Source organism: Erythrolamprus reginae, chromosome 2 (assembly GCF_031021105.1).
Source record: "Erythrolamprus reginae isolate rEryReg1 chromosome 2, rEryReg1.hap1, whole genome shotgun sequence".
Classification (NCBI taxonomy): Eukaryota; Metazoa; Chordata; class Lepidosauria; order Squamata; family Dipsadidae; genus Erythrolamprus; species Erythrolamprus reginae.
In genome coordinates this window covers 229,047,932-229,192,110 of record NC_091951.1, presented here as the reverse complement: position 1 = coordinate 229,192,110, position 144,179 = coordinate 229,047,932, and the positions used below count along the sequence as shown (strand labels likewise).

At 41.9% G+C, this 144,179-nt stretch overlaps 5 protein-coding genes across 9 annotated transcripts; 2 read left to right on the top strand and 3 right to left on the bottom strand.

Moving 5' to 3' along the window:
- Positions 1-34,373: 34,373 nt before the first annotated feature.
- Positions 34,374-94,755, top strand: ELP1 (elongator acetyltransferase complex subunit 1). The gene is made up of 37 exons (XM_070742197.1): positions 34,374-34,513; positions 36,264-36,433; positions 38,253-38,405; positions 40,302-40,383; positions 42,010-42,090; positions 42,463-42,548; positions 44,096-44,195; positions 44,513-44,603; positions 45,744-45,867; positions 46,114-46,207; positions 47,053-47,286; positions 48,730-48,897; positions 50,297-50,390; positions 54,918-55,088; positions 57,783-57,889; positions 58,805-58,908; positions 62,723-62,776; positions 62,875-62,980; positions 64,246-64,361; positions 66,336-66,409; positions 66,521-66,599; positions 67,272-67,351; positions 69,222-69,359; positions 70,125-70,210; positions 71,808-71,956; positions 73,504-73,627; positions 74,713-74,810; positions 76,493-76,694; positions 79,561-79,622; positions 82,913-82,975; positions 83,076-83,136; positions 83,395-83,508; positions 85,565-85,676; positions 86,841-86,968; positions 89,432-89,589; positions 92,366-92,444; positions 93,646-94,755. Exons 2-37 carry the CDS (start codon positions 36,284-36,286, stop codon positions 93,711-93,713), a joined length of 3,990 nt encoding a protein of 1,329 aa, XP_070598298.1. The 5' UTR covers positions 34,374-34,513; positions 36,264-36,283; the 3' UTR covers positions 93,714-94,755.
- Positions 94,756-95,541: 786 nt separating this feature from the next.
- On the bottom strand, positions 95,542-96,765 carry ACTL7A (actin like 7A). Its single transcript, XM_070736186.1, has one exon. It carries the CDS (start codon positions 96,763-96,765, stop codon positions 95,542-95,544), a length of 1,224 nt encoding a protein of 407 aa, XP_070592287.1.
- A 1,794-nt stretch (positions 96,766-98,559) lies between these two features.
- APTX (aprataxin) lies at positions 98,560-116,887 on the bottom strand. 5 transcript variants are annotated; one of them, XM_070742192.1, is made up of 8 exons: positions 116,865-116,887; positions 113,540-113,673; positions 111,998-112,044; positions 105,434-105,769; positions 103,460-103,519; positions 103,142-103,368; positions 102,163-102,266; positions 98,560-99,576 (listed from the first exon to the last, which is right to left on the bottom strand). In XM_070742192.1, the coding sequence occupies exons 1-8, from the start codon at positions 116,867-116,869 to the stop codon at positions 99,422-99,424; spliced, it is 1,068 nt and encodes a 355-aa protein (XP_070598293.1). In that variant the 5' UTR covers positions 116,870-116,887; the 3' UTR covers positions 98,560-99,421. The 5 variants fall into 5 exon arrangements, with proteins under 5 accessions (XP_070598293.1, XP_070598295.1, XP_070598297.1 ...); XM_070742194.1 differs by lacking the exon at positions 116,865-116,887 and adding an exon at positions 115,468-115,562; XM_070742196.1 differs by lacking the exon at positions 116,865-116,887 and adding an exon at positions 115,407-115,485.
- A 374-nt stretch (positions 116,888-117,261) lies between these two features.
- On the top strand, positions 117,262-126,840 carry DNAJA1 (DnaJ heat shock protein family (Hsp40) member A1). Its single transcript, XM_070742191.1, has 9 exons — positions 117,262-117,504; positions 118,247-118,391; positions 118,995-119,172; positions 119,659-119,763; positions 119,859-120,086; positions 121,659-121,773; positions 124,243-124,358; positions 125,012-125,112; positions 125,305-126,840. Exons 2-9 carry the CDS (start codon positions 118,260-118,262, stop codon positions 125,521-125,523), a joined length of 1,194 nt encoding a protein of 397 aa, XP_070598292.1. The 5' UTR covers positions 117,262-117,504; positions 118,247-118,259; the 3' UTR covers positions 125,524-126,840.
- A 1,086-nt stretch (positions 126,841-127,926) lies between these two features.
- Positions 127,927-143,246, bottom strand: SMU1 (SMU1 DNA replication regulator and spliceosomal factor). The gene is made up of 12 exons (XM_070742189.1): positions 143,097-143,246; positions 141,730-141,940; positions 140,778-140,930; positions 137,782-137,892; positions 137,076-137,204; positions 136,010-136,129; positions 135,200-135,316; positions 133,772-133,899; positions 133,564-133,690; positions 131,190-131,357; positions 130,094-130,246; positions 127,927-128,805 (listed from the first exon to the last, which is right to left on the bottom strand). The coding sequence occupies exons 1-12, from the start codon at positions 143,120-143,122 to the stop codon at positions 128,707-128,709; spliced, it is 1,542 nt and encodes a 513-aa protein (XP_070598290.1). The 5' UTR covers positions 143,123-143,246; the 3' UTR covers positions 127,927-128,706.
- Between the last annotated feature and the right edge of the window lie 933 nt (positions 143,247-144,179).

Sequence of the window (144,179 nt, the reverse complement as noted above, 5' to 3'; positions counted from 1 at the left end):
TTCAGCCTACACCAATAAACAAAAAAAAGAGAAACTTAACAATCTTAACACTAATTTACAGGAAGCAGAAACAACATTACAGCAATATCCGGACGACGCAGCAACACTAATTAAAATCAAAACTATAAAACACGAAATAAACCTAGAAACTCAACAACAACTCACTGCCAAGTATAAAACTTTAAAACAACTAAATTTTGAATCCGCTAATAAATCTGGTCGATGGTTGGCCTTTAAATTGGCGCAACAAAAAGCCGACAAAGCCATAGAATCTCTTTACGATAATTCGGGCCTACTGAAAACAAACACAGAAGAAAAGAAAAACATAATACAACAATTTTATCAGGACCTATACAACTCAGACAAACCAGATAACCCTGCAATTAAGAAATACTTAGCTCTAAACGAAACATTTCAGATAACAGAGGAAGAAAGAAAAAAACTAAATAGGAATATCACTTTTACAGAAATTAAATTGGCCATTGCAAAACAACATAATAACAAAACACCAGGACCTGACGGTATTCCTTCGGAATTTTATAAACATCACCAGGACATACTAGAACCAATAATGCTAAATTTATATAATCAGGCACTACAACAAGGCAAGCTTCCGAAAACATGGTCTGAAGCTTACATTACCATCATACCAAAAGAAAACAAAAAATATTTAGAAAACTACCGGCCAATTTCACTACTAAACACAGACCACAAAGTTTTTTCATCAATAATTGCAGAACGCTTCAAAAATATATTAAACAATATCATACATCCGGATCAAAACGGATTCCTACCAAAAAGAAATATAAGTAACAATACCCGAACCATACTTAACACCTTAGAATACTATAATGAAAATCGTGATAAACCAGTGGCGCTCATGTTTGTAGACCTGAAAAAAGCCTTTGATTCCCTTTATTGGGAATATTTTATAATACAAATAGAACACATGAAATTTGGAGACAACTTTACTAACTTAATAAAATCTATTTACTCCCAACAAACAGCAAAAATACTTTTTAATAAAACCATCACAGAAGAAATAACAGTAATGAGAGGAGTATGCCAGGGATGTCCTTTAACACCTCTAATTTTTATATTAGCTATAGAAACATTTTAAAAAAATATAAGAAACAATGAACAAATAAATGGACTTAAAATAAAAAAGGAACACTTCAAACTCCAAGCTTTTGCAGACGATATAGTATTTACAATTCAAGACCCCCTTAAATCAGCCCATATTTTAATGAGCGAAATCCATAGATTTGGGGAAATAACTGGTCTCAAAATTAATCTAGACAAAACTCAAATTATAACTAAAAACATGACATCAGAACAAAACTCCATATTAGAACAAGCCCTTAATGTAAAAATAGTGGAAAAAAACCAAATACTTGGGCATTATGATCTCAGCGAACAACAGTACTTTGAAAAAAGATAATTACGACAAACTCACACAGGACATACAGAAGGATTTAAATAGATGGACAAATTTAAAATTATCACTGATGGGTAAGATTGCCGCAATAAAGTCAAACATTCTCCCCAGATATCTATATCTATTTCAGGTAGCTCCGATCAAATTAAACAAGTCATTCTTTGAACAATTACACAAATTCGGAAATTCATTTGGGCAAAAAACCAGGCAAGAATAAAATTTAAAAATCTGCAAGATCACAGATCAAGGGGAGGCTTTGGCCTCCCCAACTTTTATCTCTACTATCAAGCCACTATTTTAACTAAGCTTAAAGTTTGGATAACACTACAAAACACGAGATTACTTTCCCTAGAAGGATTTAACCTACAATCAGGATGGCATACATTCCTAATGGTAGAACCAAATAAAATACCAAAATACTTTAAAAATCATCATATCAGAAACACATTAATATCGACATGGCAACAGATTATTATTATCTATTATCTAGCAACTCCAAAATGGCTATCCCCAAATGAATCTCTTACGTACCAGACCCCTCTTTCAGTACCAAAAATAATAACCTATTCTAAATTACTAGACGCTAATGATAATATTTTCACCAGACAACAATTACAAGACAACGGAGTCCCCTTAGACTGGTTTACATACATACAAATAAACACAAAATATAAACAACACAAAAGTACATTTGGCTTTCAAAACACAAATCCTCTCGATTTAATAATATTTGGATCCAATACAAAAATGATATCTAAACTACCATATATAGCTATTTGTTAAAGCAGGATACTATAGAAGAACAAGTAAAAGGATCGATGATTGCATGGACACAAAACTTTGGATACACAATAAGACTTACAGAATGGGAAAAAATATACACAATTAATTATAAAATGACACTCGCTGTATCCTACAAGGAAAATCTTTACAAAATGATATACAGATGGCACCTTCCACCAGTTAGGCTTTCTAAAATGTACCCAAACGTATCTTCTCTATGCTGGAAATATAAAAAAAAAACCAGGGAACATACTATCATATGTGGAGGACTTGTACATACGCCCAAAAATTTTGGACACAAATTAAAAGAATAATGGACCAAGTTATATTGACAAAGATCATAACTAAACCAGAGCTATTCCTTCTGGGCATTTTTAGACAGAAACTAAGTAAAGAAGACAGATACCTTATTATCCAAATAGTACTAACGGCCGCTAGATTAACATATGCACAGCATTGGAAAAAAGAAGACATTCCGACAAATCTAACCATCCTTAGTAAAATTATGGAATGTGCCAAACTAACAAAAATAACAATGGAAATTCAAAACAAAAATGATTCAGAGTTCTACAAGCCTGGGAGAAATGGTTCAAATGTTTATCTAACTCTAAAGACAATAAAGTGAAAAATAATTAAAATCTCTTAATATGAATCAAAATAAAGATATGCACAATAGAAATTCGGACCAAAATCAATACAACCCCTGTCTGAGTTCAATCCACTTGATAATTACTAGAAACTTACTAATATTACAACCTACAATTACCTCTCACTAACAAAAACAACAAACATAATCAAACTAAGCCGTCACAATCCAAATGCCTGCTAGTTTGCAGGTACTCCTCCTCCTCCTCTCTTTTTCTCTCTCTTCTCCCTTTCTTCCTCTTTTCTTTCTTCCCTCTTTCCTTTTCTATCCCTTTTCTTTCCATGTTATTCTTGGAGTATTAAATATTACAGCTATAAGATTATCCAAATAAGAATATTGAATACAAAATATTTACATATAGACAAATACTTGGAATGTGTATACAATAATATATATAAGCCGGTGTATAATAATAGTTTACCCCCTCCCCCTCCCACTTCTCTTTTTTGTATTCCCATCCCCCTTTTCCTGTTTTCTTTCTTTTTTTATAAACTAATAAAGTATATTTTTTTAAAAAATAAATTCATATTTTAGTAGCTGCAAGGATTGTTTTTGCACAAAGATGGAAAGAAATGGAAATCCCCAAGGATGGTCTGTAGCAAGATTATGGAATGCGCAGATTTAGATATGATGACGAGGCGGTTGAATAACCAAGTAGAAACAGAATTTTATAAAACTTGACAAAAGGTCTATAGTTGGTGGAATAAAAGAAATGTTTAAAGATGTTAAAATAAAGAGTTTAATAGTTAAATTTACTAGACAGAATATACTATACAAAGATATTTTATAGAAATGTTTACTTTTCTGAATTGATCTAAACTATAATTAGTTTTCCCTTTTTGTATTGACTTCAATACTGAGCGGAGTAACTGTAGCTCCTTTTTATGTTATGTTATATTTTGTCTATTTTATGTTTGTTTGTTTGATTTATGTTATGTCTTTTATTTTGAAAATAATAAAAATATTTTAAAAATAAATAAAAGCACCAGGCATTGAAAATTTTGTTGTGTCAGTAGGATGGTGTACCCGCTTCATGAATATGTTTGGCCTATGTTTGCGGCAAAGAACAAAGATTTCAAACAAGTTGCCAAAATATCTTGAAGAAAAAGTGATGTCATTCCATTCATTCATCCTAAAATAAAGACCCATAACTATGACCTGGGAGATATTGGGTATATGGATGAAACACCTATGACTTTTGATCTTCCAAGCAACAGAAAGTTTACTCAGAACCACAGGAAATGAAAAACAACCATTTCACAGCCGTTCTGTCATGTTTGGCTAATGGAACTAAGCTACAGCCTGTCATTATTTTTAAAAGAAAGACCTTGTGTAAAAAGATCAAATTCCCACCATGAATTACAGTGCATGCACATATTAAAGGCTGAATGGATGAAGACGGAACAAAAAATTGGCTGGAACAAATTTGGAACGGATGACTGGGAGCAGCCTTAAAGAAAAAACCATCATTGCTAGTTTGGGATATGTTCAGAGCCCACACATCTGATGACATAAAAAAATTGGCAAAGTCTTCTTAAGTTACTTTGGCCATTATTCCAAGTGGGCTTACTTCTATATTGCAGCCCCTAGATGTTTGCTTAACACCTGAAATGTTCCTACTAGGAATATGTAAACAAAAATTCAAAAAAGATAGATAGATATTTGATACTGTATATTTTGACTGCAGCGAGAATGCTATATGCCCAATACTGGAAGAAAGACACAATTCCGACCACTTTACATCTCATCAATAAAATACATGAGGACTTCTGGTTTTGGCGTCACGCTGCTGCTGGGCAGCTTTCGATTCCTCCAGGGCTGCTCCGGCTTTTCGAGTGTTTTTGACTGCCCTTTTGGGTGACCGGTGGGCCCGTCAAACAGCATTCAACCCTTCAGGTCGGCATTCAAAGAGATCGGCCTTTTGACCAATCTGGAGACGTGACGTTCTGACTCTTTCAAGGAAGCCGTGGCAACGACTAGAGTACTTTTGGAGTGAAAGGATCGAAAGTGTGTGAGTTTGATCAATATTTGTGGATTGTAAAAGGAGTGTATCCCCTTTGTTGTGCTGGATTTTGGTAACAGATTGCGCCAGAGCAATTAAAAGGCGGCAACTGCGATTGCAGTACTGGCAAATGGCAGCAGAGAGCGAGCCGTAATAGCTGGAATAAGCAAAAATAGGTGAAAGTGATTGTTGCGTTGGATTTTGCTGGACTCCGGCCCAAAAATCGCAGCAGTAGAAAGGAAACATCATTGGACAATAAAAACAAGGGGTGAAAGATATTTTGGAACGTGTTGAGGGTGAGAGAAAGTTGTTTTGTTCAGACTATAAATCTGAGCGGATTGAGTTGGTGACAGTGACAAGATCGGAGGTCCCTCTTACTTTTATTTCCCTTATTTTCCTGATGTACCCCTCACCCTCTCCCCGGACTGATTGAACTTAATTTATGACTTTTCTGTGTTGGTGCATTCGATTTCGTATTCATTGAGACTTAATCAACTTTAAATACCCTGTCTGACTGAACTTTTAAATTATTGCATCAGACGGGGGGAAAAACAGACTGTCCTAGAAGCACAGAAGTGAAAGCTCGATGAACTTCTTCCTGAACTTTCTTGATTAAAAAGAGTTTAGAATAATATTAACACTATCAGCACAAGTATGCATATATAACATTTGAATAATACTACATTATATCATTATATTATACCATATTTCTGTGTCTGCTTTAATTGTTACATTTCTATTCTTGTGAGCTTCCTTTCTTTCTTCTCCTTCTTCCTCTTGTTTTATTATTCCTTTATTTCTTTATTTATAATTAGATAAGCCTTACACCTGTATTTGCCTTAATCTGTCATTTTTTATAATTATTGTATGATATATAGCAAATTTAATATATTAATTATTAATGATAGTTACTATTGTTATTATTCTTATACTGTACCTATTTAGATCTATATATTCTACAGATAGATACTCCCCTTAATTGATGGATATATTTAATTGATTGATACCCTGATATATTGCCACCAAACTTTATCTATAATAGTTTACTACTATTTGCAAATTACTATTATTTAGATTTCTTAATTCAACCTTTCAATTTTTGAACCCTACTTTCTTTTCTTAAGATTTAACTATTTAACTTAAATTTTAACCTCAAATAATTGACTGAAATTCATATTAGGATAGTGTTGTATTTCTGTTCATCTATATTTTCCTCTTATACTTTATTTATATTCACGTTGATTTGAACCTGCATTAATATTTGACTAGATACTAAATTGTAATAAGTTCTATCTCTCTATACTGATTATTATTATAGCATTGGGATTCAGATCTAGTATTATAGCTGGACAAAATACATAATTAAAATACACACTTTTCTGTGTATGATTAAACTAGAATCAGTTCTGAATACAGTGGTACCTCAAGATACGAACCCCTCGTCTTACGAACAACCCGAGATACGAACCCGGGGTTCAGAAAAATTTTGCCTCTTCTTACGAACTTTTTTCGTCTTATGAACGCCAAACCCGAACTTCCGCGTTCGGCATTAGGGAGGCTGCTGGGAAGCCCCCCGGCTGTTTTAAAAGGTGACAGCCGGGCGGCGGGACTTCCCAGCGGCCTCCCGAACGCTGAACCCGGAAGTTCGGGTTTGGGAGGCCTCTGAGAAGCCCCGCTGCCCAGCTGTCGTCTCCCCCCAGCACTTCTCCCAGGAAAACAGGCAGGGCGAAGCAGCGTGGGGCAAAGGGAGGCTGAAACCGCCGGCGGTTTCAGGCTCCCTTTGCTCCACGCTGCTTCGCCCTGCCTGTCATCCTGACTCAAGCGGGCGGCGGCAGACCGTCTTTGTGTTTTTTGCTGGGGGGGGGAAGCAGGAAGAACTTCCTGACTCCCTCCCCCCAGCCAAAAACACAAAGACGGTCTGCCACCGTCCGCTTGAGCCAGGATGACAGGCAAGGCTCAGCAAAGGGAGGCTGAAACTGCAGGCGGCTTCAGCTTCCCATTGCTCCGTGGGCGGCGGCAGACCGCCTTTGTATTTTTGGCTGGGGGGGGAAGCAGGAGGCACAGGATCGGGCCAGCGAAGGGCGCGGGGCGAGGCAGCAGGTCAGCATCCTGGGCGGGCGAGGAGGCGCGGCCGAGCGGGCCCGGCTCAGGCTCCGGCTAGACCTCCAGCGAGACAGGGCGGGCAGCAACTGGGGGCGGCGGCGGTGAGGGTGTGTCCGACTCAGGGCTGGTGGCACCCGACGCAGCGGGCAACATTGGCGCGGGAGGCAGGAGAGCACTGGGCGACCGGAGCAGCAGCGCCGCCGCCATCTCCGCCACGCCTGGCTCGGTTTCCCTGGCTGCCGCAGGCACCGCGCGCCGTAGCGGCGGAAGGCGGCCGCTTGGCCGGGGAGGCTCGGCCGAAAGGGGCTGGAGCGGCAGAGCCGAGCACGCCTTCCGCCCGGGAAGTCCTGCCCCTTCATCCCCGCCCCTCGCCACAGGAATAAACATCAAAAGAAAATGTAATTTCACACAGAGGAAAAGAAATAACAGTACTAAGGCAGATTCGCAGACGAGTACGAGAAAGACGTAAACCCTATCAATTCCTAACATCCAAACTAAAAAAAAAAAAAATTATTTTTAAATGGCTGATACCAGAAGGGATACTCATAACTCTACTGGACAAGAAATATAAAATAAGTACACCAGAAGATGTGAAGGAATTTTACGAAGAGTTATTAAAACCTCTCGAAGAAAGATTCTCAAAAGAAATAGACGGTAAAGATACAACAAATACCGAAGAATCGAGTTTAGAAGACATCATCCAAGAAAAAGAACCGGAAACAACACAGATCGAGGAAAATGACCCACAGCAACTATAAAACAAACATGAAAGACAAGGACCGATCACAAGGGCAAAAGCAGAAGCCAAAAAAATAAAAATGGCAAAAAATTAGATACTACAACACAAAGAGATGACATCACTATATTTTCAACGAATATCAATGGATTGAACTCAGACAGAAAAAGAGAAAAATTTTTCCACAAACTTCTAAGTCACAACTTTCACATAACATGTCTACAAGAAACACATATTGTAAAAAAAGACACCACGGCCCTACTACTCCCAGGTCTTGGCGAACTTTTCACTTCATCAGCATCAGTTAAAAGGAGAGGGATAGCAATTTACATCAAAAGCCAATACAGTGATCCCCCGCTCGTTGCGAGGGTTCCGTTCCAGGACCCCCCGCAACGAGCGGGATTTCGCGAAGTAGCGCTGCGGAAGTAAAAACACCATCTGCGCATGTGCAGATGGTGTTTTTACTCCCGCAGCGCTAGCGAGGAGCCGAAGATTGGGGGCGGCGCGGCTGTTTTAAAATGTCGCCGCAGGCATGGGGGGCTTCCTAGCAGCCCCCCAAACCCGGGTTGGGGGTCTGGGGGGTGCTGGCAAGCCCCCCATGCCGGCGGCGACATTTTAAAACAGCCGCGCCGCCCCCAATCTTCGGCTCCTCGCTAGCGGGCAGGCAGGCGGCGGACAAGCCGTTCGCTGGCGCTGTCTGTCGGCGCTTTCGAGCCGAGTCCCGGAGCGAATTCGCTCCGGGACTCGGCTCGAAAGCGCCGACAGACAGCGCCAGCGAACGGCTTCTCCGCGCTGTCTGTCGGCGCTTTTGAGCCGAGTCCCGGAGCGAATTCGCTCCGGGACTCGGCTCGAAAGCGCCGACAGACAGCGCCAGCGAACGGCTTCTCCGCGCTGTCTGTCGGCGCTTTCGAGCCGAGTCCCGGAGCGAATTCGCTCCGGGACTCGGCTCGAAAGCGCCGACAGACAGCGCCAGCGAACGGCTTCTCCGCGCTGTCTGTCGGCGCTTTCGAGCCGAGTCCCAGAGCGAATTCGCTCCGGGACTCGGCTCCAAAGCGCCGACAGACAGCGCCAGCGAACAGCTTCTCCGCGCTGGCTGTCGCCGCTTTCGAGCTGAGTCCTGGAGCGAATTCGCTTCAGGACTCAGCTCGAAAGCGGCGAGAATGAACGGCGTGGGCGGGCGAAGGGCGGGCGGCAGCGAGGAGTTTGCGTGGGCGGTGGGGAAACTCCTCGCTGACGCCAGCAATAGGGGGAAGACTCAGGGAAGCCGCCCAGCAGCTGATCTCCCGGTTGCCATCTACGCATGCGTGCCCATAGAAAAAACGGGCACGCATGCGTAGATGGTATTTTGACTTCCGGGTTGAAAAATAGCGAAGTACCCTGTTCGCAATGGTTGGGGACGCAATAAACGGGGGATCATTGTATAAACCAAAACTCATATATGAAGAACCCGATGGTCAAATTCTAATGGTACAAATAACAATAAAAAACGAACAATTAACAATAATAGGAATATATGCACCCACTATTAATCAACCAGCATTTTACACACAATTACATAAAAAAATCCTGGAATTAAATCTAACAAACTTTATCATAATGGGTGATTTCAACGCGATACACAATAAAAACAAAGACCATAAGAGTAGTAAACACCGTTTTCGAAAACCCCTCCCATCTACATTTGACCATCAAACATACGAATTTGCCCTTAAAGATATATGGAGAACACACCACCTGGAAAATACACAATACACTTTTTTCTCATACCCACACAAATCCTGGTCGCGCATAGATATGGCTTGGTCCAATTCTTATATTATAAACCAAACAAGAGAAATAAGGATCCTACCTGCCACATGGGCTGATCACAATCCCATACTCTTAATTCTCAATAACCAAGACTCCACAACGTACAAAAGACGGACTATGAAGTATTCCACCATAAATGAAAAACACTTTAAAACTAAAATAGAAAACGAACTACCACCTTTTATAACGACCAACTGCGAAGGAGATACGACAATGAAAGGAATGGAGGAATGGGAAGCTGAAGCCACCGGTGTTTGAGCTTCCCATTCCTCCACGCCCTGAATGCCTCCTGGCTCAAGCGGGCAGCAGCAGACCGCATTTGGGTTTTTGGCTCGGGGAGGAGGGAGTTAGGAAGGTCCTCCTGCTCCCCCCCCGAGCCGAAATCCCAAAGGTGGTCTGCCGCCGCCGGCTTGAGCCAGGAGGCATTCAGGGCGAAGTGCGTGGAGGGTTTGGTGTTGGGGTTTGGCGTTCGGGTTCAGGAGGCTGCTGGGAAGCCTCCCGGCTGTTTTAAAAGGTGACAGCCGGGCTGCGGGGCTTCCCAGCAGCCTCCCGAACCCCAAAATTTTGCTAAACTTCCGGGTTCGGGAGGCTGCTGGGAAGCCCCCCCGGCTGTTTTAAAAGGTGACAGCCGGGCGGCAGCGTTTTTTTGCGGGGGTTTTTTTTTTTGTTGCACGGATTAATTGACTTTACATTGTTTCCTATGGGAAACAAAGTTTCATCTTACAAACCTTTCGTCTTACGAACCTCCCCCTGGAATCAATTAGGTCACTGTATATTTAAAATGTCATCTTCAAATCAAAATACAATAACCAAGGCCTAGAAGAAGGCATTACCACAACCTGCTGCTCCTGCTACTGAACTCCTGCTACTGAACGTACTACTGAAATGTTCTCAAATGAAAAAATATCAACCACACAGACTGCGCAAGCATTATCATCATCTATTACTCTAGCCTCACTGCAGGAAATGATGATAAATGAGCCGGGGTGGCGCAGCAGGGAGTGTGCTGTACTGAAGGCCACTGAATCTGACTATAGATCTGTAGGTCAGCGGTTCAGATCTTGTCACCGGCTCAAAGGTTGACTCAGCCTTCCATCCTTCCGAGGTGGGTAAAATGAGGACCCAGATTGTGGGGGCAATATGCTGGCTCTGTTAAAAAGTGCTATTGCTAACATGTTGTAAGCCGCCCTGAGTCTAAGGAGAAGGGCGGCATAAAAATCGAATAAATAAAAAAATAAAAAATGCAGGAGTTGATAGATTGTAACTACGAGGCAATGATGGGTAATATGGGCGCAATGAAGGAGGATATTAAAAGAATAGAAGACCATGTAAGACACCTTGATGAACGAATGGAGACTGTTCACGGAATCCTTACCCAAAATGACCAAAAAATTAAGAAAATCGAAGAATCAACTGAAAGGATGGAATCATGATTGCAATTTGCGGAATGTAAAATGGAGTACGTTAATAAAATTTAGAAGAGGCAATAATAAATTTAGGGCTTGAGAAATCAGCATTCTCCTTAAGATTCCAGAACGTGACTGAATCAGATGGCAAAGATTTACCTCAAGTAATGGTAGAAATTCTTGCAACTATTACAAATAAAACACCTCAAGGAATGATTCATCAAATAGATGAAATATATAGAATTTCTAGGAGTTTTCGCAAGAAGACATTGATTGCCGAGAGAAGTTCATATCTGATTTACCAAACAAACAATAAGAGACAAGGTTTACAATATGTATGGTGATGGGGCAAAGGGAGTGATCTGACAGGAAGACAGCAACTGACACTGACAGACCGATAGGAGCAAACTACTAACAACAACAAAAAGAACGTTTAAGAGATTGCTCTCAATCAGTGTGAAAGTGCCCGGGAGATTGCAACAACCTTTCTAAATACGTTAGACGTTATCTATTTTTTAATTTATTCAATATTTAACACTACATTTAAGAAACAATTAAGAGGAACCTTTGCCTAGACTTTGGATACAAAACAAACACTCAATTACAAGGTATCCGCACCCCCTCCTTCTTGCTACTTTTTATTCACCGTCTTTTTCTTCTGACTCTGGGAAACTTGATTTCTCACAACTGCTCTTGATTTGCGTTAAATTGTAAAGAACCGTTGTACCTACCTGAACGGTCTTCTCGATGCTCTGGAAGGAGAGTCCAGGATGGGTTAACCCTCAATCTTATTGGTTGAGACTGAGTTATAAATTAACATGTTAATTAGGCACCGCCCCTTGCCTGCCCCCAAGGGCTCAGTTTTAAAAAACGAAGTCATTAATATCCAACACAATTTTATTGAACCCTTATGAAACATAACGATTAGACAAAAAAACAACCCAAATCCCTTGAATCAAACGATTACTTGGGTGGGTCTGGACTCTCCTTCCAGAGCATCGAGAAGACCGTTCAGGTAGGTACAACGGTTCTTCTCCACTGCTTCTGGAAGGAGAGTCCAGGATGGGATATGCCCCAGTTCTAGTCCAAGGGTGGGAGAGTGCAGATTCAGGGATTAACAGTAGAACAAACCGTCTGCAAAACTCTTCTCCCAAAAGAAGCCTCAGCTGAGGCATACGTGTCCAGTTTGTAATGCCGGATGAAGGTAGAAGGCGCAGACCACGTTGCTGCCCGGCATATATCCTCAGCCGACGCCTGGGTCCTCCAGGCTGCTGAAGTGGCTGCACTGCGAGTGGAATGAGCAGTGATCCCCTGAGGTAGAGTCTGAGTGGTGGTTTCGTAGGCTTCAGCAATACACTCACGAATCCAACGACTGATTGACTTGGGGGAAACCCCAAGCCCCGATTTAGTCTGTGAAAAGGAAATAAACATCCTTTCGGACCGCCTAAATGGCTCTGTCCGTCGAATATAAATTTTTACGGCTCTCCTGACATCCAGTTTGTGCCACCTGAGCTCTAACGGATGATTCCCACCAGCACAAAAATCAGGCAACACTATTTCCTGCTTCCTGTGGAATAAAGAGTTAATCTTGGGCAGGAACGCTGGATCTAACCTTAGGACTAGCCTGTCAGGATAAAATATACAAAGATCAGAACGTACAGAGAGCGCAGATATGTCCGAAACCCTCCTGGCCGAGGTCACAGCCACCAGGAAGGCTGTCTTAATCGTTAAGAACCTAAGTGGTATGGACCTTAATGGCTCAAACGGTGGACCAGTCAATGCATTTAACACTAACGACAGGTCCCATGATGGAAAACGATGGATTGTGGGAGGGTGAGTGTTTGCAGCGCCCTTAAGGAAGTCCTTGACCCAAGGATGGAAAGATAAGGACCTCTGCTCACCGGTCCTAATGATTGTGGACAGGGCTGCAACTTGCCTCCGGAGGGTATTGGGGGCTAATCCCCGATCCAGACCCGCCTGGAGGAACCCCAATACCTGCAACACCGAGGCCGCCTCCGTGTCAGTACTGTTCTCCTGGCAGAATTTGCAGAAGGCTGACCAGGTGGCCTGGTATATTCTCGAGGTGGATGGTCGTCGAGCCGCCTGTATCGTTGAGATGATGTCATCAGGTAAATGATGTCCCCTCAACCTGTTCCGCTCAATCTCCAGACGGTCAGTTGAAACCATTGGGGTTCCGGATGACTGACCGATCCCTGGCTGAGGGATATCTCTCTGTCCGGGATCCTCCACGGTGGGGATGTTGAAAGAGACACTAGATCCGAAAACCACGGTCTGCGTGGCCAGTATGGAGCGACCAGAATCACCTCTGCCCTCTCCCGCAAAATCTTGTCCACCACCTTCGGTAGAATCTTCGTCGGCGGGTAGGCGTAGAGGAGACCCTGCGGCCAGCGGGAGGTGAGAGCATCCACTCCCTCCGCCTTGGGCGAAGGGAAACGGGTGTAAAATCTGGGGAGCTGCGCATTGGTGTGTGTCGCGAACATGTCCACCAGAGGTGTACCGAAAATCTCCGTGATTCTTTGGAACAATCGCGAATCCAGTTTCCATTCTGTCGGGTCGAGAGTGGTCCTGCTCAGCCAATCGGCCTGAGTATTGTCGACCCCCGCGATGTGCTCCGCTGATAATGATGCCAGATTCCTCTCGGCCCAGGTGAAAAGGGCCGAGGCTTCCTGCATGAGACGTCGCGACCTCGTACCCCCCTGATGGTTGAGGTAGGCCTTGGTCGCGATGTTGTCCGTCAGGACCAGAACATGTTTGTTGTGAAGAAAAGGAACAAAGTGCTGGAGAGCTAGGAAAACTGCCCTGAGCTCCAGAAAGTTTATGTTTACCGGGTTGAGGTCCTCCTTGGACCAGAGGCCTTGGGCGCACCGATGGCCAATATGCGCTCCCCAACCCGAGAGACTGGCGTCTGTAGTTAGAGTGACTAGGTCGTGCGTGCTGAACGATAGTCCACGGCACAAGGCTGGGGAGACCCACCACACTAGAGAGTCCTTTACCTCCTTTGGGAGACGAACCCGCATGGTGGAATGGCTGGTCCGAACCTTCTGGGCTGGCAGTAGAAACCATTGAAGGTTCCGAATGTGGTGTCTGGCCCACGGAATTATCCCGATGCAGGAGACCAAGGTCCCCAGCACCTTGGACAAAAAGGCCAGAGATGACCGTTTGTCTCTCCGGACGGATGAGATGAGAGACCTTATGTTCTTCCTTCTCTCCGGGGAGAGGTACACCATGCACGAAGTCGTGTCGATGATGGAGCCCAGATGTAGGAGAGTGGTAGATGGAATCAGCTGACTCTTGGGCACATTGATGGTAAAGCCGTGCTCCGTCAAGGTCCTCATCGTCAGTGCGAGATCTTGTTGAGCCTGGGCACGTGAGGTGGACAAGATCACGATGTCGTCCAAATAAGCCATTAGACGCACCGATTGTGCGCGCAGGCTCGCCGTGAGGACGTCCAGTAGCTTGGTGAATGTGCGGGGCGCTGAAGAAAGGCCGAATGGCATGGCCTTGTATTGGTAGTGTACGCCCTCGACACAAAACCGTAGGAACCGTCGATGAGGAGGATAAATCGGCACATGGAGGTACGCCTCCTTCAGGTCCAGTGATGTTAAAAAGTCCTGGAGGCGTATTGCCGTCAGGATGGTCTGCAACGAGTGCATCCTGAATTTCCTGTACAGAATGTACAGGTTTAGTTGCTTCAAATTCAGGATCAAACGGCAACCTCCCGATGATTTTGGCACAGTAAAGATCATTGAGTAGAAACCGGTTCTCCAGTCGTTCTGCGGTACCGGCTCTATGGCCTGTATACGTAAAAGGTGTGCTATCTCTTGAAACAACTCTTGACTCTTGGCAGGGTCCCGAGGTGTCGGGCACTGGATGAAACGGTTGGGCGGGGGCTGAAGGAACTCTAATCGGAGGCCTCGCGACACCGTGGCTATAGCCCATTTGTCCGAGGAGGTGGCTCGCCAGAATGAGCTGTAAAGGCGGAGCTTCCCTCCTAACGGTTGGTCGTCTTGGAAGTCATTTGGGGCGTTTGAAGCCCCTCTGGCTAGAGCCTCTAAACGGGCGTCTAGCCTGTTGATATCCTCTGGTTCTGTCTTGGAACCCTGACCGGTCATTTCGAAAGGAGGAGGGCTGGTTGAATCGGCCCTGCGAATATGGCCGCTGGTTGTGGCCTGATCCAGAGGAGTTGTCCCAACGAAAGGACTGGCGTCTGTTGTACGGTGTAGTCCGCCTGTCCTGCCGCCTGTTGGACCTGGGGAGGACCTTCCTCTTATCCTTATCTTCAATAAGGACTTTATCCAGCACCTCCCCGAAGAGGTCAGCGCCGCGGAAAGGTGAGGAGGCCAGGCGCCACTTGGATTTGGTGTCAGCCTGCCAGTTCCTTAGCCACAACAGGCGTCTGGATGAAAGCGTTGTGGCCATCCCTCTCGCTGAGAATTTGGCAGCGTGGAGAGTAGCGTCAGCCGAAAACTCCGCTGCGGCCAGCAGTTTACTCAAGTCCTGCCGCAGCCTACCATCTTCCGGTCCCAGTTTTGACATCATTTCTTCAATCCATGCTATGGAAGCCCTATTGAAGAAGGAAGCAGCGGCCGCTGCTCGAAAGCCCCATCCAGACATGGCATGCGATTTCCGGAGGAGGATCTCTGCTTTCCTGTCCTCGGGTTTCAAATTATCCCCGGACTCAGCAGGAACCATGGCATTAGACACCAGGTTTACCACTGGGTGGTCAATTGGTGGAAATTGGAGTAGATTCTCCAGCTCTTCATCACAGGTATAGAATTTGCGTTCCAACGCTGAAGGGCCTTGAGCTGCCGCTGGTTGCTGCCATGGTCTTTTGGCGTTTTGTATGAATATATCTGGTGCCGGGATATGGTCTGTTTCAGGTTTGGGTTCTGTCAGTAGGATAGTTGACCTTGGTGTTTCAGCGGCTTTGGCAGGACCAGGGAGATCCACCGCTAGCTTTGCCTTGTGTAATAAAGTCCTAAACAAGGCAGGCTTAAAGAGTCCAGCCACTGAAGGTGGCTCAGGGGTTGTTTCATCATCTGACAAGTCATAATCCTTGTCGCTGTCCTCCTGTAATGTTCCCTCTGAGAACTCCAAACCTGAAAGGGGCGGTGCAGACCACAAATTCCGGGCTGGTTGATGGGGCTGTTGACTGCATTGTTGCACCCCCGATGCTACTCCTTGTGAGTATACATTGGTAATCATCTCCTGCAGGGCAGGAGATAAATTCTGCCAGGTGTCACTCTGATTCCTGAGTCCAGCAGCTGTGGGGGTGAATGAAGCAGTTGGGCCTACAGTTGCTTGAGGCGAAAAACCCCATGAAGGCCTTGTATTACTGGCAGACCCTGGCCTGCTTACCGGCATTGGGGCCTGGTGAGTAAGCTGGCGATCTGGGGACCAATCCCTGCCTGGCAACAAATCCCCTTGAGGCATGGAGCGTGGTGTTAAGGCTCCTGATGGTAATTGGCCTGGCATAGGTCCTGTAGACAGGGAAGGGGCCTGGAAAACAGTCTCCAACCTCTGCTCGAGTGCCTGAATCCTCCTTTCGGCTTCTCTGAGAGCTGAGGAGGAAGTCCCCTGCGATTTGGGCTTGGATTTGGCCTTATCTTTGGCCTTAGCCACTACATCTGGGCATGCCACCTTCTCTGGCCCGGGGACAGTTGGCTCCATGGTACTCACAGAATAATCCTTTGCAGGAAACAAGGCAATTGACCAAACACAGCTCTGCGGTGAAGTAAAAACTACCGACCGAGGCTTTTTCTCCACCACAAAATGGCGAACGGTCTTTGCCCACGAAGACTCCACCCACTCATGCCATCCCTCCAACCTGATAGGAGGACTATGAGGAGAGTGAGGAGGTAGGGGGGGGGGGTTCCCGCCAATTTCCATCAAAAAAATGGCGGCAGTAACCGTTACGCGGCCCGAAATATATCCAAAATGGCGGGCGCGAGTAGTGAGGGCGGCAAACGCCTTTGCCCTTCATCCCCCGGCGGCTATCAGAGAGCCTGAGGTCCCCGAGCCGAAAAGCCTGCTGCCGCGGCGGCCGATCGATCCCCGGTAGCCCGGGGAGCCGCCGATCATATGGGAAGCTGTTAATGAGGCCGCCGAACATATGTTCCTCAGCGCGCGCGCGCGCGCGCGCTTCTTGCAACCAGAGGCCTTATTCCCTGGCCCTGGCTCTGCCTCTAATGGTGGCGGCGGCGGCGGCGGCGGCGGCGGCCGCGGCGGCCGTTCCGGCGGCGATCCGCTCTTAGCGCCGAACAGCTGATCGGCTGGCGGCGAGCGATAGCGGCAGCGGCGTTATGCGGCGATCCGCTCCTGGGCAGCCTGGAAGGAAGCTTCGACCCTCCAGCTCCTCCAAACAGCCTCCCAGTGGGGGGGGCGGACCCCCCCACCTTTGGCTGCAGCCCGGTCTGACCGCTGAGGTCAGGGACCTGAGGCTGAGTCCCCCTTCGAAACGGTACCCTCTGAGGGAAGAGGTTCCACAGGGACAAACGATGGGGGTGGTGCCCACTGAGGGCAGAGACCCCTACTTGGCAACTGCATCTGAAAAACAGTAAAATAGAAAGGAGAAAGAAAACATGTTAGTAAAAATTCATTTTAATTATCACATTAAATAGACTTAATTATCACATTAAATCACTAAGCAAAAACTCATATGTCTCGTTCCAATGACTGAGTTTTAAAAACTGAGCCCTTGGGGGCAGGCAAGGGGCGGTGCCTAATTAACATGTTAATTTATAACTCAGTCTCAACCAATAAGATTGAGGGTTAACCCATCCTGGACTCTCCTTCCAGAAGCAGTGGAGAATTGACTATTTAAAGATTTAAAAACATCTGATATTAATTCTGTTCAATCTTATTGGTAAAGTTTTTATGTTCTTAAGGTAAAGTAATTTCATGTTAACATACTATTTATATTCCTAATATTTTTATAGTTTTTAATAGTTTCTATAGTTTGATTTATATGTAGTGTGCTTTACATAAATATCTACTTAGTGAAAATAGCCTATAGCTTATAGTTTATATTTAATATTGTATAGATCATAAGAGAATATTTATTTATAAATTTGTATTTATATTTGATATTTAACTGAAACTTAAATATTATTGCTATCACTGTTATTAGGAATTGATTAACTTTCATTCAATTTGACATAAGACTTGATTAGATTAGAAATAGACTTAAAGGCTATAGAACTATAATAAGCCTTATATACAATAGTAACTATTTAGGAATCCACATTTATTGAAATATCAAGTATCTACTTATTTCTTTACTTATTAATCCTTATATAGAAATACAACCACTGCGTAATATTGTAATTTATTCTGTAAGAAGGAAGAATTGTATTTAAACAATAGAGAGAGACCTGAATGGTGATTTGGAACAGAATTTTTAACATAGAGAAACAAAATAAAATATTAAAGGAAATGTCAACCTCTACAACAATAATGATAAAGGGAGGTAAAAAGCAACCCCTTACAGCGGCGGCTGGGGCTGCTTCCCCAGCACCCAGCGCCCTATTGATGAAATATTTACCTCTGAGAAATCAGGAAATACAACTTTACTGCAAAATATGAATGCATAGTTCAGGAAACTAAGGTAAAATTGCAGGAAGTTATAGTACAAAACCACGTGGAATTGAAATTTGACATTTCAAGGTTAAACGGTAATATGGAAATGATGCAGGGAGATATAAAAAAAACACAAAGAGCAAATCAAAGTAATAGAGATCAAGTCAGAACAAAATGAAAAAAGATAGAAAAGATAGATCAAAAAATTAACAAGACCCACAAGGAATTAGAACACCAACTGATACATCTCGAAATGAACAAATCATCCTATTTTTTGAGATTTCAGAATATCAGAGATTAAAGAAGAGCATGTAGAAGACAGAATGGCAGAATTGATAGATATACTTCAAAAGGACAAAAATGAAATTAAAAGAGAGATTGATGAAGTTTACCGTATACAGGCTAATTATGCCAAATGCCACCACCTGCCTAGGGAGATCCATGTGAGGTTCACAAGGAGAAAAATAAGAGACAGAATTTATATGGCCTCGAGAGGACAGACCTGGACTTAAAAAGGAAAACAATATTTTAAAACAAATACCCAGACGAGTGAGGGAACAGAGAAGTGACTGGAAAAGACAAGCAGTCCAAGGTCTCTGAAGCAGAAAATGTGTCCTTTGAAGCAGGAAATGTGTCAGCATCTTAGAAGGTGAAGACCTCTGCTTGCTCACAAGGGCCTTGCAGAGTAGAAAAAATTGACAGGCTGACTGGCTCATCTCAAAAAGAGAAGGCTAAGCTAGCTTGATGTCTTAATATAAACTCGCAAAGCATCCATGATCTGCCCTGCTCACCTTCTTCTCTGGACAGGATAGAAAGGGAAGGAAAAAAACCAAAGACAAGATGTCTTCTGATGGAGATACAACTTCTATTTCGAGAAAAGAAAGGTTTAGCAATGGGACTGATGGAGATCATGCATCAAATCCTTGTGAGGGAGGGGAGAAAGTGTATTATACTGTATAGCCTCCTACTCTCAAGGCTTCCAAATGCTCCTACTGTTGGCCCTGAGGCTAGATACGCTCTATGCTTTAGCTATCTTGTTGGGATGCAGAGTGCTTTGGATTTATGCCTTGATACTGTCATTTGCTGGATTTGATAGAAGTCAGGGGGCATCTAGGACCTGCAGCCTCAAAAATGTGGATGTCATTATTTACGATATTTGGGTGTGGAGTCAGAGAAAAGCGAGGAAGAGGCTGCACAGGTATTTGAGGCCAACTTCTCTTCCAGTGCATAGAAAGACAGTTGGGGAATGATGGAAAAAGAAATAGTTTTCAGTTGGAGAAAGATGGAAGCCCTATATCCGATTGGCCTAACCTGAATAAACTGTGCTGGAGAGCTCTGGGTGCTAAAACATGATGATACCCGGCTCTTGGGACAATTTACATATGCTAATTATATGCACCCAAGCTTTGTTGCCATTGGCTCATTTACTGTAAAGCAGCAGAAAAAGACCCACTCAAGCATAAGACACACCCCATCCCTGCTGATCCCAACCCTTTTTTGCTTCACCCTCTCCAGCACCTTGCTGCTTCTGTGCAGGGCTTTAACATGCAGATAGCCTACTTTCCTGTGGGGACTGGTGGGGTGGGAGTTGGAGGTTCATCCAACTCCAGAGATGCATCCAGCAACAGAACCACTGTACAAGTCAAGCATCTCCATTCAGTAGGCCATAGTTTAGAAACCCCCAAATGGCTAAAGAGGAATCATTCTGTTTCACAGGAAAGACACCCTATATGTTATCAGCAGCCTGGAAGAGGACTCCTGGGACCCCTCCTTTTTAATTCAGAAGTAACTATTTGAGCCTTTTCATGGAGTATTGCCTTGTCGTGGTGAAAAAGCTTGTGCAACTGAAGGAAGCTATGGGTTATGTCATGCAGAGCCAGGAAAGGTCTTTAGGAAAGGCCTCTGCAGCTGATAAGAGACCTCCAGATCGATCCAGAGCTCTGTTATAAGTTACACCTTCCTGTCTGCAGAAGAAATGGACCGAGATGTGAGAGGTCTGGCTGCAACTGTCCAAAGCTGAAGAAGTTCCTGAAGACCCCTGACACTGAAAGGGAATCTAAGGATGAGCACAGAAGTGAACTTCTGGTTGGGCCGTTGGGCCATTTTTGCCCTGGGGAGATCGTAAACTGCTGAAAAGGTTGAAAATCAGCTGGCCAGTGCATGTATGTGTGCTAGAGCTGACATAGGTAACACCTCACATGTCCTCAGATATGGCTTTGCATTCCATCTGTGGCACACGTGCCATAGGTTCACCATCACTGTGCTAGATGATGTCAGCAGCATAGAACATGATGCATGGGACTACCACTATTTTCTGTGGATGGCTTGGAAGTATTGTGGGCTGCAAAAATCTCTCCCCCAAACCTTTCCTGTCCACATGGTTTTGTAATGCAAAAGGTTTTACAGGCTGACTGGCTCATCTTGGAAAGGGAAGGCCGAGGTTGCTGGATGTTCTTCCACATCTCAAATTCTTCCTCCAGAAGATGAGTAGGAACTGATTGAGGGGGAGAGATATGCTGACGGGGACATATCTGCTTGCTTTAAGAGGTTAAATAGTGGTTGATAGTATCACCAGTGAAAATTATAACTGAAGTCCTGACATGAGGCACTCTCTCCTATGTTGAGTGACATTCTTTTTAAGAATTTTCTAAGCAGTAAGTCAAGTGAAGGAGAGAAAGATTTCATTTCCTTTCTTGAAAGAGCAAAAGGCCCTAATTTCTCCAGTAGAGATATATCCTGAAGGTGGGTGGATGGGGAGTGCATAAGGCAGTCAATGCTCTGGTCGTTTCAGAATGGCTAAAATGTTTCAGACATGAATTGCGTATTGTAAAAATGAGTGTATGCAAATGAGAGGTCAAAAACATAGCACCCAAACAGCAACTTAATCAGAATTTTGACAGCCCTTTGAGTAATTCTGGTTCTCAAAGTCAAAGCAGGCTTAACTTTCTCTGTTACTCAACCTGGAGGCAGAGACTTTTGTTGCTCACTTAAAGATTATCAAGGGACATCTTCTGCTTTACATTTTCTTCCAAGATGTGATCCTGTTTGAAAGAAGAAGAGACATAATCATATCTTCTGCTCAGTTCAAGGATAATTTTGTTAACCTGTCTTTTCCAATCTGTCTCTTTCCTAATGTTTTGGAGTCCATCGTTTGCTGCTATCACGAAATGAACTGGGGACTTAAGAACAAACCAACATCCCCTGAATGGTCTCTTGCAGAAGCGGTCTTTAGATATAATCAACACTGTTAAATTTATGCTTTGCGTACATACAGATAGTCCTTGATTCACAAACACAACTGAGTTTAAAATTTAGATAAATTTTTGATGGGCCCAGAGATTAAAATTATTTCTAAATTCTATAACTACTTGTTACAATTTGAAAGAGCTGAAGACATTGAAAGGATCTATGATTGCATGGGCAAAAAACATAGGACGCAACATACACTTGCCCGAATGGGAACAAATTTGGAATATAAATTACAAATTAACAAAATCTGCATCTTACAATCTTACAAAGAAAATTATTATAAAATGTTCTATCATTGGTATTTGGCCCCAGCAAGATTAGAGAAAATATTTATTTATTTATTTACTTACTTGCTTACTTACTTGACTTCTATGCCCCCCAATCCCTTGGGACACAGGGCGGCTTACAACAATATAAAAATACAATATAATATAATGGTAAAGAAGTCAATATCAATACTAAAACACATTTAAATAATAAAAAAATAAAATCCCATTATAAACCCACAACAATCCAATCAACCAAAACATACATACCTATCCTATCAACACAATTCGGTCATGACAGATGGTAATATTCATAGTCCCCAGGCCTGCCGGCAAGGCCAGGTTTTCACAGTCTTTCAGAAGACCAGTAAGGTAAGAGCAGTACAGACATATATCCAAATTTAAATCCAAGCTGCTGGAAATGCAAAAAAGAACAAGGCATCTTCTTTCACATGTGGTGGTTATGTCTCAAAGCGAGGAAATTTTGGCTAAAAATACATAATTGGTTGCAACAAACAGATACAGTAATAGAATTTACTCCAGTACTTTGCCTACTTGGAATATTTTAAAATAAATACAGAAAAAACACTCTGCATATTATAATAGCTGCAACACTTATTTGCACCCTGTTGGAAGAATCCTCACCCACCCACTGAAAGTTTAATAATTAAGAAGATATATGATTGCAGAACTGGACAAATTAACTATACAATTAAGAGGACAAAAACATTCAGAATACTATGAAAAATGGGGAAACTAGTATCAATGGATTGATGATAGAAAACAAAAAAGGGAAAATGAAAAAAATGAAGATTGTAAATATTGAAATTAATGTATTGTACAAATAAGAAATCAATGTAAATAAGTAGGTCTAGAATTGCTTAAGGATTTATTGTAATTTGGGGAAAAACTTTGAAAGTTAATAAAGAAAATAAAAAACATTTCCATTATTAAACAAGATAGTTGTTAAATTTTATCCCATTTTACACCCTTTCTTGCCAGAGTTGCTAAGTGAATAGCTGCAGTTGTTAAATTAGCAACATTGCTTTTAAGTGAATTGGATTTTGCTATTGACATAGTTTGTCAGGTTACAAACACGATTCCTTGGTTATTGAGTTACCAGTTTTTCACACTTATGACTTTTGCAGCATACCTGTGGGTCACGTGATCAAAATTAAGACATTTGGCAACTGGCATTTATTTATGATGGTTGCACTTCCTAGGGCCATGTGAATCACCTTTTGCAACCTTATAAAATGCAGAGCCAGTGGGGAAGCCAGATTCACTTAACTGTGTTACTAACTTGAACAAGTGCAGTGATTCATCTAAAAAGTGCAGCTAAAAGGTCATAAAGGTGGTTACTACCTTTGCTGCAGGTAAAAGGTAAAGGTTAAGGCAAGGGGCAGCAAAGCACAGCTCGCTTTGGGCCCTCTGCTATAGTTCCCTGTCCCATCACTGATTGACTCCACCCCTCGCTGCTTTTAGTACTTTTTTGGATATTTTTGGAAATCCGGAGTGAAGAACGTTCACCAGCTGCGGCAAACATTTCCCTTTGGGCATTCCTTGTCCCCCCTCCTCCCCTCATGACCCCCTGCCTGGCTGTGGCTGAGCGGGGAGGGTGCGCATGCGCAGGGAGACTCTCAAGTGAGTGCCAAAGCATAGGAAAGGCACATGCAGAGTGTTGTACATACTCCTGGTCAGTTGGAAGATGATGAAGAAATTGAGGACTCTGATATAGTGTTTATGAATTAGTTAGGTAGGCCCGGGGTTACAGGTAGTAGAACAGGTGGGAGGTCAGCCACAGGGTGTGGCTATGAGTCCAGAATCTAGCGAGGAAAAATCAGACGTTCGCTGGGTCAATCCTAAATTCAGAAGGGTCCAAAAACGTAAAGAACAGGTGTTTGGAAGATATTAAGGGGAGGAATGGGTGAAATACTGTAGTGATGTATTTGGTACGTCAGGGGGTCAGTGGGGAAGAAGGGTGGAGTTTCAATGTTGTAGGGCTAAAATTAAAGTTTTTTTCCAGTCAGCTCCCAAGCAAGCAAATGCATTCTGTGCTATTTTACAGTCATTTCTGCTGTTTGTGAATCATGCTGTGAGTACATAAAATCTTGTTAAACAGAGAAGACTGGGAGGAATGTATGAGGAATGCAATTAAGAAAGATAACGGGAAAGGAAGAGAAATAAAGATGGAGTTTCTTTGTTTATGAAATACTACTGCATTTAGTAAGAGTTATTTGTAATAGCTAAAGTTCTACCAGAAACCAGAGCGGCTGGCCACTCGCTTAGGGAGAGTATCCTGTATGTCCACATGCTCCCAACTGAACTACAGTCAATCAGGACATAACAAGAGAGAGTAAGAGGAGGGTCGCTGGAGAGTGCAGGAGCAAAGTGACCCTGTACCTGCCTTCGCTGCATGTAATATAGCCTTCACTTTCTGCTGCTTCAGGCTGGAGTTTGTGCCCTCCACGCTCGAAGAACTGGTGGAGGTTAACAGGGCAAGGCAATGGTCGGAGCATTGGTGCAGGAGAGAAACTGCCTCCTGTTGAGCACTTTTCCCTGCAAGGGAACCTCCTCAGTAGTGTTGGGCGAACCAAAACCACACAATTCGGATCCGTACCAAATTTTGCGGTGTTCGGCATGCCGGACCCAAACCCGAATTTTTTTTAAAATTCGTGCTCCGGTTCGGCGTTCATGCCGAACACCGCGAAAGCCACCTCCCGGCTGTCATCTGCGGAGAAGAGGAGGAGGAACCGGGCGATGGTGGCCGAGGAGGAAGGCGAACACCGGATAGCTGTCGGCTGGTTGGGAGGCACAAAAGGAGCTGGGGAATCCCATGAAGGGATTCCGGAGGCGGAACTTTGACATCACATATACTGGCAGGTTGCTAAGCACAACAAGGTGATCACTTCCTGGATTCTGGGGGCGGCACTAGAATAATGGAGGAAGGATGGAATCCAGGAAGTGATCACCTTGGCATGCTTAGCAACCTGCCGGTATAAGTGACGTCAAAGCTCCGCCCCTGGAATCTCTTCGTGGGATCCCCCAGCTCCTTTTGCTTGTGGCGCCGCAAGCAAAGGGAGGTCTGTTCAGGTAAAAATAAAAATAAATATTTTTACGTGAAAGGACCTTCCTTTGCTTGCATTGCCGCTGCAGCGTCCTTTCGCGTAATTTTTAATTTTTTTATTTTTACGTGCAAGGACCTCCCTTTGCTTGCGGTTCCACAAGCAAAAGGAGCTGGGGAATCCCACGAAGAGATTACGGGGGCGGAGCTTTGACATCACGTATACCAGCAGGTTGCTAAGCACGCCAAGGTGATCACTTCCTGGATTCCATCCTCCCTCCATTATTTTAGTGCCGCCCCCGGAATCCAGGAAATGATCACCTTGGCGTGTTTAGCAACCTGCTGGTATACATGACGTCAATCTCTTTGTGGATTCCCCAGCTCCTTTTGCTTGCGGCGCCGCAAGCAAAGGAAGGTCTTTTCATGCAAAAATTTAAAAAAATTTTTTTACGTGAACGGACGTGAAAAGACCTCCCTTTGCTTGCGGGTCCACTGCAGTGTCCTTTTTCGTAAAAATAAATAAAAATAAAAAATCCGTAAAAATAACACGTGCATATTTGAATGCAACGTTGTGTCAAAAATTTGAAAACAATTGGTGAAGTTCCTGTTTTAAGCACCTGATTGTTTTTATCTGTCACAGGTGACATCTATATAATATAGGTATATAAAAACACGCATGTATTCTAATGCAACTTTGTGTCAAAATTTCAAAGCAATTGGTGAAGAAATTGCAGAGATTTAAGATTTTGATTAAACAAACATTTACATTTTTATTTATATAGATTGCTTTTCCTTGGTGTTGACTTTCCTGCTTACTTCTTCATTGTTCTTCTGGGACAGAAGAGATTGATACGGTACATTGCCTTTCTTCCAAATGTTTAAGATAGCTTTCATTGCAACTTCCTATCCTTTTACCCAACAACAATCCTGTGAGGTAGGATCCCTATCACTTCACCATGTTCTTAATTCTAATTCTGAAATACTTACGATTTGACTTTTCAAAGTTCTATGATGCCTTTCACTATACCAGAATGAAAAATCCTGACAATCAAAAAAGATAAAGCAAAGTTAATCATGAAAGTAATACAAACAGTTATCAGGAGCAATTATCACCATTTTTAATATTTGTTTTATATTACTAGCATTTTCATTAAAGCATTTTAAAAGCCCTTAGAAATAAGTGTAGGGAGCTCCAACGAGTTCCGTGAAAATCTAACCCAACAAACCACTGTCAGGGGGTCTTCAGACTGGGACCATCCTGCAGGGACAATAAAGAGACGTCTCAGATGAGCAAGAGGAACACGCAAGTTCCTCAACAGGCGGACTGGCAGCAGGGGCAGCAGCCATTTCAAAATGACCGCTCTGAAGCTGGGGCAACCATATGTTTTTGTACAGGAGCAGTATTTGAATGGAGTGTTGGCGCTGGGTGAGTAATTGGCCAACTCACAAGTAAAAGAAAACTCTGGATTTGGAGATTAAAAGATGTCCTGGAGCTGAAATCAGCAGTTAATTGACAATCAGGAAATTTCATGGAGATGGATTCACTTGTATGGTACGGAAAACAGACTATAAATAGGTACTTTCAAGGACATAGCATTAGAAATTCCCTAATTGAAACTTCGGAAAAAATTAAAATTAAAAATTATTATTATTATTATTATTATTATTATTATTATTATTATTATTATTATTTAGATTTGTATGCCGCCCTGCTCCGAGGACTCAGATCGGCTCACAACAGACAATACAAAATACAAATCCAATATTTTAAAAACCCCAATATTTAAAACCCTTATTAAGAAACAATCATGCAATCCAAACAAATCAAACATAACGTGGACCAGCCGAGGGGTATATCAATTTCCCCATGCCTGGCGACAAAGGTGGGTTTTCAAGCGTTTACAAAAGGCGAGGAGGGTGGGGGCAGTCCTAATCTCCGGGGGGAGTTGATTCTAGAAGATCAGGGGCGCCACAGAGAAGGTTCTTTCCCTGGGTCACACCAGACGACATTGTTTTGTCCACGGAAGCCGGAGAAGGTCAACTCTGTGGGACCTAATCGGTCGCTGGGATTGATGCGGCAGAAAGCGGTCCCGCATGTATTTTGGTCCGATGCCATGTAGGGCTTTATGATCATAACCAACAATTTGAATTGTGACCGGAAACTGATTGGCAGCCAGTGCAGGCTGCTGAGTGCTGGTGAGACATGGGCATATCTAGGAAAGCCCATGATTGCTCTCGCAGCCACATTCTGCACGATCTGAAGTTTCCCAACACTTTTCAAAGTTAGCCCCATGTAGAGAGCGTTGCAGTAGTAGAATCTCGAGGTGATCAAGGCATGAGTGACTGTGAGCAATGACTCCCAGTCCAAACAGGGCCACAACTGGTGACCAGGCGAATCTGGGCAAATGCCCTCCCCGCCACAGCTGAAAGGTGGTGCTCTAATGTTAGCTGTGGATCGAGGAGGACGCCCCAGTTGCAGACCCTCTTCGAGGGTGTCAGTAATTCCCCCCCTCAAGGTAATGGATGTACAGATGGAATTGAGCTTGGGAGGCAAAACCCACAGCTACTCTGTGTTGTCAGGGTTGAGTTTGAGCCTGTTGACATCAATCCAGACCCCAACAGCCTCCAGGCGCCAACACATCACTTCCAATGCTTCACTGACTGGACATGGGGTGGAGATGTACAGCTGGGTATCATCAGCGTACTGATGATACCTCACCCCATGCCCTTGGATGATCTCACTCAGCGGTTTCATGTAGATATTAAATAGCAGGGGGGAAGAGGACCGACCCGAGGCGCCCCACAAGGGTGAGACCTAGAAGTCGACCACTGACCCCCCACTAACACCGACTGCGACCGACCAGAGAGGTAGGAGGAGAACCACTGCAGAACAGTGCCTCCCACTCCCAACCCCTCCAACCAGTGCAGAAAGATACCATGGTCGATGGTATTGAAAGCCGCTGTTAGGTCAAGAAGCACTAGGACAGAGGACAAGCCCCTGTCCCAGGCCTGCCAGAGATCATCTATCAGTGCGACCAAAGCAGTTTCCGTGCTATAGCTGGGCCTGAATCCTGACTGTTGAGGGCCTAGATAATCGGCTTCTTCCAAGGACTGCTGGAGCGACACCACCTTCTCAACAACCTTCCCCATAAAGGTTGGAGACTGGACGTTAGTTATTAAGCACGGCTGAGTCCAGGGAAGGCTTCTTGAGGAGGGGGCGCACAAATGCCTCCTTGTAGGGAGCCGGAAAGGAATCCCCCCCCAAAGAAGCATTGACAAGCTCCTGGACCCAGCTCTGTGTCACCTCTCTGCTGTCCAAAACCAGCCAAGAGGGACACAGATCCAGTAAACAGGTGGCGGAACTCACAGCTCCAATGGCCTTGTCCACTTAATCAGGTGTCACCAGGTCAAACTCCTCCCAGACAGATGGACATGGACATTAGCTGTTTTAGTATTGGATTTACATGTTGTTTTTTATTACTGTTGTTAGCCGCCCCGAGTCTACAAAGAGGGGCGGCATACAAATCCAATAAATAAATAAATAAATAAATTTGCGCAATGGTGGAAAAACGAAGACATACCTCAAGATGGGTTAATGATAGAAAAAATTAGAAACTGTGCAGAAATAACCAAATTAACTCTGGAACTTAGAAATAACAAAGAATCTGTGTTTTATAACTGCTGGGACCCTTTTTACCACTGGTTAGAAAAAAAGAACAGTCTGACCAATAACTTTGCATATATACCAAATTGTATATATACAAAGATAACAATCTGATGTTTAAATTACTTCAGTAAAGGATTGAAATAAGATATATGTAAAAATTAAGCTTATCTTTCTAAAATTTCTTTGCTATGTTATACTCAACTTTACCTCTTATTTACTTATAATGTAATCATTAGTCATAATGTAACGGGCTACAGAGAACATACTTTCGATACAGATCTGCCGTTCACCCGCCCAACTTTTACTATTTGTTTGTTGTTATTGTACATTGTTTACTGTATAATTCATTGATGTTTGTCCTTTTCTTTCATATTTCTTTTTTCCCCCTTTTAAATATTTGTAGTTATTTGTACTGTTGTTGTTTATTGTATATATTCTTGTTGAGTCTATGGAGACGGGCGGCATACAAATCTAATAAATAAATAAATAAAATTTATAATAAAATAAAATAAAATGTAAAATAATGGATTGGTTAATGTTCACATTGTTATAATAATTCATTCTTACTCTGCTCACAGTCACTCATGCCCTCATCACCTCGAGGTTCGACTACTGCAACGCTCTCTACATGGGGCTACCTTTGAAGTGTTCGGAAACTTCAGATCATGCATAACGTGGCCACGAGAGCAACCATGTCTCGTCAACACTTCGTGGCCTGCACTTGCGGCCAATCAGTTTCCGGTCACAATTCAAAGTGTTGGTTACGACCTATAAAGCCCTACATGGCATCGGACCAGAATACCCCCGGGACCGTCTTCTGCCACACGAATCTCAGCAGCCGATTAGGTCCCACAGAGTTGGCCTTCTACGGGTCTCGTCGACTAAGCAATGTGATCTGGCGGGGCTCAGCCTTCTCTGGAATCAACTCCCCCCCGGAGATCAGAACTGTCCCCACCCTCCTCGCCTTTCACAAGTTGTTGAACCCTCACCTTTGTCGCCAGGCATCTTGGTTTATGGATGGTTTGATTGGGTTGTGTGATTATTTTATTATAAGGGTTTTTAAATTGTTTTTAAATATTGGATTTGTCCATTGTTTATTATTGTTGTGAGCCACCCCGAGTCTTCGGAGGGGCAGCATACAAATCTAATAAATTATTAATTATAATAGTTTGGTTTGTTTATGTACAGTATTTATTTTTTTCTTTCTCTTTTCTCTCATTTTTTTCTTTTTTTCCTTTCTGTTTTTCTTTCCCTCTTTTTTGTTGAATTATAACTTTCTTACTTGATAAAGTCTTCCTTTTCTTGTAAGGGTTTTGGAGAATGCATAAGAAGGAGTAGGCACTAGGGCATATCTAAATTACTAAAAGATAAAGATTCTAATCTAATAAAGTTTAAAGGAAATCAAGGTTGAATTCAATCAGAAGAAAATCAGATATCTAGATCAGTGATTTTCAACCTTTTTTGAGCCGCGGCACATTTTTTACATTTACAAAACCATGGGGCACATTGAGGGGGGGGGGGGGCTAAAAAAAGTTTGGACAAAAAAATTCTCTCTCTTCCTCCCTTTTGCTCTATTTCTCTCTCCCTCTTTCTCTCCCTCTTTTTTCTCTCTCTCTCCATCCCTTTCTTTCTCTCTTCCTTCTTTCCTCTTTTTTGCTCTCTTTCTGTCTCCCTCCCTACTTCCCTCTATGTCTTTCTCTCCCACCTTTCCTCCCTCTCTTTCTCTCTCTCTCTCTCTCTCTTTCTTTCTCTCTCTTGCTTTCTCTCTTGTTCTCTTTCTCTCTCTCTTGCTTTCTTGCTTTCTCTCTTGCTTGCTTTCTCTCTCTTGCTTGCTTTCTCTCTTGTTTTCTTTCTTTCTCTCTCTCTTGCTCTTGCTTTCTCTCTTGTTTTCTTTCTTTCTCTCTCTCTTGCTCTTTCTTTCTCCCTTTCTCTCTCTTTCTCTTGTTTTCTTTCTCTCTCTGAGCTTCGCGGCACACCTGACCATGTCTCGCGGCACACTAGTGTGCCACGGCACACTGGTTGAAAAACACTGATCTAGATGACAAAATTAGCTGAATAAAATTCCAGATAAAAGAGAAATATTACATAAGATTTTAGACTATGCTGAAACGGCTTACTTTAAAACTTAAAGATAAAGAAGCATGTAATTACGATAAGATCTGGGGAGTTTTATGAATGGTTGGAGACTAAAAATAATTGAGAAGTAATTTTCTTAATTACTTTTGAAGGAATACATGATATAATTTTAATTTACAAAAGACCCACATAACGAAATAAGGATTGGTGGCAGCAATGGATAACGAGTTAACACAGAGATGAAAGGATTAAAATAGATATTGAGTTAAGATGTTTATGTCTTATCATAGATAGAAAAAGGGAATATAAGGGAATAGATTTTATAATATTACTATCTTTCGATGAAATGTCTCATAATAATAATAATTTATTAGATTTGTATGCCGCCACTCTCCGAAGACTTGGGGCAGCTCATGTGTAATTAATTTCAATTAATTTAGCAAAGAAGAGGATAAAAAGTATATATTAAAAGTATTATTAGCATTTTTCTCTCTGAATGTTTAAGGTATCAAAGAAATATCATTTATTATTATTTTAGGCACTGATTCTGTGTTTTTTTACTGTTTAAGTTGTTTTTACTGTATGTTGGAGAAAAAATAAAGTTTTGTATTCCCCCACACACAAAAAAGCAGAAGGATAAAATGGAGGCTATAACACCAAAGTCCAAGATATTCTTATTTTTACAATTGAACTTGGAGAAATTTAAATTATGGTATAACAATTTATTCCAAAAGAACAGTTGGCAGGTTTACACAATATTGAACATTGCAAATTACAATGTATGGATTCACATATATTTCACTAAAATAAATCATAGGATGGTTTAGTACAATGTGCTAATTCAATCTTTTCTTATTTTTACATTCTGAGGAAGATCTGGGAATCAGATGAATGCCTAAATCTTCTTGGAAGGAATGACCCTTTATTATTAGAAGTTTGGTAGTAACTTTTCAGACTTAGAAAGGAGATAATTTAAAAGTTTGTGCCTTTGCCCTTCAAACAGTTGGAGCTCCCACTGACTAACACACTTCTACAATCGCAGATGGAATGTGAAATGGTAAATTGGTTTAATTTTGAATACAATTTAATGAAGAGAGGAAATTGAAATGTAGTGGGATAGGAAATTTGAGAAATATATTTAATAATGGAGAAATACAATAACTAATTGATATTATTGTAAGAGATTAAGAATTTAAATCTTCTTGGAAGGACGACCCTTTCTTATTAAAAGTTTGGTAGTAACACCTAAAAAACAATAAAACACCTAAAAAACAATAACTTATTGGACCCAAATCAGCATGGCTTTACTGAAGGCAAATCATGTCAGACTAATCTCATTGATTTCTTTGACTATGTCACAAAGGTGTTGGATGAAGGTGGTGCCGTGGATATTGCCTACCTGGACTTCAGCAAAGCCTTTGATACTGTTCCACATAAAGAGCTGATAGATAAATTAGTGAAGATTGGACTTAATCCCTGGATAGTTCAATGGATTTGCAGCTGGCTGAAGCGTAGACATCAGAGAGTTATTGTTAATGGCGAGTATTCTGAGCAGAGTCAGGTTACAAGCGGTGTGCCACAAGGGTCTGTTCTGGGTCCTATTCTTTTTAATATGTTTGTGAGTGACATAGGGGAAGGTTTGGTAGAGAAGGTTTGCCTATTTGCCGATGACTCTAAAGTGTGCAATAGGGTTGATATTCCTGGAGGCGTCTGTAATATGGTAAATGATTTAGCTTTACTAGATAAATGGTCAAAGCAATGGAAACTGCAGTTTAATGTTCCCAAATGTAAAATAATGCACTTGGGGAAAAGGAATCCTCAATCTGAGTATTGTATTGGCAGTTCTGTGTTAGCAAATACTTCAAAGGAAAAGGATTTAGGGGTAGTGATTTCTGACAGTCTCAAAATGGGTGAACAGTGCAGTCAGGCGGTAGGGAAAGCAAGTAGGATGCTTGGCTGCATAGCTAGAGGTACAGTGTTCCCTCACTTTTCGCGGGGGATGCGTTCCAAGGCCGCCCGCGAAAGTCGAATTTCCGCGTAGTAGAGATGCGGAAGTAAATACACTATTTTTGGCTATGAACAGTATCACAAGCCTTCCCTTAACACTTTAAACCCCTAAATTGTGATTTCCCATTCCCTTAGCAACCACTTAGATTATTACTCACCATGTTTATTTATTAAAGTTTATTTTTAAAAAAATTATTAAAGCTGGACGAATGTTTGATGGTGACATATGATGTCACCAGGCGGGAAAAACTGTGGTATAGGGGGGGGGACGACCGCAAAGTATTTTTTAATTAATATTTTTGAAAAACCGTGGTATAGACTTTTCGCGAAGTTCGAACCCGCGAAAATCGAGGGAACACTGTATAACAAGCAGGAAGAGGGAGATTATGATCCCGCTATATAGAATGCTGGTGAGACCACATTTGGAATACTGTGTTCAGTTCTGGAGACCTCACCTACAAAAAGATATTGACAAAATTGAACGGGTCCAAAGACGGGCTACAAGAATGGTGGAAGGTCTTAAGCATAAAACGTACCAGGAAAGACTTAATGAACTCAATCTGTATAGTCTGGAGGACAGAAGGAAAAGGGGGGACATGATCGAAACATTTAAATATGTTAAAGGGTTAAATAAGGTTCAGGAGGGAAGTGTTTTTAATAGGAAAGTGAACACAAGAACAAGGGGACACAATCTGAAGTTAGTTGGGGGAAAGATCAAAAGCAACATGAGAAAATATTATTTTACTGAAAGAGTAGTAGATCCTTGGAACAAACTTCCAGCAGACGTGGTAGATAAATCCACAGTAACTGAATTTAAACATGCCTGGGATAAACATATATCCATCCTAAGATAAAATACAGAAAATAGTATAAGGGCAGACTAAATGGACCATGAGGTCTTTTTCTATGTTTCTATGTAACTTTTCAGACAAGCACATTTCATTAGAAAGCAGATAATTTAAGTTTGTGCCTTTGCCCTTTCATCAAACTCCAGATTTGGAGCTATCACACAGACTAATACAATTTTCCTATAATCGCAGAAGGAACGTTCATCTATGCTGCATGAATTGGGGCACTTGCCACAACAAAGCAGCCAGCACATAATCTAGAAATCACTGGTTGCCAGAGATGAAACTACATTTAAAAGAGAACTGTTACTCACCAGGTATTAAGTCACCAGCATTTCATATACACTTCGAATATTCTATTTCAAATACGTTACTCCCTTTCAGCCCCCCAACTAACTTAAACAAAGTTAGTTCTGGAAATTTATTTATTTTGTTATCGAATTCGTCAATAATAACATTTTGCATGTTTTAACGAAGGGAGAAAACTACGCAGAACCATTCTTGAAATCGCCTCAGCCATTGCCTGCACGTGCACTTAGTTACCGCACTTAACTGCTCTGCTTCGAAGCAGTTGGAATTCAGAACGTCACTGAGCACGCGCGACCCAGCAGCCGAACTGCCCTCATTCTTTTTTAGCTTCGCCGGCTTCACAGAGCATGCTCCGGAAGGCCTGTGACCAGACAGCGGGTTTAAAGATGGCAGGCGTGCTGCGTCCATAAGCTAAGGTTGCACGCGGGCTGCTGCAAGGAAAGCGAGCGGCGCTCTTAAAGAGCCTGGAGGACGCCTTTCCCTCTTCTCGTTTGCGGAGTTTGAGGTAATCCACTGTTATCAAGGAGAAAGGGGGAGATAAAACGTTGGGAGCTTTAGCTAAAGGTTTCTCCTTTTTTTAAAAGCGCGTAGTCAAATTTCAGAGCAACCGCGGGAGGGTTCCAGGCTTCTACTGCTTAGATCAGGGTTTCCCAACAGCATTAAAAGATGGGTTGGACTTCAATTCCCAGAATTCCCTAGGCTGCATCTTAAAAGTTGCCATGGCTCATTTGTTTTTATTCACTTATTTAGTTTATATCCTACCTTTATTATTTTTATAAACAACTCAAGGTGACAACATATTACTGCTTTCTCCTTCTATTTTCTCTACAAGAACAACCCTATGGGGGTAAATGGGGCTGAGAGAGCAACTGGCCCAAAGTCACCCAGCTGGCTTTCATGCCTAAGGCAGGACTAGAATTCACAGTCTCCTGATTTAAAAGTGTAGTGCCTTGACCCATTAAACCAAACTGGCTGAGGAACACTGGATTAGATCCTTATACTGTTTAGTCATGAAATATCCCACCAAGAAGCTACTTAGCCTGCAGCATTTAAACTGAATGCCATATTCTCCTCCTTTTAAGACAGGCAGGGTGGGGTGAGCTAAGTGTAAGTATCCTCTTGTTCAAAAAGAATTCTTTAGTTCTTTACCTGGAAACTGTTACACTTCCAGTTGTGTATTCTGATGAGAGTGATTTTTCCAGGAAGCGCCCAAGCAAGGCAGAAGCCTTTTTCACCTATTGGTTTCTAAAGATATATTGCTGCACCTATTGGTTTCTAAAGATATACTGCTGCTGTACAATGGAAGTCCTTGCTCCAGAACCACAAGCTTCATGTTTTTGAAGCTAATTAAACAAAACCAGCCAGCAAAGTCATAGAAGCAGTAGTGATAGCACTTAGACTTATATACTACTTTACAGTGCTTTAAGACCTGTCTAAAACAATTGCTGCCAACCTGCCTTCTATTGAGGACCTGTATACTGCACGAGTCAAAAAGAGGGCGGGGAAAATATTTACTAACCCCTCACATCCTGGACACAAATTGTTTCAACTCCTACCCTCAAAACGTCGCTACAGAGCACTGCACAGCAAGACAACTAGACACAAGAACAGTTTTTTCCCGAACGCCATCACTCTACTAAACAAATAATTCCCTCAACACTGTCAGACTTTCTACTAAATCTGCACTTCTATTCTACTAGTTTTTCTCATCATTCCTTTCACCCATTTCCTCCCATGTTGACTGTATGACTATAACTTGTTGCGTATATCCTAAGATTTTTATTAATATTGCTTATTTGACCCCTATGACAATCATTAAGTGTTGTACCACATGATTCTTGACAAATATATATTTTATTTTATGTACGCTGAGAGCATATGCACCAAGACAAATTCCTTGTGTGTCCAATCACACTTGGCCAATAAAATTCTATTCTATTCTATTCTAAGTCAGCATATTGCCCCCAACAATTTGGGTCCTCATTTTACCCAGCTTGGAAAGATGGAAGGCTGAGTCAGCCTTGAGTCTGGTCAGATTTGAACTGCCAAATGGTAGGCAACTGGCATTGTAGCTGTGCATTTCTTAATCATTCACTGGACCCATTCATAATTGTGCTAGATTATGATTTCATTTTTGTCTTAGTATATTCTGTGAATCTAACCACGTGATTTATAGCCCCTGTGAGCATCTTTATACCTGATAATGGGATCGGTTGGTCATCATCCGATGTGGAAACCATGTCTATTTTTTTCAGTGGCTTGTGTGGAAAAAAATATGAGAAACCTAAAATTATTGAGAGCACAAGAATGCCAGCCAGTCCGAGCTCTTGGAACTCCTCAAGGTTTCACTGTCCGCGCAGACAGAGGAACAGTGTTGATCAGCACCGAGTATGGAATTGTGGAACTGGATCCTGTTACACAGGAGGTAAGAGTTCATATGTTATCCCAGATATGGATGGCTCTTGGGTTTGAAGAATTGTCTCCCAGTGGCTCTGGCGGGAAAATTGGATGATATTGCTGCCTTGAAACAGATTTAATAGAAATCTCCTTTGTCAAATGGTTGGTTAAATTATGGTTTGTTTGTTTTTTAATTGCTATGCAGAGAGCCCTATCAGACTTTGAAAGAACTTGGAAGTATCTTAGAATACAAAGAAAATTCCATTCTATATTTTTTAAAAACTGTAAACATGTTCTATCCTGTTGCAATCAACATTTTGTAAGATGCTTTTCTTTTCTAAATCTAATCACAACATGCCGCCCCGAGTCTTCAAAGAGGGGCGGCATACAAATCTAAACATGTTCTATCCTGTTGCAACATGCCGCCCCGAGTCTTCAAAGAGGGGCGGCATACAAATCTAAACATGTTCTATCCTGTTGCAACATGCCGCCCCGAGTCTTCAAAGAGGGGCGGCATACAAATCTAAACATGTTCTATCCTGTTGCAACATGCTGCCCCAAGTCTTCGAAGAGGGGCGGCATACAAATCTAAACATGTTCTATCCTGTTGCAACATGCTGCCCCAAGTCTTCGAAGAGGGGCGGCATACAAATCTAAACATGTTCTATCCTGTTGCAACATGCTGCCCCAAGTCTTCGAAGAGGGGCGGCATACAAATCTAAACATGTTCTATCCTGTTGCAACATGCCGCCCCAAGTCTTCGAAGAGGGGCGGCATACAAATCTAAACATGTTCTATCCTGTTGCAACATGCTGCCCCAAGTCTTCGAAGAGGGGCGGCATACAAATCTAAACATGTTCTATCCTGTTGCAATCAACATTTTGTAAGATGCTTTTCTTTTCTAAATCTAATCACAACATGCCGCCCCGAGTCTTCAAAGAGGGGCGGCATACAAATCTAAACATGTTCTATCCTGTTGCAACATGCCGCCCCGAGTCTTCAAAGAGGGGCGGCATACAAATCTAAACATGTTCTATCCTGTTGCAACATGCTGCCCCAAGTCTTCGAAGAGGGGCGGCATACAAATCTAAACATGTTCTATCCTGTTGCAATCAACATTTTGTAAGATGCTTTTCTTTTCTAAATCTAATCACAACATGCCGCCCCGAGTCTTCAAAGAGGGGCGGCATACAAATCTAAACATGTTCTATCCTGTTGCAACATGCCGCCCCGAGTCTTCAAAGAGGGGCGGCATACAAATCTAAACATGTTCTATCCTGTTGCAATCAACATTTTGTAAGATGCTTTTCTTTTCTAAATCTAATCACAACATGCTGCCCCGAGTCTTCGAAGAGGGGCGGCATACAAATCTAATAAATAATAATAATTATTATTATTGTCAATTTGTGCAAGAAGAAGCTGAATGTTGCATTCAGTTTAAGTGCTGGCTTAGTAGTTTCTTGGTGGGATACTTCATGATATAATAAAGAATGTCTGTGCCTGCACCAGTGGTGAGTTTAACTTACTTTGCTACCGGTTTGGGAATGGAAGCACATGTGATGCTTCTGCACATGCGCAGAACATCCGTGGTGACATCTGGGTAGGTGGACGAAGCCTCCCGCTGCCACTGCTACCGGTTTACCCAAACCAGTAGAAACCCACCACTGGCCTGCACCCTAATTTGAAGCAGCATCAAGACACAGATAAAAATCAAAGATGTTTGGATTTATTTGTCAGTCTTTCAAAAAGCTAGCGAACAATAATGATCCAAACAATATATAGGACAAAATGAAAGATTTCTAATGAGTCTTTTTTGGGGGGGATGGGTGGTTGTCTTTGTTTTAAAGGTCATCAACAAAGTTACTTTGACAACTGACGGTTTTCTGCCAGAAGATGGAAGCGGGTGTATTGTGGGCCTGGAAGATTTGCCAGATATTGAATCGGTCTGTGCGGCTACAGCAATTGGCGATGTTATACTGTGCAATCTAAACACTCACCAGGTATGGCAGAATGGCAAATATATCAGCGCCCAAATGGAATAGAATGCAAGAACACAATGCATAATACAAAAGTACTTGCTTTAACATTGTTAGTCTCAATATGGTTGTTGCCCCTTTAAATAAATCTATTGGCTTCTTGAACATAAGAATAAAAGTAACTACCTTCTTGAACATAAGCATAACAATATTTAGTATAAAACATACTAATCACGATATATATTTTCTGTGCCAGTGTTTAATCTTTGGAATGATCTTACTCCTGAAATTCAGATAGCCCCCAACATTCTAACAGTTCTGAAAATGTAGGAAAACCTGGTTTTCCCAATACTTTGGGCCAGGGCATTCGCTGAGCTCATTTTCTGGGGAACGAAATGTATGTTTACTTGACCTTGGCAATGTGTTGCCTGTTACGTTGGTTATGGATGTAATTTACTTGATTCTGTGTCATAATATTGCCAGGTTCTGTGTAGCAGCACTTAAAATCCATCAGAAAAGGACCTGTGCCATTTTTTTAGAGTCATTCTAGATTTTAAATATTTATTTATTTATTTATTATTAATTGGATTTGTATATATATTACAGTATACATATATGTGTGTCTGTGTGTGTGTGTGTCACATGTTTTTGCTGAATTTGAAAATTAAGGGAGACTAGAATAGATCTATTTCGGCCTTGTTCTGGCCTCATCAGCTAGCCATACTCTCACTGGGACTTGAACTTGCAGCCTTTGCCTTGTAAGGCAGATAATTAACCTCTAGGCTATAGTATCCAATCCCTTCAGCTCTGTACCAGGGAAGGGTTACATGTTTTTTGTGTTGAATCACCCTGGCATATTGAAGGAACATCACAGTTCCTTTTTTGCCTCTCGGCCCAACCCAATACATATATGCTTTTCATAGTTAATATTTTTAGACTTTGATGTAATTTTTTACTGTGATGTATCTTTTATGCCTTTTAAAAAATTTTTGCACCCCATCCTCTTTTAGCTGGCTTTTGACCATAATAAAGATTTGATTTAATTTACTCACTAAACAGAGCATTCATTAAGCAAGGACTACCTGTAAAGGCTAGTACTCATGATTGTACAGCTGCACAGGACTAATACATAAACACATTACATTAAGATGTTGAGCTTACCCATATTGTGGCAAAATTGTGTGTCACAACGTGTAATGTTTGGGAAGAGCTAACACCTTCACTGACATCTCTTGTGTCAATAGTCTGTAACTTAAAATCCTTAAAAGGTGTGTATTAATGATGAATTTTACGACCTTTCTAAGCAGTTAATATGCTTGAGTTGTAGTGAATAAGAATTTAATTTCAAAATGTTGAGTCTAATTTCCAGATTGTTTTTAAGTAGTTCACACTTTATTTTTTTTTAAAGAGTAAAATTATGCTACATCACACACATTGGCTTAGGCCACTATATGGGAACAAAGAGTTAAGATTTTCTATATAGTATCACTTCACCCATAGTAATAAAGATATACAGATCCTCTTCAATTGACAACAGTTCGTTTAATGACTGTTTGACGTTGCACTGAAACCCCCCCTTATTTATTTAGTTATTCATTCATTCATTCAATTTTTATGCCGCCCTTCTCCTTAGACACAGCGCGGCTTACAACATGTTAGCAATAGCACTTTTTAACAGAGCCAGCATATTGCCCCCGCAATCCGGTGCCTCATTTTACCCACCTTGGAAGGATGGATATTCTGGAGAGGTGGGTAATGACTACAGAAATTGTATTACCGGAATAGAACCTGATCACTATCCATCAGTATTTGACTCTTAACTTGAAGATGATTGAAGTAAAACATGTCATCTGCTTGATTTATTGGTGTTCGTTTCTATTAAAGAGATAAAAACAGAATTAAAATCTTATTTTTTTGCAGCTGGAATGTGTTGGCAGTGTGGACAGTGGCTTGATCGCAATGAGCTGGAGTCCTGACCAAGAGCTTGTTCTTCTTGCTACAGGTACAAATCGAAAATGCAAACATTCTCAACTTTATTTTCTGTCTTTTAGATTCTGGCAGAGAATGGCTGATTGCATCTAATGTTTTACAACAGGGGTGTCAAACTCACGGCCTGTGGGCTGGGTGCACCACATGCTGGCCACGTCCACCCCCGTTTGAGCAAAGGGGGGAGAAGTCCCGATACGTCATGTGACAATGATGTCACGACGTGAGTTTGATACCCCTGGCAAAATAGTAGCCAGCTATTGATTTGCATTAACTATTCCTTGTTTATTTATTTATTTATTTATTTATTGGATTTGTATGCCGCCCCTCTCCGTAGACTCGGGGCAGCTAATAACAGTGGTAAAAACAGCATGTGACAATCCAATACTAAAACAGCTAAAAATCCTTGTTATAAAACTAATCATACATACAAACATACCATGCATAAATTGTAAAAGCCTAGGGGGAAAGAATATCTCAGTTCCCCCATGCCTGACAGCAGAGGTAGGTTTTAAGGAGCTTACGAAAGGCAAGAAGGGTGGGGGCTATTCTAATCTCTGGGGGGAGTTGGTTCCAGAGGGCCGGGGTCGCCACAGAGAAGGCTCTTCCCCTGGGTCTCGCCAAGCGACATTGTTTAGTTGACGGGACTCGGAGAAGGCACACTCTGTGGGACCTAACTGGTCGCTGGGATTCGTGCGGCAGAAGGCGGTCCTGGAGATAATCTGGTCCGGTGCCATGAAGGGCTTTATAGGTCACATAACCAACACTTTGAATTGTGACCGGAAACTGATCGGCAATCAATGCAGACTGCGGAGTGTTGGTGTGACATGAGCATATTTAGGGAAGCCCATGATTGCTCTCGCAGCTGCATTCTGCACGATCTGAAGTTTCCAAACACTTTTCAAAGGTAGCCCCATGTAGAGAGCAGTACAGTAGTCGAGCCTCGACTATTGTAAAACATGGTGAGTCCATATGATGTGCATTAATATCCACAACAGGCAACAAAGCAATAGGCAAGGCCAGGAAGCCAGATGGTGGGTTGTCATCGTCTTCTTGCACCATATCCATCATCGGATGTTGGCGATCCTATTTTTAATGACAGCTGCACAAAAAAGTGTTGTTGAGTTTTGTGCAAATTAGTTCCTTAGATTTTGAAGCCATGATGTTTTTCTTCTGTCTCGACTTCATTTGCCTTCAATTTTTCCCTGGAAGATTAAGTGAAGTATGCTGTATTTTTTCAGGTGTTGCATCCCATGGCCAAATAGTCATAACTTTTGCTTTTTTATGGTTTGGATGATTTCCCTTGGCTTTCCCAGGTGGTTTTATGGTGGGTACAATAGACAATTCAAAGCTCTTTCCCTTTGTATGACGTTGACAGAGATAGAAAGGGGTAGGGTTTGAAACAATAGTGGCACCCACTTTTCCACCCTCTTTGATGTGGGCAGCACTGGAGGGCTCCCTTTTTCTAGATGTCTGTCAAGAAAAGATCATTTTTCAAGGCAGAGTTAATTTCAACTAAGCTGGATTGGGTTTGAGAATTTGAGAATTAGAATATGCCCCATCCTATGATTCTACTGTACAAGATGATTTAACTGCGCGTAAATTTAATTTCAAAGTTCTTTATATAATCTTATTGTGACAGGTGAGCAGACTCTGATTTTGATGACAAGAGACTTTGAACCAATTGCAGAAAGACAAATCCACCAGGATGATTTTGGAGAAGGTAAGTTGGTAGTGCAGATGCTAGAATCTTTCAAAATACATTTCTGCAGTTCCGTAAAGGGCTGGGCTACATAGAGAAATTGAATTGACTGAAACTAGCTCCAGCTGCTCTATCAATGGGTTGAAGTCTAAGACCCTGTTTTCATTGGTATCAGAGCATGTGTGACATTGCCATCAATCTGGCTGGCAATCTACCAGCATATAGTGAATGTGGAGTGAACTTTTTAAATTTGGAAGTTCTCTAGATACTTTTTTTATTTGTTATGCAGTGGTCTCTGGAGATTTAGAAAGAAACTAAAAATGTTGGATATAAGTTTTTGACAAATACATGAAAAGTTAATCTTGACTTTTTAAAAATTTGGTTGATTCGTAGGCAAATTTATTACTGTTGGATGGGGTAAAAAAGAAACACAGTTTCATGGATCAGAGGGCAAGCAAGCTGCTCATACCAAGCCAAAGGTACTATTTTTAAAATAATGCAAATACTGATTCTCTATATAAATATTTAATTAAAATGGCCTGCTTGCCTGTAGGCTCAAATCATTTTAGGGTTGGGAAGCTGATAATGAGTTGTTTGTGCTAATCAGGTTCCATGTTGTTTGCTGCAAGGAAATAAATTGCTGGGAGGCAGAGGCCAAAGGGTGGGGGGGCTAGATTTGGTATAAAAGACACACCTAAGTTTTCACCCTCTTTTGGGGAGTAAAAAAGTGCATCTTAGATTTTGAAAAATATGGTAGGTATGAACATGAACAAAGGAAGTAAATACAGATTAATGGGGACAGTAAGACAAGGATGGTAGGCACGCTGGTGCACTTGTGCACACCCCATTTCCAGACCTTTTAAGAATGGGATGAGAGCCACAGTAGACAGTTTGAGATTGAAGCAGGGAGGGTTTGAGGATGGAGTTGGGTAGAGCATTCCAGGTGTTGACCACTCTGTTGCTGAAGTTGTATTTTCTGCAATCAAATTTGAAATGGTTTACCTTCAGTTTGTATCAATTGCCCATGTATTATTACGGTTGAAGCCGAAGAAGCCATTGACAAGCAAGATGTTGTAGCAGACAATTTTGTGTACTGTGCTTAGATCGGAGGCAACATAGTTCCAGATTGATCAAGGCCTACATTTCAAGGGAATTTATTGTGAGTAGAGGGGTAGAGTATTGTTCTCATGAAATACCTCTGAACTCGCTCAAGTGTGTTAAAATCAGATACACAGTGTGGGTTCCAGGAGGACAAGCTGTATTCAAAGGTTTGGCAAAGGTTTTGTATGCCAATGTTAGTGGAGAAGAAGCTTCACAAAATTAAGTTAACAACTCTTAATGCCTTTTGACAATGCTGTTACAGTGACTCTGGGGCTTAGATCGTTTGAAATGAGTACTCCTAGGTCCTTGACAGAGTGAGGGTTATCTAGAAGATCGGTGCCGTCCAATTTTTATTTGGTTCTCTGATTTTTATTGCCAATAGAACAGAGCATTTATTTAGTTGAAATTTGGAGTTGCCAATTGCACGACCATTCTGACACAGATCAAGATCACTTTGTAGGGCAGCAGCATTGTCAATGGTGTTACATAATTTTATATCATCGATGAAAAGGACGCTGCTTTCAATATGATCACATAGGTCATTGATGTAAAGCAGAAAGAGTGTGGGTCCTAAATTGCTGCCTTAGGGGGCACGGTATTAACTGGTGCTGGTTTTGGGCCTTCCCTATTTTGACTATGTGTCCAGGGATCCGGAGATGCCGTAAGAACTTAGTTTCAATAGTAGTTTATTGTGCACCACTGAATCAAAGGTTTTGCAGAAGTCTATGAAAATTGCTTCTATTGCTTAACCCTGGTCAAGATGTGTGGTATATATCAAGGATCACCCTTTACAGGTGATGAGCACTGTTGCAAGTTTTAATAATTTTAAATTTTGAAATCTAATTAAATCCTGTGATGTTTGTAAGGTTACAGTCAATGTGTTTAAAAATATCTATTTTGCATCATTTTATATGATCTTTTTCAGGAAATATTGCCTGCTTTACCATGGGATGATCATAAACCTCGGATGAGTTGGAGAGGAGATGGACAATATGTAGCAGTGAGTGACATTTGCCCAGGAACAGGTTGGTACCATTTTAAAATAAGAGCATGTTAACTCCCGTCAACTTTTGACTGAGCTGTTAAAGGAAGGAAAATCTCCAAAGTCCCTTGGTGTATTCTCATTTGGATGCAGCTTTCCCCAACTTGATATGGTTGATGTGCTGGATTTACTGCTTCCATGATAACTCACCACAGTGAAAAGGAATTATGGGAATTCTATGAGTTGCAATGATTCTCTCTCTCTCTCTCTTTTTCTTTCTCACCCTCTCTTTCATCTGTTCATGGGTTCTACTATTTTATCCTCTACCTTGGAAATTATGGGAATTCTGCAAACATTCAGGAGTTCGAAAAGTGAGAGTGTGGAGCCGGGAGCTTATTCTACAAAGTACCAGCGAGTCTGTACCAGGACTAGGACAAGCATTGGCCTGGAAGTGAGTAAAGAAATACGATGGAAGTTCATGATGTATATATTACTGGCTTTCTCTTTATCATTTCCTATTATTCATCAAGCTAATGTTTTACTGAAGTTAAATTCATCATTAATTTTGGATCTAGGATCTAGGATTTTGATCCCTCTAAATCACTCCTAATCCATTTTTAGTGCATTTATTTATTCAATTTACGTGGCCACCCATCTCAAACATCATTCTGGATAGCTAACAGAATTTTAAAAGACATAAAAAGATACCATAAAAAGAAATGAATAACAGATATAGGGCCCAAGGTAAAACCTACCAACTGTTCTGCCGGGCTCTATGATATGAGCCTCCCGAAAATTCAAGGGTACAAATTTCAGACACACACACATTTGAAAATTCAAAACAATGTTCTATATCACAAAAATTCAAAAGAAACAAAGCACCCTTTTTGTATTGCAAAGAGCACTCATCCCAAAACAACCTTGTAGGCTGTACAATTCCCTTAATCAGTCCTTAAGTACTTAGCTAGCTGCTGTGAAGAAACGTCACAGCCCTCCTTCTTCCACGAAGTGAAACACACACACACACTTTGCTCTGCTTTGGTTTCAAAGTCGTGAAAAATCAACAAACAAAGTCCGAAAAACAGCAAAGCACGGTCCTGAAGAACTGCGATCAGATAATCTTCCACAACGGCTAAACCAACACGCTGCTATTTGAGCCCCACTCAAACACAGGTGGCCTCTCTTATCTCCTGTAATATGTCCTCAATTGGTCTCTTCTACGCATAACTCTGCGCCTGCGTGGGTCCAAGACTTCCGCATCCGAATCAACTGAAGATAATGGAGATTGGCTCTTCCAAGTCACTCCCACCTTCTTCTTCGTCCGAGGAAACTGCACTACCTGACTCTGTCGGCAATAAAACAGGCCTATGATATGTTGATGTTTTCCCTGCCTCCACCTCCATATTCCTTGGGGCAGGAGCTGGGCCAGAGCCAACCACAACACCAACATTGTCAACATTACCAAAATTGGGACTTAACCACACATAATAACAGCTATTTTTTAGAAAAACCAGTGAGTATTTGGAGAAACATTGTTTGAAAACATTTCTAAATTATTCCTTCATTATTTTCTTTTCTGGCTTTATTTCAGGCCCTCAGGAAGCTTGATTGCTTCTACACAGGATAAAGTGAACAAACATGATGTTGTGTTCATAGAACAAAATGGGCTTCTTCATGGTGAATTTACTCTTCCTTTCCAAAAAGGCCAAGTAAAGGTAGAACATGTTTTTTTCTTGAAGCATGTTTCAATTAGCAATCATTGAATCTATAGACTTTTTTCTCACTAGTGTATCTGATATATCCATCAGTGGGAGGATATTTGTTAAACTGAAAGTTGTCTACATGAACATGTTTTCAGATTACCAAAAGTAGAACTTTACTCAGAGAAGATTTTAATCACGTTGGCATGAAAAATTGTTGTTAAAATGCTTTAGCTGATGATCCTGTTTGAATTTCTGTAGATAAAGGAGTTGCTCTGGAATTCTGACTCTACAATATTGGCTGCCTGGGTAGAAGAACTAGAAAGCGACAGTAGTTCTCAAAGAAAAATGTATGGTAAGAACACTCAGAATTTGTTTAATTTTACAGAACTTATTCAGTTTATCACAATCCTACGGTCTTTGCCTACTTTATTTTGGTTTTCTACATAGCTATTCTCAGCCATTTTTTAAAATCTGGAGCAGCGATGAAATCTACTTACCTTCTCTCCCGGTTTTGAAGTCCGCAATTTATGTGTGCAATTTTTTTTACACTCTGCGCATGCGCAGAAGGCTTTGTGCATGCGCAGAGGGTTAAAAACCAAAAATGGTGGTATCCAGGCAGCATTCTCCAAATCATGGACAGCTGCCGCTACCACTGCATCCAAACTGGGCTGAACTGGTAGCATTTCACCCGTGATCTGGAGGGTATAGTATCAAAATATATATTGTGTGTCTAAGATTGCAGTGGAGAACATGTATTTTTAACCCTTTTCAATAAGATAAAGGAGATATGAGAATTAAAGGGCATCAGTAACTGATTGATGATGAATATACGCCATCAAGTTGATATTGAATGCTGGTGATAGATAGATTAATAGTTTTCTTTAGGAGGATCTGTCACCAGCCTGGTCCCTCAGGTTTTCTAATGGTGATATGACTGAATCCATCCAGCAATTAGCAACTGGCAGCCCTAAAATCAAGTCTGATTCACTTAGGTTATTTCCATGCCTCTTACCTGGAACTTTGGACATTACAGATATAGAGAAAAGGGCCAGCATCCTATGTTGAGAAATTAGGTAGAACAAGATTTTATAGAAACCATCAGTTGGGAAGCGTCCATTTTATAACCAATCAAGATTCAGAGCTTACAGTACTGTTACTAATCGTGTGTTCTATAACCATTTTATCTTCTAATTGCAGTCCAGCTGTGGACAACAGGAAACCATCGCTGGTATCTGAAACAAAGTCTGCATTTTAGCAGCCTGGAGGGCTGCCCACTTCTTGTATCCCTGGTATGGGATCAGGAGATTCCCTATCGACTTCACATCCTCTGTGAACAGTGGCTTTATCTTCGCTATGATTGGCAGTGGAGTACTGATCACAGCTATAGTGGAGGGGCCAATGACTCAGCAAGTGTAGCAGTCATTGATGGAGGTACATTTCAAATTTCCCTTTCGTGCAACTATTAGAATTTCGTAAGAATAATATGTATATGACTTTAGGGGGAAGGGTTGTAGGCATCTTACTGGCCGGTTTATAAAGGTGGGGGAACTAGATATACTTGTGGGGAAAATGTGATGCTCACAAATAATTAATAGGAGAAAATGTGAGTAACTCAGGGTTGAGCTGTTAAGTCCTTGGTACCCTCTGAGCTTGGTTGTTTTCTTTCAGATGTTTCATTACTAGGCTTGGTTATATTATTAGTGGGGAGAAGAGTCAAGATTTGCTGTTATATGTGCTATCTTGATCCCTGCCAATCTTAGGGGAATGGGAAGGACTCCTCCTTGAGTCCTCGGAGAGGGGCGGCATACAAATCTAATATATTATTATTATTATTATTATTATTATTATTATTATTATTATTAATTATTATTATTATTGATGGCTTCTTGATTGGGGCATTATTTTTTCCCTGATGGTGATTCTTGCTGACATTGGTGTTGATTTCTGAGGAGGTTGTGTCTTAGTCCCGTGATAACGAACCTATGGCATGAACATAAGCCGTTGCTCTATGTCAGCTCCATCTGGCCAGCTGATTTTCAGCTTTCTGGAGGGCGGGGATAGATCTTTTTTATCTTCCCCAGGCTTCAGAAAAGCCTCTGTAGCCTGTGGATGGCAAAGAACAGGCCCTACAGACCTACTGGAAGTTCATTTCCAAATTTCCAGTAGGCCCATTGGGCTCATTTTTCGCCCTCCACAGAGTCCAGAGGCTTCGGTGAGGCCTGCATGCATGTGCAAGGGGGGAGCATAGAGGGGTTGGGTGCGCATGCGCAGTGGGAGGGCAGTGCATTATGGGTGTGGGCACATGCGTGCAGGCTATTTTTCATTCACGTGCTCTTTTGGCACCCAAGCAAAAAAAAGGTTTGCCATCATTGTCCTAGTCTATATTTCTTTCCTTCCTAGGTTTGGATTGTATCTTTTCAATGACAAACTTATAAATCATGATGAATTTTATATACGGTAGCTTTCAGAAAATACAACCAAAATATTTCAGGATCTGTTATCTAGGCAACTTTGGTTATGATGTTGTTTCAACCCGATCGTGTGTTATGGCAAGTCTCACGAGAAGAGAGGATAATGATTTGCTAAACACTTGGTGTTCTATCATTCAAGAACTACTCAGAAACCTGTATGTTTTTATTAAGACTTTGTTGTGTCTGAACTGCTTGATTTACTGCAAGCCAGCAAGTGCAGATATTGCTTAATTACATTTAAATTACCATCTGAATATAGATAAACACACATATACATACATATAAGTATACTTACACATACATATGTATACATATATAAATTGTACATAGATACATGCACACACATGCATATACACCTCTCTGACGCTTAAATTAACTTTTTCCCCTTTTCATTTTTTAAAAGATAAGGTTCTATGGACAAGCTTTCTTCATGCTGTGATCCCCCCACCTCTTTGTACATATCAGCTCCAGCTATCCTCTGCTGTCAATCAAGTTGCTTTCTCTACAAAGTCTCAAAGTGGGGATCTTGCTGTTCTGGATGCTGAGAACAAGTTATCCATTTATAGATTGGGTAGGTAATCTGAATCTTTGACCAACCTTGTCTGGGCTTAGAAGCTAAGTAAAGTCACCATTGGTTAATGATTGGATGGGAGACCATCGGAAAATTCCAAGATTGTAAACTAGACTGGGAGATCAGAGAAACATCAGGAAAAGGCAACTGGATGCCACTTCAATATTATTTCCCAGAAAATGGCAATAAAATATTCACATGTCCACCAGATAATTTGTAGGTGTCTTTGTCTTTGATTGATGGCAATATGGCTTCAATTCTGTATGTTAGGTGGAACAATGGATTGCCTCAGATCCAAGTCATAGCTGAGATGCAGCCAGTTCTCTTAGACCAGAGGCCTTCAAATTTGGCAACTTTAAGATATGTGGACTTCAACTCCCAGAATTCTCCAGCCAGCATAGCTCCAGGCCACATAGCTGGCTGGAGAATTCTGGGAGTTGAAGTCCACAAGTCTTAAAGTTCCCAATTTGGGGACCCCACTTTCTTAGAGCAATCATGGAAGAAGGAAGGGACTCAAAGATGCCTGGAAGAGAATGATAGATTAGATTAGATTAGATTAGATTTATTGGATTTATATGCCGCCCCTCTCCGCAGACTCGGGGCGGTTCACAACAATGGCAAAAACAGTACATAGTAACAAATCTAATATTTAGCAATCTAAATTACAGTTTTAAGTTAAAAAGTCCATAAAAGCAACCCCAATATATATAAAAAAGCAAGCACACAATCAATCAAAGACCAAAACTACATGGGCAAGGGGGAGATGTTTCAATTCCCCCATGCCTGACGGCAGAGGTGGGTTTTAAGGAGTTTACGAAAGGCAAGGAGGGTGGGGGCAATCCTAATCTCTGGGGGGAGCTGGTTCCAGAGGGTCGGAGCCACCACAGAGAAGGCTCTTCCCCTGGGTCCCGCCAGACGACATTGTTTAGTCGACGGGACCCGGAGAAGGCCAACTCTGTGGGACCTAACCGGTCGCTGGGATTCGTGCGGCAGAAGGCGGTCCCGGATATATTCTGGTCCGGTGCCATGAAGGGCTTTATAGGTCATAACCAATACTTTGAATTGTGACCCGAAACTGATCGGCAACCAATGCAGACTGCGGAGTGTTGGAGTAACATGGGCATATTTAGAGAAGCCCATGCAGCTGCATTCTAGATTGTCTCTCTACTCATTGCCGCCTCCATTGTTCAGGAAATGTTTGCTATAGAAGAATCATAAGTCATATTTGTCTGGAAATTATAGAACCCTTCTGTTAGAAAATAGATGGAACTTATTTTTGGAAGTGTCAATGCCGAATGGCCACCTGATGTTTTGTTCACTAAGCCATAATTTTAAAGAATAATATTGTGGCAATAAAGATTAAAAGCCGTGTGTGATTTAACTTATTGCTTTTTGACAGATAATCATCCAAAAATGGACTCTACTGTTAAGATGGGTGCAGTTGATGGAAAAAGATTTACAGCTGCAGTTCCTCTGCTGGAAACATCATACAGGTATTAAATGTCACACGTGACTCTGGAAAACACTGTTTGGAGTCATTGGTTAGAGACGGAATGGTTCTATAGGACCCCCAAGATGGTTCTTTCTTTCATTTTCTAAATTGGGTTTTCTAGTTGCCATTCAGGAACTGTATATACAAATTAACACATAATCCATAGTAAGATATAATTAGTGGAGTTCATTCTCTCCATCTCTCATCAACAAAGATAGGGTATAAGTTGAATAAATAAGAGTTTCTGTATGCATAATCAGTGTTTCCCAACCTTGGCAACTTGAAGATATTTGGACTTCAATTCCCAGAATTCCCCAGCCAGCGATTGCTGGCTGGGGAATTCTGGGACTTGAAGTCCAAATATCTTCAAGTTGCCAAGGTTGGGAAATACTGGCATAAGTAACTGTTAATGATGTGGTCTGAACTAGATGCGTTCAGCTACATTAAGTATGACTCCCATAATTTCTGGCTAACTGACCCATATTGGCTGCAATTAATCAGGGCTTTTATCCATCTCATCTTGAAGCCTCTAGTTGGGAAGAATGCTGTAAAATGTATGAACCAGCTTTCAGGTGTGTTTCTCATGGGCAAGATTTTGTAACAAAGCTTTTTCCAATTGCTTCATTCTCCAAATGCATGGCTTCACTTCCCAGAAGTACCAAGAATTAGATTGCACATCTTTAAAATGCCAATTTTGGAGAAGGCTTGCTGTATACAGTGGTACCTCAAGATACGAACTTAATTGGTGCCGGGAGGAGGTTCGTAAGGTGAAAAGTTCGTAAGACGAAACATTGTTTCCCATAGGAATCAATGGAAAAGCGATTAATGCGTGCAAGCCCAAAACTCAGAAACCCGGAAGCCGGCCACCACCACCGAAGGAGGCTTGAGCCTCCCTTTGCCCCACGCTGCTTCGCCCTGCCTCTTGTCCTGGGCGAAGTGCTGGGGGGAGGGAGTCAGGAAGGTCCTCCTGCTCCCTCCCCCCCAGCCAAAAACACAAAAACGGTCTGCCGCTGCCCGCTTGAGACAGGATGACAGCTTGGCCGGAAGGCATGCTCAGCTCTGCGGCTCCAGCCTCTTTCGGCCGGGCGTGGCGGCGACGGCGGCGGTGCTGCTGCTCCGGTCGCACGATCGTCTCCTGCCTCCCGCGCCGATGTTTCCCGCCATGCCCGGCTCGGCTTCCCTGGCTGCTTCCGCAGCTGGAAGCCGAGCCGGGCGTGGTGGGGAACATCGGCGCGGGAAGCAGGAGACGGCCGCCGTCACCGCCATACGTGGCTCGGCTTCCCTGGCTGCTGCTCCGGTCGCCCGATCGTCTCCTGCCTACCCCGCCGATGTTCCCCGCCACGCCCGGCTCGGCTTCCCTGGCTGCTTGGCCAGGGGGGGGGGGCTCGGCCAAAAGGGGCTGGAGACGCAGAGCTGAACACACCCCTTCATCCCCAAAGGCCGGCCTTTTTGTCTGGGAGGGAAGATGACGTGCCGGTGGCACAGGGGCGAGGGGCGGGAGGCAAATCGCTGCGTCTCCAGCCCCTTTCGGCCGAGCCCCCCCCCCCCCCGGCCAAGCAGCCAGGGAAGCCGAGCCAGGCGTGGCGGGAAACATCGGCGCGGGAGGCAGCTTCTGCCGGACATGGGCAATGGGCGGGACAGAGAAGCGGGGAGAATCAGGAGGCTCCTTTGGCAGCTGGGGGCTGCCTGGCTTTGTTGTTTTGGCTGCAGCCGGTGCCAGGCAGCCTCCAGCCGCCAAAGGAACCTCCTGATTCTTCCCGCTTCTCTGTCCCGCTCATTGGCCGTGTCCGGCAGAAGCTGCTGCCCGATTGCTCTTAGCCAGCGGGATGCAAAGTGCTGGGGGTGTGTGTGTCCTGACAGCCCCCCCCACCCCAATGCTTCGCCTCCCGCCGGGCAAGAGCGCTCGGGTGGCAGCTTCTTCTGGATACGGGCGATGGGTTGGACAGAGGGGCGGGGTTAAGTCTCCTTCCGCAGCTGGGGAACTGCCCGGTTTTGTTGTTTTGGCTGCAGCGGGTGCTGTGGTGGGGATCTTTGGGTTTTTGGCTGGGGAGGAAGGCGAAGCATTGGGGTGGGGGGCTGTCAGGACACCCCACCCCCACCCCAGCACTCCCCGCCGCTCGCCCATGGCCGGCAGAAGATCGCTCTTGCCTGGCTTCACCACGAGGCATCAGGTCAGCAAGAGCGATCTTCTGCCGGCCATGGGCGACTCCCCTCCGCTCGCATTTGGGTGGGGGGGCTGTCAGGACACCCCACCCCCACCCCAGCACTCCCCGCCGCTCGCCCATGGCCGGCAGAAGATCGCTCTTGCCTGGCTTCACCACGAGGCACCAGGTCAGCAAGAGCGATCTTCTGCCGGCCATGGGCGACTCCCCTCCGCTCGCATTTGGGTGGGGGGCTGTCAGGACACCCCCACCCCACCCCAGCACTCCCCGCCACTCGCCCGTGGCCGGCAGAAGATCGCTCTTGCCTGGCTTCACCACGAGGCATCAGGTCAGCAAGAGCGATCTTGTGCCGGCCATGGGCGACTCCCCTCCGCTCGCATTTGGGTGGGGGGCTGTCAGGACACCCACCCCCACCCCAGCACTTTGCATCCCGCCGGCAAAGAGCAATCAGGCATCAGCTTCTGCCGGACACGGGCAATGGGCGGGACAGAGAAGCGGGGAGAATCAGGAGGATTCTTTGGCTTCGGCTTGGAAGCTGGGAGGGGGGCGGAATATGGGAGGAGAGAGGCAGCCTCCATGCTTTTCTTTCGGCGGAGCGAGAAGCAGAGGAGGAGCTGGATGCTGGTGGTGGCGGAGGAAGGCGAATGCGGCTTGGAGGCTGGGAGGGGGGGCGGAACGTCTTTAGCCACTTAGCTCCTCCGCCGAAAGAAAAGCATGGAGGCTGCCTCTCTCCTCCCATATTCCGCCCCCCTCCCAGCTTCCAAGCCGCATTCGCCTTCCTCCGCCACCACCAGCATCCAGCTCCTCCTCTGCTTCTCGCTCTGCTGAAAGAAAAGCATGGAGGCTGCTTCTCTCCTCCCATATTCCGCCCCCCTCCCAGCCTCCAAGCCGCATTCGCCTTCCTCCGCCACCACCAGCATCCAGCTCCTCCTCTGCTTCTCGCTCTGCTGAAAGAAAAGCATGGAGGCTGCTTCTCTCCTCCCATATTCCGCCCCCCTCCCAGCCTCCAAGCCGCATTCGCCTTCCTCCGCCACCACCAGCATCCAGCTCCTCCTCTGCTTCTCGCTCTGCTGAAAGAAAAGCATGGAGGCTGCTTCTCTCCTCCCATATTCCGCCCCCCTCCCAGCCTCCAAGCCGCATTCGCCTTCCTCCGCCACCACCAGCATCCAGCTCCTCCTCCTCTTCTCGCTTCTCTACAAAATGATAGCCGGGCGGCGGCGCGGAGGCTGGCGGCAGCGGGGGTGCGTGGAAGAGGTCCGTGGGAGAACTGGGGGGAGCCACAGCCACCGCCCCGTGGAAGGGACATGGCTGGGAAGCTCCCGAAGGTGATCTTTGCGGGGGGGCCCAGGAGAGCAAGCAGCAGGCACCGCCTCCAGCCTCCGCCCAGCTGTCATCTTGTAAAGAAGCGAGAAGAGGAAGAGCTGGATGCCACTGGTGGTGGAGGAAGGCGAATGTGGCTGGGGGAAAGGCAGGCGGTCCAGCGCTTTACCTGCCTCCCAGCCAAAAGGCAAAGCCGCGCAGCTCCACAGCCGCCGAAGAACTGCCTCCTGCCTGCCCCCGCTCTTCTGCCGACCACAGGCGATGGGTGGGACAGAGGGGCGGGGTTAAGCCTCCTTTGGCAGCTGTGGAGCTGCACGGCTTTGCCTTTTGGCTGGGAGGGCAGGCGAAGCGCCGGAACTCCTGCCTTTCCCCCAGCCAAAACCCCAAATGTCTCTGCCGCAGGAGGCACCCTCGCCCCTCGCCCGTGGCCGGCAGAAGGCTGTTTTAAAAGGTGACCGCCGGGCTGGGGGGCTTCCCAGCACCCCCCCAACCCCGAACCCGGAAGTTCGGCAAAAGTTCGGGGTTCGGGAGGTTGCTGGGAAGCCCCCCAGCCCGGCTGTCACCTTTTAAAATAGCCGCGCGGCTTCCCAGGAGCCTCCGAACGCCGAATGCGGAAGTTCGGGTTTGGCGTTCGTAACTCGAAAATCGTTTGTAAGAAGAGGCAAATTTTTTCTGAACCCCGGGTTCGTATCACGAGTTGTTCGTAAGACGAGGGGTTCGTGTCTTGAGGTACCACTGTATTTCCTACTAGTCAACGTATCAAATTAATGAACTTATTTAATAGCACTGCAGTTGAATTGATATGATAATAGGTGGCTTGAATTTCCTTTGAAGTCATTCCTTGATGGTGACAATCAATATACAAATGTAAATTTACCCTTGACTAAATTGTAGTAGCTACCATAGAATACATGTGTCATGGAAATTATTGTAGATGAATCCATATTTTCTGCCAATTTGCCTAGATATAGTTTAGAAAATTGTGTAATTCAGCATTAATCACTCATCCAAATGCCTTTGTCTTTGGGGGGGGACAATTGTTATAGAATTGACCTGTGTGATGACAAAAGAGGAAGAAATCCACTGTGGCTTCGCTTTCTTACTTGGCTGCAAGATGACCTATTCTTAGCTGCTAGCCAGGACTGCCTCCCAATGCGCACCGTCATTCATCATCTGAAGTTGTGCTCCTCAGGACAAAAAGGATATGTGAATATCTGGTACTGGACACGGTTTTATGTTTTAATTGCATTAATGAAAATCAAACTTATGTGTAGTTCTGGAATAAAAGGCCACTTTCCTCCTGCTTTTTTTTTTTTTTTTGAACTGGTTAGTTGAACTAATGTAGAAGCTTTGACAGCATGAATGGTGGTGATGGAAACAAGGTCATTCTTCAATATTTAATTTTTTTTGTCTTACAGCTTGCTGACATATTTCTAAAGCATTAAACACTGTTGTAGTGGAACAGTCCTTTAAGGTGCATGATTGGTTGTGTTAGGAAATGCTCATAGTATTATTTATTTATTTATCTATTTATCTATTTATTTATTTATTTATTAGATTAGATTAGATTAGATTAGATTAGATTAGATTTGTATGCCGCCCCTCTCCGTAGACTTGTGTTACAGGTAGTTCTTGGCTTACAACCAAAACTGACACCAGAATTTTCATTGTAAAGCAAGGCAGTTATTAAGTGGGTTACACCCAATCTTTTTTGCCAGGGTTGTCAAGCAAATCATGTGAAGTTGTTAGGTTAAAAAGTTAATAAGCAAATCTGATTTCCCCATTAACATTTCTTCTCAGAAACTGCCTAAAAACATTGTAAATAATGAACCCAGCTATCATAAATGCATGCTGGTTGCCAAACATTCAAATTTTCATCATGTGAGTGTAACTGTGGAGATGCTGTGATGGTTATAAGTGCGAGTAAAATTGAAAGTCGCTTTTTCTAGCCCTGTTGTAACTTCATAAATGAAAGGTGAGGACTATGTAAATTGGCATTTTTATGGATAATTTTGTAATACAGTGATCCCCCGGGTATCGCGATCCCGATCATTGCGAACGGACTAAATCGCGATTTTTCAACCCGGAAGTCAGAACACCATCTGCGCATGCGCGCCCTTTTTTTATGGCCACGCATGCGTAGATGGCGCCGGGCAGATCAGCTGCTGGGCGGCTTCCCTGGGTCTTCCCCCTCTTGCTGGCGGGAGGGCGAGCGGCGGGCATCAGCGAGGAGTTTCCCCACCGCCCACGCAAACTCCTCGCTGCCGCTCGCCCGCCCTTCGCCCGCCCACGCCGTTCGCTCCCCCTCTTGCTGGCGGGAGGGCGAGAAGCCCCCCCAGCACCCGCTCGCCCGCCCTTCGCCGCTCGCCCGCCCTTCGCCGCTCGCCCGCCCTTCGCCCGGCCACCCGCCCTTCGCTCGCTGCTCGCCCGGCCACCCGGGTTCGGGGGGGTGCTGGCAAGCCCCCCATGCCGGCGGCGACGTTTTAAAACAGCCGCGCGGCTTCCCAATGAGTCCCGAAGACAAACGCGGAAGTTCGCCTTTGACGTTTGTCTTCGGGACTCATTGCGAAGCCGCGCGGCTGTTTTAAAACGTCGCCGCCGGCATGGGGGGCTTCCTAGCAGCCCCCCAAACCCGGGTTGGGGGCCCGGGGAGTGCTGGCAAGCCCCCCATGCCGGTGGCGACGTTTTAAAACAGCCGCGCCGCTTCCCAGCTGAGTCCCCTTCCCAGGAACCCCAATCTTCGGCTCCTCGCTAGCGCTGCGGAAGTAAAAACACCATCTGCGCATGCGCAGATGGTGTTTTTACTTCCGCAGCGCTACTTCGCGAAAACCCGATCATTGCTAGGGGTCCTGGAACGGAACCCTCGCAATGATCGGGGGATCACTGTACATTTTTTAATATGCACTCATACTATAAATTATGTCAGTAAGACCCCTGGGGCCCAATGGAGCACCCATGAAAGGAAGCCATCAGTATTATCCTGTATCTGTAAATTGGTAGTCAGCTTTCGCTTTTGTCAAATAAAAACTTTGGTACACTTTGGAAACACTTATAACCATTTCCAAGTTTGCAGAAGTTGCTCCAACATAATAAAAGCTATTGTGCTGATTTTGAGTCCCTCTGGAACAGTTAAATACCTGTTCCAAATGCACTTCAATTTTGCCTTCCTGTCATTGCTGTTATGGTTGTGCATCACTTTAGAATCCAAGAACAACATGTGAATTTAGAGCATAGGGTTTGCATGCATCAAGAACACCTTGAACTACACTTTCTTTGCCAGGATTCTTGCAGCTCCTTGAATGAGTTTCTGGTAGATGTTGCATCTGGCCCACATATACCAGGAATCATATTTTGCCCTTTGGATTTTAAGTTTGTACGGCCCAAATTTTATTAATATTTTTGAGGTAGCCATTATGATTTTATTACAGTTTTTATTGCCCACATTTGTATATTACTCCCCTCTCCCAAAACTCAGGGCAACTCATCCCTTTTATCCTGGAAAATAAGTTAGACTGATCACTAGTAACTTGCCCAGTGTGACATTTACAGCTACACAGAAGGGCCAGAACTGGTCTTATGGTTCGATATTCTGTACTATGTGTAGCCTAGTTACTACAGACATAAATACCCAGGACTCTTCATACATCTGATATAAATTAATAAGGAACAATAATAGTAATTATTAATATTTCAGAAAAGTGCATTGTCAGTTAAAACTATAGGAGCAATGGAAGCAGGATGTTAAAAAAAGCTTTATAAAGCTCAGTTTACAAGTGTTCCATATTGAGGTTCGAGCTTCAGATACCTCCACTTCTTTTCCCTGTGATCATTGCCAACATTCTTGTGATTGTAAGGTGGCATTCAAGAAGGCAAATTGATTAATTTTCTCCATTTTCTGCCCCTTCTTATAGGTCTCCTATGAGCGTGGATGGTGATGTGATCAGCCTGGGTTGCAATCCAAAGACCAAAGCAGTGGCTCTGCAGCTTTCTGATGGGCAAATCCTGAACTACCTGTGGGGTATGTGGGATGTACTCCATTGGTTTAGGTTTGGAACAGAATCCAAGTCCTTGTTCCACCTAGAAAGGAACTGCTAAGGTCTTGAACACTCTTGAGTCAAATTGCCCAGTAGCCAAAGTTAACCAAGACAGAAAATATTCCAGCTGTTTCTTCTTCCCAGCAGAGAAAACAGTATTATGATACTTGAAAAATAAAAACAAATTTATATCTTTCCATAATTTCAAAACCATATGCTAGATCATATAGTCATCTCATGAAGCAGTATTGGGTGGAAATGCTTTATTTCAGTTTAACGCAATTTTACATGCTCAGATGGCCTGAAAATTAATGGCCTGGGTTTGCAATTTTCTTGCAGTGTTCATGTTCAAATCTGCCAGATCTTCCCTCCCATCCAGATCACAATGCCCAGTCTACTGGACTAGAGAACACTGCCTTTCTTTATCTTCTTCTCAAAAAGGAAATAATTTATATAATAGTTCTTGTACACAGGAGCCCTGATTTGACTTGTAATGCATCTTTGGGGCCCCAAAATTTGCCCATCTTTGCTTTATTGTGGTGCACTATGTTTACCAAACACAATAAACTTACATTTTGAGGTATGTAATAATCTCTCTGGAGATTTCAGAGCCTGAAAACATGTCGGGCAGATTTGAAGTGAAGGAGTTTCCTAAGGCCCAACTATCATACTTTATCCTTCTTATTATCTTGTCAGCTTCCCAGACATGTAAATTATGAACATTCATAATCTATGTGCAAAGATTTGGGGGTAGCCTCTTGCTCTATAAGATGCCGTGTTGACTGAAACCAATACAGTTTCCAGGAATATGAAGTTAAATGAATCAAATTGCACTTACTAATATATATCCCTGGGTTTCCTAAATATTGATAATCAATCCTCTCTCCCTTATGCTCCAGGAGCTGAAAAACCAGTTGCTATTCCCTGGATGAATAATAATGGTTCCTCTGTTCGGTTTCCATCACCGTGTATGCAGACGGAACTATCTGTAATTGACGGGAATGTAAGTAAACAAGTATGGAAATCTTGGGCTGCGCCAATAGTCCACTATGCATCTCTCCTAGAGTTTCCTGCTTAAATAATGTTTGTGTGTTACTTTTCTTCCTAGCCCCATTTGTACATCGTGAGTAGAAAACCACAGAACATGCTCATGGCACATGACATCTTAGGGTTAATATACTTTTAGCCATGCAGAAATTATCAGTTATAAATTAGTTTGCAAAACCACTGTGGTAACGTCATAAATAGATCCTTTTTCCTGAAGTCTTTAACTATGATTGTTTGTGGAAAGTCTAGGAAAAGAATGGAGGTAGCAGGCAAGTCAATTGGCAGCTTCTCCTATAAATGACAACATGATTGGATGGCAAGAAACTTGGGAAGAAATATTTCAAATAATTTAAAGTTTTGCCTGCTTAATTAACCTAGTACAAATGAGAAGTTCATCTTATGTTTCCCCAGTGTTCTGTATTTACTTCAAAATATCCTATGGAAATCTGTATAATTCTCGCTTCTTTGATCTTGCCTGGCTGCTTGGAGTTTGACAGACAATCTTGAATACTTAGTGTTCAAGTTCTTCAGGATAACTACTGTGTTTCCCCGAAAATAATATATGTCCCCATAATAAGAACAATCAGGCTTTTCAGTGCATGCACTGAAATCAGCCCCTTCCAAAATAAGACCCCCTCCACTACCTTCTGTTCTGTCGGGCTCTCTGGTACAATCCTCCCAAAATTCACAGGTACAAATTTCAGACACACACACGTTTGAAAATTCAAAACAATGTTCTTTATAATGAAAATTCACTTAAAACCAAGCCCTCTTTTGGTATAGCAAAGAGCAGTCATCTCCAAACAAACTGGTAATTTGTACAAGTCCCTTATCAGTTCTGTGATACTTAGCTTGCAGCTGTGAGGCAATTCACAGTCCTTCCTCTATCACAAAGTGAAACACACTTTACCCTGGTTTAGTTTCAAAGCGGGGAAAAATCAGCACACAAAAGGTCAAAGTCAGTAAAGCAGTCACGAAACACAACGATCAGATAATCCTCCACAATGGCCAAACCCACAGGCTGCTATTTATAGCAGCCTCACTAATTACCACAGCCCCACCCAACCACAGGTGGCCTCATTTTCTTTGATAATAATCTCTCAGTTGTTGTTGCCTATGCATCGCTCTCCGCATGTGTGGCTGTATCATTAACTCTTGTTCTGAATCCAAAGAGGAGCTAGATAATTGACCTCCTTCTGAGCTGTCTGCCACACTCTCCTCCTCCCTGTCACTCATGTCTTCTTGGTCAGAGGAGCCTTCATCAGCAGATTCCACTGGGGGCAAAACAGGCCTGCAGCATGTGGATATCTCCCCCACATCCACAGTCCTTGGGGCAGGAGCTGGGCCAGAGCTAACCACAACACTTTCCAAGAAAGGGGGGGGGGGATATGCCAGGAGCCGCTCTTTTGGCACCAAACACTCTTTTCGCCGGCAGAAAGAGACAGCAAGTGAAAGGCGGGTGCACGTACAAGAAAACTTCTCACGAGTTCGAGTTTGAATTCGTGAGAAGTTTTACAGTGGGCTTCCCTGGACACAACGTTGAGGAACACAACAGAGCTACAAGTTCCAAGTAGGACGCCTCACCTGCCACCCCCAAATTGTGCCCCAACGTGAGATGTGCATCCTACCTGACACTTTTAGCTCCGCTGCATTCATCGGTGTTATGCTAAGGAAAGCCCATTGTAAAAGAAAACTTGTTGCGAGTTGGAGAAGTTTGATTTTAAAAGAAAACTATCTCGAGGCAACTCGTATTCTGGAACAAATAACTTTTTTCCCCTCTGAGATAACCAAAAGCAAGGATTCTTGTGCCACCTAGTGGACGCTCGGCGCGTATCCCGAATTTGAGCTCGGGAGTAGAACAGAAATGTCTCTCCCCTTGTGGCTCGTATCTTGAAATACTCGCATGTAGAGCAGCTTGTATCTAGAGGTACTACAGTGATCCCCCGCTCGTTGCGAGGGTTCCGTTCCAGGACCCGCCGCAACGAGCGGGTTTTCGCGAAGTAGCGCTGCGGAAGTAAAAACACCATCTGCGCATGTGCAGATGGTGTTTTAAACTTCCGCAGCGCTAGCGAGGAGCCGAAGATTGGGGGGCGGCGCGGCTCTTTTAAAACATCGCCGCCGACATGGGGGGCTCGCTAGCACCCCCCCGAACCCCCAACCCGGGTTTGGGGGGGTGCTAGCAAGCCCCCCATGTCGGCGGCGATGTTTTAAAAGAGCCGTGCCGCCCCCCAATCTTCGGCTCCTCAGCGGCGAGCGAGCGAAGCCAAGCCGGCAGCAATGTCACCGCCGCTGCAGCCAACGCGCGCTACGATCTCAGCGGATCAAGCCCGGCTCCTCTCGGCCCAGCATCCCGGGCCAAGCGGCTGCCTTCCGTGACTGAGCCTGGCTGGCCCGGAAGAACGTAGCGCGCGTTGGCTGCAGCGGCGGCGACATTGCTGCCGGCTTGGCTTCGCTCGCCGCTACAGCCAACGCGCGCTACGATCTTCCGGGCCAGCCAGGCTCAGTCACGGAAGGCAGCCGCTTGGCCCGGGATGCTGGGCCGAGAGGAGCCGGGCTTGATCCGCTGAGCCTGGCTGGCCCGGAAGATCGTAGCGCGCGTTGGCTGCAGCGGCGAGCGAAGCCAAGCCGGCAGCAATGTCGCCGCCGCTGCAGCCAACGCGCGCTACGATCTTCCGGGCCAGCCAGGCTCAGCGGATCAAGCCCGGCTCCTCTCGGCCCAGCATCCCGGGCCAAGCGGCTGCCTTCCGTCACTGAGCCTGGCTGGCCCGGGAGATCGTAGCGCGCGTTGGCTGCAGCGGCGGCGACATTGCTGCCGGCTTGGCTTCGCTCGCCGCTGCAGCCAACGCGCGCTACGATCTTCCGGGCCAGCCAGGCTCAGTCACGGAAGGCAGCTGTTTGGCCCGGGATGCTGGGCCGAAAGGAGCCGGGCTTGAAGATCGCAGCGCGCGTTGGCTGCGGTGGCGAGGGCTTGCGATGGAGGGTGGAGGAAGCGGCCATGGGAGGGCGAGCTGCCTCAGGGAGGAGGATCGGGCGGGACCAGGTGGGGGCTGGAATTTCTCCGCTGGGAAGAAGCGGCCAGGGTGAAGGGCGGGCGAGCGGCGAAGGGCGGGCGAGCGGGTGCTGGGGAGGGCTTCTCGCCCTCCCGCCAGCAAGAGGGGGAGCGAACGGCATGGGCAGGCGAAGGGCGGGCGAGCGGCAGCGAGGAGTTTGCGTGGGCGGTGGGGAAACTCCTCGCTGATGCCAGCAAGAGGGGGAAGACCCAGGGAAGCCGCCCAGCAGCTGATCTCCCGGTTGCCATCTACGCATGCGTGCCCATAGAAAAAAAAGGGCACGCATGCGTAGATGGTATTTTGACTTCCGGGTTGAAAAATCGCAAATTACCCTGTTCGCAATGGTCGGGGACGCAATAACCGGGGGATCACTGTACTGTACTTGGTATATATGACACAGGCATTTTCCCCTTCTTTTAGGGAGGAAAAAGATGCATTTTATACTCCGAAAAATACAGTAATAATCATTCCTCCTCTTCTTTTTCCCCACAATAACAATTCTGTGAAGTAAGTTAAGCTGAAGGAGAGAAGCTCAAAGTCTCCCAGCTGGCTTTTCATGCTTCAGGCATGAAACTAGAATTCACAATACTGGTTTCAAGACCAGCGCCTTTATTATGACACCGAGCTGGTTCTTAACAGAATTAAGATCACTGAGTGTTTGGTTTTGGTTTCTTTGTTCTGTTTTCTAACTCTGGTTTCCTTTCTGCTTTTCTTTCTTAGGAAACCATATTTGGCTTGACTGACAGGTGCCGTTTTTTTATTAATGATACTGAGGTATTTATTGTTCTCATGGCTTTATATCATCTACTATGCCCATAATTCTTTAATGTCTCCCCCAGTCAACAGGCAGTTTGATTGTCTGCTTTTCATAGGTTTCTTCAAATATTACATCCTTTTCAATCAGTGATGAATTTCTCTTACTGACTACACATTCCCATACTTGTCAGTGCCTGCCTATAAAGAACACATCCCTGAAAGGTAAAAAAATAAATAAATCACAATTTCTTTTCTCTTGTCCATGTTATTATATTATTATTATTATTATTATTATTATTATTATTATTATTATTATTATTATTATTAATTAGATTTGTATGCCGCCCCTCTCCGAAGACTTGGGGCGGCTCACGACAACAATAAAAAACAGTATAGACAATGGAACATGTGCACCCTTCTTCCACTATGTCTGTCCATTTATGAAGAACTATTGTTTGTGAGTTGTCCAAGATTCTGTTGGATTCCTGCATTTTTATAGTCATTCACTTTTCCTTGGGAAAGTAGCACAAAGAGAATGAGTCTGGCCACCCAAAACTAAACTGGAACTAAAATTCCAGTTGAAATGCGATTTTGAACGTTCTGCTGTATGTATGTTGCAAGATATTGTCTTAATAAGAAGGAAGGTTATGGTGTTTCATCCTGGCCTTGTCTTCCTTTGCTGCAGTTCCTATGTACATGCACATTTTAGCTTGTCTATGCCCAAGAAAATGTAGGGATGGAAGCGAAACAGATTGCATGTTATTGGGCAGGTGCATATAGCAAGGTGCCCAAATATGGCCACCTATTTCTTTGCACACATTGCTGGATGGATATACGCACATTTACATATGAATAAGCCAAGTAAAATACAGAAAAGAGTCCTTTTATTTAATCAACAATGTCATCCTTTCAAAGATGATCAGGACATTCTTTCTACTTATGCCGCCCCGAGTCTTCAGAGAGGGGCGGCATACAAATCTAATAAATTATTATTATTATTATTATTATTATTATTATTATTATTATTATTATTATTATTAAATTATGAGACATTGGGTGTGTTTAAGTTCTTAAGGAGAAATCTCAGTCCAATTAATCTCCGTTCAGTTTTGGGCATACTTGTGTAAAACTTTATAGGGAGGTCATAATGTTTGAGTTGAGACCATACTGATTTAATTGAAAATAGCCTCTTTGTGACATTATAAATTCTGTCTCCATGGGAAAGAAGGAAATGTTAATGTTCACATCACTGAGTACTACTACCATTGATCCTGAGGAAGTGGGGTAGCATTAAGCTGAATAATACGTAAATATATTGGGATATTTACACTGGGATATTCAAGTCATATTCCAAATTACTATATGGGATTTTTACTACTGCATTTCATTATTTCACGCTTTAGTTTTGAGTGTAGATTTGTCCCATTAATAAAAGCTGATAAGGCTCGAGGCTGGGCTTTTAATGCTATTGACTGTGGCACTTTCAGCTTTGCAAACAAGTCTAGGCAGCACTTCTGTCTCCAATAACGAGACTCTGCGCAAGATTGAAAGAGGAGCCCGGATAGTCACAGTTGTGCCACAACATACAAAATTGATATTACAGGTTAGTGCTTTTTTTATGCATATACCCCTTCAAATGATTGTATAGAGTCCTATATATAGTCCTTTATTTTTTAATTAAAAATACAGTGGTACCTCATCTTATGAACTCCTCTTTTAACGAACTTTTCAAGATACGAACCCGGTGTTTAAGATTTTTTTGCCTCTTCTTCCGAACTATTTTCACCTTACGAACCCAAGCCACTGCTGCTGGGATGAAGGGGTTTCTTTTTTTCCCCTTTTTTGAAGAAAGAAAAGGGAGGGGCGGCTTGGAGGGGGAAAGACTTTGCATTAACAAAAGTAGAACAGCGTGCTTGCAGGCACTGAAAGGGTGTCTTTTGAAGAAAGAAAAGGGAGGGGCGGCTTGGAGGAGGAAAGACTTTGCAGAGAACAGCAAAGGGTGTCTTTTGAAGAAAGAAAAGGGAGGGGCGGCTTGGAGGAGGAAAGACTGCATTAACAAAAGTAGAACAGTGTGCTTGCAGGCACTGAAAGGGTGTCTTGAAGAAAGAAAAGGGAGGGGTGGCTTGGAGGGGGAATGACTTTGCATTAACAAAAGTAGAACAGCGTGCTTGCAGGCACTGAAAGAGTGTCTTTTGAAGAAAGAAAAGGGAGGGGCGGCTTGGAGGAGGAAAGACTGCATTAACAAAAGTAGAACAGCGTGCCTGCAGGCACTGAAAGAGTGTCTTTTGAAGAAAGAAAAGGGAGGGGCGCCCCTCTTGCCTTTCTTCCTTCCCACTCACCCTTTAGCCTAGCCTTGCTTCTTCCACCCGCCCCCTTTAGCTGCTCCTCCCTGCCCTCTGTTCGCCTCCCTTCTAAAGTTTGGGATTTTCCTGAAGGATTTGCACATTATTCGCTTTTACATTGATTCCTATGGGAAACATTGTTTCGTCTTACCAATTTTTCACCTTACGAACCTCCTCCTGGAACCAATTAAGTTCGTATCATGAGGTACCACTGTAAATTGAAATTTCCTGTCATCCAGCTGGCTTTTGTTGCAGTACACATTTCAGACAGCAGCCTCATCTATACTATCAAATATCTACCCATTTAGGGGGGGAATAGCATATTGGATAGAACAAAGAGTGTTAATTCAAACATAGAATATCACTCTATTTATAATGTAAAGTAGTACAATCTATCAGAAACCATAACTGCGCTTTTCATGCTCATATGAATTGGCCTAGACAGATGGAAGTCTAATTGATCTCTTATTAGAATTAGAAATAACAGAATTGGAAGGAATCTTGGAGGTTTTTTAGTCCAACTCCCTGTTTAGGTAGGAAACCCTACACCATAAATTGTTATCTAACATCTTTTAAAAACATCCAATGTTGGAACACCTACAACTTCCGGTGGTATGCTGTTCCACTGATTAATTGTTCTGACTGTCAGGAAATTTCTCCTTAGTTCTAAGTTGCTTCTCTCCTTGATTAGTTTCCAGCCATTGCTCTTTGTCCTACCCTTGGGTGCTTTGGAGAATAGTTCGACTCCCCCTTTCTTATGGAAGCCCCTGAGATATGGGAACACTGCTATCAGGTCACCTTCTTTTCATCAAGCCAGTCATACCCAGTCCCTGCTACCATTCTTCATATGTTTTATTCTGTATTAGGGGAGATATATTTATAAAATACATGTGTGCCTAGACGAGGAGCAAAAATAGATGATGGTTGTGTCTCGCTCCATATGGAGACTTCAGAGTTGGCGTGTCAGCCAACACATGTCCAAGACATGCTGAGTGGCCTGGGGTTTAGTAAAGGCTCAGCCAGAAGTATTTTATTGATTGATTATAATCATACTTTTCATTAGCATGCTCAACAGGACTAAAAGATTTCATGAGTTCCATTCCAAACCACTTTTGAACTGAAAGATTGATGCTTCTTTTACTAAAGGTGTTTGATGTCAAAGTGGCTATAGATCAGTAAGAGCCATCTGTGACCCTCCTCTGCTTCATAGTGAATTTATCCTGGGGTCTCTATAGGTACCAAGAGGAAACTTGGAAGCTATTCATCATCGAGCCCTTGTTCTAACTCAGGTTCGCAAATGGCTGGATAGGTGAGTTGAGCTGACTAACATCTATACAAGTTGGTTTCAGAGAGGCTGAGCAACCTGAATTTTCTGTAGTCCTGTTGGAACTGACAAACTCTGTTCTGCCTCTCCTGCTAGCCTTCAATTTAAAGAAGCATTTGAATGTATGAGGAAGATGCGAGTCAATCTCAACCTGCTCTATGACCACAATCCAAAGGCAAGTGGAAGCTCTTGGCTCAAGTTGGCATCTTCTGAAGGGATGACAGGTAGACTGGAAATAGAATCCTATGAACTCAAATGATAGTCTTTCAGGATGTGGAAATCTCTTTTTGTCACCACTTAGTCTTTAAGAGTCATCAATATATTCGCCAAACTCATAATAGATTGATGGCATGGAGGGAGGTTGATATATCCATTTATACGATCAGCTAGGAAAAAGGGATAGCTCTGAAGCAAGATATAAACTTTATTAGATGCTGACACGTTTTCTGTTTTTTAATCAAAATTAGTGGTTTAGTACAGTGTTTCCCAACTTTGGCAACTTGAAGATATTTGGACTTCAACTCCCAGAATTCCCCAGCCAGCGAATGCTGGCTGGGGAATTCTGGGAGTTGATGTCCAAATATCTTCAAGTTGCCAAGGTTGGGAAACACTGGTTTAGTAGATTGGGAAATCTTGCTGTATCACAGTACAATATAATTATTTTCCAATGTGTTGTAGAGTGGTTGCATGGAAATTATTTAGGCTTTTCCATCACAACTTGGTGAGCAATGAGAGCTACTTCATCATGATAATTTAGAGTACTATTTGTTTTTTCCATTTTAAATAGATCCTCGTACAAATATATGGTAGTTTAATTAAAATTTAATGATGTTTGCTTTCTTTTCAGGTTTTCTTAAATCACGTGGAAAGATTTATAAAACAAATTGATTCTGTAAATTATATTAACCTGTTCCTCACAGAACTGAAGTGAGTATTTGGCTGTTACGATCGCCTTTTAAGACAGAGCGCTGTTTTCTTACACTTTGAGAGGGATTTTGAAACAGTGATAGGGGTTAGGAATACTTTCTTCTAATTGGTAATCTTTCTGTTTTGAAATTTGCCCTTTTAGTGCCAGAAAAAACAAATGGTACTATAAATGATTTTTCCATTGCCATCAAAGCTACTCCGTGTCTTTAAAAATAGACCTCTTGGCTCTTTTAAATGCATGAATATGCAAGACACAATTAGATTCCATCCAACTCCAGCAAATATTTAATATGCTGAGTGAGATCAGCATGAGGATCCTTAGAACTATAGGAAGTGAAAAAGAATACAATAAACTGGACTATCTATAGGAATTGAGGCAAAGTTCTCCAATTGAAATGCAATTCATGTATGTTGGATTGAAACTCTACCATTACTGTCTTCCCCAGTTAAGAGTTATGATCTAGTGTATTAAAAGGGACTCGGGTTGAGGAATGCAAGGATAGAGTAGTGAAGAGAAGAAATGGGACATTTTGATTGAAATGTCCCATTTGATAAATTCACATATTTGGGGAATAGTGGGGAAGTTATCAATATAACTGTTAAGCGAGGCTCTGTTTCTATAACGTTTAAATATACTTTATTATTATTGTTATTATTATTGTTGTTATTATTATTATTATTATTTATTGGATTTGTATGCCGCCCCTCTCCGCAGACTCTGGGCGGCTTACAACAATGATAAAAAACAACATGTAACAATCCAATTTAATAAAACAACTAAAAACCCTTATTATAAAAACCAAACATATACACAAACATACCGTACATAACTTGTAATGGCCTAGGGGAAGGAATATCCTAACTCCCCCATGCCTGGCGACAAAGGTAAGTCTTGAGTAATTTGTGAAAGACAAGGAGGGTGGGGGCCGTTCTGATCTCTGGGGGGAGTTGATTCCAGAGGTCCGGGGCCGCCACAGAGAAGGCTCTTACCCTGGGGCCCGCCAAACGACATTGTTTGGTCGACGGGACCCGGAGAAGGCCAACTCTGTGGGACCTTATCAGCCGCTGGGATTCGTGCGGTAGAAGGCGGTTCCGGATGTATTCTGGCCCAATGCCATGTAGGGCTTTAAAGGTCATTACCAACACTTCGAATTGTGACTGGAAACCGATCGGCAGCCAGTGCAGGCCGCGGAGTGTTGCAGAAACGTGGGCGAATCTAGGAAGCCCCACGATGGCTCTCGCGGCCGCATTCTGCACAGTCTGAAGTTTCCGAACACTCTTCAAAGGTAGCCCCATGTAGAGAGCGTTGCAGTAATCAAACCTCGAGGTGATGAGGGCATAAGTGACTGAATACTTAATTTCTGAACCCAGATTTTGCAATCTGCCCAAATTCTACAAATTCATTTACTTTTCTCATACTTTCGTGATTTCTGCTTTGATTAGAAATATTGAAAGAATGTATCTGATGATATGAATAAGGCTGAAATTTGTCTCTGTTTATTGGCTTAGCTTATTTACTATCTATTAATTTTTATTGATTGATTGATTGATTGATTGATTTGATTTATATGCTATGGATGTTATAAGGCAGGGGTCTCTAATCTTGGCAACTTTACGACTTATGGACTTCAACTCCCAGAATTCCTCAGCTAGCATATTCTTACAATATGCTGTTGTAAGGCATTAATAAAAGCTGAGTTTGGGCTCACTTTTTGTTTCTTAATTTTGAGGAGCCATAGCATATAATTTGGCTTTACCAAATTATTTTAGTAAGTATTATTGTCCGACACCATTTCACTGTACACTTTACACTGTTCATATGTACATTTGCTTTGTAAATGTAGTAAGGTCATTTCCCCCCCTTTCCTAGAGAAGAAGATTTCACAAAAACGATGTACCCTCCTCCGGATCCCATTGGTGTCAATGAATTGAACTCTTCCAATAATAAAAAGATCAATATCATCTGTGATGCCATGAGACAAGCAATGGAGAACATCAGTGCTACTAAGTATGGGACATAAAATTACAAAACATCTACATATAACAAAAGGCAGTTTCAGTACATTATCAGACTTTTAACAAATGGTAACAAAGCCCAGGAGGCAGCCCCATATCTAGGAACGGTCTTAATGATAGTCTGTCTTCAGAAAGCAGTTCAAGTGCAAGAGTTATGAAAAGGGAAGACGTATCTTTCTTTCCTCCCTTTTTACATGTGATGGACCTTCACCAATTGAAAAAGAGAGGATGGCACTTCTGAGTTAAGGAGTAGGAAGCATATCCTGTCTCTTTTCTATTCTATCAAGACATGCTGCATTCGTACATGGTATTGTGCCAGACTTTTTAAAAGGTTCCCCATAGATAATTCAACCACGTTTTCAATTGGGAAATTGTGATTGCATACAAAATATATAATACAGTCCACAAATATAAACAACAAACTTACTTTAAAAGTTTTCAATCTTGTGGGGCCTTGTTACTGGCTGTCTAGGGTCCCACACATTGATACAAGCCAATGCCTATTCAAAATTGAGAATAGGTTTGTAAAAAGAAAACTAGCCCTTTCTTCCAGGTTAACACCTCAGTGATGTTCCTGCAAAATTCTGTTTGTTTTATGGGGCTCTAATCAAATAGCCATTTAAAAAAAAAAATCTGGATTTACTTGCAGTAGCAATCCTATATCAGTCAGAATTATCATGAAAAAAAATTCTTTAAATGCCAAACCCTCAAACTTCCCAATTTTAACACTTCCTCCCCCCCCCCCTGTACTCTTTAGGTACTGCTTAGCCATACTGACCTCTCATGTCAAAAAGAATCCTCCAGAACTGGAAACAGCCCTGCAGAGAATTCGACAGGTTCAAGGTGCAGTATTGCATTAGATTGTTCAGTTACGCAAGACTCCTATGGCTATCCAAATCATAATTCAAGTAACCAGTATGTAGTGCACACTTCCTCCCAATTTCTCCTTTGTTATATGTGAGTAAGTGAACATCAGAAATGTTAGAGCTGCAAATGGCCGCCAAATTAATATTGTGATTTATTTTACTCAAGCAAAGCAGATTAATAAGCCAACACACAAACACACATACGCTAAATATACATTGTGTGGCTTTATGGCTTTGGTTTTACTCTTTGAACTGCAATTTACAAACATTAAATTACTGAATGCCATAAATCCATATTGCAAATAGAATGGAATTGAATAGAATTTTATTGGCCAAGTGTGATTGGACACACAAGGAATTTGTCTTTGTGCATATACTCTCAGTATACATAAAAGAAAAGGTAAGTTTGTCAAGAATCATAAAGTACAACCCTTAATGATAGTCCTGGTATAAATAAGCAATCAAACCATATTAGGAACCAGTCCATATAAATTGTAAGGATACAAGCAACAAAGTTACAGTCATACAGTCATTTGTGGGAGGAGACGGATGATGGGAATGATTAGAAGATTAATAATAGAACAGACTTAATAGTTTGATAGTGCTGAGGGAATTATTTGTTTAGCAGAGTGATGGCGTACAGGATGTATATAATGTATATATTATGTACTGTATATATAAAGATGTATATTTTTTTTAAAATCTGCTAAAAGGTAAATAGAGCAGATTTTTTCAGGGCTCCAATGGTTCTCCATATCATTTATGGAGAATATTATATGATTGACTATCCATAACTGATAAAGAAGTAAGATTGCCTGTCAGTCAAGTTGAGAACAAATTGCCAGTTTATGCACCTCCTTATACAGATTGCTGTTGTGGATCTCCTCGCTGAAAATGTGAGCATCATTTCAAAGACCAGTGCAGCCATTCAGATTTTTGACACAGGCAACGTCATAAGGATAAAGGAACAAAGCTTAGACCAGTTTCCCACTACGGAGTTAGAATCTCTTCATAGCAGCACAAGCCATCATTGAAACGGTGTAATATCTTCTGTGTATTTGGCACAAAAAGTGTTCAGTAATTCTGGAAGATGCTAAAATGGAAATGACCTTATTATTCTTTAGTTCATTCAATGCTTAGTCACTCAAAGCAAGGTAAAGATGAGGTCCAAAGTAACTCCTAGGATACTGTTTTTACTCTAAAGTAGAAATTGAAAGGTGATTTTTCACTTCCTCCCCGACAAGATATCTGTCAGGAGAAAGGCATTCCTTACAAATCTTTTATGGAAAAGAATATGAGAAAATAGCAGGAATTGATAGGTGGCAATTCTGATTCAAGGATGTAGTCACTACAAAAGGAGAAAGAATTTCAGTATATTTATTAGAGAAGTACCTCTGTATTGCCTATTAGCAAAAATAGCAGTCTTTTGCTCAAAGCTAGGACTTGCTCACTACATTATTACCTGTTTTTTTTCTGGATAAGGTTTTGCTTTCTCAGTATTGAATTCATAAAGACTGAATCCATATTATACATAGAAACAATGTCTGGCTTTTAATTGAAATTAATCTTAACAGGACAGACTGCAGAAACAGTTGGATCTATCAGAGTGGAAGAAGCATTGAAATATCTGCTGTATCTGGTGGATGTCAGTGAATTGTATGATTATTCACTGGGGACATATGACTTTGATTTAGTCATCATGGTTGCTGAGAAGTCTCAGAAGGTAGGATTGGGTCTTATTCTGATTCCATAAATCTTGGTCTAGCTATGAGAAAAACTAGGAAACGCATTGAAAAATTGCCACCATCACCATTATCACTCAAACACTTCAGCATTTGTAAAATGCAATAAATTGTACATGCAGTGCAAGTCTTACTTGTTTTTCAGTATTGCTTGTTGTGTTGCTCAGCCACATTATTACATTTTATTAGCCATTTGGCTATTTAATTAGTCTGTCAACAATGACTCATTCTTCTGTGTGTGCGTATGTGTGCATGTGAGAGAGAGAGCGAGGGAAGGAGGGAGGGCAAGAGAGAGCACACATTTATGGTTTCCATAAAAGAGCCGGGGTGGCGCAGCAGGTAGAGTGCAGTACTGCAGGCCACTAAAGCTGACTGTAGATCTGCAGGTCAGTGGTTCAAATCTCATCACCGGCTCAAGGTTGACTCAGCCTTCCATCCTTCCGAAGTGGGTAAACTGAGGACCCGGATTGTGGGGGCAATAGGCTGGCTCTGTTAAAAAGTGCTATTGCTAACATGTTGTAAGCTGCCCTGAGTCTAGGGAGAAGGTGTTCTGTCTGGGTCACTCCAGAAGCCAATACCAACCCAAAAAGAGAAGCCAGACACACTGGTAAAAGGCAAAGGCAGTTTTATAAAATTCAAGAAAAACACAGGTAACAGAAAATGTCCTTACAAACAGGAAAATGCTGTATCTTCAGATATATCCACGAAGGCAAAAGTCCATGCAGCAATACAGAATTCTTGCTGCCAAGCCGAGGCTGTAGATAGCAGACCTACACCTCCCACGGGTCTTCCAAAGCTGCTGGGCCACAAGCCAGGAACAGAGACGCCGAGAAACAAGACAGGATAACGCAACTCCAAACTGATAACACTCCACATGGCTTCAAGGGCTTGCCTGCCTTTTAAACCCTGCTAAGGAGGACCACACCCAAGCCCAGCTGTTCCTAATTCAGTGCTGATAATACTTCTTTAATTGCTCCTTTCTTTGATCTGACCATCTCTGTCGCATGTCAATGACGGCTTGAGCTTCATCACCTAATGACTCCAAACTACTGGCTGGGGAGAGGCCCCCCCCCCCCCCCCCCGGGGCTCTCATGCTGTTCTCCTTCGTCCCATTCCTGACTTTCCTCTCCCCCGTCCGACTGTTCAGCCCCCTCCTCTTCGCTGTCCTCCTCCTCCGGGCATGGAGCCAGCAGAGACACAGCCGGTCCCTGAGCAGCCTCAGGCTGAACCACAACAGAAGGGTGGCATAAAAAAAAATCAAATAAATAAATATCAGAAGTAATAGTGTGGTTCCAAGAAAACAGTGTATGATTTTATAGCGAGTAGAATAAATTACCCATGAGCAAAATGAAGAACTGAAGAAATGGTGCAGAAAACAATACAAAAGGTAGAAATATGTTTGTAAGAAGTATCAGTAATTACTGTGGTGACTCTTCTTCATGTAAAGATAAAAATGTTACTGGAGGTTTTTTTAATTACTGTGGCAATGCAGTCCTGATGCCAGTTATTTTTTTTTATTTATTTGCAGGATCCTAAGGAATATCTCCCGTTTTTAAACAAACTTAAGAAAATGGAAATCAATTACCAGCGATATTCAATAGACAAATACTTGAAGAGATTTCCAAAGGCGCTCTATCACCTTAGTAAATGTGGTATGTACATAGGAATCATAACCCCCTAGATCAGTGGTTCTCAACCTTTCTAATGCCGCGACCCCTTAATACAGTTCCTTATGTTGTGGTGACCCCCAACCATAAGTCTAGCGCCAATTCTCCCAACAGAGTTGATTGGCAGGAAGGTCAGAGGGACACCCCCACTGTAAACGCCTGATTGGTCCAATTGTAAAAATATGTTCCAAGGCACCAGAACAGAAGATTTAATTCCGAACACCTTGGGAAATTTGTCTTTTCTAAAGGTCTTAGGCGACCCCTGTGAAATGGTTGTTCAACCCCCAAAGGGGTCCCGACCCCCAGGTTGAGAACCACTGCCCTAGATAGAAAGTCGTGAATAAGCAATACTTTTTGTTTTAGCATCATTGTACTGCAATAGTATAGGGGCAGACTAGATGGACCATGAGGTCTTTTTCTACCATCAATCTTCTATGTTTCTAAAAATGACTGAAATTGCTGATGGCCAGGTAAACATGATACAAAGGCCACTGGGCCTCTGAACCCACAGAAGAGCATGTATACAGCCCATTCATGCTTCAGGAAGGATTTTGAATCAGCTCCGTGGAAACTCTGAGGGGAGAAGTAGTAAAGGAGGAGGAGATATTTTCAGGCCGATGGGGATGTTTGGAATGTTGAGGGTTTGGAATGTTGTATCCTGTGGGGGATTTGTGCATTTAAAAAATGGAGATGTAGAACATAAAATCCCATGAATTAGAAGATAAACATATGAGGCTCCTCCCCCAGTTGCTTCTACATTCTTCTTTTTTAAAAAAACATCTGTTGATATTTTTTTTAAAAATGGGGAGATTCAGTAAATTGAGCCTCCAAAACCCCAGGTCTGATATATTTGTACTATGCAGTCATCCAGATTTGAAAAAGAAAAATGAAAGATTTTAAGTATGAATGATTTGGACTGCAAGTGGCTGAAACTGGATTTGGGCATCTTACATGTTGCAGTTTAAAATTAAATGTCATCCTGGTTAATTAAAATTAGCTCCCACAAGCCTGTTAGTAAGGTTTTGTCTTTTGAATGTCAGAAGAAAATACGCTACCTGTTGTTTTCTCAGGTCCAGAACATTTTCCAGAGTTCCTAAATTTGGTGGTTGATCAGAATTTGTATAATGAAGCGATCAAGCTCTTCTTGCCAGGCACACAAGAATACAAGGTACAGAAATAGTTTTCCATTCATCTTTATTTGCCGTCCTTTACTGGTGAGAGCAGGCAGCTGTACTCGAGTCATAAAATATGTGCTACAAAGTGGCAGGTACCTTTCCCCAAACATTTCCTTTCTTTTATCAAACCCAGAGTACATTAGCTAGAAGTTCCTCTTGCATAAAATTTGGTTTTGTGACTTCTGGTTCATGTAAGCTTTTAAATGTGATTTTTTGTCTTTAGAATTAGAGAAGTAATCTGATCTGCAATTGTCCACCTTAAAGGTTGTATAAAACTTGATTTCCTTAGAAACCTGCTAGGGATTCCTCCTTGGAAAGTTTCATAAAGCAAAGTAGATTATCTGATAATTTTTCCATGCATACTATCAGTCTTCCCCGAAATGGGCAATGGAAGGAGCAACTACAAGTAATCCTCAATTTATGACCACCGTTTAACCCAGAATTTATGTTGCTAAGTGAGAAATTTGGTAAGCGAGTTTTGTCCCATTTTACAACTTTTCTTGCTACAATGGATCAATGAATTGCAGGGCATTAAATTAATTGAATCTGGCTTCCCCATGGACTTTGCTTGTCAGAAGATCACAAAAGATGATTGCATGACCTCTGGCCACTAAATTTGAAGCCGTTCTCAAGCCTCCAAGTGTAAATCACGTGAGCATAGGGATGCTGCAAAGGTCATGAGTGTGAAAAATGGTCATGTCACTTTTGTCAGTGCCATAGTAAGTTCAAATGGTCACTAAACGAACTGTTGTAAGTTGAGGACTGCCTGCAGTAAAAGGCAAAACCTTGCCTGCACTGAGAAGGTAGACAGCCTGTGCTCCTTTGGCACTTTACAATTTTTCTTAAATATTTATTAATTAGATTTTTATGTCACCCTTCTCCATAGATTCTGGGCGGCTCAGAGCAGAATAAATACAAAAATACAATGAATAAGAAATCTAAACTTAAAAATATAATCTAAAACCCCGGTTTATTAAAAACAATCATCCACATTCACCCCATGTACAGTGGTACCTCTACCTAAGAACGCCTCCACTTACGAACTTTTCTAGATAAGAACCGGGTGTTCAAGATTTTTTGGCCTCTTCTCAAGAACCATTTTCCACTTATAAACCTGAGCCTCTGAAACTGTAACCGGAAAAGGCAGGGAGAAGCCTCCCTGAGGCCTCTCTAGGAATCTCCTGGGATGAAACAGGGCCAGAAAAGGCAGGGAGGAGCCTCTGTGGGGCCTCTCTAAGAATCTCCTGGGTGGAAACAGACCTGGAAAAGGTAGGAAGAAGCCTCCATGGGGCCTCTCTAGGAATCTCCTGGGAGGAAATAGGGCCTCCACCCTTGCTGTGGTTTCCCCAATTGCACACATTATTTGCTTTTACGTTGATTCCTATGGGAAAAATTGCTTCTTCTTACAAACTTTTCTACTTAAGAACCTGGTCATAGAACGAATTAAGTTCGTAAGTAGAGGTACCACTATACATTCTAATTGTGGCCGGAGCTAGGTGTAACACTCAACGGCCCCAAGCCTGCCAGCAGAGATAAGTTTTTAGAGCCTTGCAGAAAGTCAGGAGGGTGGGGGCACTATGAACCTGCCTATCATCTACAAAAAATATCCAAGAACAATCAACTCTTTGATCTGTGCAAAGGCCCAGGTCCATTTCCCTGTAACTCTCTTTTGCAGACCATCAGCTATGCCTACGGAGAATATTTAATCCAGAAGCATCTTGCCGGACAAGCTGGGCTGATCTTCTTCCGATGCGGTGCCTTTGAGAAAGCTCTGGATGCTTTTCTGATGAGTGGTGACTGGCAGCAGGCTCTCTGTGCAGCTGCTGAGCTTTGTTACACGGAAGACAAGCTGGCCAGCCTGGCGAGGAGAATGGCAGGTGAGCATCCACGTTGCCCTAAACCTGTCTCTCCAAATTTAGCCATCCCAATGTTTTTTAATTGTACAGTGGTACCTCAAGATACGAACCCCTCGTCTTACGAACAACTCGTGATACGAACCCGGGGTTCAGAAAAATTTTGCCTCTTCTTACGAACTTTTTCCGAGTTACGAACGCCAAACCCGAACTTCCGGGTTCGGCGTTTGGGAGGCTGCTGGGAAGCCCCCTGGCTGTTTTAAAAGGTGACAGCCGGGCGGGGGGGCTTCCCAGCAGCCTCCGAACGCCGAACGCGGAAGTGCAGGTTTGGCGTTCGGCTTTGGGAGGCTGCTGAGAAGCCGCCCGGCTGTTTTAAAAGGTCGCAGCCGGGCTGGGGGGCTTCCCAGCAGCTTCCCGAACCCCGAACTTTTGCCGAACTTCCGGGTTCGGCGTTCGGGAAGCTGCTGGGAAGCCCCCCAGCCCAGCTGTCACCTTTTAAAACAGCCGGGGGGCTTCCCAGCAGCTGCCTAACGCGGAAGTTCGGGTTTGGCGTTCAGCTTCGGGAGGCTGCTAAGAAGCCGCCCGGCTGTTTTAAAAGGTCGCAGCCAGGCTGGGGGGCTTCCCAGCAGCTTCCCGAACCCCGAACTTTTGCCGAACTTCCGGGTTCAGCATTCGGGAAGCTGCTGGGAAGCCCCCCAGCCCAGCTGTCACCTTTTAAAACAGCCGGGGGGCTTCCCAGCAGCTGCCGAACGCGGAAGTTCGGGTTTGGCGTTCGGCTTCGGGAGGCTGCTGGGAAGCCGCCCGGCTGTTTTAAAAGGTCGCAGCCGGGTTCGGGGTTCGGGAAGCTGCTGGGAAGCCCCCCAGCCCGGCTGTCACCTTTTAAAACAGCCGGGGGGCTTCCCAGCAGCCGCCGAACGCGGAAGTTCGGGTTTGGCGTTCGGCGTTCAGGAGGTCGCTGAGAAGCCCCTAGGCTGTTTTAAAAGGTGACAGCCTGGCGGCAGCGTTTTTTTGCAGGTTTTTTTTTTTGGTTGCACGGATTAATTGACTTTACATTGTTTCCTATGGGAAACAATGTTTCGTCTTACGAACCTTTCGTCTTACGAACCTCCCCCTGGAACCAATTAGGTTCGTAAGACGAGGTATGACTGTACAGTATTCTTTTTTTACAATTTCTTTTCCCATCCCCAAACATAAACGTGGTTGTTAAAAATGCTGTTCATTCTTATTAGATAGTACAGTTGAAATGCATGGTACTTATCAAAATCATTTAAGAACCAGAGCAGGGGGGAAAAAGACAGGCATATAGTCTGAGGAACATGCAGTCTAAATTTCAGCTGAGAGGCAGACCAAGAAGGAGATTGGAGAGGCATGGAAAACAAAGGTAAATACCTGCAAGCAGATGAACCTCACTATTAAGCTTGCAATTAGTTCATGAAATTAACTTTGCTTGTATGTTGATCAGCATATAGAAATTCATTCAAACTAGCACTGGAAGAATGAGGAAACTGCAGATGAAAATATAATTAGAAAAATACTAGACTGCAGAAATGGATAGGTGAACATTAAAGATAAAGGATAAAAGAGTATTTTTTAACATGGGATTTGTTTTATCAATGGTTAGACAGTAGAGGAAGAAATTAGAAGTTGGAAGATTATTACTAGGTAATAATAATAATAATAACAACAACAACAACAACAACAATAATAATTTATATATTTATTAAATTTATAAGCCGCCCAAATCCCAAGGGACTACCATCATCATCATCGTCATTATTATTATTATTATTATTATTATTATTATTATTATTATTATTATTATTATTTACAAGTAAACTGACCCAGACAATGCAATGTTTACTAAGCACTTATGTATGTTAAAGAAAAAATGCATAAATAATATATATAAGAAAAGAAATTCATTTAAACTGTGACATGGCCAAAGGCATCTTACTTGTCAATGCCTGATTTTATTTATTCATAGATTTCAATGGTCGCCCATCTCAAATATATTACTCAGGGCTGCTAACAGTGTTTCAAATGATAAAAACATATGCAAAAACAAAAATATAAAACCCATAGCAGCCAAGTGGATGCCATGACTGAAAAAATCTCTTCCTGGGGGTTGAAAATTGATATTCTTTGCCCTCTGTTGCCTGACCAGATAGAGCATGTAGTAGCAGCTGGAAAGACATGGCCGTATAAGTAACCTGGTCTCAAGCCAGGAAGAGCTTTAAAGGTGACTACCAGGACCTTGAATTGCACCTGGAATCATACCAGTGGCCATGCCAACAACCCAGCAACGATGTCACATGCTGAAAAACATTAACTGCTTGTGTCACTATTCTACAGCTGCTGAAGCTTTTGAATGTGTTTCAGTGGCAGCCCCATGTGGAGTTTGTGGCAGCAGTCCAATCTAGAGATCATTAGAATATGAGTGACCCTCAGTAGTGTCTCTCAGGGGACCCTAAGAGCCCCATTAATCTTCACCTTTGATTAAAAGCTACTTTTGTTGGGTCCTTCTCCAATAGCAACCTTGCCAAACTTCTGAAGATGTTTTTTCAGCATCAGCTCAAGTGTTGGGAAAGAATATGCACACTATTTTCAGCTGGTGTAAACCACCTCCACTAAGCCTTAGCAAGTCGTTGGACTAGATCTCTCTCTTGGACTGTATACTGGGGTGGAATGGTGCCCCTTCACGTACCTGTTGCCAAAGTTTAAGAACAGGGATAAAGTGACTGAGGAGGTACATTTGGTTCCGAGATTTGTGAAACTTTTACAGACTTGAAATACTGTAGAAGCACCACATCTCTGCTTCAATTTTAGAAGTTGAAAAAAATAGCCTTTTTAAATCTCACATGTTCTGTTCTGAAAATTTTTCTTCTTTCAGGAAGACTTACTGAAAAAAGAAAATATGTCGATGCAGCAGTTCTTCTGGAACAATATGCCAAGGTATAGTTCCCATTTTACTCCTTTCCATTTCTTCTGTTTCTGATCCACTTTTTCATCTGTGGTTTTCTATCCGTGTGTCTCTCTTCGCCCTACCGTCTTTAGCAGTCATGGGGAGCCTTTTTTGGTTCGCGGGCCAAAAGGGTGTGTGTGTGTGCATGTGTCCATACCCATTCCCTCTCCCCCACCATGCATGCGCAGTCGATGCTGCGCAAGAGCACAATGCCCCCTGTCCCCACGCATGCGCACAGGCCTCACTGAAACCTGGGACGGTGAAAAAGGGCCCAATGGGCAAACCAGAAGTTCATAAAAACAGACTTCCGGTTTGCCCATTGTGCTGTTTTGTGCACTCCGGAGGCTTCAGGGAAGCTTCCTGAAGTCCCAGAGTGCAAAAAATGGCACAATGGCAAACCAGAAGTCCATTTTCCAAACTTCCAGTTTGCCTGTTGTGCGGTTTTAAGCACTCTGGGGTTCCAAGAAAGCTCCCTTGAAGCCTCCAGAGGGCAAAACAGCCTTCCCCAAGGCCGAGGGTCAGCTGGCTAGCACGCGCATGCATGCTAGAGCTGACATAGGGCAACGCCTCGTGTACCCTCCAATATGGCTCTGCATGCCACAGGTTCGCCATCATGGATCTATAGGAAACCATAATGATGACATCGTCCCCTCAACTGTTATCATTCTATCTGACATAGCTACATAAAATCATAGTACAGCGGTACCTCTATTTATGAACTGAATTTATTCCATGACCAGGTTCTTAAGTAGAAAACTTTGTAAGAAGCAATTTTTTCCAAAGGAATCAATGTAAAGCAAATAATAGGTGTGATTGGGGAAACCACAGGGAGGATGGAGGCCCTGTTTCCTCCAGGGAGATTCCTACTGAGGCCCCACGGAGGCTTCTCCCCACCTTTTCTGGCCCTGTTTCCTCCCAGGAGATTCCTAGAGAGGCCCCACGGAGGCTTCTCCCCATCTTTTCCGGCCCTGTTTCCTCCCAGGAGATTCCTAGAGAGGCCCCACGGAGGCTTCTCCCCACCTTTTCCGGCCCCGTTTCCTCCCAGGAGATTCCTAGAGAGGCCCCACGGAGGCTTCTCCCTGCCTTTTCCGGCCCTGTTTCCTCCCAGGAGATTCCTAGAGAGGCCCCACGGAGGCTTCTCCCTACCTTTTCTGGTTACAATTTTGGAGGCTCGGATTTTTAAGTGAAAAATGGTTCTTGAGATGAGGCAAAAAAATCTTGAACACCTGGTTCTTATCTAGAAAAGTTTGTAAGTAGAGGCATTCTTAGGTAGAGGTCCCACTGTATTTGCATGATGATCTGTGACATTATTTCCAGAATCCCATCTTTCCCTGTATCTGAGCAGCAGTGGACTTCTTCCTTCCCCAGGTGATTAGATGTAAATCAAAATTCCCTAACACCATGAATTGTTCCCCTTGTTTCTGGACGGGTTTCCTTTTGTGAAGGACTCGCATGTCCTCATCTTTCATTTATAAGCCTCCAGTCTTTTCCATGTTGCTATTTCACCTTTCCTATCAAAGGATATTTGATAAGAGAGGAAAGATTGTATAAACTCATTTTTCATGGTATTGCGGAGATTGGTTCATCTGCAAGCCCCCGTGGTTACATTGCTTCATTTGGATTTTGTATGCTGTATCCTTGCTACATCAGGAGCAGATTCCTCTTAGCTTCCTACCAGTGCACTGTGTACGCATCATGATGTTGGGTGCACTCGTGCAATTTTGCTTTTGTGCATGTGCTGAGGGATGATTTTCCTTCTGCGGATGCTCAAAGAGCAAAAAACACACAAGATGGCATCGCACACCGACCGGCAAAGACGGCACCGGAGCTGTCACACGCAAATTGCGCAATTGGCGGGCCATTACCGGAGCGGCGCACTGGTAGGAACCCACCTCTGAGCTACATGTATAGACTTCAGTGTGTTGAACCCTGATGTTAACGGCACCAAATTTATTATAAAAATCACATTTGTCTTCGTGGCAAAGCTATCAGTCTTTCATCCATTCCTTACAAGTAGAATTACTGATAACATAAGTATTGCTAAAGTATTGCTGGTTGCTATCCTAATGGTTTAACCTATCTAATAAAATTAGCTTGATATCTCAAAAGTCCTGGGAAGGATGCCAGATAAGGAAAACACAAGAGCTGGTTCAGGCATGTATGGCTAGAAATAGCTTTTAATTCGAGGCCTACATCATCTGATGCTCTTGAACAGCATTGTGGCTGAGTTGATGTGATAAGATAGAAGCATTTGGAACATGAGGTTATATGAGTTCTAACTGTTCATTGGTACAGAATATTACCTGCAATGTAGTGCTAAGGCTAGAGGAGAAAACCACAAAATATGAAGAACTACAACTAGAAATAGAACAATTGTGGCAAAGGAAAGCAAAAGTAATACCAATAGTAATACCGTGTTTCCCCGATAGTAAGACACCCCCGATTGTAAGACGTATCGGGGGTTTCAGGGGGGTCGGCTAATAGAAGCCGTACCCCGAAAGTAAGACATATGTCTTACTTTCGGGGAAACACGGGGGTACAGTAGAACCTCGACATACGTGTCCCCCCCGCCGTCGTCCCCGCCACCGCCTGCAAGCGCTCTGCCAGGCGGCTCTCCCCGCTCCGCGCCTCCTTTATCTCTGGGTCTGCGGAGGGAGGGAGGGTTCCGGCCTTCCGAAGCGGCGCTGGGCGAAAGGGGGCAGGCGGGCAGCAGCGGAAGGTGAGAGGTGCCTCTTCAATATGCCGGAGAGCCGGAGAAGGGGGCGTCCGGCCCCCACCCCACCCCCAGCAGAAGCCAAGGGGGGGGGGGTCCTTTCAAGCGGCGCTGGGCAAAAGAGGGCGGGCGGCCAGCAGCAGAAGGCGAGAAGTGCCCCCTTCTCCGGCTCTCCGGCAGATCGAGCGCGCGAAGAGGCACCTCTCACCTTCCGCTGCTGCTGGCCGCCCTCTTTCGCCCAGCGTCGCTTCGGAAGCCGCCGAACGCCGTCAGGGGGGCGCTTGGCGACCGCCTCTCCGCTCGCCAAGTGCCGGCAGATCGAGCACGCGAAGAGGCACCTCTCACCTTCCGCCCTGCTGGCGGCGGTAGGTTTGTAAGGTGAAAATAGTTTGTAAGAAGAGGCAAAAAAATCTTAAACCCCGGGTTTGTATCTCGAAAAGTTTGTATGACGAGGCGTTTGTAAGATGAGGTATCACTGTATTGCTTTTCTGCTGAAGGGCTTCAGGAGAGGGAAACATTTCATTAGTTAACGAAATGAGAGTAAATGTTTGACTTATCCTTTTCCAGGACTATGAAGAGGCCATTCTGCTTCTTTTAGAAGGAACTGCCTGGGATGAAGCCTTGAGAATAGTAAGATTCCTGAAACCCTTGAATTTTTCTATTATCCGCGAGAAAAAACCGTTGGGTTTTGTTTTGTCAGAGAGGTTTATTGTTTTGTTTTCCATTTTAGATTTACAAATACAATAGGACCGACATTCTAGAGACCAACTTCAGGCCATCTTTGTTGGAAGGTAAGGCTTCCTGTGAACTGACAGGTGCTTGGAGGTATGAGCTTAATGAATTTCAAGTTCATTCAGGCAAAGGGGGAAAGTGTGTTGGTTTGAGATAAAGACACATAACAGACTATTGCAAAATTTTGTCTCTGGGTACCAAACACATCTAACCCTGATCTCGATTTTGTTTTAATTGTCCACTGCCAAATCAAAGTTTAATGTGTGTGCTTCAGCTACATGTGTATAATTTTCCTTTTACTGTGTTCATCTCTCTAGCTCAAAAAAATCATTTGGTGTTCTTGGAAACCCAGAAAGCAGAATTTTCTCACCATCGTAAGCGCCTTTCTGTAGTTCGAGAGCTTAAGCAGCAAGCCCAAAATGAACTACTAGGTAATGTATTTCAATGGAATTATGTTTTGTGACACTAATTCATAGAAAGCTCCTTGCTAGTGCCTTAAGATAAGAGCAGGGACTTCAGTTATTAGTTCAGAAAAATAGTAGAACTTTACATTTTCGTTCCTACTAGTTATGAAGTGCTTCACAAGTGAGACTGTGGGGAGGCTGGGAAAGCAGTAGTAAGGCCAGTGATTTAAACCATCAGAAGATCGCAGTGAACAAGTTTGATTGGATTGGATTGGATTTGTATGCCGCCCCTCTCCGTAGACTCGGGGCGGCTAACAACAGTAGTAAGACAGCATATGACAATCCAATATTAGAACAGTTAAAAACCCTTATTGTAAAACCAAACATACATACAGACATACCATGCATAAAATTGAAAAGGCCTAGGGGGAAAGAGTATCTCAGTTCCCCCATGCCTGGCGGCAGAGGTGGGTTTTAAGAAGCTTACGAAAGGCAAGGAGGGTGGGAGCAATTCTAATCTCTGGGGGGAGTTGGTTCCAGAGGGCCGGGGCCGCCACAGAGAAGGCTCTTCCCGTGGGTCCCGCCAAGTGACATTGTTTAGTCGACGGGACCCGGAGAAGGCCCACTCTGTGGGACCTAACTGGTCGCTGGGATTCGTGCGGCAGAAGGCGGTCCCGGAGATATTCTGGTCCGGTGCCATGAAGGGCTTTATAGGTCATAACCAACACTTTGAATTGTGACCGGAAACTGATCGGCAACCAATGCAGACTGCGGAGTGTTGGTGTAACATGGGCATATTTGGGAAAGCCCATGATTGCTCTCGCAGCTGCATTCTGCATGACCTGAAGTTTCCGAACACTTTTCAAAGGTAGCCCCATGTAGAGACCATTACAGTAGTTGAGCCTCGAGGTGATGAGAGCATGAGTGATAGTTGGCAACTGGTTTCATAAATGGCTGTTTAGCCTAGATCCGTGACACAGTCCTCTCTGCGGGCACATGAGCCGTTGCCCTAGCTCAGCTCCACCATGCGTATGTGTGTGCCTACCCCTGGACAGATGATTTTGGGTGTCTGCTGTGCATGCGTGGGGCGGGCGGGGGGGACGCAGGGCTCGCACATGTATGTGGGAATGGGTGAGAGGAGCACAGGAGCGTAGTGTGTGCATCAGCAATGGGTTGCTCCCAGTTCGGCCCAATTCTGCAAACTGGTAGCAGTGGTGGGAGGCTCTGCCCACCCGTCTGGTATGATTCTGCACTGAAGTGTCATGCACGCACGCAAACAAGTAGCAATGGGTTTAGGACCCACTACTGGTGTCCCTGCATGGGGGCAGGAGAGCACAGGAGGGTCACGTGCATATGCGCAGAGACCGGGGAGCGTGGAAGATCGTGCATACACGCACATGCATGGAGGACAGGGCGCGGGGGGTCATGCACGCATGCACAGCGGTGGGGGGGTCGCACACACTTCCTTGGGGGTCACATACACATTGCATTTTGGGTGCGGGCCATGTACACATGTGCTTTTGGCACACAACGACAAAAAGTTGAGCCGTCACTGGCCTAGGTGGAAACAAATGAAGGAATAAGCGTTTTGAACCCCTCAAAGTGTCTTTAATTAATTCTTTGTAAAGGAGGGTAAGGAACTTCCTCCTATGTCTTCCAAGATTCTGTATTTACACCAGATTATCACTAAAGGTACATTATTGCAATCTGTGTAGTTTTTACTTTCTTGACCTTGTTTGGAATCATGCTACCCTCGTATTCAAAGGCAGTGCCTTTCTGTATGCCAGATGCTGGAAACCAAGGTATTTGAATTTAAAATTTCCAGGAATATCTGCCATACCTCCAGAAGAATAAGATGCTGGACTAGATAGAGATGGTTCATTCATTCAGTCAACCAATCTGTTAACTAAGAGATCAAAGTTCAGATTGCAATTGTGAACATTTCATATTAGGGATCATTGTTTAAATCACTGTTTTAGAAACGCAGTTTAAAAAGTGCTGTTGAAATGAAGCAACAAGAAAGGAATTTACTTAAGATGTGAATATTTTCCCCTTTTATTGATCAAATAATTAATTTTTACAGATCACGAAGTATCAAATTGTCCTGAATCGGATCTCTTTTCCGATACCAGCAGTTTGGTGACAGCCAGTGACACAAGTTCCAAATATACCCACAGCAATTCAAGAATATCTGCGTAGGTTACTTTGCCTTATCATAGCTTTGGTGTACAATAGTTTGACTGCCATTCATGTCCCAAGTGGAAAATTTTGGTCTCCAGATAAAGTCTGCATTTCTTAGATCTCCCTGAACTCCACTGGGAGCTTGATAATCAAACAGGCTACAAAGCAATTTCTCTTGGCTCCTTAAAAGCCTGAAACATTAGTCATTTATTATTCATCATTAATTAAAATACTTTCCCATTTTCAGAGAAAAATAATTTTAGAGGGAAAATTTCACATTTTAAAAATAATCTTCTTGAATTCAGTGTAATGTCTTAAGAGAATATGCAGTTTATAAATGCCTGAAATCTTTTTTTGCTGAAACTATTACAAAGCCTGACTATATATGAAGAACGGTGGAAGTGTAAAGTTAATGGCATGCTTCCAGTTCCCATGGGTGTATAGAGAGATAACAGAGATAGGGATAAAAATAATTCTTTTTCTGATTCTGTTGCTATTCAGTGGAACCAGAGATTACATTTTGTCAAAAAGAGAAGGACATAAAACATCTCAGTCTCTGGCAATAATCACAGTTAATAGTGAAACAAAAAGAAAATGGATAAATTGCCCACCAAGTTTTACACGTTACTATCATTGTCCTTCATATTGTAAACCGAGGCTCTTTGAATGAGGTGGTTCACAAATATGAGAATGTGAACAGGCATTTCTTCAGTTCACTAAAGCAGCTACTTTTTTGAATTTTGAATGTGAATGCATGCACTTCAAATGATATTCTGCTGATCTGCACACACTAAATCTGTTTCTGTGTGACGGCAGATGTATTCCATTTGAATCTTCTTTATTTCCCCCCTATAAAAATCCAGAATCAAAATTTGCTGCACAAAACAAGCAATAATAGGAGGACAGAGTCTTTTTCTGATGTGCAACTTTTTAAGAAAGGAAAGGGGTTGCGGGAAGCAGTGCTAACATAATCTTATCCTATAAATTTCATCTTCAGTCTTGAAATAGTATGATCTATATCAGGTTGACTATCTCAGCATGAGGCTTCCATCATCCGATTCCAAGATGAAATGTTTATAAGCTGCCCTCTCCGGTCCCTTTGGTCTCTCTTTTCACTTCTCCACTACTACCACCTAGTCAGCCGGCTCATTTTGCAAATGCTCTTTGATCTGTTATAGACGTTCCTCAAAGAACCGTCGCAAGGCAGAACGCAAGAAACACAGCCTGAAGGAAGGAAGTCCCTTAGAAGATGTTGCCCTTCTGGAGGCTTTAGGGGAAATAGTTCGAAGTACTGACAACCTGAAAGGTGAGTTGCAAAGAGTTGCTTCTTCAAATTTTGGATGTGGCATATAGGATATAGCCCTAAAGGAGATCAGGGAAAGATCTGATGGAGATGTCAAAAAGCAGGGCCTAATGATCGGCAACCAATGCAGACTGCGGAGTGTTGGTGTGACATGAGCATACCTAGGGAAGCCCATGATTGCTCTAGTATTAATAGAGATTCCAAGTGTTGATCATCTGTAATCTTGGAGTTAAGAGGGAGTTCACAAAAGACTGTCCTTACCAGATTAGCCTAATTACCAAATACACATACCTAAAACCAAGTTTGTAGATGGGATAACAATTGTGAATATTTAACTGTTGGTGCTAATTTATGTACTCCTACTGTTCCTTCCTTTCCCCCCCACAATAATAACCCTTTGAGGTGGGTTGACTGAGAGGTCGTGGGTGGCCAAAAGTCACCCAGATGGCTTTCACACTTAAGGTGGGGCTAGAATTCACAGGAGACTACAAATTACTCTGGCTCTCATTTTCTTCTCCCTTTTAGAGTCTTTTGATAGGATAGTAATGTTAAGGAATCAGATTAATTAAAAAAACTGGCTGTAAATGAGCTATTTAAAAAAAACAGTACTGAGGAGATGAAACATGATAGTTCTCACTCTCTTGCCTTTTATTCCCCTTTGGTTCTCTTTCCTAATTAGAATCAAGCCTGTAGTCGCTATTTTTATGGCAAAATAATATAAGAGTTAACAGGGTGCAAGGACACGATTGTTTGGTGGTTAAAGACATTGAAATTTGTCAGCTGCAAAGCTTGACAGCCTGGGTTTGAGACCTGAGCACCAGACGGTGGGGTGAGCTCCCATTCTTTGCCCCAGATTCTGTCCACCTAGCAGCTTGAAAGCATGCAAATGCAAGTAGATAAATAGATACCACTTTGGAGGGAAGGCAACAGCGCTCTGTATGCTTTTGGCATGCCGCTCTGTATGTAGCATGCCAGTCGTGGAAAATGTCTGGACAATAATAATAACTATTATTATTATATGGACGTTTGCCCAAGTTCGCCTGGTGCACCAGTTGCGGCCCTACCTGGACCGGGACTCACTGCTCACAGTCACTCATGCCCTCATCACCTCGAGACTCGACTACTGTAATGCTCTCTACATGGGGCTACCTTTGAAGAGTGTTCGGAAACTTCAGATCATGCAAAATGCAGCTGTGAGAGCAATCATGGGCTTCCCTAGGTATGCCCATGTCACACCAACACTCCACAGTCTGCATTGGTTCCCGGTCAGTTTTTGGTCACAATTCAAAGTGTTGGTTATGACCTATAAAGCCCTTCACGGCATCGGACTAGAATATATCTGGGACCGCCTTCTACCGCGCGAATCCCAGCGTCCCACAGAGTTGGCCTTCTCCGGGTCCCGTCGACGAAACAATGTCATCTGGCGGGACCCAGGGGAAGAGCCTTCTCCGTGGCGGCCCCAACCCTATGGAACCAACTCCCCCCGGAGATTAGGACTGCCCCCACCCTCCTTGCCTTTCACAAACTCCTTAAAACCCACCTCTGCCATCAGGCATGGGCTGTTTCCACTTCATGTATGGTCTGCATGAGATGTATGATTGTTTTTTATATTAAGGGTTTAAAATTGTTTTAACTATTGGATTTGTACTGTTTTGTTGTTGTGAGCTGCTCTAAGTCTTCAGAGAGGGGCGGCATACAAATCTAATTAATAATAATAATAATAATAATAATAATAATAATAATAATAATAATAATTTATTAGATTTGTATGCCGCCCCTCTCCGAAGACTCGGAGCAGCTCACAACATCAATACAAAATACAAATCCAATGATTAAAAAGCAAAACAGTTAAAAACCCTTGATTTAAAAACAATCATACAACCCAAACAAACCATACATAAAACTGCTGGAGATGAGCACCGTGCCCTAGCGTCAGACACGACTGGACAGGAAAACCTTTATCTTTAAACTGTGTGCATCTATGTGCACCTTCAATTCAGTGCTCACTCTTGGTAACTGCCTGAATAAGTCCTTGCAGCTTCCTTGGCAAGTTCTATTGGCAAGCTCTACTGTAAAATAATGACAACTGATTCTAAGTAAATAACCGATTCTCAGTAACTTTTACGAGAGAGGGAAAAAGAATGAGAAAGTATGCTGAAACTTTCTAACTTAAAGCCCTGTCAGCCAATATTGTTATTTTTAGAATGTAGGCCATTTCTAAATGCCTTTCCAGAATGTCCCTGGAGTAGCCAAGCCCTACAGCAAACTCCAGGGCTGTTGTTCTGAAATTAGGGAGTTTGAGCTGACGGATACAGTTTATGCCTATATCCCTGAAAAGGGGGAAGGGAAGGATTTCATTATTTTCAACCTAGGATCAGGGGGCATGCATGGAAGAGGTTTATCGTCTGTGTTCCCCACCTTTAAAAAAAAAAATGCATTTCAGAAATGCTTTTTCTCCCCCACAAGGTGAGATACACAGCCTTTTAAAGCACCTGGTCCTGTATAGTTACGATGAACAAGCCCGGGAATTGCAACAGGCCTTCGAGGATACCCTTCACTTGGTGGAGAGCTCCCTGCTTGAAATCTGGAGCCCAGCCTTGCAGCAGCACAGCACAGCGAATTCAGTAAGACATTCATTCCAGCCCCCTTGGAACTCTCACTGGCAATTGCACTGTTTCGTTTTGAAAAAGCATTCTTAAGGAGGTCACTTTATTTGAAGGAAAATCCGTTGCAATAGAGATATTCACAAGAGGTGTATCCATGGGGAAAGGAAATAAGCAGCATCAATTTGCTGGTTTTCCTCTTGATGGGTGCACTATACAGTGTTTCCTTGATTTTCGCGGGTTCGAACTTTGTGGAAAGTCTATAACCACGGTTTTTCAAAAATATTAATTAAAAAATACTTTGCAGGTTTTTTCCCTATACCACGGTTTTTCCCACCTGATGACGTCATATGTCATCGCCAAACTTTCGTCTGCCTTTAATAAATATTTTTTTTACTAAACATTAATAAATAAACATGGTGAGTAATAATCTGAATGGTTGCTAAGGGAATGGAAAATTGCAATTTAGGGGTTTAAAGTGTTAAGGGAAGGCTTGTGATACTGTTCATAGCCAAAAATAGTGTATTTACTTCCGCATCTCTACTTTGCGGAAATTCAACTTTCGCGGGCGGTCTCGGAACGCATCCCCCGCGGAAATCGAGGGAACACTGTATTACATGCCTGTTCAAAATGGGAAAAGCTTCCGGTACAACTGCATGCCACTTCTTAGGGAAGAAGCTAGATATGGTAGCAGTTTGAGTTCTTACTCTCATTGCATTTTATTTTTAATTTTTTTAAAAAATCATGGCTGTACCAGATCATGGGTTTCTGAGGGGGTTAAATACTGCACAGCTCAATATATAGCAATTTTATTTACCTAATTTTTTTTTTAAGAGCATGCCACTTCATTGGTTTGGGTCGAGAAGTCTGCTGCCAGGAAGATGTTGTATATGTGAGTGTAGGTAGTCCTTGATCTATGCCCGATTGTTCAGCAATCGTTCAAAATTATGACTGTGCTGAACGAATGATGCTTGGGAGTTTTGCCTGTCCCAGCACCCGTGACATGCAAATGCAATTTGGGCACTTGGCAACAGTTGATATGCATGGGGGAGTTAAGATATTCCTTCCCCCTAGTTGATATCGCCAGGCATGGGGGAGTTAAGATATTCCTTCCCCCTAGGCCATTACAAGTTATGCATGGTATGTGTGTGTGTATGTTTGGTTTTTATAATAAGGGTTTTTAGTCATTTTATTAATTGGATTGTCACATGCTGTTTTTTATCATTGTTGTTAGCCGCCCCGAGTCTGCGGAGAGGGGCGGCATACAAATCCAATAAATAATAATAAATAATAATGACCAGAAAGTCCATGGGGAAGCTGGCAGGGAAAGTCACCCCAGTCACTAAGATAAGCTTTGCACCTACCCACTTTGTTCATACCCTGGCAGCCACTTGCATACCCTCCCCAAACATTCCTCATCCTTTTCTGTACTCTGCATCTTCAACCATACTACAGCCTGACCCTCCCTCTTACCCCACGGATTGTCCCTGGCCCATGCGCGTTCATGCTCCCCACCCTCCTTTGTACACCCTCATGGACCTGCACTGTGCCTCTCACTCGCCCTCCCTGATTCATGCGCATGCACAACCCCTTGCACCTTCCCCAACCCTTCCTCACTGATCTGGGCCTTCCATATCCCTCTTGCACTTCCCTTGAATACTTGTGCATCCTCACTGATCCTCCCCCCACACTCCTTTGCTTCTCTCCCCCTTGACTCGTTGCGGAAAGTCAGCAGAAAGTTGTCTCACCTAAGAAAAATGGGATTTAAATAATGAGAGCAACTGGGATGCAGGGATTTTTGTTGCTAACAAAAATTTTGTTGCATTCCCAGACTGCCCGCGAAAGTCGAATTTCCGCGAAGTAGCGGTGCGGAAATAAAAACACAATTTTTGGCTATGGACAGCCAAAAACTACCCCCACGCACCCTTTTTCAAGGCAGCGCAAGGAGCCGGGCTTGAAGTTGAGGGCAGGGAGCGACGAAAGTGCGGAAGCCGACAAAGATTGTTTTGAATGTCGGCTGCCCCCCCCCAGCGCCTCCGGCCCCCTCGCCACTACCCCCCGCCCGCCCGATCCGCCCCTCTCACCGGCTTTCTTGGGACACAGGTCCTCCTGCAACAGCGCTGGCGGCTACGGCTTCTCATCCTCCTCATTCGGCCGCTGGCCGCTCTGAGCGCTTTGAGAATGCTTGCCCCGCCCCTCTCACAGTCCCTTAGCTGAGAGCGCTTTCGTCCCAGCTATCAGCGAGGGGGCTGCAGGAGAGGCGGGGCAGGCGTTCTCACAGAGAGGGAGAGAGAGAGGGAGAAAGAGACAGAGAGAGAGAGCAAGAGGGGGGAGAGTGGAAGGTAGAGAGAGAGAGAAAAATGATAGAAAAAAGGGGAGAAAAAAAGAGAAATGAGAAAATGATTGAAGCAGAGAATGACAGGAAAGAAAGAAAGAGAGCGAGAAGTGACTCTTGGTTATGACGTATGACATCATCGGGTGGGAAAAACCGTGGTATAGAAAAAAAACTGTGGAGTGTTTTTTAATTAATATTTTTTGAAAAACCGTGGTATAGCTGTTTCGCGAAGTTTGAACCCGCAAAAATCGAGGGATCACTGTATATGACTATCCCTTAAGCACAGTCACAATTGCTGTCATGAATCAAGGACTATTTGTAAATTAAAAGCAGGTACAAGAATGGATTGGGAAACAAAATCAAGTTATAATTTTCCTGTTCGTTCCATAGGGAAAATAATGGTTTTCTGGTACTATTATTCTAAATAAAACAACATCTTTTACTAATTCTTTGCAATTTTAGATCCTGGGTCCCAATTCAACTGCTAATAGCATAAGTGCTGCCTATACTCAACAGAAAGTGATGGCTCCTGTAGTACAAGGTAAGACAAATCACGTAGTCTACAAATTAAATAGTTTGAATGTGTATGTGTATGTAGGCATATGTATGTGTGTCAGGGGTGGGTTCCATTTACCTTCGCCACAGGTTTGCATTGCAACACAGGTTTTGCACTTGCTCCACTCATGAGTGCGCGCCCTCGTGCATGCAATTTCACTTCCACACATGCTCAGTAGCAGGATTTAGCTCAAACCACATCAGCCCAAGAAGCTGATCAGTTGTGCTTTGGGTGAAGAAATAAAGGTTAGTATTTTACCTGGGGATGGGTGGGAGGGCTCTTTTTCAAGCAGCAAAAGAGGGGGAGCCATCCAAACACAGAAAAATGTGCCAAAAATTTCCCCCAAATGATGGCGGCACCCACAGACCAGCACTGACTGAACCAGATCCGTGACACTATCGTCACGTCACTAACGGTTCGGGTGATCTGGTCCGAACCGGGAGGAACCTACCCCTGGTGTGCATGGGGAGGCTGGAATTTAAATTTGTCTTGAAATGCATCTGTCTAACGCATTTGTCAGCAATTTATGGATTGCACAGAACCTGTTACAATCCTAATAGTATATTAACATAGCATTTAAAGAAAAGTTGCTTTTGCCCATTTACAAGGTGAAATGGAATAGCAAACCAGACTTATTTAAATGTTTTATTGCTCTTCCTACCTTACAGCAGTGACTCTGAACAGCACACAAATGCCATATTATCATCAGCTCTTCAATACAATTCACCCGTGGGCTGATAACTCTGGCCTTTTGTAATTCTCAGCTGCCAAAAACTGATCAAAAAATGAAATTTGGCTCCCAGTTGCAAAAAAAGGTTACTTTATGCAGCATGAAAGGAAACTGAGCAAACCTCTTCCTTGCTTACTTACGCTCTTTGCCCAGGACTTAGCTCTTGAGTTTTGAACCCACTCCCACTCAATGTAGTTACTATGAAGCATGCCATTTAGGAAAGCTCAGAATTGAGCTTGCTGTTTTAGGTAGCAAAAGAAGAAAGTTTGTTTATTCTTAATCGATTTCAAGTAGCAGGCAAAACATAGGACTATTATCACAGTGTTAAATTTCTTTTTATCTCATTTGTGAGGTTTTGTTAAAACAATTTTTGTCACAATGTTTACATAAAGCGTACTGTAATATCTTTCCTTTTGCTTATCTGTAGGATTACTTCTTTCTTTTTCTTTTTCTCAGATTCAGAGATCTTTATTGCTCCCAAACTCAATAAAAATACTCAGTGGAAGCTTACTCTGCTCCAATAAACTCAGTTCCACAACTATTGTCAGGATGAAGATCTCTGTACAGGTAGTCCTCGCTTACCAAACAGTTGAGACCAGGAACTCCATCACTAAGCGATGTGATCACAGGGCATGATGTTATGTGACTATGCCAACTTAACGATGAGAGTTCTAGTGGTCCTGGTCACCATCATTAGACGAATGCTGCAGTCACAGCGGCCCATGGTCATGTGATCGCCATTTGTAACCGTTGTTTCCTCATTGACTTTGCTAATCAGAAGCGGGCGGTAAATGTCACAAATGACTCTGCAATGTCATAACTGCAAGTTGGTTGCTAAGCCCCCAAATTGTAATCATGTGACCACAAGGATGCTGCAATGGCCGTAACTATGAGGACCAGTCATACGTCCTTGTTCAGCACCTCTGAACAAGTGGTTATTGAGTGAAGGCTACCAACGTTTTACTATTTCTCATCATGTGTCCCTAATGAAGGATGAATTGGCTCACAAAGCAATGCAAATTCACCTTGCCCCTATGTACGTCTGATCAGGGGTTTCTTTCCTCTTTTTTCTCCCAACGTTTAATAACCAAGACAGCAACCAGTCAGCTTCTACTATTGTAAATTATTTTTAATATGTTGCTTTGAACTCTCCAAACTCTTTTTCCTCCCGCAGTTTGATATCTGAAATGTTCTTGGAGATTTTAAAGCAGAGCTACCAATAGCACTTTAATTTTTTAGGGATTTTTTTTTTTAAAGAAACACCACTCAGTACCACTGAGGAAGATTTTTATTAATATATTAAGCCCTGTTTTGATGAATTAAATATTGATGGAACATTCGTTTTCTGAGAACGAGAAAGGGGGAGGGGTTAATACAGTTTTATTATCACTTTTTTTCTTTGAAACTCTCACATTTGATTTTCTACATGATGAAACACTGAGGACAGAGCCCTTTTCTGGAAATAGTTTCCAGTGACTGAATCAGATACATCAACAGATACGTTCGTGTGTGAATGTTGATCAATGCCTGTTTATATTTTTAATAAAGGGTGCATATTAAAAATAACTCTGGATTTCAATTTCATAACTCTGTGCAACCTCTAAAGAAGATTAATGCATGGCCAATCTGCATAAGTTTGCCAATAAAAACCTGACTTTTTTTTTTTAAGAAATCTCAGCTGCTAAAGTTGCTCTGATAGAGTTGAAAGCATGTGGCTGGTGCAAGATTAGCACCAGTTACATAACGGGTAAGGTTTAAGAATTCCACAAAAACCCAACTGGAATTCATGAGATATTTTGGTATTTTAAGGTTTCTACTCTTCTTTTTATTTTTCTTTGGTAAGACGCTGACTTTCAGGAATTGAATTAAGTGTACAAGCCTACTTAATTCAAAAGACAGTCCCGTTCCGTTCAACGAGGCTTACTCTGGGATGAATGAATAAATGAAGAAGTCCAATTGCTGGCATAGATCAGTGTTTCCCAACCTTGGCAACTTGAAGATATTTGGACTTCAACTCCTAGAATTCCTCAGCCAGCATTTGCTGGCTGAGGAATTCTAAGTTGAAGTTCAGATATCTTCAAGTTGCCAAGGTTGGGAAACACTGGCATAGATCATCTAACTGGAAGGTTTTCCTTGATGTACTCATCTGATTTTTGTCATTACTCCCACCACCAAAAAAGGAACGCTATTGTTTGCCGTTACAACAAGGAGCTTTTAATACACAGAGAACAGAATGTCATCCAGATCATATAACATTCAGATTGGTATCACAGGGGTAGCAGGGAAAGTGTGTCCTTTTTGTCGATCAAACTTCATCCCGTTCTCCTAGGTGAAGGAATTCATGATTGGGGTTTAGAAACATTTCCGGTAGATGTAAAAAGGACCCTTTTCTTCATATTCTCTTCTATGAACCCATAGCTGCTGGAAAGCCTTGAGAGATGCAAGAATGGAGCCTCCAGTCCAGACCGATGTTTTCCTTTCCGGAGAAGCTGATGAAATTGGATTATCGTTTGGGCACATTCTAATCAGCTCTCTCTGGAAGCGGTCAGCAAAGCCCTTCAGTGTGGTGCAGCCCCCACATAACAGGATGTTGCCCATCAGGTTCTTTTTGAGGGCGACGTCACACTTGTTGAGGGAAGTCATTGTCAGGAGAGGAAGTCCCAATTGCTGCGAGTTAATCAAGGACGGCTTAAAGAGCATTTCAGCACATAGGAATCTCTCTTTGCCAATAATGATCACTTGCCCGTCAGGAAGCTGATATTCAATTTCATGTTTCCTGGGAGCTGTGGCAGCATCGTGTTGATAGTCCAGCGAAGTGAAACAATGGTTCTCTTTGATATCCTCTACGATATTCCAGTCTTTCTCTGTGAACAATTTTATATTCTCATTTATTAACTTCATTAGGTACTGAGTGACATCAGATCCAGCATAGTCGACTCTTTCGGTAATGCTCGGCATGGTGTATCCTTCGTAAATGGGAACGACATAGGAGACACCGTGCCCGCTCTCCACAACAAGGCCCGAGGTCTTTCCGTAGGAATACATTGACAATCTTGACTGGTAAGCAATGTGCATGGCAGGAGTGCAGAACGTTTCAAAGAGCATTTCTGCGTATTTTTCTCTGTTGGTGGTAGGACTTAGAGGAGGATCCGATACTAGGACAGCATGCTCTTCAGGTCGAATCCTCATCTCCCGAAGGAAAAGATATTCCCACATATCTTGAACAGAATCCCAGTCCACTATTATTCCATGTCTTAAAGGATTGATAAGTTTTAAGGGTACTGTAGCTTCCTGAAGTTCTCTTCCAACGAAGGTTTCCTTCCTGTTGTCTCCAGTTTTTGCCGTCTCCTGGATATGTTTCCCTACAGTAGATGAAATCACATGGCTTGGCTTTTGTTCTCCAGCAAAACCACATTTGCAGGAACCGGTACCAATGTCTATGACGACAGCTCTTGTCTCCTTTACTATCCTCCTTGGAGTTGTCTCTCCCTCTTCTCTAAATTTGGTACCCCTCTTGACTGCTGGTCCTTTCTTTGAGGGCAGAGAGCCAGAACTTGCACTTCCTCTGCTTGACATTTTATTTCCTGATGCTCATATATGCCTACTCTCCATGTACTGACCACCATTTCAAATGGCAAGAATGGACATGATGTAGAGTCCTGATGATACCAGCAGTAAGCATTGTGACATCATAATGGGAATTCTTTGAGCAGTACTTCCAACACAATAGTTTGGAGAAGATTGTCCTCAAGGGTAGGCTATCGACATTTAATTTTACCTACACTTCAGATCCAGAAAAAGGATTGTTTAGGTTATATTTGTACAATATACCGAACCATACATACATTCGCAATGTTTTATACATGATTTCAAATTTGTGGTTCAGTAATTATACAAGTCCAGCATACCAAAGCACATATATGATCTTGGAAAAGGAATGTAGCAGTTAGCCAAATACAAATTTAAGTCCAGGAAAGAAGACAATTCTAGAAAGACATTTAAACAGGCTCGCTTTGGTATGAGAAAGGGAAAACGCTATTAGGTTTCCAAAATTCTACTACTATAATGTAGATTACAAATCCAGTACTGGATATCTTGCAGAAATCTGTTTCCTGCCCTGGTCTACATTGAGGAACTGATACCACCTATTAAGAGAAGCAGGCTCTTGTCTTTCATCAAAGAGATGTCATCCAAACTTCACCCATCTACTAAGCATTTTACTGCAGCATTATTGTAACACCACCAAGTCGATTTACAAAGCAAAATTCCATGATGCACCTAGCACAGCATTTGCAACAAGACTTGCCTCAATCCACAGCACAGTGGTTGGCACCTTCTCAACCAGCAGTGACATGGCAGTTTGTCAGTAACATTTTGGAAACGCTTAAAATCAATTTAAATTTTTATAGGTTCTCATTGAAATGGTTTATAATGAGTTGGATGACAGAACATCCAACAGATCTCATCAAGACGACTTTTGTTCTGAGTTTTCTAAAAGAGACAGCCAAATGGAATATGCCCATTATCGACAACAATGGTCCAGTATTGGACAATTACAAGAATTTCCCACAAAGGTTGAGAGCTTGTTTTGATGATTCTGCTAAGAAAGCAACAGGTAATCCAAGAGAGTTAAAAGCTAAACATTGATCAGCATATTTTCAGCAGCCACATCAAATTTTCAATTATTTACCGGAGATATTGGGTGGAATGTTTTCACTCTGATTAATCAATTTTGGGAAGGATTTGCTGTTGAGCTGAGATGACTTGGTGAAATAAGGCACACCAAAGAGTTGCCCCAAGATTATGTGTTAATAGATGGCCATTTGGAAGAGGTGAGGCACAAAAAAATTGATGTTGGGATTGTGTGTGTTCTGCCGTCTTCATCTTCAGCTCACCTGCTTGTGGAGTCCCACATCAAAGGGCTGACACCCTGCCTTACACAATAGGTAATTTCCATTTACTTTCAACTGGGTTTCACAAAGGCTTCTACAATAGCAATGACATGGTGGAATTGCTGGGAGATCATTCTGCTAATGTTAAGAGCTATTTTGCCTAGTTTGTTGATGCTGTTCAAAGGGTGAATTGTTGGGTGTGTTTAAATATTCTTTTTGTTTGTAATGCTATTTAAATATATTTTGCTTGCCCCCATGGAAATATATCAATATTTTGTTTTTTTCTTGCTCATGAAGTCAAATATTTTCTTGGACTGGTATCCCAGAATTTAATAGAAACATGAATTCCAGAATTATATCTAAATGTATGATCTCATTTATGCCTGCTCAGAAATAAACTCAATTGAGTTTAGGGAGATTGTCAGATCGCTTCACATAGGATTGCAATCAGCATAGATAATTAAAATAGACACTGGCCTTTTAAAAAAACACAACCTTTTATTTAGCTGAATAGTGGCACTGTGACATATAATGGGAGGTGTCTGTGGAAGAGAAATAGTATCTCCACTACCTTGAGATCATTTGAAAAAATGCAGGATATAGACAGGAAATATAATTTAATAGGCATTGCTTTGCATTGTAGATACATAATGAAATAAACACAGGAGTTTAAAAAAATAAGATTTCAGATTTCACATCGTAATGCTTGTTACATCCACAGCAGTCTACATAGAAACAGTATAATGACAAAGCTGAGAGTCAAATTGAGAAAGCAAAGAAATGCCTCCAACATAGGGTGGAACAATATCCTCATATCTCAGGTTACCGGTCAAATCTTAGCATAGTACATCTTAGGTTTTTCACTTTTCACCTGTGCCAATTTTGAAAATGAATGCCAAGGTTCCGCTTGAAACGTAGAATAGTATCCTGAATGAGCAACAAGTTACCTTCTGTCACGTCAAAATTAAAACATATGACAAAAAGATTCAACAGCAGGATTCATTTTAGTTGGCCAAAGGAATTGGGCGGCCTATAAATCTAGTAAATAAATAAAATAAATTAGTTGTAACGAATTGCTTAGCACAAGGTGTAGAGAGATGCACTTGGGTGAGGGTTCCACTGCAAAAGCACAAGTACATTGTACAAATCTTTTTTATTTCCACTTCCCTTCTACCCATAACAGCCACTTCCCTCAACAAATACCATTGGTCACATTAAAGAAGACGATGTTTTGGTACACTTCGTAAGGCAATAGCATTAATATTTGCATATGAACATTGGAACTGAGTTTACTCAATACTTCAGGAAACTCTGGTGCATAAGGAAAACCAGTCCACGCGTCATTTTGGCCAATGTTCTTTAAGATGTTCCTTTAACTGAGGGATGGTTGGCAGTTGCTTTTTGCACATGTGGCACTTGAGAGGCAGTGTTAGAAGTAGCAAAGCATTCTGATCCACAGTTACTCTCCCTTTCTTTTTTATCACTGCTATCACATCTGGAGAGGAAAAGAAGAACGGCATAATACATGTTCAATATCTACATGAAACCGCTGGGTGAGATCAGTACGCAGGTGGAGTTATATATCTCCACCCCATGTCCAGTCAACGAAGCAGTGGAAGTGATGTGCCGGTGCCTGGAGGCTGTTGGGGTCTGGATGGGTGTCAACAGACTCAAACTCAACCCGGATAAGATGGAGTGGCTGTGGGTTCTACCTCCCAAGGACAATTCCATCTGTCCGTCCATAACCCTGGGGGGGAATTATTGACCCCCTCAGAGAGGGTCCGCAACTTGGGTGTCCTCCTCGATCCACAGCTCACATTAAAGAAACATCTTTCAGCTGTGGCGAGGGGGGCGTTTGCCCAGGTTCGCCTGGTGCACCAGTTGCGGCCCTATTTGGACTGGGAGTCACTGCTCACAGTCACTCATGCCCTCATCACCTCGAGGTTCGACTACTGTAACGCTCTCTACATGAGGCTACCTTTGAAGAATGTTCGGAAACTTCAGATCGTGCAGAATGCAGCTGCGAGAGCAATCATGGGCTTTCCTAAATATGCCCATGTTACTCCAACACTCTGCAGTCTGCACTGGTTCCCGATCAGTTTCCGATCACAATTCAAAGTGTTGGTTATGACCCATAAAGCCCTTCATGGCACCGGACCAGATTATCTACGAGACCGTCTTCTGCCGCACGAATCCCAGTGACCGGTTAGGTCCCATAGAGTTGGTCTTCTCCGGGTCCCTTCGACTAAATGCCATCTGGCGGGACCCAGGGGGAGAGCCTTCTCTGTGGCGGCCCCCACCCTCTGGAAACAGCTCCCCCCAGAGATTAGGATTGCCCCCACCCTCCTTGCCTTTCGCAAACTCCTCAAAACCCATCTTTGTAGTCAAGCTTGGGGGAACTGAGACATCTTCCCCTTGCCTATGTAGTTCTGTGTACAACATGACTGTATGTATGTTTTTATTTACTGGTTTTTTTTAGATTTTTTTATATGTATAATTGCTATTTTAGATTTTAATTATTATATTTGTCTCTATGTACCGTTTTTTTATCACTGTTGTTAGCCGCCCCGAGTCTATGGAGAGGGGCGGCATACAAATCTAATAAATACAAATAAATTACAAATACAAATACATGGGCCCCCAATCCACGGACCGTATCCATCCCACTCCCAAACCTCATATGAATGGTTTCAGCTACCAATATTTTTCCGTGGATGGGAAGGGGCATGGTTTTGTGTGCCATGGATGGGGCTTTACCCAGCATGCCAGAAAGCAGGCAGTGCAAGCAAGCAAAACCCCACCCATGAGATACAGGCAGCATACAAAACTATGCCCCCCCTGGTCCACGGAAAAACCTCTCTCCACAGAACTGGTGCCCAAAAAGGTTCAGGGGCCGCTGGCATCATAGATCCCGGATTATAGCTCCAGCCATATCCATCCCACTCAAAACCCCTGTATGAATGGTTTTAGCTATCAATATTTTTCTCTCTCATCAAACATTAGAAACTGAGAGGAGCGAATTCATGACATTTGACATAATTTACAGCAATATCAGCAAGCTCACAATCTCAAGGTTCTTTATATTAATGCCAAAATTAGCATCCAGAGAATGGCTGTGTTTCTGGAGCAAACTTTTAAAAAATCTTTGGGATAAATGAGTTGTCCAAAAATTTGCTCTGAAAAAATCTTATAATCCAGTCAAACTGGGCAGCGGCCACATTTGTTTAACTGCATCTGAACTTTTCAAATACAGCGGTACCTCATCTTACGAATGCCTCTTCTAACGAACTTTTCAAGATACGAACCTGGTGTTTAAGATTTTTTTGCCTCGTCTTCCGAACTATTTTCACCTTACGAACCCAAGCAGCTGCTGCTGGGATGAAGGGGTTTCTTTTTTTCCCCTTTTTTGAAGAAAGAAAAGGGAGGGGCGGCTTGGAGGGGGAAAGACTTTGCATTAACAAAAGTAGAACAATGTGCTTGCAGAGGCACTGAAAGAGTGTCTTTTGAAGAAAGAAAAGGGAGGGGCGCCCCCCTTGCCTTTCTTCCTTCCCACTCACCCTTTAGCCTAGCCTTGCTTCTTCTACCCGCCCCCTTTAGCTGCTCCTCCCTGCCCTCTGTTCGCCTCCCTTCTAAAGTTAGGGATTTTCCTGAAGGATTTGCACGCCTTATTTGCTTTTACATTGATTCCTATGGGAAACATTGTTTCGTCTTACGAACTTTTCACCTTCGAACCTCCTCCTGGAACCAATTAAGTTCGTATCATGAGGTACCACTGTATATACAGGGAAGATATCTTTTCTTACGAGAAGGGAAGGAAGCGGAATTATCCCATTTTTTTAATCTCCATGCCCCTTTTCTCTCATACTAAGAGAACCTTTTGCAGGGGAACACCCGCCTTGCGGTCAATTCTTTCAGCGCTAAAATTAGATGTGTTTTACGTGTCCACTTGCTTTCTATTGGACTGGTGCAGGAACTTTATTAAACCAACAGGGCAGTAGCTATTCAATTACTTTGATCTTAAATTATAGGAAGAAACCCAAGTCTAAATAGGCATAGAAATGAAAAGAGTCTGTGTTATTACCTGTAGAATCCAAGAAGTAATCGGTCGTGAAAGAATTCCAATGTTTCTTGGTTTTAAACCACTTAGAATCAAAGTCTTGGCTAATGACATGAAGATGTACCTGACTAAGAAAATCAAGCAAAAACCATAACTAGGATTGATGTCACTACAACAAAAACAATGTGCTAAAACAGCATTCATACTAACAAAAGATATAGGCCAGAAGGCAGCTGTTGTGATTAGCTCTGGCCCAGCTCCTGCCCCAAGGACTGTGGATGTGGGGGAGACATCCACATGCTGCAGGCCTGTTTTGCCCCCGGTGGAATCTGCTGATGAAGGCTCCTCTGACCAAGAAGACATGAGTGACAGGGAGGAGATGAGTGTGGCAGACAGCTCAGAAGGAGATCAATTATCTAGCTCCTCCTTGGATTCAGAACAAGAGTTAATGATACAGCCACGCATGCGGAGAGCGATGCATAGGCAACAACAACTGAGATTATTATCAAAGAAAATGAGGCCACCTGTGGTTGGGTGGGGCTGTGGTAATTAGTGAGGCTGCTATAAAGAGCAGCCTGTGGGTTTGGCCATTGTGGAGGATTATCTGATCGTTGTGTTTCGTGACTGCTTTACTGACTTTGACCTTTTGTGTGCTGATTTTTCCCCACTTTGAAACTAAACCAGAGCAAAGTGTGTTTCACTTTGTGAAAAAAGGACTGTGAATTGCCTCACAGCTGCAAGCTAAGTATCCCAGAACTGATAAGGGACTTGTACAAATTACCAGTTTGTTTGGAGACGAGTGCTTTTTGCTATACCAAAAGAGGGCTTAGGTTAAGGGAATTTTCATTATAAAGAACATTGTTTTGAATTTTCAAACATGTGTGAGTCTGAAATTTGTACCTGTGAATTTTTGGGAGGAGTCTAGCAGAGAGCCCAAGAGAACAGCAGCATTTCTTCTAATGCATATTGGATAGAAGGTTAGCACACCTCAATTCTGTCTTACCTCATGCTTGGAATGGCATGGTAGCCTAGTCTGAAGCGCAGGATGTCTTTCTCTGGGCACTGCTGGATTATCATTTCTCCAACCTTGTGTATATGTTCCAACAGTTCAAGATGCTCGTGAGTTACTTGAAATAAAGTGGAAATGGATTGCCAGGGCAGCACCAACCAGTGATAGCGAGCTTTGGGATATTTATCCTTGATAACTACAACTTTCTCATCCTTGTAAACCTAACAGGGAAGAAAATGCGTAAGAATTAACAACGATGGTTAATATCCTCATGCTTATCAGTCTTGAAACAAAGCAACATGAAAACCTTACCTGCATGTCTGGGTTTTGCATAGAAGCCTTCAGACCTTGAGCCCAGTATGGCATACATTCCTTAAAAGGACAAAGAGAAGAATCTAAATACATTGAGATAGATGACAGATAGACATTCAGACAGACAGATTAAAATGACAAAATGTATCTTGAAGAGTCCAGTAGGGAATACTCTTTTTTTCCCTTTCTTTCTTTCTCTTTCTTTTCCTTCCTTCCTTCCTTCCTTATTTACTTACTTACTTACTTATTTATTTTATTTAATTTTTATGCCGCCGTTCTCCTAATACTCTGGGCAGCTTACAACACGTTAGCAATAGCACTTGTTAACAGAGCCAGCATATTGCTCCCACAATCCGGGCGGAAGGATGGAAGGCTGAGTCAACCTTGAGCCGGTGATGAGATTTGAACCGCTGACCTACAGATCTACAGTCAGCTTCAGTGGCTTGCAGTACAGCACTCTACCTGCTGCCCCACCCCAGGTCTTTTTCCTACTACTGTACTTAAGTAACCAAGCTTCAGACTGCAATCTTGAATTCAACTGAATTGTGCCTCTGAATAGCTAAAATAATTTTAAGAGTCATTTAAGTATTTTTCAGAGCATACATAATGCTAAGACACTTATCACTTTGAGACTGCTCCCAAGAGGAGCAAATATAAATATAGACAGAATTTACCTTACTCAATTCAGATAGTGCCTACCCCCAGGTGGTGACCTCGTTCAAAAAGCTAGTAACTCCCACATTCTAAGCTCCAAAAGCATTCTCAGTATTTTTTTCCTGCTCCCTAGATCAGTGTTTCCCAACCTTGGCAACTTGAAGATATTTGGACTTCAACTCCCAGAATTCCTCAGCCAGCAAATGCTGGCTGGGGAATTCTGGGAGTTGAAGTCCAAATATCTTCAAGTTGCCAAGGTTGGGAAACACTGCCCTAGATAATTATGAGTCTTGAATTAACCTCTCTTAATGATGGAATGGCTTTTATCAGCAGAACAAGAGGGAAAGGTTTCCTTCTGCCTGCAGCCCTAGTATGTTCTCATAATTTCCTCTAAAGGGGCCTAGAATAAATTGGGGAAGGGCAATATCAGGGATTGTGTGAGGATCAAAGTGGAGCTATTCCGGTCTGTTCTCATTCAAATATTACAGCTCACCTCACCCTCCATCTCAAAATCTGGCAATTATTAGCAGGGGTATTGGGAATTCTCTTCAGAAGTCCAGCCCTCACATAACAGGCAGAAAGAATACTTTGGAAGAATGAGAGGAAGATAGTTTGCTTGCATTACCAAACCAGAGAGAAAGGTTCATTCTTTATAGACAGTATCTTAAGCTTAGAACTACGGCGCCTAAAACACGATTTAAGTATTGCCCACAAGATCATATGCTGCAACGTCCTACCGGTCAATGACTACTTCAGCTTCAATCGCAACAACACAAGAGCACAAAACAGATTCAAACTTAACATTAACCACTCCAAACTTGACTGTAAAAAATATGACTATCAATCGAGTTGTCGAAGCGTGGAACTCATTACCGGACTCAATAGTGTCAATCCCTAACCCCCAACATTTCTCCCTTAGACTATCCACGATTGACCTCCAGGTTCCTAAGAGGTCAGTAAGGGGCGTACATAAGTGCACTAGTGTGCCTTTCGTCCCCTGTCCAAATGTCTTTCCTTTATCTCATATATCATATATATTTTCTTCCTTTCATATATCTTCTCTATTTTTACATATTATCTTTATATATATTACTTCATGTCTATTCTCTTCCATATGTATTGTGTATTGGACAAATGAATAAATAAATAAATAAAATAAAAAGTATCTTGCCCTTTCAGTGTTGGTGGGAGTGAAGAAAAGCTGAGATTTGAAGTTGGGGGGGGGAGGCCTTGGTTGAGGTACTATAGAATGAAGGCTCTCCTTGCCTACCTCCCTGTGCTTAGTTTTGCAACACCAATTGCTCTCATTCCTTTGCTCACCATTTTGGTTGAAGAGCTTTCAAGCGACGAAACAGAACTACCGTCTGTCGCCTCGTTATACAACTTGTAGTTTTGCAGTTCTCGCTGGTCTGTTTTTATTTGTTTTCCAGATAAGCTTTCCACATTTTTGTTCTCAGGTTCACCGTGTGGCCTTTTTTCACTTTTCTGAGCAAGTTCCTTGCTTTCCCGACCAACACATGTACCCATTTCGTCCAAGAATTGTACAGTGTACGGATACAATTTATTGACAATATGGAGAACCTGTCCTGGCTTCAGTTTGGTTTCTTGATCTTTGCCGACATCCACTAGATCAATACTGGTTGGATTGACTCCTATCTTGAATTTAAAAAAAGCAAAATTACTCATCATGTTAATATTTGCTCTCCCTGGAAGTCAGAATCCCTGAAATATATTGTGATATATTATTAAATCAGAAGTCCCAACCCCAATACCGGTCCATGGCCTATTAGGGACCAGGCCATACAAGTGGTGGGCGAATGAGCAAAGTTTTATCTGCATATGTGTGGGATGCAGGCTGCACATGAAACCATGCGCCTCCTGCCAATGAAAGACAATTTTTCTTCCAAAACTGATCCCTGATGCCAAAAAGGTTGAAGACCACTGTATCAAATAATTAAAATAGACCATCTCATTTCCAGGGAAAGATGGTAGACTGGAGACAGCTCCATAGAAAAGTGTATTTTATATACATTCTAATATGAAGTTAAAGTGGTTTTTTCTTGGCTTTAAAGCATCTACCACCCGCAAATTATCACCAGTTTTCTCAAATTATGTATAATAGTTAAAATCTTGTGATATAGGAGAGTCAACCAACAAGTAGAGTGAAAAAAAGGCCGATTCCTATAATTATATTTTAATTCTTAACTAAGGAAACAAAAATGAGAAATTCAAGGTGCTATACCAAAAACTACCTATTTTTGCAAAATGTTATGTTTTATGTAATGTTCTTAACAAGGCTGGTTAGATAGCTCTGGATTTATGCACTAAAATACTGAAGAATTAAGAAATATTTGACAATCCATTGCAAATACACAGGAACAAAGCAGTTTATTTCAGACTGATTGCTATTCCATACTGATTAACCTGCGAGTAAGCCCCACAGAATCATTGAGGCTTACTGCTGTGACAATACATATAGGAGGAGCATTCTAACCCTCCTATAAAGAACAAGGAAATCACAGCTTTATTTTCTGGATTGGAGGAAATAATTGTGAATGAAGTCGGTTATATATTAAAGAAGACAGAGGAACATACTGCAATAGATTTCCATGAAATGGAATGGATCTGAACAGGTGTACTAAAAGAATAAAGTTCAAAGTTAATAAAAGTAAACAAAGGAAGTTTCTCATGATGCATCTTCTTATACAAGTAGATCAGTGTTTCCCAACCTTGGCAACTTGAAGATATCTGGACTTCAACTCCCAGAATTCCCTAGCCAGCATTCGCTGGCTAGGGAATTCTGGAAGTTGAAGTCCAAATATCTTCAAGTTGCCAAGGTTGGGAAACACTGCAATAGATCAATAGATGAAACACCTCAATAGATCAAAGGCTTTCCTGAAGGCATCTGCAGCCAATAACAGAGCTCCAGATCGATCCGGAGTTCTGTTATCAGCTACAGAGGCCTTCGAGAAAGCTTTGCCAGCTGCAGAACAAATGGGCCGAGGTGTGTGAGGCTTGGTTGCAACTATCTGAAGGTAAATAGCAAGGCAGCTCCACTTCTATTTGGTTTCCAAACTTCCGATTGGCCCGCTAGGGCATTTTTCACAATCCCCAGGCTTCAGGAGGCTTTCCTGAATCCTGGGGAGAACAAAAAACAGCCCAATGGGACTACTGGAACTCCAGTGGCTTCAGTGAGGCCTACGTGCATGCATTGGGGCAGCGCAGGGGTTGTGGGAGGGCTTTGCATTATGGGTATGGGCACGCATGCACCTGCTATCATGCCCGCATTCTTTTGGCAGCTGAGCCGAAAAAGGTTTGCCATCTCTGCAATAGACAATCCACCTGAATCCACAAAAATCAATACTTTAGTTAGAGCAGGAGCTAACTTTCTTGCTTTATTAATCTCAGTGGAAGCAAATAGAGCAAAAAGGGAAACCATGCTAGAGAGTTCCTATGTTTTTAAAAGCAAAAAAGAAAAAGAAGCCAAGCTTTCATTCCTTTGTGTCTGTGGGTTCAGTTATAGTACGGGTTCAAATTAGCCTGAATATTCTCCTGGTTTCCTTTTGGAAAATTCTGGGAATTGTACTTTTATAAGGCCTTTCCTGAGCCTTTGATTACAAAACATCAAGCCATGACCCCTATGGACAATCCAGGGTCATTTGGTCAGGAATTTTGACAAGCAAACACATTAGGATCTGACTTAAATGTGGAGTGTACAATTTCCTCACAACGTAGCACAGAAAGTCACTTACCCCTCCCACTTTTTAACAACTTGAGGGATTTCAGCATTTTGTTTGAAGCTGATGTGATATTGAAGCAAATAAAATTTGAAGATGTGTAGAGTACATAGAATCCTATTCCTAATAAACCTGCTTTGCAATAAGACAAATCGAGAATTGTTTTGTTTGGGCTTAGCATGGTTTATAAACTCAGTCACTATGGTTTTCACATTGTGGATTATTGTTAAAAGCATTTATCACATTTACAAAACACCCAATCATTTTAATTCCTTGGATTTAACATGTAAACCAACCACTCATGGTTTGTAAAATACATTTTATAGTGTATCATAACCTTTCTTAAACCATAGCTTAGCATAAGGTGGAATGATTCATAGCAAAGGTTAGTTCTTATAAGGTAGGACTCAGCTTATGACTATAGTTAGGACCAACATTTTCTGCTAAACAATGCGATCACAAAGCAAATGTCACAAGAATGTTTCGCTTAGCGACCACAACCCCATCAGTCCTGGGAATGGCGTTGAGATTGACACCTGTGTACTACGCTGTGTTTTGGGAGAAAGTAGTGGGTCGTCTAAATGTAACCATTCAACAAAAGTAAAAATTTTCAGATGATAATATTCTATTATTACTTACCTAGTACAGTGGTACTTCGTGATATGAACCCTCCATGATATGAACATTTTGAGATACGAACTGGAGGTTCAGAAATTTTTTGCCTCTTCATACGAACTTTTTTCGACTTACGAACCCACCGCAGATCGCAAAATGGCGCTCTGCGGGGCGCCGCCACCCAGCTGTCACCTTTTAAAACAGCCGGGGGACTTCTCGGCGTTCTCTCGAACCCGAACTTTTCGGGTTCGGGAGGCCACCGAGAAGCGCTGCCGCCCGGCTGTCACCTTCTGAAACAGCCGGGGGGCTTCTCATGTGCATAGAGCGCCGTTTTTGCAATCGGCAGCGGTGTTTTTGGCCGATCTGGAGGCTGAAACGGAGGTGGGGAATCCCAATAGGGAATTCTATGGGCGGAGCTTTGACGTCATGAAGACGTCCTTCCTGGTCGGCCAAATTGTGGCCTCCAGGAAGGACGTCTTCGTGACGTCAAAGCTCCGCCCATGGAATTCCCTATTCGGATTCCCCACCTCCATTTCAGCCTCCAGATTGGCCAAAAATGCTGCTGCCGATTGTAAAAACGGCGCTCTGCCAGGTGGCGGCGCCCGGCTGTAACCTTCTGAAACAGCCGGGCGCTTCTCGGCAGCCTCCGGAACCCGAACCCGAACTTTTGCCGAACTTCTGGGTTCGGCATTCGGGAGAACGCCAAGAAGCCCCCCGGCTGTTTCAGAAGGTGACAGCCGGGCGGCAGCGCTTCTCGGCGGCCTCCCGAACCTGAAAAGTTCGGCAAAAGTTCGGGTTCGGGAGAATGCCGAGAAGCCCCCAGCTATTTTTAAAGGTAACAGCCAGGCGGCGGCGCCCAGCGGAGCGCCATTTTGCAATTCCCCCCCCCCTTGCACGCATTAATCGCTTTTACATTGTTTCCTATGGGAAACATTGTTTCGTGTTACAAACTTTTCACCTTACGAACCTCCTTCCGGAACCAATTAGGTTCCTAAGACGAAGTATTATTGTATATGGAATTTGGCACCTGGATGTGTTAACCAAGAATCACAGGTCATTCAACAAAATCACAATCCAGTCCAAGTCACCCAGCTTGGTCGCTCCCAGTCTAAAGTCTCAGTAAGATAAGGGACAGTCTCCCAACTCACCCACCCCCACCTACCTACCTATCCGCCCCTCCTCCACTCTTTCGCTTTCCTACACCCAGTTTTGTGGGACAGCCTGCAGTCCCAGGACTTGGACTGTTTGCCATAACCTGGGAGCCACCTCAGCCCAGTCCAAGTCTTGCCACCATGTACTCTAATTGCCCTAGTGCTCTGCTGCCACTCCTTTGGTGTCTTCTTCCTCCCACAGCTAACTAGACATGTCTACCTTGGATTCTGAGCTGGGCTGGATTGAGCTCATCTGAAGAACAAACAAAAATTAACCCAACCCCTTTCCAAAGGGCATGTCTGCTCAGCAGTGGGCGGAGGAAAACACCCAAGGTCAGTTGGGGTGGCAAGTATAGTAGCAGAGGCCAAAAGGTTATAAATGGGAAGAGGTAGGTGGGTGGAGGGAGTTGAAATGACCTTACAAATTAAGTATTTGATGGACCCAAATTTTGATCACATGACTGTGGAACATAATGGCTGTAACTTCAGCTGTTAAATCTCTTTGTTCAAATTCTTCCATAACTTTGCAGCCACTTTAATGGCTGTAACTTGAGGACTACCTGTAAAGAATTTTGCAATTACTTCTGGTGAGGCAGTATTAACATTTAAATACAATAGAACTCTATTATCTCTGGAAATAATTATAGTTAGAAATAGTGATGGGCGAACTGAACCCACACAATTTGGGTCCGTACTGAATTTTGCGGTGTTCGGTATGCCGAACACGAACCCAAAATTTTTTGAAACTTCGGGCATAGTTCGGGGTCGCGTTCGGAGCTTTGACGTCACCGGCAGGTTACTAAGGACACCAAGGTGATCACTTCCTGGATTCCATGGAATCCAGGAAGTGATCACCTTGGCGTCCTTAGCAACCTTCTGGTGACATCAAGGCTCCGCCCCCGGAATCTCTTCGTGGGAGGGATTCCCCAGCTCCTTCAAAGGGAGGTCTTCACGTAAAAATAAACATTGTTATTTTTATGTGAAAGGACACCGCAGCGGCGCTGCAAGCAAAGGGCGGTCCTTTCACGTAAAAATAAACATGTTTACTTTTACGTGAAAGGACCGCCCTTTGCTTGCAGCGCCTATATTGCCTAAAGAGTGGGAGACTAAGGACAGCATTTTGTTAAAGATATAAAGACAATAAATGTGACTATGCAACAAAAATTAAAATTTTCAGCAGATAATATTTTGTACTTATTTAGTATACAGAATTTGGCAACTGGACATATAAATGGATTCTCCATGCTTTTAATATAGCTAAAAGACTGATGTTGCAGCATTGAAATGATAAATGGCCCCATTTACTCAATTGTTTTAAGATCTGATTATACTTGCTACTTATGAGCAGGTGACATAAACACATAGACTTTGTACGGGTAAGTACAATGAAATACGGGATTTATTGATATAATATGCTGACAGTTGGTTAAAAAAGTATGGTAGTTTTATAAGTGTATTAGAAATATATATGTATATGCGCATGTGTAATCAATTAATTATACACACATTCATATATATAGAAATATATATATATATGTGTAAGCGTAATCAATTAAGTATACAGTGATCCCTCGAGTTTCGCGATCTCGATCTTCGCGAAACGCTATACTGTATCGCGATTTTTCAGAAAATATTAATTAAAAAATACTCCACTCTTCTCTCTCTCTCTTTCTTCCTCTCTCTCACTCTCTTCCTTCCTTTCTCATCTCTTTCTTTCTTTCCTTCTCTCTCTTTCTCTATCTCTCCCCCTCTTGCTCTCCCTCTTTTTCTCACTTTCCCTCTCTCGTGCACCGAGCGGCGGGCAGGCGGGCAGGCAGGCGCCGGACAAGCGGCGGCCGGACAAGCGGCGGATGCGGCAGCAGCGAGGAGCCGAAGATCGGGGTTTCCCCTTTGCGTGGGTGGCAGGGAAACCCCGATCTTCGCCTCCTCGCTGCTGCGGCGCTGCCGAGCAGATCAGCTGCTGGGCGGCGGAAGGAACCTTCCCTGGGCCAGGTGCGGAAGTAAAAACACCATCTGCGCATGCGCGGCCATGGAAAAAAGGGCGCGCATGCGCAGATGGTGTTTTTACTTCCGCACCACTATATTGCGAAAAATCGAGTATCGCGAGGGGTCTTGGAACGTAACCCTCGTGATACTCGAGGGATCACTGTACACACATATATATACATGCACATGTATGTTTGCATCAGATAATTATACAGTATAGAGAATTGTCACTATTTACTGTTGTAATGGCATATTTACATTTTTTCTGATGTATTTTTTCACATATATTCCCACCACTTGTTATATATATTTTTAATGATGTATTGGCCTATATTTACTTCTTCTTTTGTTTTAATAATTTATTCCATAAGGCTATATGGAAGGAAAAAGCATACCTGTTTAACCTTGACATACCCTTTGTTGTGATCTGCTTTTAGTTGTACTGGAAAAAAAAGTGACAAAGAATAATATTAGGCTGTGAATTTTATGGAAGTATTATTATTATTATTATTGTTGTTGTTGTTGTTGTTATTGTTATTATTATTGTTATTATTATTATTATTTATTAGACTTGTATGCCGCCCCTCTCCGGGAAGGGAAAGAAAAGGGGTCATTTTAAAAAAGCAAATGCTTTAACTGTGATTTAAATTAAACAGTAGGCAGTAGGAGGCAACCAATTTATTCTTGTTTCTTTTGTCTGTTTAGAAACAAATGTAGCCAGAAAATTAAGATCTATGATCATGTGGGCTAAAATTATTGCTATAATTACATGCTATAATAGTTTAATGTACGTACTTTACTTCAGTTTCATAGTATCTCCCTATTCTAATTAGTCTCTGGGTTTCAGTAGCTATGCTCAAGGCAATAAAATTACTTCTTTTGTTTTTCAGAATAAGTAATATACATTTGCACTAAAGCTCCCCAATATGCCCACATACCACACTGTACATCAATGTTCTAGATATGGACAGAAAAGGTTAGGGTACTTCCTCATTCAGTCCATTCCAGAACTATCTAAGCAGCATATGTGGCTGACTTTTCCTGAACTCACTATTATTTTCTAGCTAAGGCAGATTCACTGCAGGATTTAAAAATTCTATTAAATTTTCTTATATTTCTCCATCTACTTTAGCTATTTCTATCCACCAACTGGCAAATTGCAAATATAAATGTATAATCTTACTTCCATCCATAAAATGTTGGGACGTACAAGTAGTTCTCATTTAGCATTAAATGTTAGCATTGACAATAAGTAACTTTGCAACCAGTCCTCACGTTTACCATGTCTGTAAAGCAGTGTTTCCTAACTTTGGCAACTTGAAGATATCTGGACTTCAATTCCCAGAATTCCCCAGCCAGCAAATGCTGGCTGGGGAATTCTGGGAGTTGAAGTCCAGATATCTTCAAGTTGCCAAGGTTGGGAAACACTGCTGTAAAGCAACAAAAAGCTGAAGATCGTAAGAACATTTACAGTTTCACTTAGCAACTGCCTGATTTAAAAACCAGGGTGACAACTACAGTATAGTCACTAAATGAGGACTATCTGTACAACAAAACATTACTTGGTTATAAAATGTTGATTGAAAATACGTCATGTATAATTATCTTGTAATCCTATTAGAGACACCTATTTTTACTGCTTTCCTATGTAGTTTATTTCTAAAGTCTTTTAGAGTAGATAGCCATAGTAAAATCTAATTAATAAAAATAACCTGAGAAAATGAAAATATGCATCCTTGAGAATAGCAATTAAATTCAAACCAGTTTTCCTAGCGCAGCCCCTTAGCTTCAGAGTTATTACTCATCATGGCAAGTGTTTACGGCATTAGGCATAATAAAACAGAGCAAAAATGAAAATGAATAAAAACTACTGAGTTTACTAAGATTTACTCCCTGGCATATTTAAGACTGCTACCTTAATCTTCAATTTACAGTACCTTGTTTTCGTGAACACTTCTTGTCTGTTATCTCCGTGTCAGGCCCACGCCCTATCACCACCATTTCTAAATGCGGTAGTTTAATTCGCTGACAGCTTCTATCTTTGCTCACTAGCCAGCATACACGCATTGTGCTCAGGGAGGGGAAGAAAAAAATAAAGAAATACTCAGTTTTATCAAATAAGGTTCAGCTAGGGAGAATGATCTACAGGTGCTATAAAAGTATTTTATTCCAGAACACTCACAAGAGGTTTTTATCTATTGTATAAAATGTACTCTCTCCATCTACAAAGGATAGAGCATATACATTTACCAGAGTTTGAATAGCTTATTATCCAAAATATTGAGATGCCAAATAGATTTTCATTTATTTTTTGTTGTTATAAAATGCATAGATTTGAGAAAATAATCGATTAAACAATTTATATCATGCTTTTATAATTATATTTCTGCATAACATATTTATAATTATATTAAACTTACAATATGTTCATTAACTAGATTATAAAGCATTCCAATCGAAAAAAAATTGTTCTGTGACTCATATGCAATGTCATTTTAAAAAACTATAATATGAGCCACAGAATAATTTCATTCATTCTAAACACTTTATTTATAGTACATTTATAAAGTGTCTTTTTTAAAGTCTGTCAATAGTTTTTGACTAACAAATGTAACTAACAATTTACAAATTAATATAGACCCAAATCTCCAATTCATATTTGGCATAGCTTTTTCCTTCTTCCAGGAGAGGAAAAAAACTGAATTTGCTTATTTGGAATAAATATTCCAGCACATCAGATTTTTTTCAGCTGATGTGTGTACAGTGCTAAACCTTTTACATGCAAAGGGCAACATTAAGTAGTAAGGGGTGAATTAGCTGAAAGCCTTTTCTCCTATGAAATGAAAGTCTTCTTTAATTGGAGCTGTTCTTGAGCATGTCTATGATAAAATCCAAGGAACTGAATTACTTTTGCAAAGCAAAACAAGGGAACTCATCCTATTTTTAACATCTAAAATGCTCTAAGGGACTGCTTATCTAATCTAATAGAGGTAGCTTTAATTTGTTTCATAAAAAATTCAGAAGACTATTTTGAATTTGTTTGCAAAAAGTTTGCAAGACCTTAGATCTTGAACAATTATAAACAGAAAATTCACTGCCCTTCCTTTTACTCCTATAAAAGAACTATTTACTTTGTACTTCTTACTACCCCTGTAACAGAGAAACCAAGAAAAGAGTGCATTTTTATTATCAAGCTTTTTCTTTGAATCCCCAGTTTCCTTCAGTTGGTTTTTGAATGAATTCTGTATCTGGCACCAGGAGTGGCTCAGCACTTTTCAGGATGCAGAAATTACTTTCCAAGGGAAACGGAAGAGGTTCACTCCCTCTTTATTTTTCCATCAAATATGCAAATATGACAGATCAGGACTATGTTGGAAAGCAACCGTTCATGGATCTATGGATCCAAAGTTTAGCTCTGCACTGTATTTTATTCAGGCTATGATCCACATAACCAACATCCAGATATAATGCATGTTTGTTTGTTTATTTTTTAAATCCAGTTCAGTAACTTCAGCATGCAAAGAACTGCGATTGTGTGTACTGGAAACAACACAAACACCTGGCACAATCAATTAAACCTATCAGGGCAGCTAAAATCTGACTCCTGAGTGTCAATGACTGTATGAATCAGTTCCTCCGAGGAAACCTTTCTTCCAATCTCTGTTGCGCCATCTCTCAGTACAATTTTGTGCTTGGTGGTTGTTTTTTAAAAGACCATCTAATGACCCATGTTACCCCATCCGATTTCGTCCGTCCCAACAATTTCGATGGGTTAATCACACACACACACACACACCACAATACCAGAAGCTTCTCACGGGAACCGCCTCCTTTCATCGACACACTCCCTGGCATTGCCACTCACCTCCACGTTGCCATCTCTGCACCTTGCTACATTTTCTAGCCAATAGCGTTCCTCCTGGGCCGCTTTGAGCCCAATCAAATTCTGATTCCTTATTCCCGCCCCCCTGAGAGGAAGGAAGTAAATACCCGGCCAGTTTCTCGACCTTTCTTTCCCGCGGTGAAGATGAGAGAGGGGTCGTGCTTACAAGGATTATTGTGCGGAGTTGGTCTTTTATTTATTTAACCAATAAAAAAGGCTAAAGCAGATCCACTAAAACAGAAATCATTACTTAATATCAGCACAAGTATTAAGGCTACTCAAAATCTCACCAAATATTTAGCGAGCTCTCAATTTCAAATGTCATTGTTAATTAAAGCAGAAAAGGGAGAAATTACTTTGAGAGTCCCACCAAGGATGCCTTTTAGTGATATAAAAATGAAATACAGTACAGCCAATATGCATTTTTTAAAAATTCCTATGTTGAATATTAATACCAGAATTCAAAATTTAATGGGACTATAGGTTTTCAGTTTATATGTGTTTTTTCAGGATGTTCCTCCTGCTTTTAAAATTAACAACTTTTTAAAGAACTGATGAAAAAGGCACACGTGCACAAATATGGAACAAATTTAAATGCTCCATTCTAAACCATCAAGATTGTTTTACAATAATGTCATATTAGTTTCCTATACAGTACTAGGAAATTTGTAGAGCTAAAAACTTATAGTGACATTGTAATTTTGAAATTGGTATTAATATATTTTAAAAATTCCAATGAGTTTTGCATGCAAATACATGAATGCAGAAGATTTAAATTACAACTGAAACCAAACTTTTTTGGGATGACCAAAAAGTAATGCAACTTCTTATACAGTATATGATAACTGCAGCCAGACTATTATAAAATAAAAAGAAGAAAAGTTCAAGACTCCACAATGATAAAACTAGTTGGTGAAAACAATGGAACTTGCAAAGATGGCTAATTTAACTTCTTTTATTAGAGCAAAAAAACCGGTATCTGCATTCATGGTTGATTGGAAATCTTTTACAGACTTTTTACATCAAATAGAAAAAAATGCACTTAATTTCTGGTTTTGTTTATTACAAACCATGGCGTAATGGTTGTAATTTTGCTTAATATTCCCTGCAAAAAAGCTATTCTTTATTTTTTCCTTTGCTTCTTTTATTAATTTACACTATTTGTAAGCCTTATTAGTGGGACGATGAGAAATATAAATGTAATAAATAACCTTTTCCGACGGTGTTGGGATACTATGTTTTCGTTCGCTTTTAATGCATTTTTCACACTTGAGGATAACTTGTAACTAAGTTGTTGCTTGTACCTTTCAGATTTTTATTAATATTGATTGTTTCCTGGTTGCTTATTTGTACCCTATGACAGTCATTAAGCGTTGTACCTCATGATTCTTGACAAATGTAACTTTTCTTTCATGTGCACTGAGAGCATATGCACAAAGGCAAATTCCTTGTGTGTCCGATCACACTTGGCCAATAAAGAATTCTCTTCTAAACCTGCCCTCAAGTTCCCTGTAGCTGCACAAAACCGGCTCAGTTCTTCTACAAGACTTCCGAAAGGTCGAACGCGCCCACAACTGCCGCTTTGCATTCTGGCCCTTGTAGTTTGCCCTTGTTGAGCCGCGTTCGAAAAAAATGGCGGCGGGCCGAGCACGTTGCCTTCCTCGGCATGACGGGAATTGTAGTTCCCGGCGGTAATACAATCCCTCGACAAGCGATTGGAAGGCGGCTTGTTTTCCGTCATCGCTTCTAGAAAGCCGACGAATGCCGGCTGTCGATAGTTACCAGCAGAGAAGGCGGTGTTTCCGGGATTGGGTGGGGCTTCCTTTGGGGGGAGGATAGAAAACTCCCCGGATGTTGCCTTAGCCTGAGACCGGCTCGGAACTTTCCAGAAAAGTCGCGGCCGTTTTGTCTGTAGGAGAGAGAGAGGCAGGCGAAGGTGGCACTCGGCGAGCAGGAGCGAGGAGACTTACGGGGAAAGACGTCGGGCTGCCGGGTTTTTTTTTCGGCCGAAAGCGCGAGGTGGGTGGAAGACAAAGGGAAGCGGTTGGCCGCGCCTTCCTTCCCCCCCCCCCAGCCCCCCCCGTCGTCGCGAGACGAGGGCGGCTTCGTCCGCGCGCCTGGCAAGCCGAGGCGCGCGCGGGGGGGGGCAGCTGGGGGGGGGGGCGAGCCGAATCGGTCCACTTGCGGGGAAGGGGTGGTGGTGAGGGAGACCGATACGAATTGAGTAAAATGAGGCACGGGAAGGGAAGGAGCGAGCGGCGGGGGTTTGTGAGGGAAACTGAGGAGAAGCCTGCGAGAAAGGAGCCTTTGGGGGAACGGGGCAAGGAGGGGTCGGTGCCCGTTGTCCGTGAGGCGAGGAAGGGGGACCATGAGGAAACATCCTTTCTGGGTGTCCTGTAGAGGGGAGGGCGAGAGCCATTGGTGGGGGGGGGATTAAGCCCGTTTTCAGGTGAGTGACCTTCACCTGCTCGGAAACAGACGGGGCGACTGAAGGAGCGGCACTTTATTCCAGGCCATTTAAGCCAAAGTGGCCCAGTTCAAGCAGGGAGGAACGAGAAAAGGTGCTTTGGTGTCACCTGTTTGTGTAGCCATTTCGGTTTGGGAGGGTAATGCGGGGGAAAGGGGATGAAAGATGGGGAGGGATTGTTTCTGTTGAGGATAAACTGAGTGTAAGGGAAGAGTGTGAGTCTCAACAGCTGTTTTTATGTGAAACCGGTGTCATCTTACTGCTATTCTCTTCCCCTCCCATGTTCCCACGCAGGTAGGGTTGCATCATGGTGAAGGAGACCACATACTACGATGTGCTTGGGGTAAAACCTAATGCCTCTCAGGAGGAGTTGAAAAAGGCTTATAGGAAGTTAGCCTTGAAGTATCATCCAGATAAGAATCCTAATGAAGGCGAAAAGGTGAGTTGATACATTTTTAAAATCTTTCTCTTTCTGCTAATTAAGTATATGTGGCAGGTACTCTACCCATTTCATTTTGCTTCTTGGTGCATGGTGGTGGTTGGGGTCTTTTTTTTTACTTCCCAGAATGTCTTACAACCACTGCCCCTTTGGAAAGCTTCCAGCCTAGCTCTTAAAGCAGCACCTAGTCATTGTTAGCTGGGGGGTTTTTTGGGGGCGGGGGGGCGGGCTAAAGCAGCATCAAACCTGCAAACTAGACTTGGATATAGAAGAAAAATATTCAGCAGAAAAGAACAAATTACTATATAAAAAACAACCCAACAACCCAGCAATCATTTAGTGGACCAGGACTTAAAGGTTTACAATTAGGAAGGTTAAAATTTAGATTTGAATTCTTCTGCTGGAATAAAACATTAATTTCAAAAACTCCTTTTCAATAAAGTGAGAAAATTCAATTCATAAGATCATTAGTAATTATTGTATGTTACTAATAATAGTAAGTAAATGCAATAGAGCTGATCGTGGTATTAAATAATAAACATTTTTCTGGAGACAATTACATAAATAGACTAAGCCTTTTGATTTTTTTTTTCAATGTTACAGTTCAAACAAATTTCCCAAGCCTATGAAGTCCTGTCTGATTCCAAGAAAAGAGAGTTGTACGATAAAGGTGGTGAACAAGCAATAAAAGAAGGTGGTAGTGGAAGCAGTTTTGGATCACCAATGGATATATTTGATATGTTCTTTGGAGGAGGTGGAAGAATGCAAAGAGAGAGGAGAGGTAAAGACTTTCTTTCATTTAATGGAAATTTTAACGGTGAACTTTTTATTAGTTAAAAATGAGATTGTTCGCTGTACACAAAGATAAAGGAGATGATGTGGTTTCAAGGTGAACAGGTAAATATATCTTTTAATTTCAGATTTTTTATTTAATGTAAAGCCATTTGTTTCTCTCTAATGATTGCTTTGGGAGCTGTCATATAATGGATTAATGTCCACTAAAGCATCCATTAGCATTATATGAACATTACCTCAAAGTCTGTTTCCTGTTATTGCTGTTAATATTGCTGTATACATAATACAGTTAGTTCAAATGTTTTCAACATGGTTTAAGCTGCACATGAAACAACTTGTAACTCTTTACTTAGAAATGCCCCATTGGATCCAGCCAAGTTTAATTTCCATTGTAATAAATGTGACTTTCTCAAAAAAACCAACCCTCAGCCATGAACTGAATTAATTCTTAATAACATGCTTTTTATTTCAGGTAAAAACGTTGTTCATCAGTTATCAGTAACTTTAGAAGACTTGTACAATGGAGCAACCCGGAAACTTGCTCTACAGAAAAATGTGATTTGTGACAAATGTGAAGGTATGCTAAAACATTTCTTTAATTTTATAGAAGTTTAGGAGAAATTTTAATGTGAAAAGATGGAGTCTATTTAATTTTTTTCATATGTTTTCTAGGCCGAGGGGGCAAGAAGGGTGCAGTAGAATGCTGCCTTAATTGCAGAGGAACAGGCATGCAAATAAGAATTCATCAGATAGGACCTGGAATGGTTCAGCAAATCCAGTCTGTGTGCATGGACTGCCAAGGCCATGGAGAGCGCATCAGTCCCAAGGACAGGTGTAAAAGCTGCATTGGAAGGAAAATTATTAGAGAAAAGAAAATTCTGGAAGTCCACATTGATAAAGGTATACTAAAGGAGAAATGAGGAATTGTGGGATATTAAAAGTCCAAGAAAAGATTTACATACACTGATCAAAAAAATAAAGGGAACACTCAACTAACACATCCTAAATCTGAATGAATGAAATATTCTCATTGAATACTTTGTTCTGTATAAATTTGAATGTGCTGACAACAACATGAAATTGATTGTCAAATCATTGCTGCTTCCTAAGTGGACAGCTTGATTTCACAGAAGTTTGATTTAGTTGGAGTTATATTCTGTTGTTTAATTTTATTTATTTATTTATTTATTTATTAGATTTGTATGCTGCCCCTCTTTGTAGACTCAGGGCAGCTAACAACAATAATAAAACAGCGTATGACAAATTTAATATTTAAAATAACTAAAAAACCTTATTAAAACCAGGCACACACAAAAACATACCATGTTTGTTTAAGTGTTCCCTTTATTTTTTGAGCAATATATTAATTTAGAAAGGGATGATAAATTACCTATGGGTTATCTGCCATGAGATCTGTGTCTTTCACTAATTTTTCTTCTTCAGAATTATTACCCAGCTGCTCCAAGTCCTCGGAGAGGGACAGCATAAAAATCTAATAAATAAAATACCCTCTTTGATAAAGAATATAGTTCTATAGAATATAGTTCTCCCACTGCCTGACTTTCTAGGCGTTAAACATAGAAAATACCTCTGCCAAGTGAAATTGCTTTCATAAGATTAGTACAACTTCCATAATTTTTGTATGAATAGCGGGTTTCTCCCAGTAAGAAATGAGGGATGATATACAGGTGATATAATGAATGACTGAACACTTGACATTAGATGGGTCTGGAAAACTATAGTACTTGGATACAAATAATTTTGTCCAAGGGCTGAAATAAATAAACACAAAAAGAAAACTATAAAATCATGATTCAAATTAAATTGTAACAACTAGTGTAGATCAACTGTTTCACAATATCTAAAATATTCAAATAGATCACCAATACAAGTGATGGTGAATCTTTTTTCCCTCGGATGCCGAAAGAGCATGCAAAAACAGATTCCCTATTCCCTGGAGGCCAGAACCTGCCTATTTCCCAACCTCTGTTTGGTCCAATAGGGTCGTGTTTTGCCCTCCCCAGGTTCCAAAGGCTTCCCTGGAGCCGGGGGAGGGTAAAAATGCCCTCCTTACCCCACCTCACCTGCGATGCTCTCTGGAAGCCAAAAATGCCCTCCCAGAGCCTTTCTGTGAGCCAAAAATCAGCTGTCTAGCACCCACATGCATGTTGGAGCTGAGCTACGGTAACAACTATCTGTGCCAGCAGATATGGCTCTGCCTGTACCATAGGTTCACCATCACTGACCTATATATTCCATAATACAAAACTAGAAATTTTGGAAAAAAAATCAGTAAGGAATAATTATTGAGATTAGCTCGCTTTTCACTAACTGTTAAGGAATATGCTTTCTGTTCCAGCTCCATGCTTCTGCTTTATCAAATTTACAGAATGAAGAATGCTAAATTTATTGACACAATAATTTAAAATATATTGTGTAGATTTTAAGTCTAATCTGTTCCTTTTGAAATAGGAATGAAAGATGGTCAGAAAATAACTTTTCATGGTGAAGGTGATCAAGAACCAGGATTGGAGCCAGGAGACATTATCATTGTCTTGGATCAAAAAGATCATTCTTTGTTTACAAGGCAAGTTTTAATAATACTGTGGAAATCTTATTTGGGTAGTATGCTTGGGAACATAGGTTGTCAGACATTAGGGTTTATTTTTAGAAGATACTAATTGGAGCAGGTTTTTAATTTTATAGTCAGAATAGGATGGTCAGGGTAACAATTGCACAGTTTCTCTTAACTTTCTACAAGGTTAATTATTTTTGCAATACCTTACAACTTTTCCAATTTGTTCTAACCTACTAAACAAATGTAAATCACTATGTTATAACTACCCACTACCTTTATAAATGCATATTAATATACAATAGTGCAGATGACAGACTGATTCTATCATAGTTTTGTAGCCCTTGACTAATTATGTCAAGGTATGAAGCCTGGCAGTTTTTATTTATTTTATTTATTTATTTATTTATTTAGATTTGTATGCCGCCCCTCTCCGCAGACTCGGGGCGGCTCACAGCACAACACAACAGTTTGTAACAAATCCAAATATAATTTAAAACATTTAAAAGAACCCCATTTTGTTAACAAGTATACACTCAAACATCCCATACATAAAATGTGCATGCCCGGGGGAGGTGTTTCAGTTCCCCCATGCCTGACGACAGAGGTGGGTTTTAAGAAGTTTACGGAAGGCAGGGAGAGTAGGGGCAGTTCTAATCTCCGGGGGGAGTTGGTTCCAGAGGGTCGAGGCCGCCACAGAGAAGGCTCTTCCCCTGGGGCCCGCCAACCGACATTGTTTAGTTGACGGGACCCGGAGAAGGCCCACTCTGTGGGACCTAATTGGTCGCTGGGATTCGTGCCAACGAATCGGGATTTTAATTGCCAACTTCTGGTTCTTTGTTTAGGAAAATGTATAGCACTTTCAGTTTTAAGAAGTTTGTTCAGTCTAATGATTCAAAGATTAAACTGGTTTTCCTTCTCAGAAAAGTTAACTTTCAATGTTAAGTAAAATGTTATATTGGTTTTAAGGTTTGAAAGTCATATTTTCTCTAAATTCTGTTTTCTCTAAATTCTGAAACTTTTTATATATGGCTGTAAATCGTATATACAGTGGTACCTCTACTTATGAACTTAATTTGTTCCGTGACCAGGTTCTTAAGTAGAAATGTTTGTAAGAAGAAGCAATTTTTCCCATAGGAATCAATGTAAAAGCAAATAATGCGTGCAATTGGGAAAACCACAGGGAGGGTGGAGGCCCTGTTTCCTCCCAGGAGATTCCTAGAGAGGCCACATGGAGGCTCCTTCCCGCCTTTTCCGGCCCTGTTTCCTCCCAGGAGATTCCTAGAGAGGGCGCATGGAGGCTCCTCCCCACCTTTTCTGTCCCTGTTTCCTCCCAGGAGATTCCTAGAGAGGCCCCACGGAGGCTTCTCCCTGCCTTTTCTGTCCCTGTTTTCTCCCAGGAGATTCCTAGAGAGGCCCCACGGAGGCTTCTCCCTGCCTTTTCTGGTTACAGTTTCAGAGGCTCTGGTTTGTAAGTGAAAAATGGTTCTTGAGAAGAGGCAAAAACATCTTGAACACCCGGTTCTTATCTAGACTCTAGAGAACCTAGAAAAGTTCGTAAGTAGAGGCGTTCTTAGGTAGAGGTACCACTGTATTTGATTCCTGTACAGTAGCAAGGAGATTCAGTTTAGTTTTTTTCCCCATGAAATTGTAGCTGGTTGGTTTTTTGTTATTTTTTACTTAGATAATTAAACATGGAATGTCATTGAGTTTCAAGATATTCCTTGATCTATTATGAGGGTCCTCATCCTTTTTGACCAGAAGAAAATTTAAAAACATGATAGGGGCCCTGTGGCTGCTGGATGGGGAAAATTGCCTATTCCCAAAATGGCTGCCATGAGAAAGTTATAGAGGGCCAGTTTATCAGAATGCTATGTGTTGTGCTGGTAAAATATTTGATATTACCTGACATTGTGCCTTTCTTTGTGGGATTTTTGGGAACAAACAGAAATACCCTTCCTTCTAAAAGTATTTGCCTACAGCCAAAAGATTTTATTTTTTCAATAAATATTATGGTCCATTTAAGATTCAGGTGCATTATTGAAAATAAAGATAATGCTGGAAGATACTAAAGTGATGCAGCATGCCAGCATCACTTTAGAAATTTTAAGAAACTCATAAAGGATTAGTGAGAACTCCCACCCTAGATGTCTTTGTGTAATCTGTGGTGGTATGCTGGGGACCACTGATAGTCTATATTATATATAGTATAATATTTATTAAGCATCAAATATTAAGATAAAACCTTATTTTTTTAAATTTTCTCATGTAATCAGACTTGGTGCCAGAATAGTCTTATTGCAGTAACAAATCTTTTTAATTCTGTAGGAATATAGATCTCTGTACTCTCCCTGCACATTTATTTAATAGTACAATTTACCATTTTAAGTAGTTAGGTTTTTTACTTGCCTTTTTGGAATTGATATCCCATACAATACGATTATAGCACTGCATTTCTAAGGCATATAATTTTTTCTGCAGGCGAGGTGAAGACTTGGTCATGTCTATGGATATACAATTAGTGGAAGCACTCTGTGGCTTTCAAAAACCAATTGCAATGCTGGATAATCGAACTATAATGATTACTTCTCATCCTGGTAAGGATTGCTCTGAAAAAAGAACTTAGGTACAATAAGTTTAAATTTAAAAGACCATGGTTTAAATAGACTTTGGATGTAAATCTGTCCATATTACTTTATGTGTCTAGTCTTATTTATCTTTTTATCATCTGTAAACTTCTTCAGTTAAATGAACATTCTACTTTAACTGCCAACTGCTCCCTACTGTTAGTCTGTTAAAAGTTTGAATTATACTGGAGTCACTATTAATTGGAATCCACTATAAAATAAATGTTATTCTTTTGAAGAATCCAAATGAAATGCTATAAAGATCTTAAGCTTTAAGTATAACTCTTAAATCAGTACAGTAATAGCTTTTATCAAACTCCTGCTGCCTTGGATTGACAGGAATGGCACAATCATTTGTAACTGATGAGTTAGAAATCTTTTGAACATATTTTGGAAAATCTTTTTCTATCATACTGCACTTTAGGAATATGCCGTGTTTGGATTCCGTTACAAAACATTTCTAGCACTTGGCTCTTTTCCCAGAATCAGGTTACTACTCTGGGTGCCTTGTTCGCATTTCTTTAGTTTGCTGTCAGGATAAGTTTCTGCTTGAGCAATTATAAGTATTTGTAATTTTAATTTTATATAAAGTTTGTTAAACATGTTATATCTTTAATTTCTAGGTCAGATTGTCAAACATGGTGATATTAAGTGTGTAATAAATGAAGGAATGCCAATCTACCGTAGGCCATATGAGAAGGGTCGTCTTATAATTGAATTTAAGGTAAGTGATGGTTGCATTACTAATTAAATATCTCATGGAAAATTTCTTCAAAATGCTGCCTTATAATGCTGATTTCTTAAAGTTATGCAGATTAAGCAAATGTATCTTTTACATTAAAATCCAGACACTTATTTCATACTTAAAAAGTACATTTTTTTTAGAATCATTCATATATTTTTTTCTAATTTTCAGGTGATATTTCCAGAAAATGGTTTCCTTTGCTCAGATAAGCTATGTCTGCTGGAAAAACTGCTACCGCCAAGGCAAGAAGTGGAAGAAACCGAAGACATGGATCAAGTAGAGTTGGTAGACTTTGACCCGTCTCAGGAAAGAAGACAGCATTACAATGGTGAAGCATATGAAGATGATGAGCACCATCCTAGAGGTGGTGTCCAATGCCAGACTTCTTAAAGTGGTCTCAGTTACACTTGTGCTGCTTGTCCTGTATGTCAGTTGTGGATGAGTGAAGGACTGAAGTTGCTATATTCAGAATTGCTATTGTCTCTGTAATATTTAAACTTAGTTGTTTTTAAATCAAGCTAACAAATTGAAATCGGTAAAACTACTTGGATCAAGTTGGAATGTTCATATTTCTATATGGCCTCCTAAGGAAACCTGAAGCCACTTTACTCTGGCTTATTTTATTTTGTGCATCATAAGTGTATTGTGTGCAAATGCACTGGCTTTAGTATTCAGTGATTTCTGTTTAGTATTATAAATTATATTCCCTTATGTATGCATCTGTATTTATGATTCATGTTAAAGATGTGAAATTAAATTTTTGTATTCATCTAGATACATTGATGTGTTTTGGATGTGCTATGGCTGGTTGAGACTTTGCACAGCACCTGTATAAGACTCTACTTATTTTCCATTCTGGAATGTTGAACTCCCTTCATTCTATACTGAGCTTTAGTTAGAATGCTATATACTCATCGATGTTAGAGAGGATCCTGGCATGGTTCTTGGGTAGGAGTAAAAATTTCAACCAACGTCTAAGTGTAAATGGGACAAAAGCTAAAATCTTTAAAAGGATTCTGAATAGCAAATACATAATTAGTAACTGAAAAATAATATGCCTAAGAATACTGGTATAAATCTACATCCACCTTGAGTTTCATGTCACTAACATTCAAATTCCATGCTGCATGAATTCTAGCAAAAAAACCAACAACCATTAACGCTAAATGACTCCTTAATGAATCATTCAGTCCATAAGATTTTTGTGTGTAGTTTCTGAAAAAGGCTACCCCTTTAATGGCTATTTTAAAATGTCAATACACGTAACCTAGTGTAGATTCATCCAAAATAATAATTACGGTAGGCATGGCATCATGATTGGAGAAGGGTTAGCAAAGAATTCAAGTACCTCTTTTAAATATACCTAAGACTGCTATTTCTAAAAACTAAGATTGTCATTTATGATAAGCCCTAAATTTTCGTAACTGCTATATATAGGCAAATATGTATATGGGCAAATAGGATAGCAGAAAATAGCATTTCAGTTCCATATGTAATTTTTTTGAAGAATCACCATTAGAATCTTAAATTGGCCAAAAAATTTGACTAGCTTAAATCCTTGGCAGGGATTTAAGTTGTACAGCAAATTATTTTAGTCCTTGTGATAAGGATGAGTTACAGTGGAATTATATGTCTTTAAACTGCTTGATTATTGTACTTTACACTCGGTTTGTACCTGTAGGGGGGAATAAAACTATCCTTCTAACAGCTTCATCTCTTCTTCCTTTTTGGCCTATATAACCATCCATTCCAAATACACATTTGTCAAAATGTCCTTTAAAAACCCTTTGGTCTAGTTTGGCTGCATCCGCTGCATTTAGCAGAATTTGTTTTAAAAATCACATTTCTATTCTTTAAAAGCAAGGATTGCCAATACTGTACTTAGTAAAAGGTATAGTGGCTTCTTTGTATACATTTTCTATGTATAACAGAACGGCCTGCTCATGTGGTAGCTGTACATAGTTCCTGCATATTTGAATACAATGCTGCAATTACAGAATAATGCATAAAATCAGCCAGTTGTAGTTTAATATGGTAGCTATGATTAAAAACCTGGGCACGTGGACATTTTAGGTGGTAGGGTCATAGAGAATCTTTCCAGTTAAGAGATGGCCAGAGTTTGAGGAGACTGGAAATGAAAGCAAGCTTTTGTCATTCCTATAATAAATCCTCCCCAAATTTTTCTGCAAACTGATCTTTTGTAAAATATATTAGATTAGAATGTGAAAAAGGAAAAGTCAGGCACCTGACTTACCATTCCTTAAATACCCAGCCACCTGAAAAGCTGTCTTAGATCATGCCCCCAAATACAACACATACAATTGTTAATTCTTTAGCACATGCTCTCCCTCTCCTGATTGGCTGGATGGATTGCCATAACTTGCCAAGAGAATGATTAGGGTATAGTCATAGTTAAGGAGTTCAACGTCATGATCAATCTCTCACCACAGCTTATTCCAGAATATTTAAAAAGCTGAATTTCCTCTACATGCCAATATTTCTAACAGGGTCCCCAAACCTGGCAACTTTAAGCTTTGTGGACTTCAACACCCTACTAAGACCTGCTGGCTGAATAATTCTGGGCACTGAAGTCCACAAGTCTTAAAGTTGCCAGGTTTGAAGACCTAATTTATAGAAAAGATAGATATATATTTAATAGTACTAATTTGCAGATGCAACTCAATAAGTAACCATTTCTTCACCAATCCAGAAAGTAGTAGTAGTATACTTTCTTTATAAACATAAATTTCAAGTTTGGTCTTATTTTAAGTTTTAAAAGTTGTAAACCAGATGCCTCTTTAAGAAATATTTTATTGTAGAACAGGCAGGTGTTTTTTTTAAAAAAGAGTTACCAAAAAAAAAAAAATCTGCACAAGTTTACAAACAAAATGTTCATTTTGAACAGTAAAATTACAATTCTTCAAGGGAAAAATATCTTGTTTTCTGAAAATAAAATGAAGCTTGTAACATAAACTCGGTATATTTCAGAACATCAAAAAATCTACAAAACAATAGCAATTAGTTTCAATTTATATATATACTAAACATGAGAGGGAAATTAACATTTAACCAGAGCAGGAGCTCCCAGCCCCTCATATTCCCATTAAGTGGTGTATTTACCTTAATAAGGGGTCTCATTTAACCAAGTTACATAAATTGCAAGATCATAACTTTTACCAGACAGTGTTTTAAATACGTACTTTACATTTCCATGAATACTGCCAGAATTTTTAACATGCCATTTTAAATGGTAAAACCATGTACTTGCTCTTCATTTTCCCCTTAACTAAAATAATTCATCTCATTTTTTAAAATCCAAAAATATGTGGAAGTAATGCCATTCACATAAGCAGAAATGAAATGCACGAAAAGAACATTTAGAAATTGAAGTGATTTTTTCAATTTGCATACACAACTAGCGTTATATATAGCTAAAACTTGAGACAGCTGAATATGAAATTCAGTATAAATTAAAACAAGCCTTTTTAAAATCTTGTGAGAAACACATCCTCTGCACATAGTACACACTTCCCAGGGATTCAGAAGCCATATGCTGAAGGTATGTATGCAGTTCTATGGTTTCCACAGCTTCAACAACCCATCTTCACTATAGGTAGCAATCAAATTCTGATGGGCATGGTGAGCAATACCAATGACATCCTTTTCATGAACCTTAGTATCAGAAAGAAAGAAGAAACATGATTATCTCCAGGACATAAGATCAGATGAGGTATTTTCTATACATACATTCCTCTATCCTAAAAGGAAAAAAAAAACTTTTAGAAAATAATCAAGAAAAATACATGTTTTCTGAAAGAATGGATTCTGAAACTAGTAGAACTAACAGAGCATAAAATTTACTGCTTTAACAATAAACAACAACCTGACTACTTGTTTCTTTTGGTTTGGCTATCCCTATTATATTTCCTACAGTAAAAAGAGAAACATTAAATGTAGACTTTGGGATTGCAGATTACGGTACATCTGATCTGATTAGAGAAACATTGGAGTTTGTTAAATACACTGCTCAAAAAAATAAAGGGAACACTTAAACAATAGAATATAACAATAGAATCAAACTGATTGGCAAGTCAATTTCACATGCTGTTGTGCAAATGGAATAGCTGTGCAAATGAAATATTCAGATAATATTTCATTCATTTAGGTCTAGGATGTGTTATTTGAATATTCCCTTTATTTTTTGAGCAGTATATATGGTTTATGGTTTACTTACAGTCAATAGTATGTTGAATTAAAGCTAAACTAAGTCCTGAGTGAGCAAGGTTATAGTCCTAAATCCTGAAGCCACAAAGCAGGCTTCCAGACACTCCCCATACCTGAAGATTTCAAATGTCAGCCATGTAAGCAGGCCAAAAGGATTCTGAAGTTGAATTCTATATATCTGGTAGATACTGGGTTTTGTAAATTTCACCAGTTACTTTTTTTGAGGAAGAAACTTGCTCTGCCTGGACATTGGAGAAATATTAGATTTGGTGGAAAAGTCTACAGCAGTGGTTCTCAAACCTGGGGATTAGGACCCTTTTGGGGGGTCGAATGACCATTTCACAGGAGTTGCCTAAGACCATGGGAAAAGACAAATTTCCCATTGTGTTAGGAACTAAAGCTTCTATTCTGGCGCCTTGGAACATATTTTTACAATCCGGTCAATCAGGCATTTACAGTGAGGGTGTCCCTCTGACCTCCCTGCCAAGCAGCTTAAAGCTCTGTTGGGAGTATTAGCACCAGACGTATGGTTAAGAGTCTCCACAACATGAGAAACTGTATTAAGGGGTCGCAGCATTAGTCCAGGGAGAGGGGCGGCATATAAGTCAAATAAATAAGTAAGTAAGTAAGCAAGGTTGAGAACCACTGGTCTATAGGGTAAGGGAACCAAATTTGTTCTCTACTGCATATGGAACTGCTGATGCAGGTTGCCACCAAGACGCCCCCTGCTACCCACCGTCAGTGTTCTCTCCAGCTTGCCAGTCACTGTGCTGAAACAGTAGAGGACAAAATCTTCACCCACACAGTAGATCCACTCGCCTCGAGGAGAAAGGGTACAGCAGACAAAGTCACCACCTTCTCTCTTACCAGAGCTGAAACTTCTCACAATCTACCAAGTTGAAATGTTAACAAGAGAAAAAAAGAAAGAAAATCTGCAGCCATAATATAGTTCAAGGTATAGAATTCATTTCTCGTGACAATGTCCTTCCAAAGGACAGAGAGTGAAACATTAAGGAATTGCAATCTCTACTGTAAATTATTAGCAACAGCACAAGTAGCAAGCAGATGTTCAGAGATGCTGATGGACAGAGACCACAGGTTAAGGAGTTTTAACTCTCCACCTGGAGAAGGGGTGTGTGTGAGCTGAAATGTTTATATTAAATTTTCCTTGTACTTTTGATTCTAACACACAGTACAAGTATTATGATGGGCGTATTTCAAACCTCTCTAGGTCCTTTCCTTTTGTCTTTGGAAATGTATATAGTATAAGAGGATTTCAGTATGCACCTAAAAATGAGATGCGCTATAAATGATGTTACTAGAGACACTTATAAACCTTGATTAAAATATATATAATCTGTAAACTGCCTTGAGTCGCCTTCCAGGAGATGGGCAGCATAAACATTTCATAATAAAAAATAAAAAGTATCAATATTGTGGGATAGTACATGGGAAAAAAGACGGTTTTTCTCTCAGTACAAATTTCTGACATCTCTATAGCATTTGTTAACTGACTAAATTCATTGAAGCAAAAGCTAAGAACCTTCCAAACCAATTTAAAATCATGCATAAAATTAAAAAATAAGCTTTAACCAAATTGTTAAAAATATAAGCTAAAATTATAAGCTAAAATAGGGTCTTTTGCATTACTTGAGGATCCTAAAGATTAACTCAGCACACACAACCAATCAATGCAACATTTAACCATGACTTTAAAAAGTCTTACAAATCAGAAAAAGTGGGAACAATGACTTCCCATTGTCAACTCTAGTTACCGAATCCAAAAGGAACACCAATTGCATTCGCACAGATGTTTAAAACACAATACATACTTGTCCCTGCATGTTCATGATGACAACTGTATTTGATCTGTTGCAAACAACAAAGTGCTCTGGATTTTTAGGCAGGAGAATCACATTGTTCACAGTGATGTCTGTTCCAGCTGTGCTTCCCAGGGATTTGAAGGTGTTACAGCATTCTGTAGTTTTCATATTCCAAATCTAACAAATAAACGGGAAAGGGAAAATATGTAAATTCCACATTAGAATGAAACCCAAGCTACCCCACGAGTGTCTTCATGCCGAGTATATAATGGCCCTAAGCATAGCACTGTTTCCCATAATTCATAGGTCTTATCTCCATCTGTACACTCTGTGTCTTATGATGGGTGCTAATACAGGGTGCCCAGGGGGGAAAGCATTTTGAAATTCCCTGATATTTCCCTGACATATTCCCTGATATTTCCCTGTAACTTGCCATCTAGTTAAGACACGATCGTAGATGACATCATACCAAACAGCTAAGCCATGGAGAAATATCAGTAGCTGAGGAAGCAAGTTGTTGCCACAGTTATGCTCATTTTTGCTTGACTTTACAAGGCAATCTGATCCATTGTTATTTTTTACATGATTTTTCCCTGACTTTTAAACATTTTAATACAGTTTGTTTCCCCCCTGATTTATTTCATTTTTTAACGAATTCCCTGATATTTCCTGAACTGCCCATTTCTCTTATAATACAAACATTTCATTTCAAAAGTGATTTTAGTGCAATCAAAGTAAAACCATTCTGTACCAATATTAAAAACAAAGGGGGGAAAATCTACTAATCAATCACTTAAGAGATTGATCTCAAGAGAGCAACCACAGGCTAATTTAAAGGGAAGGTTGGAGACTGGACGATAGTTGTTGAGAATGGCTGGGTCCAGGGAAGGCTTCTTGAGGAAGGGGTTCACAAGTGCTCCTTGTATGGAGCCGCAAAGGGCCCCCTCCCCAAAGAAGCATTGACAATCTCCTGGACCCAGCTCTGTGTCACCTCCCTGCTGGCTGATCCAGCAAACAGGTGGTGGAATTCACAGCTCCAATGGCCTTGTCCACTTCATCAGGTGTCACCAGGTCAAACTCCTCCCAGACAGATGGACAAGGACGAGCCCCAGTCACCTCGACTGACTCATTGTCAGTCGACTCTGTTATCCAATCGGAGTCGAGGTCCGCCCGGATCCGAGCGATTTTATCAGCGAAAAATGTGTTAAAATCCTCGGCACTGCTCTGCAAGTGCTCCCCAACTCCCCCCTGGTTAAGGAGGGAGCGGGTCACCCTAAACAGAGCAGCCAGGTGAGATTCCGCTGATGCAATCAAGGCGGCATGATACGCGCATCTTGCCGCCTTGAGCGCCACTCATATGCTTCATCATATTTCCTCATCTTAGCTTTTGGGAGACTTAGTTTTGTCTCATTATCTCCGTCTCTCTCCTCCTTTCTTATCATCCCTGTTGAATATTTTTCCATGGTGTTTCTTAGGGGTTTGTTATATGCACTCTCCTACTCTGTGCTGCGTGCTACTGTTCGTTGCAAAAAAAACCTATTCCCTGCAGCAAAAAAAGCATGTTCACTGGGGTCACACGCCCTCACGGCATTGCTCCACGCCCCCCCCCCCAGGCAGGCCCGCCCCACTATTTGAGAAACCCTGGGCTAGGGGGATGGCCAATTAGCTCCTCCCGAGGAACCATTCCTGCTTTTTGGCAGCTCTTCATGCCCGTGCATTAAGAATAGGCTCCTCCTCTTCTTCCTCATCACTGATGTGAGGTGCTGGAGGTTCTAAAGGCCCTGGCTAAACCTCTGCCTCTGGCACCGAGTCCTCAGCAGCCTCTTCACTGTCCGACTCGGGTGTCAGTTGCACAGGCTGCTGGCACCTCACCACATCGGTCTGTTCTCGGGAGGGATCTACTACCATCTGCACGGGCTGTTGGCGGGCCATAACACAATAGCACTGAAAAAAGTGACTTAGGACCATTTTTCATACTTATGGCTGTTGCTGTATCCTCCCGGCCATGTGATCAAAATTCAGATGCTTGGCAACGAATTCATATTTTATGATGTTTTGCAGTGCCTTGGAGTCATGTGACCAGCTTCTGCAACCTTCTGACAAGCACAGTCGACGGGGAAGCCGGATTCACTAAATAGTTGTGTTACTAGCTTAACAAGTGCCGTGGTTCACAGGAAATGTCGTAAATGGGGCAAGAGAGGTCATTAAATGGGGCAAAAATTCAAGATTTCACTTAGCAACAGAAATTTGGGGCTCAATTGTGGTCATAAATCGAGGACTATCAGTAGTGCTGAGAAAATGTTTTCACAACAAACAACCCAACAAGCAAAGATTTTAACTAATCATGCAAATTATACCTAGTGATCAAGACTCGGGAGCGTACCTTCACAGTGCCATCCGAGGATGCACTAATAATATAATGTCCATCTTGTGTAAATGTAGCTTCATTGACAAATGAGGTATGACCACGAAATTCTTTGAGAGTCTTCCCTGATTTCAGGCCGTGAATCCTGTTGCAGCATAAAAACGACATTAGCGTTACCTGTCCCAATCAGACGGAACAGCCAAACGTATTGCAAAATGAGACATACCTGATTGTCTGATCAAAGGCGGCACTCAGAATCTGACTGCTGTCCTTTGAGAAGCTCAAGCAGGTGACACCTTTGCTATGGGCTCTTTCAAATCGCCTCAGACACTGTCCACTCTGGATCTTCCACACCTTCAGAGAAACCAAGGAACTGATGTTACCATCACACAATAACGTTAGCTGCCAAATTGCCTGGCTCACTCAGGTAGACACAAAACATACCCTGCTTGTCCTTATGAATAAAATAATTTCTCCATGGCAGCGGGACAGAATGTTGAATGAAATAGCAACAGCAAAAATATTTAGACTTGTATACCGTTTCTCTACAGTCCCCTCTGGGCAGTTTACAGAGTCAGTATACTGCTCCCAACAATCTGGGTCCTCACTTTACCGACCTCGGAAGAATAGAAGGCTGAGTCAACGTTGAGCCTAGTGGGATTCCAACTACCAAACTGCAGGCAGCCAGCAGAAGTAGCCTGAAGTACTGCATTTTAGCCACCATGCCACTGCGGCTCTTGAACTCAAATTGGTCCCTTTTATTAATTGAATATTTGAGATTAGTGAATGTCATTAAATTACCAGCCCATACTGTGAGCTGCAAGAAAAACCTAAAGAAAAACCAAAACAATCTGGACCCCAAATATGCATCCAGAGAAAACTTATTTATTTATTTATTAGATTTGTATGCCGCCCCTCTCCGTAGACTCTTCTCCACGTGAGTCGGGACCTGGGTTCGACTCCGAGAGCCGGCTCCCTTAGCTCCTCTCTCTCTCTCTCTCTCTCGAACCCCGAAACAGTCACAGCACAAAAGGATGCTTGGCCATCATCGGCTGGGTTGTACAGTGGTCCTCAACTGCTCTTTTCCTGGATGATTTCATTGACATAAACTTGTTCCCTTTTATGCAATCTTGGAGGTAAATAGGAATAATTTACTTGTCTCTGTTTCTTTATACACTATGATTGGGGACTGTGCAAACCATTCCTTCAGAAAAATATCCCAAAGGTGCTTTTCAATAGGCAACTGGACTTTCTGGTTTTTCTTTGAAGACCCTTCGCTTCTCATCCAAGAAGCTTCTTCGGCTCTGAGCTTCTCAACTAAGAAGGTTCTTGGATGAGAAGCTAAACATCTTCAAAGAAAAACCAGAAAGTGCAGTTGCCTCTTGAAAAAACACCTTTGGGACATCAACGAGCTGAATGACTAAGAATCTCCACAGACCTTCAGGAAAATACTTCTAATCTCTCTCTGTGAATCAATGCTTAGAAAGCAATACAGAAAACCATGGAGAAAGGAAGATGGTTAATTCATACACTTTTGAGCCCTAACAAAGTCCCAGTATTGTGTGTCTGTCATGTCTTAGAAGTTCAGGAAAAATGGCTTATAAGGGAGTTCTTGGGTGCCACTATGGGCCTTCAGCTCTGCTTAACAGCATACCTTGATTTTTCCATCTTGTGCTCCAGTTGCTAACATTTCAGTGTCTCTGCTGAAACACATGCACAGCACCGCATCGTCCATCATCATAAAATTATCCTGTGCCTGGTATTTCAGATCCTAAACAGAACAAAATAAATTAATAGAACTAAGATAAGAACAAGCATTGGGAAGAATGGATGTATACAAAATCATTTCAGAGTCACACTACGATAAATTATATTAATAAAATACAGACTGTAGTGGCTCTCCGATTCAAAGGCCAATTTTAGATGTAAATTATAGGATTCTTTGAAACAGAACAAGTCTGGGATTGAGGTTAAATTCTTCTATACTCAGTGTGTGTCTCGCATGTTGTTAAACTCAATAAATTTGGGGTTTCCAACACTGTACTTGTCATATACAAATAACAATCAACATTACTGTCTCTCTGCAAATCTTCTTCAAAGCCCATTTTTCTCCTCTCACATTTATTTCTAATTTTGAAATATAAAAGTAACCAGCAAGAATTAATTCCCATTCTATTTCCCATTTTAATCTCCCAAAGTTTTCTAACCACCTCACCAACAGCAAAGAGAAAGCAAATAAGAAAATATTCAACATTGATCATGGATCTTGCACCTTACAACCTCTTCTATTGGCTTCCATTTTGAAAAGGACTATAATACAGTATATCCTAATTAAAAATTCCATTCCAATTTCCTCTGAAAATACAGAAGAGTTCATATTACTCATTTTCATTTGTTGTGCCCAAAGAACTGATATAGATTTTTGCGCCATTCACATGGCAGTTAAGAAAAGTCATAGAATTACCTTCCTGATTTTCCCAGTAGTAAAGTTCCAGACTTCAATAAATCCATCCACAGAACCAGTGACCAGATACTGACCATCCGGAGAAAATCGAGCACATTCCACATGAGACTTTTGACCGAACTGTTTCATAAGAAGAAAGAAATAGCATATAACAAATATTATGTACTAATCTAGACTGGAAACATCCTCAAATTAAACTTAGTTCCCACTGGATCCATGGATACACTGATAGGCGTTCTCTTGGCAACTGTACCGAAGTAGTTTGCAGTGTCTTTCTTCTCTGCAACACTGGAAATGATACCCTCAATAGTTGGATCTTGGTCTCATTTTACTCCTGGATCCAAAAAGCATTGGCTTGATGCTGCACCTGAAGCATATGCAATTTGTGCCTCCCACTAGAGGTTGAAGTTGCAGTCACTTATCTCCCTACCAGCCTGCTTACAAGCCAGATGGAGTTTGCCACTTCCTGCCAGCTTTCACTCTTTTGTTGGAAATTGTGAGGAAGTTACCAGGAGATCTTTACTTATCAATAGCAACAGGGACTAATGGGATTGTCATTCGTAAGCAATGTGGCCATGTGATGTCATGCTTTAAAACAGTTATATTGAAATTTTGGTCCCAATTACCATAGTTAATTGAGGATTACCAGTACCTACTGCTGAGAGAGAAGGAATAGTTCAAGCCAATCCAGGTGGCTTTGTGCCTAAGCTAAAAGTCCCAGTTTCTAGCTTAGCACCTTAACGGCTGTACCAACCTAGCTCTCACCCAATTCTTTACTAAATTCAACTTTGCTTTCATTTTTAAAAATACAAGAACAAAAACAACATGTAGAAAAATGACTTTTAAAATACAGAATTTTTGAAGTCATCTAAAATATTATTAGAATTTGATCAATGAATCACAGTTGGGTTCTCATAACAACCTAAATGAAATAAGCCACATGATAATATTGAATCCAGCGAGATGTATTAAGCCTTAAACATATTCCTCGTTTGATCCAATAAAAATGCTTTAAACCTCAAAGGCCTGAGAATTGTTGCTGAAATCACGGTCGGGGACAACCCACCTTAATATGTCTACTCAGCTGTGTGGGGAATTTTTCCTCTTCCACATCTTTGACAGCTGCTTTTCCTCTGAACAAGTCAATAGTCATACCAGGGGGAAGAAGCCCCTGATGCTGTTGCCATTTCAAGGCCTAAGATACCAAAGAGGATTACAGACAAAGATTGTAACACTTTTGAAACATAATACAAAAGGACACTTAAATATCACGAAAGTTTCTTATCAGGAAAGATTTAATGAATTCAATCTGTATAATCTGGAGGACAGAAGGGAAAGGGGGGACATGATCGAAACATTTAAATATGTTAAATGTTTAAATAAGGTTCAGAAAGGAAGTGTTTTTAAATAGGAAAGTGAACACAAGAACAAGGGGGCACAATCTGAGGTTAGTTGGGGGAAAGATCAAAAGCAACTGGAAAAAATATTATTTTACTGAAAGAGTAGTAGATGCTTGGAACAAACTTCCAGCAGATGTGGTTGGTAAATCCACAATAACTGAATTTAAACATACCTGGGAAAAACATATATCCATCCTAAGATAAAATACAGGAAATAGTATAAGGGCAGACTAGATGGGGCCATAAGGTCTTTTTCTGCTGTAAATCTTCTGTTTCTATATTAAAGATTCATAATCTTAGGCTTTAAAGAATAATTAGTCTTCCATTTCATACTCATCAATTAAGCTTGGGCGGGGGGGAGGAGAGAAATACCTGTCCTAATAACGCCATAAGGCGAGATGGAGGTACCACGCTAACTTCACCAGCCAAAGCCTGGGCAATGGCAGCTCTCCGCTTCTCTTTGCTGCTTCCATCTGGGTATGCCTGAAATGCAACGGTAGTCATCAGATTTACATGCTGCCAAATTCATTCAGATCCAGAGATATACAGAACTTTCTTTTTGAGAAATCTGCCACTCTCTCAAAAACCAATAACTTGCCTGGATTATAACTAGCTTTATTGAAAACTGGCACATTATATATGCAATTCTAAATCCACAATACAGTTTTGAGTGTTGGCATAAATGTGATAGAAATAACTGTACTGGGAAAGATCAACCCTATTTAATTTGACTCAGAAGAAAACTTTAATCCAACCTTCTACTTACTGCTAAAATGCACATTACTTTTGCTTCATAACAGCTTCAGCCAGAGAAAGTGGAGGACGTATCAAGATATCTCCCAGCAAAGAAAGAAAAATAAAGTCTTCACAGTTCAAATGTTACCTATCTCCAAAATAGCAATTTTCTATGCCAATATGTAACAAAATCCAGGGATCACTTAATAATTACCAGAAATAACCAAACATCATGATGACAGTCTTTTCAACTAATATCAGTAAAGCTGCCTAAGGTATAGTTCCAGAAAAATTAGACAACGTAATATGGAAAATAATTGGGGTTTTTTTTAAGAGCATACCTCATGCAGAAACATTAATTTTTGTTCCTTATTAAATACTGTGGGGCAGAATTGAATCCAGCTAGCTAAGAAACACTGACTGCTTATTTGCATAAATTACACTGATCTAAAGGCAAATAGAAAACAATACAAAGTCTGGGAATGAAAAGAAGGATTAAATTCTGGAATGGCAATGTCCAATTTTGAAAAGGAAGTTAGTGTTCTATGTTTACTGAACAAAAAAAAACCCCATTCTAGCTTATAAAATGAAAATACATATTAAAACAAAATATACACACTATACAATGGCAAGGAAGAAGGAATGCAAAATACAGGAAGGAACAAAAAGCATTTTTCTATCATTCATCAAAGCAAGTTCTGGTTAAAGAGAGCTTCAAAGGTACAACAGCAGGTCAATGAATAGCAGGTGCCATAACTCAGAAAACTGTGAGCAAATGCTAGTTGAGATTTTCTACATTTTTAGCCGCCCACGGCAGTTTGTCAGTCAGCCTATGTCAGTCTATGAAGATGAGGGCCTTGAGGCTAACTGCTTCCACACAGCTTTCACAGGTGCACAAAGAAGCATCCCACTCAACTTGGTCCAGGAAAGATCAAAGTTTATACATAGACCAAAGTTGATACCAAATGCTCCCAGTCATGGTGGTTTCTTGATCTCTAATGACAGTTGTAATTGTAGATCTGTTCTTTTGAGAAATACAACAAAGAGTCCCAGTTCCTATTACCTGATAATCATGGACCCACAAGATTCCTATTTATGAAGATTCAATCTTAAATGATTGGCCCTGTTCTAATCCATCACTCTGACTGTCCAACAACTTGTTCACGCCAAGCAGGCCCTATTATTGGGGTTTCACCATTGCCTTCTTTTCTTTCAAGGTGCTTGATCAGTATATTGGGTTTTATTCTTGGAAAAGAAAAGCTCCTTTAGTAAATGGGTGGTTTGATAAATTACTTAAATAAATCAATGCACAACCAATGTTCGCTAAGAAATTATAAAGAAAAATAATTGTTGTCAGAATACTGGGAAACCTCTCACTTTCCTCCACCCCCAAAACCCCCCTCTATGATTGTCCCAATAACTTTATATAAATGTTAAATAGAAGTATGGACAAAGCAGTGCCTTTTGATACTCAACACCACCGCCAGATCTAAAAGCACACCCTGTTATATAAAACCATTCTGAAAATAGACCTCCATTGTACAGGGCCTGCAACTCACAAAGACAATCAAGGAAAAGTAGATTGTTGATTATATCCAAAACTATCTCAAAAACAACTAGATCAACAAAATTGCTCTCTCCTACTCTCTCCATAAAAGACAGAGGTACCATATTGATTCTATTCCAAACTAGATCAGATCTCAGACTGAAATGTAATAGAGAAATATTATTTATGACACAAATGAAATTATTCATGAAACAAATGTCTAACATGAAATAATTCTAAATTTTAGACAAGGCACAAGATCATGGATTCTCATCCTCTTTCCTCTGTATAAAGTCATAGTCCTCTTTCATGTTTTATCTTTGATTTTACCTCAACTTGTTTAGACAGGCAAGGTTTAATTAGAATTTCAAAGAAAAAACATGCCACTTTAGGTAACATTAGTCAAACAAACACAGAGAACATATGGGGCAAAAAGAAATAATGTATCCGGAAACCAACAGAGAATTTTAAATTCTTAAAACTGGTTCCAGAGAGATATCTGAAGCAATCCAAAAAATATTAGAAATATATGTAGTTACTTCTTTTACAAGTCCTACATTTCTTAATGGACAGGTAACATCTATATATCATTTCTTTATTAATTACATTTATATGCTGTGCATTTCACTATGTAGGCAAATATACTGGGATAGAAAACTGAATTGTTTTAAGCACGTTTAAACATATTTTACAGTCTTCAAACATGCAATGTTATTACAAATTGAATTACATAATTAACTAACAATAACTTTACAACTGTGTGATAGCTTACATAATTTGCTTTGCATTAAACAACAATGTATCCGTCCAAGAAAAGATATTAGCTATAAAAGTTTTTTAAAATTGTAAATTCTAATTATACTGTGAAATGTAGAAATTTGTAAATGAGCTAGATCTTTCATTATGCAGAAATGATTAAATGAGATATTTTATATAATACAAACTGTAAATGAGAAAAATAATAAAGTAAACCTAATTAGGCAAAACAAACAATAATATATTATTATTTAAGAGCCAGAGTAGCGTAGTGGTTCCTTCACATATTATTTAACATAATAGATGTAAAAAACTATGAGCGAAGTTTTACCTCACGTGGATCAAAATAGGACCTAGCCAAAAGGTTCTCAAGATGAATATATCGCTCTGGTTGGGTTTGCTTTAGCATGATCATTGGATCAGTCTGTCTCAGAAGAGATCTAGCAGCCCCCAATTCACGAAGTTCTATCAGTTCCAGAACAACCTGAAATATCAACAGAAAAAGAACTATTAGTCATACAAACAAGCATATGCTAATGCACCTATTACAGTTATGTGACTTGGAAATTCACTTTAAATGGAATTACTTTTTCGTTGTTTTCTTGTGCCATATATGTCATTGCATGTTGGCGATCATGTTAGTGATCCTATTTTTATCAATAGCCTCATGAAAAAGTGCTGCTGAGTTTGGTCCAAACCAGTGGAATTAAATGGAATTACACAGCTGAAAACTTTGGTCAATGTTAGCAAAATTTGTTTCGTTTCAAAACTGAAAGAGTTCAGACCATAAGTCTTGAAAATTCTTATTATTTTAATTTTTAAAAGCCTCAAGTGTGAAGAGGTGGGTGTATATATAACACACTAATGTCTTTAAAACTATGTGGTACCAATATTATATTGCAGAAGCAATACAACTTAAAACTTATATTCTTTTTAAAAAATCTTTAAAAATAATTGATACGTTGTAAAAATTGGGAGATAAATCAGATTGCATCCGGAGTTAATTTTATACCAGTACTAAATGGGGATGGTTTAATTTTCAGAGACAGCAGCAACCATAATATGCCATATTGATATGTGCATGACACCATGGCATAAATCATTAATTGTGGTATCTGCGTGATCATAGATATGATGCATCATACATGTATCATCAATTGCCCCTTTGTTCAAAAATGAAAGATGAATACTCTGCAACATTACAAAATGCCAATTTATTTTCTACCCACTAAAAATACACCAAAAGATGCAACTCAAAGTATTATTGCACAAAGCTTGCTGACCTGTTCATATAGATCAATGAGTGTTTTGTCTGGCAACTTTAGTGACTGTATTGCCTGCAGGACTGTATCCCAATGGCCACTATTAATATCTGCCACGAAGCTCTCAATGCTGTCCACCGTATTCAGAGACACTGTAGTTTCCTCTTGCAATGTAGCCAGGGCCCGATGAAGGCTGTTCTCCTTCAGATATTGCATGATTAAACGGATAACACTGCGGGGAAAAACAATTAGTACAATTAGATATTTATTCCATTTGCAGTCTCTCTCTGCAACATACATACTATACATACATACACACAACGTACTATCTCATCAGAAGACATTTTCCAATATTCATTTCTACATCCGAGAGACAAAATTCAATCAGAGCTTAGTAAACTACATAATAGTGTAGTGAACTAAGAGATGCTTTTGCTCCTTTTTGATTTTACAGCTAGTCCCCGACTTACAACAGTTAGGTTAGTGACCGTTCGAAGATACAACAGCACCGAAAAAAGTTAAGTTGTGACTTTTATAAATTTTTCACGTCTATGATCATTGCAGCATCTCCATGGTTACGTGTTTTTATCTCTGGAGGTTTGACAACTGACTCATATTTCTGACAGTTGCAATGTCCCAGGTTCACATGATCCCCCTTCCCAATCTTCCAACAAGGGAAGCCAACGGGGAAACCAGATTCACATTACAACAGTGTTACTAATTTAACAACTGCAGTTTATTCAGTTAACAAATGCCACGAGAAAAGTTGTAAAGTGGGGCAAAATTCACGTAACAAATTTACATGAAGTAAAGAGCCGGGGTGGTGTGGTGGTTAGAGTGCAGCACTGCAGGCGACTTCAGCTAACTGCTAGGCTGTAGTTCAGCAGTTCAAATCTCACCACGGACTCAAGGTTGACTCAGCCTTCCGAGGTGGGTAAAATGAGGATAGATTGTTGGGGGCAATATGCTGATTCTGTAAACCACTTAGAGGGGTCTATAAAAGCACTATGAAGTGGTATATAAATCTAATCACTAAATTTCTCATTTAGCAACATACATTTTGGGCTCAATCGTGGTCGTAAGCCGAGGACTACCTGTATCGACGCTGCCAAATGCATTTCTTTCTTTTCCCCACTCCAGCCCCCCACCAGGGATGTTTTGCCTTCCTTATAAATAACTATTAAATAAACAGCCGCGATGCTTTAGGCCCCATTCGAAAATTTACGGCATAAACTTTGGCGTTCCCAACGACCGCTGGGCTGCAGTTACAGCCAGGGAAGCGGCGTGCCAACGGGAAAAGCTGCAGGGCAGCCGGTCTGCAACAGGCCAAAGGATGCGGGCACCGAAAGCAAAAGCCCGCCGCCCGCCCCTTTGCCCGCCCCACTCACTCCGAGGACTCGATTTCGATCGACATGTTGAACTAAGTGCAGGCCCGCCGCCTTCGACTACCGAAACACGACCCCAGCTCCGCCCCCACACTCCCCGCTCATTCACTTCCGGGTCAACTCCTCTCTCCCTCCCTCCCCCCCTCTCTCTCTGTACCATAGAGACGCCACATGGAATCTCTCGATGGGTTTTCAATTTCCGGGTTCCTTTGACCGCCTTTTTTCTCCTTTTTATTCTTCTTTAGGCTTAGAGGAGAAGCGGGGGAAAGTATCAGGAAAACCTGCGGCAGATGTAATTCTACAGCATTGCCTCTGTCAAGTAATACCAAAAAAGATGCTTTTTTTTCTCTTTGGTGGGGGGACGGGACAGTCGTCTCGATTGAGGATATTTCGACTGGAGATGTGAAAAGAAATCAACATTATTCAGCCTGAATAGACGGACGGTTTTATTTTATGCCAACGGTGGAATATTGATGAAACATAGAAACATGTTTCATCATGATTGACGGCAGAAAAAGACTTCATGGTCCATCTAGTCTGCCCTTATACTATTTCCTGTATTTTATCTTAGGATGGATATATGTTTATCCCAGGCATGTTTAAATTCAGTTACTGTGGATTTACCAACCACGACTGCTGGAAGTTTGTTTCAAGCATCTACTACTCTTTCAGTAAAATAATATTTTCTCTCATGGACATGGCTAGTCTAGCGAAGAGAAGGACCAGGGGTGATATGCCACAGAGAGGAGGGGGTCAGGCTGTTTTCCAAAGCACCAGAAGGCCAGATAAGGAATAAAGATGTAAGCTGACCAAGGAGAGATTCAACCTGGAAATAAGGAAGAACTTTCTGACCGCGAGAGCGATCAACTAGTGGAACAACTTGCCTGCGGAGATTGTGAATGTTCCAACACTTTCAAAGAAAGATTGGACTGCCATTTGTCCGAAATGATGTAGGGACTCCCGCTTGAGCAGGGTGTGTGTGAGTGGTTGCTGGACTAGATGCCCTCCAAGGTCCCTTCCAACTCTAATAATAATCTAACCTAAAATCTGGAGGAGTATGAGATAGCCCTAACCCCATTCATGACA

Bases quoted from the DNA above. Each gene is read 5' to 3' on its own strand.
- ELP1 (XM_070742197.1), top strand. From the start codon at position 36,284: ATGAGAAACCTAAAATTATTGAGAGCACAAGAATGCCAGCCAGTCCGA. The intron at 40,384-42,009 runs GTACAAATCGAA...TTATTGTGACAG, and splicing joins GCTTGTTCTTCTTGCTACAG to GTGAGCAGACTCTGATTTTG. The intron at 67,352-69,221 runs GTGAGTATTTGG...CCCCTTTCCTAG, and splicing joins CTGTTCCTCACAGAACTGAA to AGAAGAAGATTTCACAAAAA.
- ACTL7A (XM_070736186.1), bottom strand. From the start codon at position 96,765: ATGTCAAGCAGAGGAAGTGCAAGTTCTGGCTCTCTGCCCTCAAAGAAA.
- APTX (XM_070742193.1), bottom strand. From the start codon at position 115,439: ATGAAAGGAGGCGGTTCCCGTGAGAAGCTTCTGGTATTGTG. The intron at 105,770-111,997 runs GTATGCTTTTTC...TTTAAATTCAAG, and splicing joins GGTATGTCAAGGTTAAACAG to ATAGGAGTCAATCCAACCAG. The intron at 103,520-105,433 runs GTGAGCAAAGGA...TGTCCTTTTAAG, and splicing joins AAAGCTCTTCAACCAAAATG to GAATGTATGCCATACTGGGC.
- DNAJA1 (XM_070742191.1), top strand. From the start codon at position 118,260: ATGGTGAAGGAGACCACATACTACGATGTGCTTGGGGTAAAACCTAAT. The intron at 119,173-119,658 runs GTAAAGACTTTC...TTTTTATTTCAG, and splicing joins AATGCAAAGAGAGAGGAGAG to GTAAAAACGTTGTTCATCAG. The intron at 119,764-119,858 runs GTATGCTAAAAC...TATGTTTTCTAG, and splicing joins GATTTGTGACAAATGTGAAG to GCCGAGGGGGCAAGAAGGGT.
- SMU1 (XM_070742189.1), bottom strand. From the start codon at position 143,122: ATGTCGATCGAAATCGAGTCCTCGGA. The intron at 141,941-143,096 runs GTGAGTGGGGCG...TTTTCCCCGCAG, and splicing joins ATCGAAATCGAGTCCTCGGA to TGTTATCCGTTTAATCATGC. The intron at 136,130-137,075 runs GTGGGTTGTCCC...CTTATGAAACAG, and splicing joins AGCTGAGTAGACATATTAAG to TTCGGTCAAAAGTCTCATGT.